Consider the following 121,896-nt stretch of genomic DNA (forward strand, 5'->3'; position numbering starts at 1 on the left):
TGAATTCTTTTGATGCCTTGAATAGTAACTCCTTACCAGATGTGTGATTTGCAAGTATTTTCTCCCATATTATAGGTTACCTTTTCATGTTGTGGATGGCTTCTTTTGCTACACAGAGGCTTTTTAGTTTGATAAAGTCCTGCTTGTTTATTTTTGCTTTGTTGCCTCTGCTTCTGAGGTCAGATCCCCACAAAATCATTGCCAATGTCAAGCAGCTTACAGTCTATGTTTTCTTATAGGAGTTTTATGGCTGCAGTTCTGACATTTGTTTAAGTCTTTAATCCATTTTGAGTTGATTCTTGTGTATGATATAAGTTGGGGATCTAGTTTCAAATCTTTTGCATGTGACTTTCTAGTTTTCCTAGCACCATTTATTGAAAATAAAACAGAAAAACCAACAACTCTTTTTTCATCATTGTATATGCTTGTCTATTTTGTTGTAATTTAATTGACCATCCATGTCTGGGTTTATTTCTGGGTTATTTTGTTCCACCGATCTGTTTTTGTGCCACTACCATACTGGGTTTGTTTTGGAGTACTACCGACACATATGTTACAATGGTTTCAGCTGTACAGCATAGTGATTCACAGAGTCTATACTACACTCTGCTCCCAAGTGTAGCTCCATTAGTCAGCACACAGCCCTACTGCAGTACCATTGACTACATTCCCCAGGCTCTATCTTTTATCCCTGTGACTTATTTATTCCATTAACTGGAAGCCAGTATCTTCCAGTCCTCTTTACCCTTTTCGCCCATCGTTCCCCCACCTCGCCCCTGACAACCATCAATTCTATTATGGGTCTGCTTTTTGTTTGTTTCTTTGTTTTCTATTTTAGCTTCCACATATAAGTGAAATCATAGGGTATTTGTCTTTCTAAGTTTGACGTGTTTTCACTCAGCATAATACACTTGAGGTCCACCCATTGCTACAAATGGCACAATCTCCTCATTTTCCAAGACCGTGTAACATTCCATGTATTTACACTACAGCTTCTTTCTCCATCTATCTATTGAAGGAAACTGGTTGCTGCCACATCTTGGCTTTTGTAAGTGCTACAATAAATGTAAGGGTGATTATATCTTTTTGAATGACTGTTTTCATTTTCTTTGGTAAATTTCCAATACTGGATTGACTGGATCATATGGTATTTTTAATTTTAAAGGAAACTCCGTATTGTTTTCCTCAGTGGCTGTACCATTTTATAGTTCCATCAACACTGTACAGGGTTTCTTTTTCTCCACATTCTCACCAACGCAGGTTATTTGTTTTTGTTTTTGGTTTTTTTTATTCTAGCCATTCTGACAGGTGGAATATCTTGTCGTGGTTTTGATTTGTATTTTGCTGATGATAAGTGATGTTGAGCATCTTTTCATGTGTCTGTTGGCCATCTGGGTGCCTTCTTTAGAAAAATGTCTTTTCGGATCATGTCCCCATATTTAATTGGATTATTTTGGTTTTTTGGTATTGAGTTATATACATTATTTATATATTTTAGATAGTTACCTCTCATTGGATATATCATTTGCAAATATCTTCTCTTATTCAGTAGGTTGCCTTTCCATTTTCTTGAATGTTTCCTTCACTGTGCAAAAGCTTTTAATTATGGTGTAGTCTCACTATTTTTGCTTTATTTCCCTTGCCTCAGGAGACAAATCTAAGGAAATGCTTCTACAGCCAATGTTGGAAAAATTATAGCCTGTGCTTTCTTCTAGGAGTTTTATATTTTCATATCTCACATTTACATCTCTAATCTCTAATTTTGAGTTTATTTTTGTGTATGTTAGAAGAAAGTGGTCCAGGTCCATTCTTTTGCATGTGACTCTAGTTTTCCCGGCACCACTTATTGAAGAGGCTTTTTCCCCAGTGTATATTCTTGCCTCCTTTGAAGACTAATTGACCACATAATTGTGGGTTTATTTCTTGGCTCTCTACTGTGTTCCATTGATTTGCATGTCTATTTCTGTGCCAGAACCATACTGAGGTTTTTTTCATAAGTTTTTTTTTTAATTACTTTTACATTTTCAATTTCACTTATTTCTGCTCTAATCTTTATTATTTCTTTCCTTCTGCTAACTTTGGGCTTTGTTCTTCTTTTTCTAGTTCCTTTGTGTGTAAATGTAGATTGTTTGATGTGTTTCTTATTTCTTGAGGTAGGCCTGTATTGCTATAACTTTTCTTCTTACAACTGCTTTAGCTGCATCTCAAGGCCTTTGGACAATTGTGTTCTTGTTTTCATTTGTCTTTATGTTTTTTTTTATTTACTTGTTGGTTTTTGTTGTTGACTTTTGTTTAGTGTCTACATGTTAAAAATTTTGTGTGTGTGTGTGTGTGTTTGAATTTTAGTTTCATACCATTGTGGTTGGAATAAATTCTTGATATAATTTCATTATTTCCATCATCTTAAATGTACTGAAGCCTGTTTTGTGGCCTAACACTTGATCTATCCTGGAGAATATTCCATGTGCACTTGAAAAGAATGTGTATTCTGTCATTTGGGGTGGAATATACTGTATATATCAGTTAAGCCCATCTAGACTAATGTGTTTTTCAAAGACACTTTTCCTTATGATTTTCTGCTTGGTGAACTATAGTCAATGTAAGTGGGGTGTTATTGCCCCTACTATTATTATTATATTACTATCAATTTCTCCCTTTAGGTCTGTTAATATTTGCTTTATGTATTTAGGTGCTCCGATATTTATTATAGCTTATCCCTTTATCATTACTGCTCTTTGTCTCTTGTTATGGGCTTTCTTTTAAAGTCTACTTTGTGTTATACAAATGGCCAACAGACACATGAAAACATGCTCCACATCACTCGGAATCAGGAAAATAGAGATCAAAAACACAATGAGATACCACCTCAGTCAGAACGGCTAAAATTAACAAGTCAGGAAAACAAGTGTTGGTGAAGATGTGGAGAAAGGGAACCCTCTTATGCTGTTGATGGGAATGGAAGCTGATACGGCCACTCTGGAAAACAGTATGGAAGTTCCTCAAAAAATTAAAAAATAGAGCTACCCTATGACCCAGCAATTGCACTACTGGGTATTTATCCAGAGGATACAAACGTAGTGAGCTGAAGGAGCATGTGCACCCCAATGTTTATAGCAACAATGTCCACAGTAGCCAAACTATGGAAAGAGCCCAGATGTCCATTGACAGATGAAGGGATAAAGAAGATGTGGTATAGATATACAATGGAATATTATTCGATGATCAAAAAAAAGTGAAATCTTACCATTTTCAATGATGTGGATGGAACTAGAGGGTATTACGCTAAGTGAAATAAGTCAGTCAAATAAAGACAAATACCACATGATTTCACTCATATGTGGAATTTAAGAAACAGAGGATCATAGGGGAAGGAAGGGAACAATAAAATAAGATGAAATCAGAGAGGGAGCCAAACCATAAGAAACTCTTAACTCTAGGAAACAAACTGAGGGCTGCTGGAGGGGAGAGGGTGGTGGATGGGGTAACTGGGTGATGGGCATGAAGGAGGGCATGTGATATAATGAGCACTGGGCGTTGTACACAACTGATGAATCACTGAACTCCACCTCTGAAGCTAATAATCTACTATATGTTAAATGAATTTAAATATAATTTTTAAAATTAACAAAAAACCAACATATAACCCCATCCCAGAAATAAAGAAAGTCTACTTTGTCTGATATAAGTATTGCTATCCTGGCTATTTTCCTTTTTCCTTCCTTTTTTTTTTTTTTTTGCTCCTATTTGCATAAAATATCTTTTTTCATCCTTTCATTCTCAATCTGCATTTGTCTGAGGTGAGTTTCTTATAGGCAACAGACAGCATATGGATAGATCTTGCTTCGTTGTTGTTGTTTTGTTTTTATTTTTTTTTTAATTTCATTTATTTATTTGTCAGAGGAGAGAGAGAGGGAGGCAGAGGCAGAGAGAGAAGCAGGCTCCCTGCTGAGCAAGGAGCCCATGCAGGACTCGATCCCAGGACCGTGGGATCATGACCTGAGCCGAAGGCAGCAGCTTAACCCACTGAGCCACCCACGCGTCCCTTGCTTTGTTGTTTTAATCCATTCTGCCTTCTGTGTCTTTTGACTGGAACATTTAGGTCATTTACATGTAAAATAATTATTGATAAGTATGTATTTACTGTCATTTTGTTATTTGTTTTCTGGCTGTTTTTGTCGTTCTTCTCTGTTCCTTTCTTCTTCTATGGCTCTCTTTCATTGTGATTGATTAGTTTCTACAGTGTTATGCTTGGCTTTTCTTGTCATATTTTGTGTATAGGTTTTGGATTTATGGTTATCACAAGGTCCACAGATAACATCCTAAGCATATAGCAGTCTCTATTAGGTTGATGTTCATTTAAGTTCATGCGCGAGCAGGGGAGGAGAGAAAGAGCGAGAATCCCAAGCAGGCTCCACGCCAAGTGTGGGGCTGGATGCCTGGCTCCATCTCACGACCCTGAGATCATGACCTGAGCCAAAATCAAGACTCAGATGCCCAACTGACTGCGCTACCCGGGTGCCCCAGCAATGATTTCTTCAAATAAGTCCTCTGCTCTTGCTCTCTCTTTTCCTTCCAGACCCCTAAAATGTAAATGTTCATTTGACATGGTCTAGGAGATCTTGTAACCTATCCTCATTTCTAAAATTCGTTTTTTCTCTTTGCTGCTCAGCTTGGGTGCTTTTCATTATCCTGTCTTCCAGATCATTGATCTGTCCTTCTGCATCTGCTAATCTACTGTTGATTCCCTCTGGTGTAGTTTTCAATTATTGTATTTTTTAATCGGATTGATTCTTTTTCATATTTTCTCTCTCTTTATTGAAGTTCCCACTGAATTCTTCCACTCTTCAGTCTGCCATGCATCATTACTATCATTGCATGTAGCTTATTTCTCTTTCTATTTAGTTCTTTTTCTGGGATTTTGTCTTGGTCTTTCATTTGGAGCACATTCTTCTGTCTCCCCACTTTGCTTGACTTTGTGTTTATTTCTGTGAATTAGGTGGAACAGCTACTTCTCCTAAACTTGAAGGAGTGGCCTTGTATATGGTTATTATTTAGGTAGACAGTGCATGATTGGTGACTTTGGCTAGCTGGAGCTGTGTCTGGCATGGGCTGGGGCTTCCCTGGTGGGATGGGTCAAGTGGGATGGGTCAGGACAGTCCTGGAGCTCTCAGCATAGAAGATACCCTGGCAGGACAGCTCAAACTAATGCAAGGGCAAGCTAATATCCTGGGGCTCTTCATTTAGAGGGCAATATAGCAAGATGGCTGGAACAAAAGTGAGGAGCAGTCCAAGGTTTGCTGGGGTGCTCTGTGCAGGGGGACCTTCAGTGGGATTGGTGAATGTGAGATGAGGCACAGCGATGGGTCCTTGTCCCTGTCCTTGTCCCTTGTCCTGTCCAGAATGGGACATTCTGCACAGAAAGCCCCCTGGTAGGAAAGCTGTAGCTAAAGTGAACATGAGTCACATTTGTCCTGGGGCTCTCTGCACTGAGTGCATGCTGGGAGGGGACAGCTGAAGTGAATGCAAATTGATATGTTCTGGGGTGCTTAGAATAGGGGGTGCCGGGATGGAGTGATTAGAGCCAAGGACAGTGTGAATCAAGGGATGCCCTGGTGGCGCAGCTGGAACCAAGGTAGGCAGAGGCTGAGGATTCCTGACATACTCCATGACGGGGGCACCTTGGCAGGGTAGCTGGATCTGAAGCAGGTATGAGCCAAGAGGTCTCAGAGTGCTTTGCACCTGGGATGTCTTAATAAGCGATCTGGAGACAAAGTGATGCAGGTCTGGAGAGTTCCAGGGTGCTTTGTGCCTGTGTCACTTTGGTGCAACAGCTGGAGCTGTAGTGAACAATGACCTGGTGTGTCCTGGTGTGTGCTGCTTCAGGGCTGCCTTAATGGTATGGCTAGCATTGGTGTGGGCTAAGGGCCCAGGAGTCACTGAGGGGGCTAGGCAGGCAGGCTATGGTGCCCGGACCTTGCTCCCATACATGTTATCAAGGTAGAGGGCAAATGTAAACCATGGTGCTTGCCAGCCCCTCATACCCAGACACAGTTCGAGCACTTCCCTCACCAGTGGAGTTCTAGGACAGTTTCCTTTATATTCTAGTTGCTCTTTTAAGCTGTAGCATTTCTCCTGTGTCTCAGGGCATGTGGGGCTCCTGTGAGCTGGTGCCCTGGGGCTCACGGTGGCAGCCAGCCAGCTAGGGAGCCTGGAACCCTCTCCTATCTGCATCCAGTATCTAGGTGGAGGGTGAATGTTACCTGTGGCAGTTGCCAACCCCTCCAATGTAGAAAGAGTTCCATCAGCTTCGATTTCCCATCTGGTACAGATCTAAGGCTTGATCTTTTATATTCTAGTTGCTCTTTTAAACCACAGCTTCCACCCCCTCACCCTGCCCTCTGTGTCCCAGGGAGGTGAATCTGCTCATAGTCTCTCAGTGCAAGCCCTTCCCACTGCAGTTCAGAGTCGGATGTGGGGTTCTCTTTATTACCTTGTTTCCATCTCTTGCTGTTCTCAGTCTGGTCTTTGTGGTACAGAGCCGTTCACACAGTCTTCAGTTCGTCAGGAATTACTCTGTAGATAGGTTGAGATTTGCTGTGTCTGTGGTTGAGATGAGTTCCAGGGTCTTTCTGTAATGCCGTGTTGGACTGGAACTCAGTACCATACTGCTTTGGTTGCTACAGTTTTGCAATATAGTTTGATGACTATATTCTTCTTTCTCAAGATTGCGTTGGCTATTTAGAGTCTTTTGTGTTTCCATACACCTTTTAGGGTTTTCTTTTTATTCTACTTCTGTGAACAATGCCATTGGGATTTTGATAGAGATTGCACTGAATTTGCAGATTGCTTTGCATAGTATGAACAGTTCAACAATATTATTTCTTCCAATCCATGAACATGGGATATCTTTCCATTTGTTTATGTCTTCAATTTTTTCATGAATGTTTTATAGTTTTCAGTGTACTGGTCTTTCACCTCCATGGTTAAATTTATTCCTATACATTTTATTCTTTTTGATGTAATTGTAAAGGGGATTTTCTTAATTTCTTTCTGATTGTTCATTATTAATGTATAGAAATGCATCACTTTTGTATATTGATTTTATACCCTGCTCAATTTTACCAAATTTTTTTTTATTCTAACAGTTTTTTGATAGGTTTACGGTTTTCTATGTATAATATTCTGTCTTCTGCAAAGGGAGACAGTTTTCTTTTCCAATTTTTTTTTTTATCAAGTGAGGAGAAGGAGAGGAAGAGAAAGGATTTTTTTAGCAGGCTCCACACTCAGCATGGAACCCAACATGGGGCTCAGTCTGACAACCCTGAGCCAAAATCAGGAGTGGGATGTTTCACTGACTGAGCCATCAAGCACCCCTCTTTTCCAATTGAATGCCTTTTATTCCCTTTTCTTGCCTAAGTGCTCTGGCTAGGACTTCCAGTACTGTGTTAAATAAAAGTGGCAAGAGTGGAAAGGAGCAGAATTTTTAATGTGAAATAAAGAAGATACTTATGTAAGATAGAAAATATTTAGTGAAAAACTTATGGTTCTGAATTGAACTGTAAGTATTAGTATGAACTCATACGTATTATGAGTACCTTTTCAAAGAAATATATGTATTTCCTAAATCCATTGAAAGAGCCCAGAGACAAGAGCTTCATCTATAAATATTGTTCTTCACTAAAATAAACAAGGATCTTTGGAGAAATGGCTGATTCCAGGTCTTGGGCAACAAATGCACAAAATAATTCTGAAATATCTTCTTATACTAGAAAACAAGGAAGCTTACAAAAAGCATGGTGTCAAAAATTTTAGGAACCAATTCGAAAAGATTCCCATTGGCCAGAGATGGTATAAGTGGGGTATCGATAAGAATAATAACTGTAGTGGATTGAAACAGATCAAATTTGTGTAAATCCATGAGTTCCAAATTAAAAAAAAAATCCCATTACTCTTGGGGGTGACTGGTAAACAGAGGGAAGAAATAAGTACTTCTCTTGCCTTTTCTACATGAATTGCACCTCATGGTAACCAAAGAATTGATGAGGAAAATTTCCTCTTTTAGAAAGCTTCTAGTTTAGGGGCGCCTGGGTGGCTCAGTGGGTTAAAGCCTTTGCCTTCGGCTCAGGTCATGATCCCAGGGTCCTGGGATCAAGCCCCACATCGGGCTCTCTGCTTGGCAGGGAGCCTGCTTCCTCCTCTCTCTCTGCCTGCTTCTCTGCCTACTTGTACTCTCTGTCAATAAATAAATAAAAATCTTTTAAAAAAAAAAAAGCTTCTAGTTTCTAAATTCTTTAGAAAGAATGATATCAGACTATTACCATTTCAAATGATATAATAAAACAGTAGATGTGGACAATAATTGTTAATGGCTGCTAACATCACACAAAGAGAAACATCTAGACAGCGTATGCTTCTTTATGGAAGTACACACTACTATCCATGAAATATTTTTGTTAAATAATCTCACCTCACCATATTCAAGTCCCTAATCTTCAGAGAGGTTACCACTTTATCTAAGATAGCACCTTTGCTCTCCACCTGGTTTTAATATTCATCATTGTACTTATTTTGTAAAAACCTATCTTATGATTAATGTTTTATTTGTTCATCTGTTGATGCTGCTGGATTATAAGCTTTTATATGGATAGGGAGCTTATCCTTGTCAACATTTTATTCTCAGCATCTGGAATACTGCTTGGTCCTTAATTGGGCACTAAGTAAATATTTGGGTCAATAACTTTATGACTCTCACAGGAGCAATAAATTATCTGCTAATACCTTATTGAGGATTAGCTGATAAGCAGTTGAGGGTAAAATTCTGCAAGCATGAAATAGGGAGAGGCAGCTAGAAATTTGGAGTAAAGAGGAGAAGTGTAGAATTTGAGTGAAGGGAAAAGAGAGGTTTTGGGGATGAGACAGGAAGGACAAGACTAACTTCAGAATCTGAAAGACAATTTCACAAAAATGAATCCTTTTAAAATTTGGATTTCTCTTTACAACACTGGTTTTGCTTTGATGGAAGCGTATTGCATACATGAAGTTTTGATGGCATTGTGGTTGAAACTGCTTTGAAGTCTGATAGAGCTGTTTGATCTTGGGCAATTAGGTAATTGTTTTGTAGCTTCCTTTCTTCATGAGAAAACTGAGGTGCTTATAGCTTTCTTACAGGTTTATGAGGAACCTGTAACTTGGGAACTTGCTTGGCACATAGCAGTCATTCATCCAGTGTTAGTTCCTCTGTCCATGCCTCTGGGGGTGAGAGTAATTAGTGTTCGTTGACAACAATGCCACATTCGATGAACGAAAGTGAATTTTGACTATCTTGGGTATTTGTATTCTTTTGTCTCAACATCTTTGAATATCTTTTCTATGTTTGGGAATTCTCTACCCAGTGAATCTGTGTTTCCTCCAAAGTAGAAGAAACTCACTTTCCCAGCCTCCTGTTGTGTCTGGGGACAGATGTGTGACTAGGCTCAGAGTTTCTACCAGAAACTCATTCAGCAGAGAAGGGAGAAGCAGCTGTCACAGTCTCCATTCTGCTGAGGAAGGCAGCAGTACCAGGGCTCCTAGTGCGAGCAACCTAGCCTCTCCACATCCAGGACAAGCTGTAGGGTCCCTGTCCAGGGGTACAGACAAGAGTGATCCTGCAGTGTGATTTGTGCCCTACTCCTGGCTATGTAGACTTCAAATTTGTTTTCTGGCCTTTTCACACTCTTCGACAAATTATTTTCAGCTTAAACCAGGAAGAGTAGTTTCTGCTCACCCATATACTGAACTTCTCTCTCCACCAAGACAGGTACACTACATCTCAGCAATTTAACACACTGGTCAAGCAGCTTTCCCCTAAGCAATGACTTGTGGACACTGGCCCCTTTCAGCTTGTGAAGCCACAGCTCTGTAGGGTCTCAATGTCTCCTCCTGGATTCTCTGTAGAGGCTAGACAGCTGCTGAACAAAGAATATGGAAGCTCTAATGGGAGTTAGTGGGTGGTAAGCCTGCAAGTGACTTGAATCACTTCTGCATGTCAAGAGGGTTGGAAAATGTAGGATTGCTGTGTGCTGGAGAAGAGGAAATGCCTAGCTTCACCATTGGCCTTAGACAAGTCTTTCTGAGTATCTCTTTCCTCATGTCTGGAATGCTTCCCTTACTGGTCACAGCAGTCCATAGAGGAATTAAAATGTGATAATACAGGAGAAAGTGTTTTGTAAACTTGTAAAGGGACTATTGGAATTAGAGCAGAGAGTCTATGGTAGAAGAGAAAATGGCCCAATCATTAGATTTGCAAGAATCTCAGAGGTCAGGCAAAAGAGGGTTTTTCTTTCATAGGGAGGAGCAAACATGCTAGAAAGGACAAGAGTAGACAATGGGATTAATGGGTATATGAGTGGAAAGTTGATCAGGCAATGATTTTCCTTGCAGTAGGCTGATTCTCGGGAGGGAATATGAGGAAGAATGGTTCCTTATTTTTTAACCTGAAGGATGGGTCAAGATCCAGGGGCTGGGGGAGGAGAGAAGTGTTCAAGTTAAATTAGTAGATATTTAGTGCAGATGGGTAGTAGGGAAAAACTGTCCAGCTAATCCCTTAGGAGACAAAGAATGGGAATTTGGAGAGTCTGTGTCTGGCCACATCATAGATAAACAACAGGTTTACCCAAGTCTTAGCCGAGTTTGTGGGGAAGGGTGGTTTTTTTTCAGTAAGCCGTTTCTAGAACACAACAGGGCAAGGCTCAGGTAAAACTCAACATTGTAAACCAATTACAGAGAATTATTTAAAATGACTATGGTTACCGAAACACAAGGAAGAATAACAACTGACACCAATAGTTAACTTTCACTTCTCTGGTCTATTTTAATACCTTATAATGCTAAGTATTAGATAGGGTGTGCATCTAAGACAACTGTATCATGTAAGGACAATAAAATCTGAGTCATGAAATAATAATGAGCTGCATTTCAATGTTATCCATAAAGTCCCTGGCATTTGGGATTTTTGTTCAAATAAAAATATAATTTCAGCCTACTTGTGGGTAAGATTAGGTTAAAATCTTTGATTCAACATAGATGTTTTTCGTTCATAGTTTTTAATGTTTAAAAACTGTTTCCAACTGAATAAGTATTAAACCAGCTTAAGCTAATTACAGCTTAAAGTAAGTACGTTATGTACTTAGATTTCAGAAGGCTCATTATTTAAACTTATGTTTTAATGTATTTTATGAACTCATTGTGAAAGTCATTAAAATCAGTTATTACTTATGCTCAGCAGGTTCATTTCAATTCTCCATATTTAAGCTGTTTTCACAGTTAAAATACCAAAAAGGCTTATTCAATGTTATGCATCAACAGCAGGAAAAAACATTTTTATAATTGAAGTAACTTTCAATTTATGTATACAAAACACATTCAAGATCAAGGAAATGCCTCCTACCCATCCTATGTATCATAAATAGAGGAATTTTCTCTTCCCACACAGAGAGATAAAGAGGAAAGAAATTTCCACACAGATGGTTTTTGGAGTGTATGGGTGGTGGAAACAGGAGAATGGTGTTAATGGCCAGCAATTATCAGCCACTTCAAGGATAGATTAGCTTACCTGTGCTTATAAAGTCTCCTTCCCTGCACATACCCCACCCAAATGGAGTCCTTTCATGTTTCTGTGAAAATTTGGTCTATTTCACATTTCACAGGGGAAAGGAAGCCAGCACCAAGGTCCTGGGACACACTAGGGGTTAACTAGTTACTAGTGTCCATGGAGTGCCAGTACACTCCATGACCCATGGGAACATGGTCTCTCTTGTCCACACATGAACCCCCATATGACAAGCCAGTGGGAAGTAAACTGGACTCTCCCAGTTAAGCAAACAAACACCCCAAAAAAACAAAAAAAAGAAGAAAAACCTGTCCAACATGATCTTCCTTTGGTTTAATTATGTGAAGTTTTGGATAGAAATTTTTTTAAGCTAATGGATTCTTGATTGAACAGTGACACCACTGGCAGTGCTATTTCCCAGCTTCGCCAAAGTCTGCTTGTTCAAGATAAGTGCTGGGAGTTTAATTTATGCTATACCCTGTGGAGTCTGATTGAAAAAAAAGCCAATATCTATTTAAGGATTGTAATATGAGATTCTTTCCAAAGAGACAGGCAAAGATCTTCAGGAGAGATGGTAATAATATCTCACATATAGCCACTAGAAATGTCATCAGCTTATTATGAAATTACCTACTAGCCCCTTTAACCTCAAAATGACTAAAAGAGCGTCTTGGTTGGATGGCTAACTTTAATGGGAAATCTGTCCATATTTGCCCTTTACGGAATTCATATTCTCTTTGAACAATCAAATTCAAGGATGAACCTATTTAACATCCTTATTAGCACAATACAAGATTAATTAAGCAATAATCTCTGTAACACTGCTCAACAGTGGTTAACCGGTTTGCTAGCTAACTTCCTAAAGCTAAATCCATGGTGGTGGATGTTCTGGGCCACTGGTTAACCACAGTAACAGTTTTAACAAAGCTTAGCACTGCCTTCAGTTGCCCTTGATGATTTGGAACAGTTGTAATGAATTCATAAATGTTACGCATGAGACAGCAGTGCAGATGGAAAGAACTGGCATTTATCCATGGTGGGGGGGGCCCAAGGGCAAGAATGGAGATGACAATAGAGAGGGGATTGCTGCTACGAGTGTAAAAACTGTATTATGGCTTCCTTTTTAAAATAATTTTTTTGTTATTTTTAATAATTTTGCCCATTTTCTCCCTGCATCCCTACGGATGACACTTAATTGACATGAAAAAAATAGCGCAGAGAACTGAAGTCTGGGAATTGAGAGTAAAAGTTAATGAGGTCTAAGAAAACTTTATTACCTATATTTATATGTTAATATGAAAAAAAACTACATTACATGGATGAAAGTTTTAAGTGAACTGAACTGGAACCTGACTAATTCTAATGATTCTATCACAAAACTCCTGTCCTCACTTAAAGGAATAAATGCAAAGGAAAAAATATCCATCAATTTGATGACCAAGTAGACAAATTTCACTTATTCCGCAACTGGATTCAGTTAACATTTGAGCATTCACTTTTGTTAAAAGATAAACTGAAACATGTTTAAAAATCTTAAGAGTTTATTCGAACAAAAAGATTAGAATTGGGCAATAATAGTTTAAAAAGCACTGGAAGTAGTTAAAAGGCATTCCACCAGGGCCAAGACCTTTATAGAGACGATGTGGAAGCAAAGCAAGGAAATAATTTTCAGCTATAGCTTGAGTGTTTGCCTTATTTGGGAAAGGCTAGTTTTCAGTTAGTGACTAGCTGTCCCTAGGTTGGGTTTTGATTTCTTAACCTTGAGGTATTTCATGCTTAGGTTTTGGTTTGCTTAGGAAAGCTCCTAAGGCATTGGAATCTCCTTGGTCTAATGGCTTCTTTGTTTAATTAATGTAGCACCACATTCAAGGGAAAAGTGACATAGTGCTGGAATGAGATGGGTCTAAAAAACTTATTTAAAACTGGTCTCTGAATTGAAGTTGTTTATAGTCTGGGAAACCACCTGGATGCATATATATCCAGAATGCAAAAAAAGTGACACAATTGAGACCATAATAGTACAATGTACATTAGAGGCATGCTATGAGAGACAAAAAATAGAAGTGCAGAGAGGAGAGAGCATTTAACTCAGAATGAGAAAAGTTTCACCAAAGAAGTTGCATTTGAACTGTATCTGAAGGATAAATATAGATGTAACATAATAAAAGGGGAATTGGAGGGAGGAGCAGGCAGGTGGTATTCCAGGAAGAAGAAACAACAACACCCCATGTTATCAGATAACTTATGCATTTGGCACTGTGCTGTAGGGGAGAAAAAAGTTTTCCTCAACCATCTTAGGATCCCTGAGTCTGGAGATTCAAATGTAGTAGGAGAAAAGCATTCACATTTATTTAATATAAATTCTATGTGACATAGGAACCTTCATAAGAACACAAAGACTTGAAGAAACCATTTAACTTGAGTGTTTTTTGCTAGGTTTGATGATGATGGGAAGTTGTGGGAAAATAAGATAGAACAAAAAGTATAAGAGCTAAATGTAATAAAGTGGGGGGCATCTTGGCAAGACCTGTTTCTTCAGATTCTTCTCTGGATTCCTCCATGTTGAATAGGGAGGTACACCTCTCACCCAAGATATATATGTATCTTATGTATTTCAAGGGAATGGGGTATATTTCAAGGGAATAGGGTGAGGGAAGGTCAGCATGATCTTCCGGTATCTGCTGTTTCTCAAATTCCTTCAGTTTAAAATGTTCAGTACATCAAGGTGTCCTGTTTTGGGGTAGCATGTTTAGAGCCCTATCAGTGTCCTACACTAGACACACAAAGGTAGATAAGACACAATATCCAAGATGCTGAATCTCACAGAAGATGAACAAGGCCACAGAGCTGCAGGGATCTATTGGGTTTAAGAAGAAAGACAAATTGTGATGGCAAGAAGATGTCTAAATGTAGGTTGGGTGAGATAGTGAAAGGTGTTCACAGACCAAGCTCTCTGTTTGGACTGTGTTCCATAGAAAACCAAAGCCTTCACAGAGTTGTTGTTGTTGTTTTTTTGTTAAGTGCAGGAGTGACAGAGAAAGTCCTGGAAAATTAAAACATTAAATTTTCACAGCCCAACTGTAAATTTTATCTACAGTCCAACTCCCTTACTTTATAGATTAAGAAAATGACACTCAGAGAGATTAAGTGATTTGCTTAAGTTTATTTACTTGACAGTGGCAGGACCCCAGCTAGAAACCAGGTCAATCATGTCTGTATTTTTGGATAATTTAGAAAGATTATTCTGGTGTCATTGTAGAGAATGGATTAGGAAGATAGGGCTGAGAGAAAGTGTCTGAATAACAAGCAGCAGCGAGGAGAATGTTGAATGGTCCAAATCAAGAAATGATGAGGTCTAGGATTTAGTATAAATGGGTGTTTTGGTGTCATTTTGATGTTTTTGTTAGTTTCTAAACTTAATATGCTTTAAAATCAGAATCATTCTTCTTAATCATTTTCATATAATTTTTCTGAAGCTTTTTATCACATTAGAGATCAGAAATTAGGTATGATTCTCCATTCCCTACTTGCAGGTGCTAAGAATGTGTCCTATATATGTCATAGAGTGTTTAGCTCTAAATTCTTGGTTATGTAAGAATAAACTACTGTTGGATTTGATTAATTGTAGATACATTGTGTGGTGCATTTAAAGGTTATTAAATGCATTGCTTAATAAAAAGCCCAATTCTTTAAGTATTTCTAAAGTACTGTGAACATGTACCTGAACTGTGGCTGTGAAAATACATAGATTGGAGAAATGACAGCACTAAAAGTCACTGGTATTCATTTACTAGTCATTTACTAGGGCTGCCATAGATATACACTGAGTAGCTGAAAAACAAATTGATTTTTTTCACAGTTCTGGAGGGTGAAAGTCAAAGATCAAGGTACCAGTAGGGTTGACTTTCTTTGAGGTCTCTCTCCTTGATGGGCAGGTAGTCATCCCTCTTACTGCTTCTATGTGATATCTGCTTGGTGCGAGTGCACCCCTGGTGTCTCTTCTTCTAATAAGGACACCAGTCATATTGGATTAGGGTCCCACTCTAATGGTATCGTTATTACTTAATCATCTCTTTAAAGATCTCATCTCCAAATACATTATATCCTGAGGCACTGGAGGTTGGGATTTCAACATGTGAATTTGGGGCAGGGGGGAGACAGAGTTCAGCCCATGATACTACTCTATAAAGAAACGGTTAGTTGAAAATGATAGCTGCAGTAACCTTTCATTTGTGTAGTACTTCATAGTCTACACAGCAATTTTACATGCTTATCTCCTTTAATTTGAACAGACTTTTGTTATCTGATTGAACGTTTGTTTTTTTTAATAGAATAGCACCTACAGAAGAATTCTGCCCACTAGAGTTTATGTGGAATGATTAGAAGAGGCAGGTTGAAAATGTCCAAATTATGTTCTAGTAATCTTTCAATCTCAACTCTCTTTAGATCCAGTTTATTTTGAAGATAATAAACAAATGTAAAAAGTGTGATTTTAAATGCTATATCCTTTATCTCCTCTGATGGAAGAAGAAATCCAATTAAAGAAAAAAACCCAACAACAACCCTAAGCTAAAGAATTAGAAGGCTTGAAGACTTGACTTGGGACTGAAGGATCCATTTCCAAGATGGTGTAGTCACATGGCTATTGACAGAAAGCCTTGGTTTCTCACCACATGGACTTTTCCAGAGTGTTTCAGAATGTTCTTGTGTGATAGTTGGCTTATCCATAGCAAGTGATCTAAGAGAATAAATAAGAGGCTACTATGCCTTTTATGACCTAGGCTTTATTTCTGTGAAAAGTATCATTGGAAGTTTGTTAAGGATTGCAACTGAATCTGTAGGTTGCTTTGTGTAGTATGGACATTTTAAGAATTATCCAGTTGATCCATATGGGGTGTCTTTCCATTTATTTTTTTCTTATTGAGTTTCTGTCATCAATGTCTATAGTTTTCAGTGTGCAGGTCTTTTACCTTCTTGGTTAAGTTTATTCCTAAGTATTCATTTATTTGTTTGCTTGTTTTTGCTTTATTTTTCAGTGTTCCAAGATACATTGTTTATGCACCACACCCAGTGCTCCATGCAATACGTGCCCTCCTTAGTACCTACCACCAGGTTCACCCAGCCCTCCACCCTCCTCCCTCCAAAACCCTCAGTTTGTTTCTCAGTGTCCACAGTCTCTCATGCTTCATCTCCTCCTCCGATTTCCCCCAATTCACTTTTCCTTTCCTTCTCCTAATGTCCTCCATGTTATTCCTTATGCTCCACAAGTAAGTGAAACCATGTGATAATTGACTTTCTCTGCTTGACTTATTTCACTCAGCATAATCTCCTCCAGTCCCATTCACGTTGATACAAAAGTTGTGTATTCATCCTTTCTGATGGAGGCATAATACTCCATTGTATATATGGACCATATCTTCTTTATCCATTCATTTGTTGAGGGCATATTGGCTCTTTCCACAATTGTGGCCATTGCTGCTATGAACATTGAGGTACATATGGTCCTTTTCACTGCATCTGTATCTTTGGGGTAAATACCCAGTAATACAATTGCACGGTCATAAGGAAGCTCTATTTTTAATTTCTTAAGGAATCGCCACACTGTTTTCTAAAGTGGCTGCACCAATTTGCATTCATACCAACAGTGTGAGAGGGTTCCCCTTTCTCCACATCCTCTCCACCACTTTTTGTTTACTGTATTGTTGATTTTGGCCTTTCTAACTGGTTTAATGTGGTGTCTCAGCGTGGTTTTGATTTGAATCTCCCTGACGACTAATGATGATGAACATTTTTTCACGTGTCTGTTAGCCATTTGTATGTCTTCTTTGGAGAAGTGTCTGTTCATGTCTTCTGCCCATTGTTTAACATGATGATCTGTGTTTTGGGTGTTGAGTTTGAGGTTGTTTTTTTTTTTTAAGATTTTATTTATTTGACAGAGAAATCACAAGTAGGCACAAGCAGGCAGACAGAGAGGGGGAAGCAGGCTCCCTGCTGAGCAGAGAGCCGGATGCGGGGCCCGATCCCAGGACCCTGAGATCATGACCCGAGCTGAAGGCAGAGGCCCAACCACTGAGCCACCCAGGCGTCCCATTGAGTTTGAGTTCTTTATAGATCTTGGATATCATCTTTATCCAATGACATTTTACTTTGTTTTAACTTTTAACCAATGACTTTTACCAATGAGATTTTACTTTGTTTTGTTGACTGTTTCCTTGCTGTGCAGAAGCTTTTTATCTTGATGAAGTCACAAAAATTCATTTTCGCTTTTGTTTCCTTTGCTTTTGGAGACATGTCTTGAAAGAAGTTGCTATGGCCGATGTCGAAGAGGTTACTGCCTATTATTCAGTTCTTTTTGATATAGTGTTAAATGGAGTTGTCTTCTTAATTTCTCTGATAGTTCATTTTTAGTGTATAGAAACTCAACAGACTTTTATATATTGATTTTGTACCCCACAGGTGTACTGAATTCATTGATAAGTTCTGACAGTTTTATGATGGGATTTAGGGTATCTATATATAATATTGTGTTCTCTGCAAGAAGTAAAAAGAGTTTTACTTTTTTCTTTTCAAGTTGGATGACTTTTCTTTTTCTTGCCTAATTGCTCTTGTTAAGACTCCCAATACTATATTAAATAAAAGTTCCAAGGGGTGCCTGGGTGGCTCAGTGGGTTAGGCCTCTGCCTTCAGCTCAGGTCATAGTCTCAGGGTCCTGGGATCGAGCCCCACATCGGGCTCTCTGCTCAGCAGGGAGCCTGACTCCCTCTTTCTCTCTGCCTGCTTGTGATCTCTCTCTCTCTCTATTTCAAATAAATAAACAAAATCTTAAAAAAAAAAAAATAAAAATGAAAGTGCCAAGAGTGGGCATCCTTGTCAAATTTTGGTCTTAGAGGAAAGGTATTTAGTTTTTTTTTTTTTTTTTAAAGATTTTATTTATTTGACAGAGAGAGATCACAAGTAGGCAGAGAGGCAGGCAGAGAGAGAGGAGGAAGCAGGCTCCCTGCTGAGCAGAGATCCCAGTGCAGGGCTCAATCCCAGGATCCCAGAATCATGACCTGAGCCAAAGGCTGAGACTGAACCCACTGAGCCACCCAGGTGCCCCAAGTATTTAGTTTTTTGCCAACTGGGTATAATGATAGCTGTGGGCTTGTCATATATGGCTTTTATGATGTTGAGGTAGATTCCTTCTGTAGCCACTTTGTTGAGAGTTATTATCATGAGTGGATGTTAAATTTGACAGATGTTTTTCTGCATCTATTGAGATTATCACAGGAGTGTTTCCCTTCGTTTTGTTGATGTAGTGCATGTTAATGTTTGTTGATTTGAAAATGTAGAATCATCCTTGTGTCTCTGGAATAAATCCCATTTGGTCATGGTATATGATCCTTTAAATGTATTGTTGAATTTGCTTGGCTGGTATTTGGTTAAGGATTTTTGCATTTATGTTCATCACAAGTATTAGACTCAAATTTTCTTTTCTTGTGCCGTCCTTTTCTGGTTTTGGTATTAAGGTAATGATGGTCTCATAAGATGATTTTGGAAGTGTTCCCTACTCATTTTTAGGAAGAGTTTGAGAAGGATTGGTATTAATTTTCCTTTAAATGTTGGTAGAATTCACTAATGAAATCATCTGGTCCTGGACTTTGGTTTGTTGGAAGTTTTTTTGATTACCTATTCAATATCCTTACTAGGTAATCAGTGTGGTGATATTTTCTGTTTCTTCATGATTCAGTTTTGGTAGGTTATATGTTATATGTTATATGATAAGTTCTAGGAACTTGTCAGTTGTGTCTAGGTTTTCCAATTTGCTGTAGAATAATTATTCAGGTAGTGTCATAATCCTTTGAATTTCTGTGGTATCAGTTGTGACATACCCCTTTTCATTTCTCATTTTATTTGAGTCTTCTTTTTTTCTTGCGAGTTGAGCTAAAATTTTGTTGATTTATTTTTCTTGAAAAAATCCAGCTCTTAGTTTTATTATCTTTTCTGCTGTCTTTTTAGTCTCTGTTTCATTGATTTCTGCTCTGATCATTGTTATTTCCTTTCTTTTCCTAGCTTTGGGGTTCTTTTTCTGGTTCCTTGATGTGTAAAGTTAGGTTTTTATCTGAGGTCTTTCTTGTTTGTTAGTGTAGGATTTTACCACTATGAACATCCTTCTTAGAACTGCTTTGCTGCACCCCATAGTTTGGGTATGTTATGTTTCCATTTTCATTCACCCCAAAGTATTTTTAAGTTTCTCTTTTGATTTCTTTTTTTGTCATTGGCTGTTCTTTAATCTTGTTGTTTAATCTCCACATACTTTGAATTTTCCAGTTTTCTCTTGTACTTTTTATTTTCATACCACAGTGGTCAGAAAACATGGTTGGTAAGATTTTAATTTTAAACATATTAACACTTAGTTTGTGGCCTAACATGATTTATCCTGGTGAATGTTCCATGTGTGTTTGAGAAAAGTGTGTATTCTGTTGCTTATGAATGGAATGCCCTGTATATATCTGTTGAGTCCATCTGGTCATTTAAACATGTCATATAAAGGCAGCATTTTGTTTTCTTTTTTTAAAAGATTTTGTTTATTTGACAGAGATCACAAGCCAGCAGAGAGGCGGCAGAGAGAGAGAGGGAAGCAGACTCCCCGCTGCACGGAGAGCCTGATGTGGGGCTTGATCCCAGGACCCCGAGATCATGACCTGAGCTGAAGGCAGAGGCTTTAACCCACTGAGCCACCCAGGTGCCCCCCAAAGGCAGCATTTTTTCATTGGTTTTCTGTCTGGATGATCCACCCATTGATGAAAGTGGGGTATTAAAGTCTTCTACTATTATTGTATTGCTGCCTATTTCTCCTCTTTAGGTCTGTTACTATTTGCTCTCTATATTTATGTGCTCCTCTGTCAGTTGCACAAATATTAATATATCTGGTTGGATTGAACTCTTCATTATTATATAATGAATTTTTTTGTGTCTTATTTCAGTCTTTGTCTTCAAGTCTATTTTGTCTGATAAGTATAGCTACCCCAGCTTTCTTTTGGTTTTCATTTGCATAGAATATCTTTTTTCATTCCTTTATTGTCAGTCCATGTGTTCATATATCTGAAGTAAGTTTCTTATAGAAGCATATAAATGGATCTTATTTATTTTTTTATCCACACAGCCACTCTGCCTTTTGACCAGAGAATTTAGTCCACTTACACTTAGTAATTTTAGGTATGGATTTATTGCCATTTTGTCAATTGACTTTTGGCTGTTTTGTAATTCCTTTGTTCCTTTCTTCTTGCTCTCTCTGTGAGATGTGATGATTTTTTTGTTAGTGTATACTTAGATTCCTTTCTCTTTACCTTTTGTGTTAAGTTTTGTTTTGTTGTTACTATGAGGCTTACATAAAATGACTTATAATAGCCTATTTAAATTGATAACAACTTACATTGGGCTCTTTCTAAAGCTCTATATTTTTATTCCCCCACCCCCCAACATTTTGTTTTGATGTCACAATTTACATCTTTTTATTTTGTATATCTGTTATAGTTATATATGCTATATAGTATATATTGTATTATATAGTTTTGTCTTTTAATTTTCATACTAGCTTTATAAGTAATTAACATGTCACCTTTACAACACTGGGTTGTTCTGAATTTTACTGTAGGTTGACTTTTACCAATAAGATTTTACTTTCAAAAACGTTTTTCTGTGACTAATCAGTACCCTTTCATGTCAACTTAAAGAAGTGCCTTTAATATTTCTTGTCAGGGCGGTCCAGGGGTGATGAACAACTTTAGCTGTTGTTTCTCTGGAAAATTCTACCCCTTCTCCAGTTCAAAAATGAAATTTTGCTCTTAAAAAGTTTTTTTTTTTTGTATAGTTGACACAAAATGTTACTTTAGTTTTAGGTGTACAACACAGTTATTAAACTTCTCTGTACATTGTACTATGCTAACAACAAGTGTAGCTACCATCTATCACCATACAATGGTATATTATTCACTATATTCCCTGTGTTGTGCCTTTTAGTCCTGTGATTTATTCATTCTTGCAGAAGCCTATATCTCCTACTCCCCTTCTTCCTTTTTGCCCATCCTTCTACCCTCTGACAACCATCAGTTTGTTCTCTATATTTACAGGTCTGATTTTGCTTCCTGTTCGCTTATTTTTTTTTTTAACTCTACTTATGAATGACATTATTTGGTATTTGTCTTTCTCAGTCTGACTTATTTCACTTAGCATAATACCTTCTAGGTCCATCCATGTTGTTGCAAATAGAATGATCTCTTTTTTTTTTTTTTTTTTTTTTTGGACTGAGAAATATTCCTTTGTAGGAATGGATGTACATACCACATCTTCCTTATCCACTCACCTGTCATTGGACACTTAGGTTGCATCCATATGTTGACTTCCACAAATAATGCTGTAGTAAACATAGGGGTGCATGTATCTTTTTGAGTTGGTGTTTTTGTTTTCTTTGGGTAAGTTACTGGATTATATGGTATTTCTACTTTTAATTTTCTGAGAAACCTCCATACTGTTTTCCACAGTGGCTGCCCCAATTTGCAACCCCACCAACAGTGCATGAGGATTCCTTTTTCTCCACATCCTCACCAACACTTGTTATTTTTTGTCTTATTTATTTTAGCCATTCTGACAGGTATGAAGTGCTATCTCGTGGTTTTGGTTTGCATTTCCTTGATGATTAATAATGTTGAAGATCATTTCAAATTTCTGTTGGCCATCTGTATGTCTACTTTGGAAAAATACCTATGCAGGTCCTCTGTCCATTTTTAAATAAGATTTTCCTTTTTTTTGGTGTTGTGTAAGTTCTTTATATATTTTGGATTCTAACCCCTCATTGGATATATTATTTGAACCTTCTGTTCAGTAGGTTGCTTTTTTGTTTTGTTGATGGTTTCCTTCACTGTGCAAAAGTTTTTTTTTTTTTTTTTTTTTTTTTTTTTTTTGGTAGTCCCAAAGTATTTTTTTGCTTTTGTTTCCTTTGCCTGAGGAGACATATTTAGAAAAATGTTGCTATGGCTGATGTCAGAGAAGTTACTGCCTGTGTTCTCTTCTAAGAGTTCTATGGTTTCAGGTCTCACATTTAGGTCTTTATTTCATTTTGAGTTTATTTTGGTGGATGGTATAAAAAAGTGGTCCAATCTCATTCTTTTGCATGTGGCTGTCCAGTTTTCCCAGCACCATTTCTTGAAGAGGCTGCCTTTTCTCCAGTGTATATTCTTGCCTCCATTGTCCTGGACTAATTGGCCGTATAATTGTGGGTTTATTTCTGGGCAGTTTATTCTGTTCTATTGATCATGTGTCTATTTTTGTTCCAGGACAATACTGTGGGTTTTTTTTTTTTAATTAAGTTTTTAATTTTAATTCTGGGACAGTTAACATACAGTGTTTTGTTAGTGTCAGGTGTAAGGACCATACCATTTTGATTACTACAGCTTTGTAATACGTATTGAAATCTGGGATTGTGGTATCTCCAGCTTTTTTTTTTATTTCTCAAGATTGCTTTAGCCATTCGGAGTCTTTTATGGTTCCATACACATTTTAGGATTATTCATTCCTGTTCAGTGAAAAATGTTGTTGGTATTTTGATAAGGATTGCATTGAATCTATAGATTGTTTTGCATAGTATGACATGTATGTATTTCCATTTATTTGTGTTTATAATTTTTTCATCAATGTTTTATAGTTATCAGGGTAAGGTCTTTTCACTTTTTTGGTCAAATATATTCCTAGGTATTTTATTATTTTGGTGCAATTGTAAATGGAATTGTTTCTTAATTTCTCTTTCTGCTACTTTGTTGTTAATGTAGAGAAGTACAACTGATTTCTCAGTATTAATTTTGTATCCTGCAACTTGACTGAACTCCTATATTACTTCCTATAGATTTTTGATGGAGACTTTAGGGTTTTTTATGTATAGTGTCATGTCATCTGCAAACAGTACAGTTTTACTTCTTTCTACCACTTTGGACAGGATTTATTTCTTTTTCTTGTCTGATTGCTGTGGCTGGGATTCCCAACACTATGCTGAATAAAAGTGGCAAGAGTGAATATCCTTGTCTTGTTTCTTAGGGGAAAAGCTGTGAGGTTTTTTTTTTGTTTTTTGTTTTTTTTTTTTTACCATTGAGTATGATGTTAATTGTGGGTTTGTCTTATATGGCCCTTTTAACGTTGAGGTATGTTCTCTCTAGAACTATGTTGAGATTTTTATCATGAAACAGATGTTAAATTTTGTAAAATTTCTGTATCTATTGCGATGATCATATAATTTCAATCCCTCTTTTTTAATGTGGTGTATCATGCTTATTGATTTGCAAATATTGAACCATAATTGCATCCTCAGAATAAATCTCACTTGACCATGGGGGATGATCCTTTTGACATATTGTAGAATGTGGTTTGCTAATGTTTGTTGTGGATTTGGCATCTGTATACAGCAGGGATATTGGTCTGTGGTTTTCTTGTTTTGTAGTGTCTTTGGTTTTGGTATTATGGTAAGCTGGCCTCATACAATATATTTGGAAGTGTTCCCTCTTCTTTTGTATTTTGGAATAGCTTGGGGAATATAGCAATTCTTTAAATGGTTGGTAGACTTTGGCTGTGAACCCATCTGGTTTTGGACTTTTATGTTTTGGTAGTTTTTTCATTACCAATACTATTTTGTTACTAGTAATTGATCTGTTCAGATTTTTTATTTCTTCCTTATTCCATTTTGAAAGATTGTATATTTCTAGGATTTTATTCATTTCTTCTAGTTTGTCTGATTTTTTGGCCTGTAATTTTTCACAGTATTCTTATAATGCTTTGTATTTCTGTGGTGTCAGTTGCTCCTTCTCCTCTCTCATTTCCAATTTTATTTATTTGGATCCTTTTACTTTTTTCTTAAGGAGTCTAAGGATTTGTCAATTTTATCTTTTCAAAGAACCAGTTCTTGGTTAAATTGATTTTTTCCTGTTTTTTTTTTTTTTTTAAATCTCTGTTATTTATATCTACTCTTATCTTTATTATCCTTCCTTCTTTCACCTTGGGCTTTGTTTTCTTCTTCTAGTTCATTTAGGTGTGGAGCTAGATTGTTTATTTGAACTTTTTGTTTCTTAAGGTAGGCTTGCTTTGCTATGTATTTTTCTTTTAGAGCTGCTTGCACTGCCTCCCAAAGATTGTGGACTATTGTGTTTTCATTTTCATAAGCATCTATATACTGATGTATGTGGGTTCCATATACATGTTTTTTCTTCTTTTAAGAATCTTTCCTTATCTTTAACTTTTGGCACTTTAATTATAATGTGTCTCAGTGTGCCTCTCTTTGGATTCCTTTTTGGAACTCTCTGGGATTTCCAAATCTGAATGTCTGTTTTCTTTCCCAGGTTAGGGAAATTTTCAGTCATCATTTTGTCAAAAAGTTTTTCTGCCCCTTTCTCTCTTCTCTGGGACCTCTATAATACGAATCTTGGTTTGGTTGATGTTGTTCTGTAAGTCCCTAAAGCTATCTTAACTCCTTTTCATTCTTTTTGCTGCTTTTACTGGATGAGTTTTACTGCTGATTTTGATCCTTTCTTCTCCCGGGTAGTGTGCTGTTGAACCCCTCTACTGTAGTTTTTAGTTGTTATTGTATTTCTTCTGCTCTGTGACTTCTCTGTTTGCTACTTTCTTACATTTTCTATCTCCTTGTTGAAATTTTTAATTTTTTGTCCATTCTTTTCCTGAGCTCAGTATCTCTGGCCATTATTTTGAACTCTATCAGGAGAAAATCCCTTATCACCATTTCCTGAGGGTTTAACTCTCTTCCTGAGGGTTTACTTGTTCTGTCATTGGGAATATATTCTTCTGTTCCTTCATTTTCCTTGACTCTCTAAACTTCACCCCTCCCAATCTTGAAGGATGGGTCTTGTGTAGATGAAACCTACTGTTCAGCCCTGCTCTAGCTCAATTGTCTCTCAAACCTTTTTGACTTTCCAAGCAATCCATTTTGTTTTTAATGGTTCCCAGTAGTTGCAGGGACTCTAAGACATGTCAATGTCCCAAGTGGGGGGATCTTAGCAGCACTTAGATTTAGGCTAATTGGGAACCAGACCCTCAGGCAGCAGCTCTTAAAATACGTAAATTTACCTCTTTCTGAAGAAGGCTGGGAGAGGAGGATTTCTATCTACTCCCTCTGTGCTGACCCTGGGGTGACAGCTGGGTAAGAACTTTTCTTTGCTACAGTCTTGTTGAACCTGTAAACACAAGCCTCGTGGCCACCAATGCCAGGCTATAAATGAATGTCCTTGCAGCAGCAGTCACAAAAGCCTGGCCACCGGATGTGTACACACGATTCTTTTTCAGATACCCACAATTTGGAGCAAGGGAAGGTAGAGTGCCTAAGTGGCAACCACAGGTCTCCATTCCCAGAAAGCACCTAAGTAGGCCCCTAGATGTGCACCAAATCAGAAGCCTGTCCCTCTTTCACAGAAAGGCTGTGGCATGTGTTTAGAATGCCGTCTCTGTGCTGGGGTTGGGTGGTAGCCAGCCAAGATCACTTTCTCCATTTGTTACAGCCCTGTAGGACCCAGGAATGCAAGTCCCACTGGCCATCTGAGCCAGGCAATCAAGGGGCTTCCCTGGGTCACACCACAAAAACCAGGGCAGCAGACCTATGCACAAAGCTCCTCTCTGGGAGACACCAGTAGCCTAGAGCGCAGCAGTAGAAAAGCCTTATTAACAGTGTTCCCCCAAACTCTGCAAAGGATTACAGTTGGCTCTTAAATGCGTTTAGTTAGATGAAGCCTGCCCCCTAGGCCACAGCTATGAAGATAAGTTAATAGGCTACTTTCTCGGAAAGACTAGGTAGGTACTGTCTATTGCCTCACTGCTATGTGGTAGCCAGTTAGTAACTTGGGTTAGACCTGTAACAATCCTGTAGGGCCCACGGTATGTCCCACTGGCCACCAGAGCCAAGCAATGAGGTGTCCTCTGAGCAGCAGCCACAAATGTTGGGGTGCCAGATGAGTGTACAAATGCCTTCCTAGGAGATACCAGTGAGCTGGGGAAAGGCACAAAGATGGTACCCACTGGCTCCATTTTGGGGGTATTTCAGTAGGCCCCTAGATGTGTTTAAATTAGGCCAATGCTTTGAGATAATCAAGGAAAGCTCTATTGTATAAGGTCTGGATGCTTTTTAGTTGCCTCTACAGTGGGCCCTGGGATGTAGTCCATCTGACCCCTATGGGGGTCTTGTGAATGAAAGCCCCATTGCCTTTCAAAGCTAGACATTTTGGGGGCTTGTCTCTCAGGTGCAGCTCTTAAAAGTCAGGTGCAGGATGTGGGGTTCTTCACTCCTCAGGGAAAGGCTCAGCGTTATGAGTTCCCTTCTGATTGTGGGTCTCCACCCTGAGGATGGGGTTTATTTCAGCCTCTCCTATTTGTTTCATTGTGGTTTTTTTTTTTTTTTTGTCCAATGTGTAGGAGTCACTCAGCTATTTTTGTTTTTAGGTCCCCTCCTTCACCCAAGAAAATTGTTCTGCACGTAGCTGTAGATCTGGTGCATCTATGGTAGGAGGTTGAATTCAGGATCCACCTTTTATTACCATCTTGAAGTGGAGACCACACACCTTTTAAAATAACAAGTTGAGGTTCAGTTGCTGGCTTTTCTTTCTGAGACACAAAAGCATCACTCATCGCACGGATAACATATACCCTAATCTTTACCCACCTGGACAGTAAGAAATAATGTGGGAAATTCGGCCAATGGCACAACATTGCAAATTCATAAACATAAGCCTAACATAGGCATGGGGTAGGATGAGGAGGATAACATGTGTTTACAGAACAGAATGAAGAGAAGTGACATGTTAGATTTTTCAGCATATGGTTACGAGTAGGGTATAGTTATCAATTTTTGTGAAAAATTTATCGTCCGTTAATACAACCCTCTATGAAATGGTGAGTACAAGCTGCCAAACAAATCCAACAAGTGACTCAGTGGTCTATGTTAACACTCATTTATTCTGGATTGCAGACATACTCTTGCCATCTCTCTATTCCAGCAGCTGGAGTCCAGTTGTGAGGTTATGGGAAATGTCCAAGCTTGACCCATCAGTTATGAGGCAACACACTTTCAACTGTATTAGCAAATAATTTACACAATAGCAGATGTTTTCAGGAGTATTGGTTTCATTGAGACTTTAATTATGGTTCCAGAGTTGTTGTTTTTTAAAAAATTTTATTTATTTATTTGACAGAGAGAGAGAGAGAGAGATCACAAGTAGGCAGAGAGGCAGGCAGAGAGAGGGGGAAAGCAGGCTCCCCGCTGAACAGGGAGCCCGATGCGGGGCTCGATCCCAGGACCCTGAGACCATGACCCGAGCTAAAGGCAGAGGCCTAACCCACTGAGCCACCCAGGTGCCCCGGTCCCAGAGTTTTTATGGAAACTCAGTAAGATTTGCTTTAAGTGCATATGATTAGCAATACGTAGAATGTTTGGATTAAAAAAAAAAAAAATGAGACCTAACAGTACGTTCCCACTGGGAACATCAAGCTCTGAATATTGTGATTCAATGTTCAGAGGAGTTCTGAAATTTTCTTCTATAATGTTAACAAAAAGACACTCAGACCTGAAAAGCAACAAATTTGATTATATGGCAAATTTAAGGACACAGTTTTCATTTTGTAAATGAGTAACTTGTAAAACATTCCTAAAGTTGGTGGACAAAACCGAAAACCATTTTTTTTTTGTTCCACAGTCCTGGGAAACAGGATTAGAAATTCTAAGACTTTAAATGTTTGTGCTACAGCAAATATTATCTACTATATTTAGGAGTCATTTTTTAAAGGATATTTATTCTCCCGGGTCATTAAAGAATTTTTCTACTTTATTTAAAATATCTACCAATTGGAAAAGGAAACAGACATTAGGAAAATTCTGGTTACATTCCTCCCTGCCGCTGCCCCTGCCTGCCATTTTCTCATACACACTTTCAAAGTCATTTGAAAATAAGATCATTTTCTTTGCTGGGTCTGTTATCTGATATAAATTAAGGAGACCATGGATGAACAGAAATTTTACATCGGTACCATTGTTACCTTTAGAGGATACAAAACTATTGACACAGGTAACAGAGGATTACAGTTTTAACAAAAAAACCTATGAGAGCCAATGGAAAAAATTTTTTTTGATTGGTTTCCTTTATTATGACCACTGTCTGCCCACAAATTCTGCAGCTTGGATTCCTTTTCAAATCCTTCTAACAGTCTGCTTCATGAGTTACACATATACACACAGAATAAAAACAAATATCATAATTTAAAAAAATGAAGTAATTTTAAATTTATAGGCTAGACAGTTCAATGTAGTCAAAGGGTATAGCTCTGAATAAGAGGATGGTAATGGATTTTAAAGCTCAGATGACAAGGTCTGTTAACTCCGGGTTTGTTTCAAGTATTACAGAGCTGTATTTGAAGTATATGCCTCAAATTCTGTTGCCTTATTGAGCAGTAAAATATTTCAAGTATGAAACGTAATTTTGATGACAAATGCTTCAGAACATCAGGAATAAGATCAATAAAGAGCAAAGTGAATCTAGAACAAGGAAAGGAAAGGTACATTTATTAAAAGTAAAAACAGCAGGCAGTCTCTGAAAACAAACAAAACCACAGAGAATCCAAACACGTCTAATATACATTGTAACAATGCACATATATTTAAAAAAAAAAACAATAAAGACCCATTAGTAATTTTTGTTTTTTTTTAAGAACTTTAGAAAGGAAAAAAGTACTTCAGCTCCCTCCTGCTGGAGGTCTGCCCACAAACCCAGCATGCGCGACCAGCATCCTCTTTCAAGAGTTCTGTACGGCACAAAATAGCAGAGTGTGCATTCATTATGTGAACACACTGATTCTGAATAAAATCGGTTTCTGTAAGGATGATCCAAAACACAAGTCAGCAGGTCCATTTCATAAAAAATATTCAGAGGCTGCAAGAACAGTGGCAACCGTTTTCCAAAATCTTCAGTTTTAACAAAAGGTAGAGAATAACTGCTAAATCTAGATGTTTTCACATTATTTTGCATGAGTATCAAGTACTGTGTAAAAATTTATGTAAAATCTTAAGTTAGCCAAAACTAGTGTCTTTAAACTTTAGATCAAAGCTGTTCTTCCCCCTTTTACCGTGGCTGATAAATCTTTTCTGCCTTTGTCCTGAATGATGTCTGTGAAACCAAAGAACTCTGAAAAAAGAGGCAATCCTGAAGGAACACAGTACCAAAAATGTCACTGGAATTCGGTCTTAAGACACACACAGTTCCTGCTGGACGTTGGACTGTGGGAGTTTATTATCCTCCGCCTTCTCCTGTCCTGGGGCAAGACAGGTGGTCTTCTTTTTAAACAGCCGAAGGCTCAATCGCAGCAAGTCACTGTCTACCACTGGAGCGCCCGTGTATGCTTGTTTTACAGTGCCCTAATTCGAAGAAAACAAAAACAGACTTTAAAAGATGGATATTATTAGTTAACAGTAGGAACGACAGGGTAACCTCTAACAAAAATGTCAGAGTGGCAAGAAAAATTAATTTGGGATGGATATTTAAAATTGAGATGTTTTCAGATTCAAGGAATCTTAGAAAAGAAAGCTATCTTTGAAAGGGCACCTCTTGCTGATAAAGTAGGATCTTTAGCAATCCCTGACAGGTAATCAACTAGCTTTTATTTCCAATGACAAAGCAAACAACAGTCACTGCACATTCCTGAGCATGTTGAAATAAAACCTCTTCTTTAGAGCTGCACACTAATTCAATCTTACTCTTCCAGGACAACCTTTCAGTCTGAAAGAGAAGCACTGAAGAGAAGCACTGAACACTCCACATTCCTTACTGGTCTGTTACTGTCCCATGAAACGCAGGCTCTGGAAGTGAACAAATTCCCTAGGAGACAGCTGATCACTGCAGTATACCGAGAAACTACCACCTCCCTTCTGCTAAAATGTGTATCTCTATTACTATAAGTTAAAGCTACGTTAGCATTTTTGGAAGTAGCGGTCCTACAATTTTATTAAATGTTCTCCAACTATGTTCATAAATGAAATAAGATGAGTTTTGACTATCTCTAGCATTCTGCCATTTCTCTTCTTTCTAGGATCCTTAAAGGAACAGTGCTTCCTTGATCACATGTTGTGATACAGTAAATTGACCTTTTACATGTAGTTCTGTGAGTTTAGACTTAGGTACTAAGTCACGTAACCAGGATTACAATCAGAGAAGTTTCATTGTTCAGAAAACTCCCTTTGCTGTCCCTTTGTTCTCATACCCTCTGGCCAACTCTAACCCTTGGCAACCAATCACAAGGTATCTCTGATCATTCTGCCTCTCCAGAATGTCAAATAAATGGGAATTATATACTGCATGATTTCTGAGACCTGCTCTTGACATTAATCCGTGTTGTTGACAGTACTGGCACTTTGGTTATTTTTTTATTACAAATTAGTAATCCATTATATGGATGTGCCCCAGTTTACCAATTAGCTATGTATAGAACACTGGGGTGGTTTTCAGTTGTTGGAGATTGTGAAAAGACCTGCTATAAGCTCTTGTGGACAGCTTTTTATATGAACCTAAGTTTTCATTTTTCTAAGGTAAATACCTAGCAGTGGGATTACTGGGTCATATAGTGAGTATATATTTAACTTTATAAGAAAAACCAAACCATTTTCCAAAATGTCTGGCACCACTTCGCATTTTCACCAGCAATACATGGCAGTTTCAACCGCTCGCAGCCTCACCACAGGGGTTTTTAGTGTTTGGTTTTTAGCTGTTATAATAGATTCACAATGGTATCTAATTTAAGTTTTAATCTGCATTCCCTAGTGGTTAATGCTCTTTAACATCTTTTCATGTGCTTAACCATATATATCCATTTATCCTCTTTGGTGAATTGTCCATTCAAGTCTTGCCCATTTAAAAAAAATTGGATTGCCTGTTTTCTGTTAATTTTTGAGAGTTCTTTGTATACTCTAGATACAAGTTCTTTTTAAAAAATTACTTTGTGTATTCTTGTTGCTTGACTTTCCATGCAGACTTTAGAATCAGTTTGTCTGCATCTACAGAACCAACCAACTGACCAACCCTGCTGGGATTTTGCTGCATTGTGTTAAATCTGTAGATCCATTTGGGGAGTCTCCTAATCTTAAGTATATTGAATCTTTCAATCCATGAACATGATCTATCTCTCCATTATTTAGGTCATCTTTTTTTGGATCAGTGTTTTATAGTTCTTGGCACACAGATCCTGTACATGTTTTGTTAGATTTATACCTAAGTACTTTTTTGGGGGGAGCCATTGTAAAAAAATATTTTTTCCCCTTCACTTCAATTCCCAGGTACTTCTATATACTATTAGTATAGGGAAATACAGTTGCTCTTTGCCTGCTTTGTAGCCTGTGACCTTGCTAAACTTATAAGTTCTAAGAGTATTTCTGGTAAATTCCTTGAAACTTACATGTAGACAATCATGTTGTCTGTGAATAAATAGTTTTACTTCTTCCCTTCCAATTTATAGGACTTTTATTTTCTTCTGTTACTGAACTGGCTAGAACTTCCAGTAAAATGTAGAGTGGGGTAGTAAGAATAGGCATCCTTGCCTTGTTCCTGATCTCTTCGGGAAAGCTCTCAAACTTTTACCATTAAGTATGATGTTAGCTGTAGGTTTTTGTAGATACCCTTTAAAAAGTAAAAGACTGAGAATTCTTATTATAAAGGAATGCTAAATTTTATTAAATGTTTTTTCTTCAGCAATTGATATGACGTATTTTTTTCTTTTTGGTCTGTTACTATGTAGATTACATTGAATGATTTTAAAATATTAAGCCAGCCTTTAATTCAGACGATATATGGTACTTGGTTGTGGTGTAGTCTTTTTTACATATTGCTGGCTTTGATTTCCAATTTTTGATGATTTTTTATGTCTATGTTCATGAGAGATACTGATCTGTAGTTTTCTTGATATCCAAGTACTGCTGGCCTCATACAATGAGGTGGGAAGTATTCCTGCCTCTTCAATTTTCTGGAAGAAATTATGTAGAAACGGTATTATTTCTAACTTAAAGGTTTGGTAGATTTTGCAAGTGAAACCATCGGAGAGTGAATTCTTTTCCAAAAATAAAAAACAAAACCAAGTAAAACAGACATATGACTATTCAGATTTTCTATTACTTCTTGAGGAAGTTTTGGTGCCTGTGGCTTTTACAGCAATTGATCCATTTCTTCTAAATTGTCAAACTTACGTGCATAGATACAATACTATCCTTTCAATAGGATAATATCTGAGAGACTTGTAGGGCATTACCAATATTTTTCATTTCTTCAGAACCAAATTTTGGGTTCACTACTTCTGTTTTCCTATTTATTTTTGGTATTCTTTCTTTCCTTTTGCCTCCTACAGGTTCTATACATTCTTTCAACAAATCTGAGTTAAACTCATTTAGAGCAGCTAAGTGTTCTCTTTGTATCCTTCACCTATCTCTTCTGATGTATAGTGTTATTTATATATTTTAAAAATCATTTTTTATTTAAAGATAATGCCAATATATGAGTTTGCTATCTTTACACATTTTTTCATTATCCAGTAAGTAGTACCACTTTCCTCAATGAATGGTCCTATTCTGTACTTTTCTTTTATAGTTATACATTTTAAAGGTTTTTGTTTATATTTCTTAGCATTTGTCATGAGATTCTCTAACGTCTGAAATTTTTCCTTCAGTTGTCTCTTCAGCTTTTGAGCAAGTATTTTTAACCCTGAGCAATCAGAAAGCGCCAATGCTTTTTTTGGATGGATCATTTAAACATTTATATTGTCGCACTGTAACTTTTTATAATGTGTCATGTGCTAGTTAATGGTCTGTGCCCTGCAGTAAAGGATTACAAGGTTCTGAGAACAGAATTCTCAAGGAGAATTTTACAAGGGTATTTTTAGTTGTCACAACTTTTGAAAAGCATTTGGCATATTAGAGGAGGAACCAGGGAATGCTACAAAATATTTTTTATAAAAAGGGGGCAGGACTCTGGTGAGACTTCAAGATGTGCAGCCTTTCTTCACTGAAGCCTCCTCCTTGAGCCAACAGAACGTGGTGTGATGGATTATTTTTCAAATTCGGTACTGAGGATGGAATACCACTCTGAATACGTAAAAGGGAAGGTGATTCATTACACACATGCTTATTAGGGCTCCCTGGGGTTTAATTCCCTGGGAAAAACTTCCAACTGAGAAAAGCTGCAAGGAGGACTAGGCACCTAAGCAACTGAAAGAAGGGAACTGAGTAAGTAGTGTAGAAGTCTATAAAACGGGAGTGCAAAGAATGACTGTAGCAACTCTATAAAAAGTAGTTCTCAGCCAGGACTTTAATCAGGAAAGACCTTAAAAACCTCCTATGCCTTGTATCTGTTTCTACTTTAATCTTTTGGATTCATCCTTGCTTTTTCATGAATTTTTTCTTTAATGAAGTACACTTTCTGCTAGCAGTGTTTTCTTAAATGTCCCCAGGTAAAAAGCTAGTAGTTCTCTAATCTTTTAATACCAACTCTCTTAGGCTTTTTAAAGTTAAGACTTTTTCAGTTTCTCAACTGAATTTTTCAATTAATCTCAATTAAATGGGATTTTTCTGGGGATGCAGGATGGTTCTCCCAAATCTAAATTTCTATTTCTCTTATGTTTCAATTCCCTTTACTCTTCTCAAGTAAAAGCTTAAGTATAATCACTTTTATTTATTTTCCTTTCTTCTGACTTGGTACATTCTCATAAACGCTACTTCTTCCTATAAATATCATCATTCTGTGTCTGGAAAATTTTTTCCCCAGATCTTGTTTAGATAATGAAACATACTAGAAATTTACCTTGAGGAACTTCACAAATGAAAATAATTCACAGAAAGAGTATTTTAAACTTTATGCATATAATTTTGAATAACAAATTGCTATGCACAAATGTTCATCAATACTATTAAAGTAAAATGAAAACTATTATAAATAGAATTCTTCCTTTTATATCTATAGAAGACTAGGAAACCGAACTCACAAAAGCAGATAATGAGACCTTAATCTCACCTTAAAGCAATCAAATAGGGAAAAAAAAAAAAAAAGCCATTCATTGATACAATGCATACACTCTGCATTTTTTTTTTCAAGGAAACAGTACCTTCTCATTTTTAACAAGCTGCTTCCTGATTGCTGAATCCCGTCTGAAGCATAACGCTTTACAACATGGTCCAAGATTACTAAGGAGACTTGCTCGCTCTTCTTTTCGTAGTAATGCAGCCATGTTGAGAGCCCCCAATTCATGTTCAAAAAGACTGTCTGCATCTTCCAATAAAAACAAACAGGCATTAAGTTTTCCAAAAATAGGAAAGTGTTACTGGCTGCTTCAATATTCCACACAGTCTGTACTTTATCAGTTGGTGAAAATTAAAGGCAATATACTTACACATAGTATGCCACAAAACAAGTCTCAATAAATTTAAGAGGACTGAAATCATATCCTGCATCTTTTCAGACCACAACAGTATAAAACTAGAAATTATAAAGATTAAGAAAAACATGTGGAGGCTCAACAACATCCTTAGTTATTGAACCTACTAAAAACAACCAAAGGATCAACGAAGAAAGAGGAAAACAAAAAATACATGGAGATAATGAAAATAAAAACACAACAGTTCAATATCTTGGGGATACAGCAAAAGCAGTTTTCAGAGGGAAACTAACAGCAATACAGGCCTACCTAAAAAAACAAGAAAAATCTCAATCTATCCTGAAGCCTAAAGGAACCAGAAAATATAAGAACAAAGCCCAAGGTGAGAAGGAAGGAATAATAAAGATCAGAAGAAATGATAGAGAATTAAAAAAAAAAAAATCAGTAGAAAAGATCAATGAAACCAAGAGCTGGTTCTCTAAAAAGGAAAATCAAGGAAAAAAGACACAAATTTAAGAGAAATGAGAAAGAAGTAACAACCAACACCAGAGAAAAAAGATTATAAGAGAGTACTATGAAAAATTATATGTCCACAAACTGGACAACCTTGAAGTGGATAAATTCCTAGAAACATAGTCTTCCAAAACAGAATAAAAAAGAAATAGAATCTGAACAGACTGATTGCTAGTAACAAAACTGAGCTGGTAATCAAAAGCTCCCAACAAAAGTTCAGAAGCAGATGGATTCACAGGTGTTCTATCAAACACTTAAAGAAAAGCTAATAAATTAATACCCATTCACCTCAAACTATTCCCCGCTAAAATAGGAAGGAAAGCTTCCAAACACATTCTATGAGGCCAGCATTACCCTGACGCCAAAACCCAAAGACCTCACAAAATAAGAAAACCACAGGCCAATATTTCTGAACATTGATGTAAAACCCTCAATAAAATATTAAGAAAACACATTCAACAGTACATTAAAAGGATCATTTACCATGATCAAATGGGATTTTTCTGGGGATGCAAGGATGGTTCAATAAGGATAAAAATCTTATTACCTCATTGGTGAAGAAAAAGCATTTGAGAAAAGTCAACATTTGGGAACATACCTCAACATTAAAAAGGGCATATATGACAAACCCACAGCTAACCTCATACTCCATGGTGAAAAACTGAAAGTGTTCCCTCTAAGATCAGGAATAGCACTCTTGACACTTTAATTCAGCACAGTACTAGAAGTCCTAGCCACAGAAATAAAAGGTGTCCAAATTGGTAGGAATAAGTAAAACTGCCACTGTTTACATATGACATAGCACACAGAAAACCCTAAAGACTCTACCAAAAAATTTCTAGAGGTAACAAATTATTTCAGTAAAATTGAAAGATACAAAATTAATATCCAGAAATCAGCTGCATTTCTATACACTATAACAAAGTTATAGACAAGGAATTAAGAAAAAAAATTCATCTATAATTGCACCAAAACCAAATAACTGGGAATAAACTTAAACCAGGAGGTTAAAGACCTGTACTCTGAAAACTATAAAACACTGAGGAAAGAAACTGAAGATACGAACAAATGCAAACACATGCCATGCTTGTGGTTTAGAAGAATAGTGTTAAAATAGTCTACACTACCAAAGCAACCTACAGATTCAATGCAATTTCTATCAAAATACCAATAATGTTCACAAAACTAGAACAAATAATCCCAAAATGTGTATGGAACCACCTAAGAGCCCGAACAGCCAGTTATCTTGGGGGGAAAAAGAACAATGCTGGAGGGATCACAATCCCAGATATCAAGATCTACTACAAAGCTATAGATAAATTAATACAGAGAACAAACTCATGGTTGCCGGGGGCGGGGAGGGGAGGTTGGTCAATGAGCAAAATGGGTGAGAGGCAGCTTCCAACTATGGAATAAAGAAACCACAGGGATGAAAGGTACAGCATAGGGGATATACTGAATAGTATTATACTAGCATATGATGACAGATGGGTGCTACACTTGTGAACAGAGCATAACACAGAATTATTGTATTGCTATATTGTACACCTGAAACACAGTGCCAACCATTCTTCAAAAATTTAAAAGGCACTATATTCTCTGAAAGATCTTGAACATGTAGTTATGTTGCTAGTCTTAAACAAAAGTAAATATTCAGATAGCCTCTTTAAGAGGTAAGATACGTAGCCTTAGGGAGAAAGAATTTAAGACTTTGATTGCTGTTCATGACTGGAAAAAAAAGTTCAAGTTAGAAAGTGGAGTTAAATTCAGTATACTGCTTACCCCTATTATGTAAAGTTCTAGATTACATTTTACGACTTTATTACAGCAATATTCAAATGCAGTAATACATTTTGTGACCTCTTGAAAAAAAAAATCAGGAAAGTGATAAGATGTTAGACAACCCTCAAATTTTATCCCAGATTTGGTCACTATAAAAACAACGTATTAAAATCAGTCATAACATGCCAAGATGGGGAGAAAACACTTAAATATCTCCTTAGCTTTAATGGAAAATAAAGAGGTTGGGTTAAAATAGACAAAAAATCAAAATAACAGAATAGGGCCAGTCAGGAATCCAAATATATATATATAACAGAGTAGTAATTTCAAAGCTAGCATTCTATAAGCTAGCCAGAAATACCAAAAGGTACTAGATACCACTTATATGACATGATCAAATACGTTACTGTTACAGTCCACAAAGGAAAACAGTAACACCCTAGTAAAAACAAAGTAGACATATTTAAGAATGAATGGAATTGCATATTTCACTTTCATTTCCTGAACCACAAAGTATAGTGAGAACAGATAATTAACAAGTTAGTCTCACCTAATATATCTAGTCAATAGGTTTGTATACCTGTCAGTAGGTACAGAATATAAGAAAAGGGTAAATAAATATAAAGAAAAAAACTCAAAACCAGTTTGCAAATGTTGGTGTCTACCAGAATTATCTGAGGAGCTTTCTATAATACAGTACCAGGGTTCTACCACTGTATCTACAGAACGTCCAGTTGGACCAGCATACCTAAGTGGAAAAAAGCCGTTACTCAGGTGAATCAGACATAAAACATACTGAGCCAATCAACAACAATCACAAAAAAACCCCCCAAACCCCAAAATATTAACTACCCTTCCATTATAATGTAGAAGAAATGTGAGCGGAGCCCATTTTCTTCCTTAGAAACTAGTCACTATGACAAATTTCTTTTTGTTGAAATCCTTATTTTCTGCTTTTAAAACAATACAAAACACACACTTGCACATGTCCTTAGAAAGTCCAACATGGTTAAACTTCCAGTTTCTTCATGGTTTTCATTGTACTTTTTTTTTTTTTTTTTTTTAAATTAAGTCTTCACCCAACATGGGGCTTGAACTCATGACCTTGAGGATCAAGAGTTGCAGGCTCTACCAACCAGGCCAACCAGGTGCCCGTACTTGTTTTTAATCTATCACATTATACACAGAAAACCTAGACAAAAGCAACTTAAATTTCAGTATTCATGTAAAGTTTTCGGTCTTCAACCTTAGAATTTTTTTCAAAATTACATATGATGTAGGGATATACTTTCTTCAGTATTGGGGTACTGAAACAGACTAAATGGGATAGAAAAAAATCAGTTATCAATTATTTTACAAATACCTATTAAACACCTACTGTGTGTCCGGTACTCTTCTAGGCAATAGCATAATTAGAATGTCTAAAATCATTAGACAAAGAATACAGCAGTAAACAAAGTCCCATCCCTTAGGATATTTCTATTCAGCATCATGTACCAATTCTCTCAGTCTCTAATAAAGCTATCACAGCAAAAAATAGGAGATCTGACTGATAAGCAACAACTAATCCCCTTTTACAATGTATGTCATCAAGTTAGGGCCAAACTGCATTTCTATAGTTGGCAAAGTCATAGGAGCAAATAGCTTCAGAGGTGGGTAAGACCTTAGGGGTTTTGTTCCATCATTTTATACCCACAGGAGTTACCTGCTTAAGGTCACAGAGCCAACAAAACAAGGCAGAAAGTAGGGGGCAAGAACCCAAGAGTTTGGTCATTTGTCAAGTTAATATATATTCACAATTATAATTTGTTTCATATACATACATTCTGTGTTCACTGGGACATGTCAAAATAAAGTGTTTCACAACTTATGCTAACAATCGGGGAAAAAAAACCCATAAAACAAAACATTTTCAATTTTATATTAAGAAAAAGCTTAATTTTTAAATTATTTTACTTTCACAAACATGATATAAAATTAAATGCTGCTTTGCTGTTTTTCTCCTTTCCTTCTTTTTACCACCCAGTCATCCCCCTCCTATTAATTATTGATAAGTTAGGAACCAGATAAAACAGAAAAAAATGGTAGAACAGTGAAAAGTTGTTGCCATAAGGTCTAAAATCAATAAAATATTTTCAAAAGAAATAGTAACAGTCAATATATATTGAGTGTCACTACATAACAGGAATTGTTCCAAGTATTTTCCTTATAAATACCTCTTTTTGTTCCTCCTAATGATCTTATGAAGCTGATAGTCTAATTATTCCCAGCATACAAATGGTGACACTAACACGTAGCGATTAAATAATAGCTAATCAGTGGTGAGCCTAGTGAGGAATCCAGACCATGTGGCCTAGACACCACATTCTAAGTTTTTAATTCCTTTGCTAAAGGCTCAACCTACACATTTGCATTTGGGTAGAACTCTGCATTTCCCAAAGGAAAAGGGTGCCAAGACACCCAACTTACTTAGATACGAAAAATATCTATTCCATCCTTCCAGGCTCTGCTTTGTTTAGTTTTGGGAACACCATTGAGGGCTCTGACATTTGAACTTACCTGTTAAAAAAGTAATTATGGTAAGAAAGATCAATTGGGCTATTTTCGTAACTTTTCTGTGGGTTTTAATTTTCATGGTCAAAATTGCTTTTTAAAATTTCAAAGAAGAGGGGCACGTGGGTGGCTCAGTGGGTTAAAGCCTCTGCCTTCAGCTCAGGTCATGATCCCAGGGTCCTGGGATCGAGCCCCGAGTAGGGATCTCTGCTCAGCGGGGAGCCTGCTTCCCTTCCTCTCTGCCTGCCTCTCTGCCTACTTGTGATCTCTCTCTGTCAAATAAATAAAATCTTTAAAAAAAAAAATTTCAAAGAAGATTTAAATAAAGAACATAAGTGAATCCTCAAACAGAAGAAAACACGAAACAAAAAAACCCAGTTCCTATATAGTAAGTGCTGCATGAGAACAGAACATCACCCTTTGCAAAGGCACTTAATTAACAGTTACAGCAGACACTGCACAAAATAAAATGGAATTACCTTTGGGTTTTTCTAAAAGTCTCTGACATGTTTCTTTGACTTTGATGAAGAGTTCAGAACCTGCCAACTTCTTAGAAATCCCAACTCTTAGCATAACAGCTGCAGGTGTGAATTTTAACAATGCAGCCCCAGGCTCTCGTGGTTCTTTTGGATGCTTTGGCATAAGACCAGACCAATCCACATCTATCACATCTAATGGATCTGTAAAAAGTTAAGAAAAGGTTTTTTTTTTTTCCACACCAACAAACATTCTTGTTATCTTTAGAGAAACAAAAATTGCAAAACACAGCATTAAATAAGTGCTTTAAACCAAAATGTCTTATTCTTAAAATGAAAGCTTTCCTATAAAGACAAATATTTAGAATCTAAGGACTTCACAATAAAAAACCTCACCAAAAGAAAATAGGCAAGCAAACAAAAACCCAAACACATTCCTATAAATAACTCAGGCAGCGGCTATTAATACTGAACACAAATAATTCACCCACTGACAGGAACAACTGTGAAAAATTAACAAAGTAATATTCTTTTTAGAAGTACCTAATGGCATATAATAAAAAAGGTAACAATCATACCTTCTGCATTAGTAGGAAAAATTATGAAATATAAAAAATTAAGTCAAAATAAAAGTTTAATATTTTACATACCCAGACACAGCAAAGACCCTCATGATGACTTAAAAAAAAAGTTAAAACAATCAGACTAATTGGGATATTCAACAGGAACATCAATGGGTGTTATTTCATGGTGTAGTCACTAGAATAAGCTCTGGCAATGCATAGAGTATATTATAAGGGAAAATAATTTGGTTCAGAAAACTGACAGAGGTATACAGATACTGTTCAAATATAATTTCAACGATTGTAAATTTTTGAATGATTGTTTCAAAAATTGGCTTGTGAAACCACAATTTTGAAGTTCTGTACCATAAGTCTACCACCTAGAACGTTGTTAGGCAATCAGTATTTGGTTAGATTCTAGGTCATGTAATATCAATCTTAACCTGTGGAATGCAATCTTAGAACTTTGCTATTTTAAATGGGACCCTTTCCAATTTATGGGCAATGTCTACTTAAAAATGAGCAGACTATATGGACTATAATTTTCATTTTATTGGCCTTTCAGTCTTAAACATAAAGGGAAAAATTCCAACTGCCTTTCATTAATTCACACAGCATGAAAGGGAACAAAAACTACCTTAAGAATTATCTGACTTATGATATTATGTTCAACCACACATGTAAATGATTACCTGGCATCTTCTCCTCATCCTGTTGGTCTTCCCTCTTTTCAGCATCACCTGCCAGAATTTCATCTAGCTCATCATCGCTGATTGGCTCATATCCTTCTCCAGCACCAGATCCTAATGAATGTGCATCATCTAACTTGGATTCGTCATCTCCTGCTTTGGAAAGATCAATTTCTTGTCAAAGAGCACATCTAAGGGACATCTAAGTGAAACCAAAGAGGAAACACTAAAAATACCTGAAAAGTTTTTTTTCCTTAGAAAACTACATTTCTTAATTATTTAAAATACTTGACAATTCAAAAAGAAAAAAACTGAAATTTAATGGCAAGAACATAGTATTAACAGCAATATCGAAACAAGTTATAAGATTACAATTAAAATATGACATAAGGTACCACTAACTTATTAATGTTGCTTGCATGTGTCAATTTCTTATAAACTTCAAGTAAATCCAAATTTACTAACTTCAAAAGGATGCAATAATTTCTTTACCTATATAAGCTCATTAACTAAAAAAAACTTGCAGACCTGTTCATAGCATTTAGCTGATGATACGAAGATCTTTACAGCAGTGAGGTAAAAATGTAAAAGTGCCATTAATCTTCTCCCTACCTCCCCATTCATCTTCCCTATTCCAACACAATTTTAAAAAGAATGCTGTAATATAATTTTAAAATATTTTGTTGGTACCACCAGCATTCATTTTATTTACCTTACTTATCTTTCTCAACCACATAAGCTAAGCTTTGTCACCTAGTGAGTTAGTTGTGAACTTAAAAACTTTCCTAAAACTACAGAGTATGCTTAATATTTCTAATCAGCAGTTACCCACATACTTTACTGAGTTTACAACACTAGTTTTCAAAATGCAACACTATGCTTCACAGGTATAAATCTGCAGCAAATAAAATACAGTAAACTATGAGATGTTTCTAGTCATCCCATAATTTTCTATTCTATTAAATTCTTTAATAATCTCCTTATGCCTCCACCAATTTGCTTTTAAGGTAACCAACTTTAATGAGTTCATTATAGAAATATATGTCTAAACATATATGCAAATAACACTTTTATTTTTTCAAGTTTATCCAACTCATTTTCCTACTATAGATGAATAAAATTTTTTATCTCACATTAGGTAATTCACCTATAAATTTTTACGCTATGTTATCTGTGATCATAACCAGTGAATGATATGATGTATCTTAGGGATGAGGGGCACTGACTCCAATCACAAGAGAGCTATTATAATGATTAGTTCAATTATATTCAATTATACCCCAAGGTTGTACCTCCATTAGTGCCATCACGATTTGAGGCTATTTATACTCAAAATTGAGATGGAACTGTAATGTGAAGAACACCGAGATAAAAATGTTTCTGTTAGGGAGAAAAAGTATCTAACAGATGGTGTACTGGAATATATCTAATCAGTTAACCAAGAAATGGTAAAGATGTTTACAGTTCCAAAAGAATATGAATTTTACTCTGGGCCCAATGTTACAATATGGCAAATGAACAGTAAAACATTGCCACTTACATACAAGTATCTCATAATTTCTTGAGGGATTGAAATGGAGAGGTTTTATCAGAATGGTATGCGCACTGGTACCAGAACGGGACAATCCAAGGAGACAGAAGTTCCAGGAGAATTCCCAGGGGAGTCATTACTATTGTTAAGCCAGCTTATAATTCACCAATGAATAAGATGTGTGGGTATGTATGCACAGGCAGTACATATTTTCATTCATCAACCATTTACTGTGTCCTTGCTACAGTCTTGATGATAAGGAAATGAAAAGCTCTGGGTCCCTAACAAAGGAATACAGTATAGTGGGGGAGAAAACCATAGAAAAATTACTGTAATACAGTGTGGGGATGCTATAAAAGCAATACAGACCAGGTGCTCTGAAAAACCCCCAGAGCAGAGGAGGCTTCACAGAGGAAATGACACACAGACTGGGAGTTGATGTCTGAGTAAAAGAAGATAAAAGGGCAAATGTCTACCAGACAATGGGAAGAGAGGGGACAAAGATGGCTGGAGTGTAGTGCCTTCAGAGAATTCAGAGGTGTGAGTCAGCCTGTAGTGCAGTCTGGGGCTGAAGGAGGAGTAGGGCAGTGGAGAATGATGTTCCCCACCGCTGAGGCTGGCTCTGAGTGGGTCAGAGGGAAATGCAGCTTTGGGGAATGCATACAGTTTCATGTATTTGTTCTCAACTGCCCTGGGAAACAGGATCACTAATAGTTATTTAGTCCATCTCTGAACCAAGAAATAACTTCTGTTTGTGATTTTTTTTAAGCATCTAAGAAAAGGAGGTGATAACTATTTTTTTAACACCTCCAGAAATCACATTTAAGTTTCTTTTATTTCATATAGGCTAATTTGAACCAAGTCTATCCTGACAGTACCAATCAGGGGAATGCATTTTTGAATATCACAGGGCTTTTCCTTATGCATATCAGCAGAACACTTTTTTTTTTTTTAAAGATTTTATTTATTTATTTGACAGAGAGAGAGATCACAAGTAGGCAGAGAGGCAGGCAGAGAGAGGGAAACAGGCTCTCCACCGAGCAGAGAGCCCGATGCGGGACTCGATCCCAGGACCCTGAGATCATGACCCGAGCTGAAGGCAGCGGCCTAACCCACTGAGCCACCTGGGAACCCAGCAGAACACCTTCTTAAGAAAATATTTTGTTTCCTATATAAATGGAAAAGGAACGGAGCAGGGTAACAGACAAAAACGTGTGGCACTCACCTTCCACACTCTCAGTTCTCTCAGCTTTGTTTATATCTTCAAATCCCTGCACAGATCCTAGATCTTTATCCATTTTTTCCTTATCCGAAGCAAGAGAATCTCGCGAAGTGCCTTCTAGGTCTCTTTCATGTTCACTTTCCAGTTTTACTTCACTGCGTTTAACAGACTCTATTTGGGAAGAACTCTCAAAAGTTCTGTCTCTGTCCCTGTCCCTGTCCCTTTCCACAGAATCAGGAATTAGTCTCTCTCTTTCCCTGTCCAAATCTCTCCTTTTGTCTCGTTCTCTCTCTCGTTCCCGCAATCTATCTCGATCCCTGTTCCGTGGCCAATCTTTATCAGCATCTCGGTCCCATTCTCTCTGTCTTGTATCTCTCCTCTCTCTTTCCCGCTCTCTATCATGCTCATACCGATCACGTTCTTGAAGCCTATCTCTGCTATCAAACGACCCGGATCTTGAATGGACCTGTCGATCTGATTCAGGAGAACTTCTTCTTGAACTATGGCTCCTTGAGTCCTGGCGATCTAAAATAAATATACAAAGAGTTAACATATGAGAAGATAAAACATGCTTCATTGTTGCTACACTTGTGGTGAGCAAAGCATAAGTCAAATCACTGTGTTATATACAACACCTCCAACTAATGCAACATTCTATGTCCACTGTACTTCAAGAGGAAGAAAATGCTTCATATCTTAGGGTCCTTTAAAGCTTACAATTTGATACTTCTCCATTTCCAATTATACACAGAACTCATTTTAAGGAAAAATTGATCTCTCTCCATTAAAGTGCTAATTAAATATGTAAAAGACAAGGAAACACGTTTATTTCCACTATAACCACAAAATATCTTCTAAGAAATATATGCGTAAAATGGGTCAGCATTAACAGAACTGATCACTTCATTATATGATCTCTTCCTATATCCTACCTTATTTTCTGGGGTCAAAAGAAAAAGCACTGGCTGTAGGAAGAAGAGCAGGAAGGTTAAAATTTTAGGCATCAATAAGGGACCTGAATACATAAGCCCTTCCACCAAGATATACTTACTAACATCTTGATGTTAAACTGATGGGCGTCACTCAAAGTATCTCTATTATAACGCTGGTATTAAATGGTAACATTTTGGTGGCATGCTTAAGCTTTTAAGCTCCTTAAACTTTAAGGCACTGTGTATCGTAACCAATTTCGCATTTACTTTATAATCTGCATAAAATATAAAATTGTATGTAATATACTAAGACAGTTAACACTTGGCTAGATTATAATTCAATTTTATTACCTGAAGAAGTACTTCGACTGGGTTCTCCACGCTTTAACTGATCAATCCTAGATTTTCTCTCTCCTGTGATTTCCAGACTTTTTGTTTTCTCTCTATCTCTTGAGCCACTATGCAGTACTCTCTTTCGACCACTCTGGTCATCTCCACTTCGATGGGCAGAATCATTGGATGGGGAACGGAGACGACTAGACGTATGACTACGATTACTCCGATTGCTCCCAAGGCTGCTACTCCTCTTCTGATCCACTGGCTTGCGATGTGGCGCATCTTCTATAGTGACGTGAGGTGCCTCTACTTTTTCCGCTCGTGTTCTATGGCATTTTCTATGTGAGTCTTCGTTGGCGGTACTGGGTGTGGCAGAGGCGGCAATGGTGGTGGCGGATGCGCTGAAGGTGGTGGCAGCAGATGCGGAGAGAGTAGCAGGAGCAGTGGTACTGGCAGCAGTGGCTACAGGAGGAGGAGGAGGAGGAAGAGAAGACGGAGAAGGCGTCCTTCCAGGAGTAGGAGCCCTGGCAGCATGCTCCGGTTCTGCCCCCTCAGCACGGTCAGGTACATCCTCATCAGACCAGTCACTGAATGCCGTATCTTCTTTTTTCTGAGAATCCTCTAGACTGCCATCCTTACCATTGGAAATTTCAACCAGTTCCTCTCTGGTTGTTATAGGGGGAGTCCGTGGGCCTCTCTTCTTCTTATTCTGCAGTACTGCTTCTTCATCAGAAATATCAGAATCGCCTTTGGATTTTTTACGTTTTTTTTCAATACTTTTCTTCTTCTGTCCTTTTTTTGGTGAAAATACCTGACCATCTTCAGATGCTGTCTCTGTGTTACCCCTCTCTATCCCAACATCATCCTCTTTCTTTTTCTTAATAGGTTTCTTTTGAATTTTTGCTTTTTTCTTATTCTCATCATGAGCTCGATCAGGTATGTCTCGATCATCAGACAGGTGGTGTCCCATCATGTCTTGTGCACGAGTTCTTGAACTTTCCATAATTTCTGTCTGTTCTCTTTGCTTATCTACAGAAGAAACTTTCTCTTTGAGCTCTTGCTCTTCATAGCGCCTTGAACTCTCTTTTCTTTCTAGTTTACGATCTTCCTCTTTCCATCTACCCTGCCTGTCTTCTGTAAGGTGTGATGGACTGAGAGAACGAGACTCTTGAGGTCGTACAACCTGGCTCAAGAGTCTATGTTTTTCATCTATACAAAAAGATGAAAGTAATCACACTTTCACCAGGTAAACAACATGGCATGTTACACAGAAATAATAATAACCCAACCTCTCACTTTTCATTTTAAAACTTTAAAAGCGGCAATAATTTCACTCACAACAGGGCTTTATTACAAATAGTAGGAGATGACGGTGCCAGTACGATATAGGAACTGTATTTCTAGCATATACTTTAGTCACATGAGATATTCAGAGGCAGCAGAGCAAGAAAAATTTTAAATCTTACTTCATCATTTTCTACTAATGCCAAAGAATGGTCTCATGGTTATAAAAGAAAGTGTATATAGAAACACAGAAAATAGATTCTGCTTACTTTTATCATCTCCGCTGTTGTACGCATCACTGTCAGGAGAATGCTCTCGCCGGCGCTTAGGTGACTGACGAGGGCTAGGACTTCCTTCATTTCTATAACGTTTCCTAAGTTGAACAAATATAATTTATAAATCTCCAGGGGATAAAAAAGTGATTTTTTTACTAGTATTATGTCTTTGCTATAACTAGAATATAAAATTGTGAGGGCAATATTGTCAGAGCTATATCATACAAAAGGTATTCAGCATCTTTAATAAAACTCTTCACTTCGTTTGTTAAGACACACAATTGTGGACTTAAAATGCACGGCAATAGGTCTTTCTTCATTAAATCACCAGATTTAATTGCTACAAGATGGTACAACATACAACAGAGGCATTAATAATATACTAATGCACCCTTGACTAAAACTTACTCATTAATTTTAGTTTTTATGATAAAGAAATATTTTATGTTGGGAAGCCAAATGAGAAAATTTAGTATTTGCTTTAGAGTCAAAAAAGACATGAATTTAAGTTAGTTATATCATACACCCAGTGTCAGTCATGTTGTGGGTATACTGGAAAAATTGGTTCCTTCCCTCTTCTTAGAACAAAAATCACTTGCTTGGTGGCAAGTTAATAAAATAATTCATATGTTCACTATATTTCTAGGTCTTTAGGTTAAACATTAAATGACTAGTCATTAATATCTCTGGTACTTAAATTATTCTAGTGTTTTCCTATTTATTCATTAAATTTTGGCCAGCTTTTTATTAACTTTGTTTATAAATACTATGGTTAAAAGTGGCAAAAACACTGCAGTACACCTATCTCCTTGACAGCTCATTTACACAGATGAGTAACCAGGTGGGAAAAGGGAGATTAGTATGACAACTTACAGGCACAAGCTCATACAATTCTCTATCTGAAACTCATCATCATTATCTCTCCATTCTTTGAATCTGGGCTGGCCCACTGACTTGCTATGACAAGAGCATTGTGGTGAAAGAACATTGTGTAAGTTTGGAAAGTCAGGACTCAAGAGGCAACCAGACTTCTGCTTTTGCCCTCTGAGTATATGTCCATCATTATATGCAGAGTTTAGACTACTGGAGGATGAAAGGTCATGTGGAGGAGAAAAAGAGATGCCCTAACCTAACAGCCAGTACCAAGACATAAGACTGGGGCCATTTTGGGTCATCCAGACCCAGCTGAACTACCAGACTGACTGGAAACATGAGTGATCCCAAGTTAAGATCAGCAGAAGTACTCTGCTGAGCCCAGACAAAAATGTTAATCTATATGATTATGAGCGGGTAAACTGTTGTTGCTTTAAACTACTAACTTTCTGTGTGGTTTGATACACAGCAAGAGATAACTGATATATGAGAATAAAGTGAATAATTAAAATATACAAAAAAACTTTAACTTCAAGGAAATAGCTACAGAAACAAAATTAAGAATAAAATAAATAGTATGGCAATTCAGCAAATAAAACCTATATAATAGTGGTTAAAGAAGTTCTGGATAAATTCAACTACTGAGATGACAACATAATTTTTTTTAAAGATTTTATTTATTTATTTGACAGACAGAGATCACAAGTAGGCAGAGAGGCAAGCAGAGAGAGAGGGAAACAGGCTCCCAGCTGAGCAGAGAGCTGGATGTGGGGCTCAATCCCAGGACGCTAGGATCATGACCTGAGCTGAAGGCAGAGGCCTTAACCCACTGAGCCACCCAGGCGCCCCTGAGATGACAATATAATTGATAAAAATATCAAGATACTAGTCTCAGATAGCTAGTTATTGTTATAGAACTGTTTGACTCCTAAGTTTCTGGGGTTCTTGTAATGTTTGGATTGTCCAGTGGCAAAGAACCAGAGCAAACTTTTTACTCTAAGTAGAGATCAGAATCACGAAAAAATGAAATCAAAGCACAGGCCTGGATAATAATAGTAAGTAACAAAGATTTCAGAATTTCGATCTTTGCTTAAGGACCTGGTCAGAGAAGAGAAATAATATGTATTGTGTGCCTACATGTTAAGGGTACTAGCTGAATTTAATGTTAATGTAAGATTTTGTTTTTAAAACATGGGGAAAGGGAAGCCAGGGGGTGAACTATAGAAAACCCTGGCTGCAGAATTAAGGGAAGCCAAGATCTAACAGAAGAAGCCTCCACTTCTGTGCTATGTTCTTTGTCTATAACCATAATCTCCAATAGCAATGATGAAAAAAACTTAAAGCAGGGAGCTGTATTCACCATGATTCAAATGAGCTAGAGGCAGAAGCAACGGATATACAAATTATTTGTTTGTTTTAGCAAACTTAAAGAAAAAAGGGCAGTTAACTCCAACAAAGTTGGCTTTATGTCCATAAAATCTCAAAATTGACGAAGGAGTTCAAAATTCTCATGGCTACGGTGACTGACTTAGCTCCCTTGTCTACTCCTCAATTAATGAGAGCCCCAACATACAGAGAAGGCTGTGAAGATGATAGGCATACACTCAAGCCATCTTAGCCATCATTTGGAGAAAACCTTTCTGAAACTGGAACTCACACAGAAGAAAACAGTGGAGAGATGGAGAGACAGCATTCCTAATACTTTGTTTGTAAGTCTGAATACAGTCACATCAGAACAAATGAACACCGACCATGGACTTCCCAGATACCTGAGCAAATAAATTCCTTTTGTCTAAAAAAAAAAAAAAAAAGACAAGTGGGAAAAAAGAAAGAAAAGAGAAACTGTCCTCAGATATTTGCAATAATAACACCACATCTTATGATCCCAATAACATACTATAACTCCATAGCTCAAGAGAGGACAACTCCTCTCTCTCATCTTCTAGCCTTGTAGTGGTTGTAGGACTTCCTTCAGTTTTAAGACACTGTGAATGCTTCCAGGGCTGGGGGTAATGACTCCAGACTTGTAAGTACACAAAACTCATGAAGGATTATTAGGGATAGCATAGGTAATACTTCTTGGTGACTGGTCAACTCCATGAACTAGTTATAAAGTGGATATGATAAGGTGTAGTTTATTGGTTATAGTTGTATTCCTTAACAAATCTATAGAAGCAAAATAAGCCAATACTCATCAAAAATGGCACAGTAAGTAAGAATGATTAATTATATCCATGGCTACAGAAATAGGATGAGAAAGTGTTTCTTTTCCTAGACAATTCAAAAGACTAAGCACGAAATATATATAATAAAATTAAAATACAGGAAAATGTAGAGAGGAAAAAGAATTATTATAAGGACATTAGGGGCACACTAAAAAGCATTAAATGAAACTTTTTAACTCTTTACTGAAATGTAACTTTAAAAAAACTGATTCATTCTCATTCTTACTTTGACTTTCTCTCTTCGTGTCCATCTCTGGGATTTCTGTCTTCTCTGGTATCTTCTCGCTTTTCTCGGCGGTCATCTCGTCCTTTATCTTTGTCTTCCCAATCCCTCTGACGCTCTCGTTCTTTATCCCTTTCTCTTGCTCTCTCTCGTTCCCGCTCTCGCTCTCGTTCCCTCTCCCGCTCTCGCTCTCTCTCTCTCTCCCGTTCTTCTCTCTCTCGCTCCCGCTCTTTTTCCCTATCTCGCTCCCTCTCTCTCTCCCTGTCTCGATCATGGTCACGATCTCGCTCTCTTTCACGGTCCCTCTCCTTTTCTCTTTCTCTTTCTCTCTCCCGCTCCCTAGCACGCTCTCTTTCCAGCTCTCTCTCCTTCTCTCTTTCCCGATCCCGCTCACGCTCCCTCTCCCTCTCCCGCTCTCTGTCTCGCTCTCGCTCCCTCTCTCTTTCTCTGGCCCTTTCATCTCTTCTATCCTCCACTCTGTCTACTCTTCGTTCCTCTCTTCTTTCATCACGCTCAAGCTCGTCATTCCTTCCCTGATGTCGAATTGGTGAGCTTGGTCTTTGATCTACAATGAAAATCAAGTTTTGTCAGTGATTAATTTGACAGATAACCTATTGGTAAGACAATATGGCAAATCTTAAATTTTATCTGTGTATAGGGTCACACTGGCAGCAAATATAAATCAGGTACTATATTTACGTTTAAGTTAATCATCCAAATAATCACCCCTAGATGTTTACAAATTTTTTTTCTTAAAGGTAAGTTTTATTTGCCCTCTAACTAACATGTTTTCTGTTCCCCATCAACCCTCCTCCCACCTCCCACTGATCCACCTTTGATCTTTCTCTGCATGCTCCCTACCCTACCTCCAGCCCACTGCTCCAACCCCACTTTCTGCCATCTCTACCCTTCACCTCTGATCTTCTCTGTCCCCCCAGCAGGACCTGAGAACACTGGTGGCAAAGGATAGGGGCAGCAGGAGGTGTAGAACATAGGAGCTGAAGGAAAAAAAAAATTTCCCTCGTAAGTCACACCTCTAATTTCAGGCCAAAATATATACATATCAAAGTGCAGCTATTATGTGAGGAAAATATAGTAGAACAAAACATGTCAATAATTGTTGCTGCAATATCAATTTATCATAAACTAGAATATTAAGGGTACTGATGCTTAGCAATCTTGAAGTAATCAAATGTAAAGTGTTTCATACTAGTGATATATATTTATAATAAATTAAAAGTTTTATTTAATCATATAACTCATCACTCAGATGAAGAGCTGTTTTCTTAAAAATGTTAACTGATCATCTCATCACATTTTATATAAATATATTTTTTTCAATACATGAATCATATAAACACAGTGAAAATGAATACATGCTGCCCAAATGCCCAGTTGAGGAGGAAATTAGTCTGGGACCAGAAAAATGTATAAAAAAGTGGGATTGACTTTTCCACAGAATTAACCATTTTTGAAAATAGTTCACTGTGGTAGGATCTACGCTACTTATATGAGGTTTCTATTTCCATATTATGTAATAATGTTTATGGGTTAGTCATAAACCCATATTGTATGGGTTACAATATGGTCAATAGCTTTTCAAGTGGAATATCTAATACCAGCTTACTAAAAGCAGAATAACTTAAGGATGTTTCCAGGGAAGGGATCAATCATTATAGTAATTTGAATTTCCTATCTTATCACAGATGAAAAAGGCAAGACTTAATGCATATTTACTCTTTAGAGGTTACTTATCAATATAAAAGTTCATAGAATTTTAAAGCTAAAACAAAACAAAACCTTATCTGGCTGTTTCTTAAAAACACAGAAATTATGGTCCAAAAGTTGACTGGCCAAAGCCACAGAGATGGCAGATTTATTAGGACATTGGGACTAGAAGTCAGTTTCTCCTAAACCCTTTTTTATTTTTGCTGAAACCAACTTAAATTTAAAATGGTTCTACTGTTCACTTTTGATTCCCCAAATGCTACATATTTATGGTCTTAGATTGTCTGAGTTCCTGGTTGAGGGGTCATACTAATGTCACGATGATTACAGAACCTGTAATTCAATACTACAACATGTAGTAATTCATACTTGAAATTTCTGATTACAGTCATGTCAGGGAATAAACTTTTTTACTCACACTTATGACAGATAAAAATTCTATTTTCCCCAACCAAAAAGACAATGTCTCTTACTTCAAAGAAAATGGAGAGGATATAAGAACATCATTTTAATGTGTCTAAACTTGTTTTTCTATCTTTTCCCCAAAATATGTTCTTCAAAGATGCTTTTCTCTTCATATTATTTCTTTATCTTAATGAATGACATACCCATTCATGAAAGCTGGAGAGCTCTGAGCTATCCATCAATTTCACTCTCAAAATATTTCTTAATCCATTTCCCCTCTCCATCCCTACAGTTAGTATTCTTAACAGACTCTGATCACCTCTTCCTAGATGTCTATGTCATCAACAGTCTAACTGGTTAGTATCATTGTCTTCAGTCCTTCCCCAGACTTACTTATACTTTTTCCATGAAAACTCTATTTTTTCCAACTACTTTTCCCTGCCTACAAGGCAACCAATCAAAAATTTTTAGCCTGGTTTATTAGACTATTTAGAACCTGGTCTATAGTCTCTCACCAGTCCTTTTTCCCAGTTTCTTTCTTTCCCTACCTGTTATGGCATACCTCTACTCCCAACACCATAACTCATTACTACTCTAAGCATATGTTTCTTTTCGTCCTGCGTGTCAGCACGTGCTATCCCTTTTCCCTGCAAAGTGTTCTTCCACTGTTCCTTCTAGCAAACTCTTTAGGGAAGCTTTCCTGATCTCAGAACCCTGTCTGCTCCCCTCTGTCATCTCACAGAACTTTATACAGTAATAACATTAATCACACTCCAATTGTCTCTGTGTATCCTAATCAGCCTGTTAAGAACTAAAGGGAAGACTGAAATTCCTGAGCACAGAACAAGGTGCTTGTGCACATCCCTACCTTCAACCTCTATCAATCTGCCTATTGCTCACCGTACTCTGGTCACATAGGCCTTCATCCAAACTCTAGGACATAGTATTTCTTATCTCAGAGAATTGGCACATACTCTTCCCTCTGCATGGAGTGTTTTTACCCCCAATCTTCACAATGCTAGTTTCTTCTCTTGCATTTATGCTTCTGCATAAATGTCATCTTTCAAAGTTTTATACACAGTCTATCTAAAGAAGGTTCCTCTCTTATCCTTTATTTCTATCTGGGCACATTCTTTGTGTCCTTGATTGCACTGAAAAGTCATTTCTCTTTTTGGGTGTTTAAGGGGAGGTATCTTCCCTCCCATTAAGTTCTATAAGCACAAGAACTAATGTACTTCAAGAACCTAGCAAAATGCATGAGTACTCAATAAACGTGGAATATACCAGTAACCTCAAATATATAGTTCTGTTTCAATCATACAACTGATATTTATTGAAGTAGTTATAGTAAAGTAAAACAGAAAGAGGACAGAACTTGCAGTCACAAGATCTGAGTTTGAATTCCAGCTCTGGAACTTACTTCTTTGTAACTGGAAAAATCACTATCCTTCTCCTAGCCCAAATCTCATAAGTTATGAAATGTGAATTCTCTTGTCGTCATACCAACACTCACAGGAATATTATAAAGATAAAAGGATTTTAAAGGATATTTTATATATATATTCCCAGACTTAGTATCTTTTACTATATTAAGTCTGCTAATACATAAAAAGCAACTATCAAAGTTCCCAGAAACTTAATACACATATGGTTGAGAACTAAATACAAGACTGAAACCAAATGTTGCTACTGAATTCAGGAATAAGATGAAAAAGCCTGAGCTAGGATATCCAACTAGGAATAAAAAGAGAGAGAGAGAGAGACAAGACATTAAAAAAGCACAACATTACAAGGATAAAATGTTAGATTAAGGAGAGGTGAATCAGCGTTAGGTAAGATATAATTTCAGGTATCAACACACAACATATAAATTCCAGCCTCATTTGTAACTAAGGAAATCATACACATCTTTTAACACAAATCCATTAGGCTTACCCTACCAAACTCAACTCAACCAAGTCTAATCTCATCCACACTACTGAAGTACCTGGTGTCTTAGTGACTTCCTTCTCTAATGAGACTGCCCATATCAACACACACAACATTACCTTCGTGATTCCGCCCACTATGAAACATCATTATTCAATTTCCTACTCAGTCAAATTTCGTACTATATTAATCTCAGCATTATAGCAAACTTTACTTCAGTAACCAGCCAAAGTTAGTAAGAGCTTCATAAGATCTTAAAGAGTTTAAAGGCCCTAATACAGATGGACAATAAAAGCTTGTTAAAGAAACTGCTTATAAACCCTTTTTAAATGACTTTGAGTAATCTTGCTTCAAAACTGATTTAAGAGAGTATATCTAACAGAGTAGAATCTAATACATTAACCAAAAATGTTTAAGATACACAAGAATATAAAATTAGCTAAACTATTGTAAATTCTCAAGAAGAAACATGCATATAAAATGTTTCCTCAGATCACCCCCAACCCTACCATCATCATTTTTTTTTCCCTTTGTTCTTCTGACAGCTCTTATAAGACTCAGTATATTATCAGAGTTAGTGAGTGAGTGGCCAGGATACTCAGGTGGGAAAGCATCTCCTCAATCAGAAATGCCTAGAATGGGCACCCAAGCATCTACATTTCTTAAAGGGTTGTAAGCTATTTAGTTAAGGTGAGAGACATAAAGTAGGGCACGTAGGTTCTTGCAGTATGCAAGTACTTACTACACCTCAGTACCCACCATGCTGCCAAACAGGTCCTTTGGTAGCTAGCTATTTACACACTCTCTCTTAAACTAAGTAAACAAGGAAGATTACATGAGTAAATATAATAGTTTCAAATGTATCAACAAGCAAAAGTCTTAATAGATGTATTAAAAAGTAAACTAATAAATGGTTTTTAAAAGACAATTCTCCCAAACACTGTTGGCCATTATTGAATAATAAGTGATTTGACAAACCTCTCTCTCTGTTGTCGCGACGGTCTCTCTCTCCATGTCTTCTCTCAAAGGAAGAATCCCTTGCTTGGTCTCTGTTGTCTCTTTCAGGATATCTGTCTCTTTCAGGATAGCTACTCCGAGTTTCCCAGCTGTCATGATAGTTGCTACTACTACTGTGACTATCAATTTGAGAACCTCTTGTGCCTCGACTTCCTAAACAAAGGATATTCACACAAATGTTTAAACACATATACTTTATTACACAAGTTTCATCAGTCACAAACTTTCTTCCCAAAAAACACACAAATAAAGAAGGTGTGTTAGTGTTTCAAAGTATGGTAATCATTGTGGAAAAGAATATTAAATGTTGGATCAGAACACCCAAGTTGTCTAATGATGGGCTTGGGTAAGCTAAGTCCCAGTTTTTTCCTATCAATAAAAAAAGTCTTAATGGAATCATAAAGCAAGAAGACTCATTTCAGTTAACCCAAACCCAACAAAACAAAAAATGAAAACTATCTGTTCATACCTAATTCACAGAAATATCATGAAAATAATGAAAAAGTGGATATATATTATGGCTTTGATTACAGTTTATAGCAAAAACATTCCAATACAGAACCAAGGTACTTTGTGGACATTAAGTGGTGCCTGAAAATTTTCATTAAAAAATGTGGGAAATGAATGTTCATAGTAAGCTTTATTTGTAAAAGCCAAAACCTCGAAAGTACCCAAATGTCTTTCAATGGTGAATGGTTAAACTGTGGTATCCCCTGACCGGGAAATACTACAAGGAACGAACTATTAATACATGTAACAACTTGGATGAACCTCAAGGAAATTATGCTGAGTGAAAAAGCCAATCTCAACAGGATATATATAGCATGGTTCCATTATGTAACATTTATGGAATAACAATTATAAGATGGAGGACATATTAGTGGTTGCCAGGGGTCAGGGACAAAAGAGGGGATTTGAGTGCAGCTACAAAGGGGTAACAAGGAGTCCTGTGATACAGAGCTGAACCCTGACTGTGGTAATGATAATCCAAAGCTACACAGCCACTATTGGAAAATAGTCCAGCAGTTTCTCAAAAAAATGAAAAATAGAACCACAAAAGATTCAGTAATCCCACTTCTGGGTATATATCCAAAGGAACTGAAATCAGGATCTGGAAGAGAAAGCCCATGTCACAGCAGTATTATTTAAAATAGCCAAGACACGGAGGCAACCCTCTGATAGATAAATGGATAAAGAAAATGTGGTATATACATATAACAGAATATTATTCATCCTTTAAAAAAAAAAAAGGAAATTCTGCCATTTGAGACAACATAGCAACATAGATGAACCTGGAGGACATTATGTTGAGTGAGATAAGTCACACACAGAAAGACAAATACTACATGGTGCAACTTACATGTGGAATCTAAAATAGTCAAACTCTTAGAAATAGAGAATAGAACGGTTAACTGCCAAGGGCTGGAAGTAGAAGGAGATGGAGAGGTATTAGTCAAAGGGTACAAAGTTTCAGTTGTAGAAGATGAATAAGACTTAGAGCTCTATAGTACAGTATAGTACCTACAGTACAGTATAGTGCCTACAGTTAATAATACTGTCCTGGAAAGTAAAAAATTTGATAAGAGGGTAGATGTTATATTAAGCATTCTCATCACACACATACAAAATAGTAAAGAGAGAGCAAGAGGAAACTTGTGCAGGCAATGGATATGTTAATGGCATAGATAGTAGTGATGGATTCATGAGCACATATCTCCAAGCTGTATGTGCTTTTTGTATGTCAATCATATCTCAGTGAAGTGGCTTAAAAAAATGCAGAGCTACACACACTCACAATACATAACAGGCTTTGAGCCTTCAAAGAATTAGAGAAGAATTCTAAATACTGTTAACAATGTATTTTAATAGTCAAAATATCTGTATAATTAAAGACCACAAGGAAGAAATTTAAAACATTTTTTTAAAAACTAGAAATGAGCTAAATAAAACATCTAGGAACGAGTAAATTAAGTAATAGCTTAGATGCTGCTAAGAGATACTTGGGGGGGGGAGAAAGAAAAGGAAAAAAAAAGATATGTCTGAGGAAATGACACAGGAAACAAAAGAGAAAGAGAGATGAAAAATCTGAAAGTTAAGAATCAGAGAAGATACAATAAGAAGATTCAACATATGTCTAACCTATGCTGTTTAGAGTCACATTTAAAACAAAAAGATATAGCAAGGCAAAAAGGATGAAAAAAGATACTTATCAAATACAAACCAAAAGAAATGTTAGTAAAATAACCTTCAAAACAAAAAGCACTATTAGCGATAAAAAGGGTCATTCTGCGGTGGTAAAAGGAATAATCTGCCTTTATACCTAACAGCAAAGTCTTAAAATATTCAAAGCAAAAATTGATCAAATTACATGAAATCAACAAATTCACAATAACAGTGGAAGATTTAACTCACTTCTCTGTAATGTCAGAAAAGGCAGACTAAAAATAATTATAGATTTGAAACCATGGTTAACAAGCTTGACATGAGACACCCTTTGCATCCAACTATTAAAAGCACACACAGAACATTTATGTAAATTTCTGAGCCACAGCTTAGAGTCTTGACAAATACAGATGTCAAAGAGTCGACTCTAAAGTCTTCTCTGACAACAATTAAAATTAAGGAAGGGGATTTATTTTAAAAAGTTATGACTGGAAATTTAAAGTCATATTTCTACCTAATTCATGAATCAAGGAAGAAATCATATTAAAACTTACAAAGTGTTTAGAATGGTTACTAATACAATTACCACACATTTCACAACAAAGTAAAACTTAAGAGCAGAAATTAATAGAACGGAAGACATACAAGAGAATATAAACCAAAGATTAGTTATTTGAAAAGACTCAAAACAGACACATCTCTGGCAAGATTGAGCAAGAAAAATAAGGGGATATAGTTATAGATATAAAAGAGATTAAAAAAAGCAAAATTTGGACCTTCTTTGTATCAAAAATTTGAAAACAAATTTCCTAGAAAAATATAACTGCTTTAAGAAAAAAAAAATCTATAACTATTACAATAATCCAAATCTATTAACTCTTAATGAGAAAACTCAACTGATAGTAGAAGCTATAACCATGAGAAAAATAGGAAACGCTTAACAGACAAATGTTAAATTGTCAAAGAATAGATAACTAATCATACATAAATTGTTCCAGAGGAAAAAAGAAGCAACACTACCTAACATATTTTGTATGTCTAGTATAACTTTGATGCCCAAGGCAAACAAGAACATAAAAAATGAACTACGTAGTGGCATGCAGAATTGGTTCACAGTGGCCTGAAAGAGCCAATTGTGTGCATCTCTTCTCATGTCAGTAGCTGAAAATCTGATATGGATAGAGTATTTATTTATACCATGGAAACTGGCAAAAGCTAAAAGTTAGAGGACTTTTTCTGAAGAGTTCGTTGTTAAATATTTACCATTATGCCACTAATCTTATGTAATCTCAATTGAAAACACAGAGGTTTCATTCAATATCACAGTTTAACCTAATCTAGAACTTTAAAAAAATGAAAAAAATTCCATTCATCTTAGAAATGCCAGGATAGTTCTAAATTTTAAAGAAATATATAACATAAGTAGAAAGGTTAAAGAGACCAACTATGACCTTCTCAAGATACAGAAAAAATGGTCATGATACAAGTTGTTAGCTAAGCTGGGGAAATTAGGGGACTTCTGTAACACAATAAAAAAATCTGCTAAAAATCTACAAACATGCTGCTTAATGGTAAAAGGCCAAAAATCACACTTTAAAATCTGAAACAGAGCAAAGAAGTCTATTTTTAAAATGCACTTACAGTCAATACTATATTGAAAGATCAGCAGGTTATTGACAGTAAGTAAATAACCAGAAAAGAAGAGCCAAATCTGTTCCCAGACATAAATGTTTAAGAGAATCCAATTAGATCTCCTACAAAAATACAGTGACATAATAATGTAAGATTAATATACAAGTATCAATTATCATTTCATATACCAACAGTAAGCGGTAGAAAATAAAATACTTTAAAAAGATATTATTTAGTGACACACAGTTATTCACTAAGCACTTCAAAAACAAAGACTGGAATAATAGGGGAGGTGCTATAAATTATATATTGATAGATGTGTATCTATCACATTGTATCACATCTTACTATGCTTAATTTATAAATTAAACTTTATCATAGGTGTGTATGCACAGGAAAAGACCTAGTATATAGAGAGTTCAATATTATTTGAGGTTTTTTTAGGCATCCACCCAGCATCCTGGAACACAGCCCCTGTGGATAAGGAAGAACTACTGTATTAACTTCAGATTATTCTAGCTATGTGCAAAAAGGTGTTCGTATTTTGATAGGGACTGCAAAACGAATAATCCAATTATAAAATGGGCAGAAGACATGAACAGACATTTCTCCCAAGAGGACATACAGATGGCCAAAAGACATGAAAGATGCTCAACATCACTCATCATCAGGGTAATACAAAATCAAAACTATAATGAGTTATCACCTGACACCTATCCAAATGGCTAAAATTAACAACACAAGAAACAATTGGTGTTGGAAAAGATGTGGAGAAAGGGGAACCCTCCTACACTGTTGTGGTGGGAATGCAAACAGGTGTTTGCATTGTATACTTGGAGAATGGTATAGAGGTTCCTCAAAAAATTAAAAATAGAACTACCCTACAATATAATAATTGCACTACTAGGTATTTACCCAAAGAATACAAAAACACTAATTTGAAGGGATACATGCACCCCTATATTTACAATGTAGCACTATCTACATTAGCCAAATTATGGTAATAGCCCAGGTGTCCAATGACTGATGAATGGGCAAAGAAAGTATGGTATACGTACACAATGGAATATTACTCAGCCATAAAAAGAATGAAATCTTGCCATTTGCAGTGACATGGATGGAACTAGGGAGTATTTTGCTAAGCAAAATAAGTCAGAGAAAGACAACATATTTTCACTCATATATGGAATTTAAGAAATGAAACAAATGAGTAAAGTTAAAAAAAAAAAAGAGAGAGGCAAAGCAAGAAAGAGACTCTTATCTATACAAAACAAACTGAAGGGTACCAGAGGGGAGGTGGTAGGGGGATGGGTTAAATAGGTGTTGGGGATTAAGGGAACTTGTGATGGGCAATGGGTGTTGTATGCACATGCCGAATCACTACACTGTACATCTGAAACTAAGATTACACTGTATGATAACTGGAATTTAAATAAAAGATCTTTTCAGTAATTCCTACAATGGACAATGTGCACCACAAAGAAGGGGATGGAGCTGCTTATCAAGTTCACTGATATGGAATGATCTCCAAGGTATTTTTTTAAATGAAAACAGCAAGGTATAGAGTAATATACAGTTTAAAAAAATTATATTTGTAAAACCAGATGGGGATTATGAGTAGACCTACAAACCTGCCTATGCAGAATATTTCTGGGAAGGATACAGACAAAATTGGCAAAGAAATGAATAAGGTCAGGAATAGAGGCAAGGCTTTTCACAATATATTCTTTCATACATTTGAAATTTTAAACCATGTAAATGCATTAATGAAAAGAAAGAAAAAAAAATTTTAAGTACCACTGACAAGAGCACAAAAAATGTTGGGCACCCAGTAATAAAATACATAAGACCTCAATAGAAAAAGTTATAAATTTATAAATTTAATGCATTTGAAATAAAAATCTAAGTTTTTCATAAAATTAAAAAAAAAAAAACACCTCATTTTAAAAATGTATATGAAAAAGCAAAGGGCTAAGAAAAGCCAAGACAACTATGAAGGAGAAGGTAAGGAAAGCCTTCAGCTTCATATGGAGTTATAATATTGACCAAGATATACCAAAAGACCAATGGAAATAATGAAATGTTCAGAAATCTGCAGCATTATTTCAGGGAAGGGCAGAAGAAAGGGGTGAGGAACACATGTCAAAACTAATTCAGTCCAAGCAGCTGGGAGGCAAATACAACATTTAGGTAGTAGGTAGTTACTGGGTATTGGTAAAGGCTTTTTAGGGGAAGAATAAGTTAATGGTTCAAAATTCTGATGTGCAATTATCTGAAGTGGTTTGAAGAAAGCACAAGTATACTGAGGAAAACAGTCATTTCTGATACCACCAATTTTGAAAGCCCACCATTTTAATTCCACTTTAATAATCATTTTATCATATTTGTACCTGTTTAGTAGAAATTATTTCCTTTTGACTCTACTTTTTTGCCTGACAGGAATTTTCTTAGTGTTCCACACTAATCAAGAGGGTAGGCATAATTGGATATAATTTACCAGGGGATTTTAATCAGGACCCATTTATCTTCTGCTACTTTAGCAAATTCCTAAATCCTAGGAATTTAACAATTCTTATTTGGAATTTACAGGGAAGGCCAAAATTCAACTAATTGAAAATTACTTTGACAAAATGATGATAATGAATGTAAAAAAGAATATATTTAGAAAAGAAACCTTAAAAGATTTAATAATTTCTATATAAGCATACAAGATACAGTTCACTGACAAGTCAAAAACCTTACCCTTTTCAGGTAATTCTGGACCTCTCCCCCTACTTCTGCCCATCCGGTCATTCCTAATTTCACTTCGAGACTCATTTCTTGCATCATTCCTTATTTCAGTACGAGAACTTTCTTCTCTCAAATGGTTTCTGCCATAACTTCGGGATTCTTCTTGATAGGCATCCTCCTTTCGATGAGTATCTCGACTTTCACGGTCCCTGTAGTCATGGGTATCACGAGCAGACCGAGAATCTCTGGGGTCACGGCTCTCTTTGTTATCTCTGCTATAATCTCTCATCTCCCTGGAGTCCCGAATGTCTCTGGAGTCCCTTAGTTCCCGTCGGTCTCTAGTATCTCTGGCATCTCTTCGATCCCGACCATCTCGAGGTTCTCTGTCATCTCTGTGGTCTCTAGAAGAGCTCTGATCTTGTTCATACTCTCGTTCTTCTCTTGTGTCCTTTTCTCTATCCCTTTTGCTTCTTGTCTCTGTAATGCAAGTTTGGAAATCAACTAGAATTCCTTTAACAAAATTTTGAGAAACCAGACAATACATGTACATATAGAGCTAAAAATTTTTAAAAAATGGTAATTCACGTTCTTTGCAGAAAATAAAAAAAAAAACGTGGGCAAATAAGAAAATCAAAACCACACATAAACTACAATTCCAAAGGTAATTTTATTAATACTTGAATAACTATGTTCTTGATTAGATAAACTTTGATTAGGATCTTCCCATACCCCAACTTATCCATACTTACCTTAAACAAATGAAACAAATAAATTGATCTCGTATCACTGATGGTTTATTTTTTAGAAATTACTTGTAGATCTAGAGGTACACAGTGACTTTAGCCATCTCTACCAAGGAAGGGGCCAAACTAGACTATCTGTGACTACCTCAAGTGTACTTAAAGTACTTAAGAGCGGCCTATAGTTAGTAAGCTGGCTGGCAAAGAGATGTTGCTACTTATCCTCTCTTTTGCTACTCACCCTCTCTTTTTCTTGAACTGTTTACTCAATCACTCCTGTCTCTAGTTTTCTCTCATTAAAGCATTTTCTAACACTTCACAGAAAAATAAGAAAGGAACTTCAGTTTTAAAAAAGCTGAAACAAAACTCACTGATTATTTAATTCAACCTTGTCACCATCTAAATGAAGAAATTAAGAGGCCCAGAGCCTAAATGGCTTAGGCAACCCCATACCTAATGGAATTTGCAAAGAACATAAACTATTCTTTAGATGTGCCTAGAACAGGCAGAAATTGATCACAACAAAAATCTGATATGAAGTCAAAGGACTAACAAGAGAACATTAGAAAACAAACATTGCCTTGTTTTTAAGTCAGATTCCCTTATGCGCTGCTCTCACATTCTGGAACTACTTCAAGATCTGAGGCTATTTTAGCAGTTATAGCAGCTGTATGCCTAAGAGCCATATGCGTATTGTCAACTTACTTTCTTTTCTCTTTGTCCCAAGTGGCTAGGTCTACAGACTTTCTTAAGCACCCAAACAGTATCCACAAGACCCCCTAGATTTTCACATTAATAACTCATCTCTCCTGCCAATTACATCGTCCATATGCTTACATTCACAAATGCCCTTTAAGAACAGAAGCAGTAGGCAAGGACTGGATAGGTTTCCATCCGTTTTGGTGCAATTTATGACTTCTAGTCCTCCTCCAATGCCAACTGGGCCTAAAAATATGTTCACTCAGTACCAGATCCTTTTCATGATTCCATCTGTCTTTTCAAATCTAGTTACTAAATTTTGTTCTTTACCTACCTTCCCATTCTTCCACTAAAATTATTCTTATTTCAGAAGATGACATCTAAATAGAGGAACAAACTGCTACATATCTTGTATGGAAGGTTAAAGAAACATCTTTACAAAGAAACTAAACACATATGGTTTATTATTAAATGGATTCTTCCTGTAACATTGGCCACTCTTAGCACATACACAAAAAATTCTTTTAAGACTCAACCACATACTATTTCCCCTCATTATTATTTCAAAACAGATATCAAACACACTAAAGAGTTTTCATTCAGTAAGTACTCATTAAATGTACACTGTATTCCCAGTCAACTCCAGTTAAAGATCTTATTAAAATTAATTCACAGGTGCTAAGAGAGTTTTCCTATCTTACCAATGTTCCATAAATATTGCTGTGCTGTTCTGGTTCCAAAATGATATACATAAGAAATAATTCTATACAACAGAAACTCTCTCTGATCCCTACCTGGATGTACATCATTTTCTTGAATAAAAGAACTTGATTAATTACTGCACTGCTGATAGGAAGAGAACAACTAAATTCAACATGTTTTACAGAAGACTGTGATATACTGTAATATACTCTCAGAGGTTTATTTTAAAATGCACATTAAAGGGAAATGTTGCAAGTAAGCAATATTTCCCGAGTACTCATTATGTTTAAACACCAACTCAGAAGTTAGGGGAAAAACCTTAAATATATAAAGTCAAGAAGCTTAGATAAGGAGTACAGAAAGAGATCAGAACTATTAGACTGTATTGCCAGATAACAGCACCTCAGCTTTAACAAGGAGCAGAAAATCCAAAGTTAACTTAATTCTCAGGGATCTAGAAAGGGAAACTGCTTTGCTAACTTCTTTTTGAGTTTCACCTAGAAAACTGATCATTTGGCTTACACCGACCTTCTCAATATTCCTCCAGCCCTTACCTCTTTATCAAAACATAGGCGATGCTTTCAAACTATGCCCCTTGGTTTGCTGCTTTTCTTCCCTTCACTTTTTTGTTTTTTTAAAGAACCAATTAAGCAATTAGAGGGATATTTTAAGAATCAGACAGCCAAAAATTTCTAGAACTTGAGAGTACCCAAGTAAAACATCTTAGAAAGCACTACCTCAGTATACATAAAAATGCCCACTTATGTACATTTAATAGTTTATATGTTCCTGTGTCATTAAAAGCGCCTCTTACTGCCTTCAAGAACTCTTCTCTGTTAAAGACTTAATACAACACGGTTTTCTTCTTCTCCTTACTGTAACAATAAATCTGAATGTCCAGTTGTTTAACAAAGAAAGTATTTAACGCTAAAAAAAAAAAAAACAAGATAAAATACAGTGCATACCTTCTCTTCTTTCATGACGCCGATCATGAGACTGTGAAGTTCGTTCATGGTCATGCCTCCCTTTCTCTCGCATCGGAGAGCGATGTCTTGGGGGACTCTGCTTTCTCTGAGGAGAAGACAGAGAATGTGAAGGATAAGGAGACGCAGAGCGTCGTAAAGGTGGAGTTATTGTCCTCTGATAAGATGGTGAAGGAGATCTTTTTCGACGAGGAGAAGGAGAATGTCTTTGAATAGATGATCCTGATTGTGAGGAAGATGAGTGATGTCTAGAAGATATAGGAGAGTGATGCTGTCCTACTGGGGAAGTAGATCTGTAAAGAAAAGCAACAATAAAAGAAGCTGAATGCTAAAGTTAAAGCTAAAAGTGTGAATCATAATTCCAGGATAAATTTCAATTCACAATGCTGTATAGTAAGAAGCTAATTTTTAAAGATCTGGTTGATTTTAGGTCAGCCTGAGACCATAGTCCTAGATGAGATATGTACTGCCTTGCTCCCAAGCTTGGGCTCCAAGCAGCACTCTTCCTGAACACAAATAGAATATTATCCTCACTTAAAGTATGGAATTCACTCTTAATCAGAGATAATCTCTGACCTTGTGAATAGGTACTTGGAGGAAGGAAACCGCAAGAGGCTAAAGAGGAAACATACTAGTAAGATCTAGATAGAAAGCAGCTGTGGGAGTGCCTATAACTCAAGGCTGTGGGGAAAGGGAAGTCATCATCAATTAAGAAGCCAAACATGAAGTCTGCCCTGCTTGGGGTGAGATTCAGGATGGGGAAAGAATGATACGGTTAAGGACATACTGTCTACACTGTCTTTATCTTAAATAACCAGATAAATATCTTAAAATATCTTAAATATCTTAAATAACTGGCCAGGCCAGTGCAGTCCTGGTTTAACCAAGGCTTCCTCTACTCCCTTCCAATCACCTTCTTTCACTGCTGCCGAAGAAACAACTTATAACCACACAAAGCACAACGGAGTCACTCCTACAATATGTTAAATCCTGGGCCCTGGTTTACCCTGATTATGCAAAATGTGTGTGTGATAGGAAGCTGGAATACACACATTTGTGCAATAACTAAAAAGAAATGGGACCAGAAAGAATGTTAAAAAATAACATTCCAGACACCACATACCCAGATTAGTATCCTAGTCCTCATTCTGAAGATTAGATATTTGTTCAAAAACATTCTGGAGTCCTAGTCAAAATATTTTAGAATACCTTCAGTGCCTATGGTATTTTTAATATCCACAATGGTAGCAAAGTCATTATTAATCCTACAGCAGGGTTTCTCAGTCTTGGCGGTCCTGACACTTTGTGTTCAGTGATTATAGTGGGGGGCTGTACTGTACATCACAGGGAGATCAGCAGCATCCCTGGCTTCTACCCACCAGAAGCCAGTCTCATGCTCCCTCTCACCCCCATTCGTAACAATAAAAAATAACTCCAGACACTGACAAATTTCCCCAGGAAAGCAAAAATCACCCCTTGTTAAGCACTGCTGGCCTGAACTATGTTCTTTATAAATGATGCCTCAGTAGACCTTTTATCAATACAAGTACCAAATACATAAAATATATGTTGCTCATTCAGGGAAGTGATTCCAATATATTGAAAAGAATTTGCAGAACAGGGATTTTAGCAAATAAACAAAAACATCTTTTGGATAACAGTTGACTAAAAGAAGTCACCTAATCAGAACATCATATTCACCTAAACATTGTAGTTATTAGTAATTTCACTAAACCTTCACACTTCTCATAAAAATTTCCTTTTCATTAAAAAAAATAAGCCATAAGCCACTATAATTTAACTCACTCTTAAGAGAAATGTATTTACTTAGAGGTAGGAATAGAAATGCTCATAGGGTGTTACCCAAATTTGGAAAACCAGCTATGATCAATGGTCATTCAAATGCATCTTACCAAAAAGAAAAATACTGCAAGATTGAGAATTAGAATTATTACTGTTTGGTATGTTCCAACTGCAATGTCATCAGGTTCTAGACAATTTGGAAATCTGTAAATTGATTTAAAAATGTGGCTTTCCACTGAACTAGCATTTTGGTTAGTTTTATTTATTGTGCATACTAAAAACTGCTTCAAGAAAGTCTGCAATACCATTTGGTGATTAGTTCATGGAACCTAAAAAATAAAATAGCTCATATTACTATCTTTAAAAAACACAATACAGTCCAATCAAATTTCTATTCAAATTCAGTGTCGACAGCATGGAGTAAAAAATTCAATTCAAGCTTAGGATAATCAACCTATCAAATTAAGGTCAGAGGACCACTCCATTGTTAAGTTATGGTTTCAGCATTTTTTCTTCTTACCCATCCTTCAAGAAAAAAAAAATTAAGAAAACTTGGTTTAAATTAAAAGCATCTGTTATGGACTGAATGTGTCCCCCCAAATTTATACAACCTCCCAATGTGATAGTATTTGAAGGTGGAGGCATTTGGGAGTAATTGGTTTAGATGAGGTCATGTGGGTGGAGCTCCCATGAGATCATATCCTTACAAGAACGAAGAGACCAGAGCTCATTCTCTCCTGTCCATGCCAGGACACAGTGAGAAGACAACTGTTTGTAAACCAGAAACCAAATCTGCTGGAACTCTGACCTTGGACTTTCCAGCCTCTATAGCTGTGAGAACTCAATGTCTGTTGTTTAAACCATTCCAGTATATGGTATTTTATAACAGCAGCCCAAGTTGGCTAAGACAGCATCTTTATTTTCCTGTTATTATTCTTTTAAAAGTCTGATGACTAAAGAATAGTGAAAAGAGAGGATCTGTTACCAAAACAAGATGGGTCAGATTATGGATGTCAGCGTAAAACGGACCTGGGCCTGTGTTCATTCTATATATAAGAAGGTAGAAAATAAAACTGCCTTGAAATCTGACCAAAATTATTAGTACTTTGGCTTTTACACTATTGCAGGGGTATATTAAAATACATTTCCAGTTAGAATAGCAGTAATTTTAGATTCTTCTTAGGCTTTAGAATTGGCTGGTTTCTTGTCTGAGGAGAAAAAAGAGATGACATTTGACATTCAAATTAAGAAAAGAGTTTATCATTGCATGAAGAGAGCTCAATACCTTAAAGAAGAAATCTGTATACTGTCAGCAAGAGCACTGTGATTTATAGCACAGGGAAAGCCAATCTTTAGCCTGACTTGATTATAAATAGAAGTTTTTTAATGCTACTATAATTAGGACAAAATGTGCAATGAGAATATTCAGGGTATATTTCATTTGGGGAACATGTGAAAGGTTAAAAAATTTAAAAAGAAAAACCTGCCTCACTCAGGATACATAAATTTCATCTACAAACAAGCATGCTTACCCTAGACTTTTAAAAAATTACTAATACCATTTTTTCTTTTAGTAAATGGTTTCTTTTTCTCAAATGAAAATATGCCATCATAATGTAACTAACATTTATAAGTCACCCTTTAAAATCATCATAAAAAGTATACTTTAAAAAAAAAAAGGACTATGGGCAATATCAAAATCAACTATTTCCAGTGGTAAAATGCAACACCATATGATACAGATTTCACACACAGAAATATTTTGGTTTTATTATTTTACATAAGAAACATATCCTAAATAAAAAAGTGAGTCATTTTAATTTATTGAGCTAATATTAAGTGAGCATCTTATATACTGCAAGCATTATTTTTGGCACTGAGAATACAGAAGTAAAAAAGACAGGCAACCTGGGGCTAATAAAACATTATATGTTAAAAAAAAAAAAGACAGGCAAAACCACTAACATCATCATCATCATCATCATCTTCATACCAATAACAGTAGCAGGTAACACATATATTGTTATTATATCCATACCATTGTTTTAAGGACTGAAAACCAGTCTGTCATGGACTACGAGTAGACCGCCACCAGGAAAGCAAAGCAATTTCATTTAGTTAATGCAACAAAGTCTGTAAAAACAGGGTAATAAAATAGAAACTATTAGGTTCCCCCCCTCAAAAAAAGTCAGGGGACAACTTTAGGATGGTTCAAAGGAAAGGGCCTTATTGAGAAGATGGAATTTGAGCCAAGAGCTGACAATCCAGGGAAAGAACATGCTTTGCGAGGGTTCAGCAACCACAAGAGGCAGGAGGAATCACAATATATGAGAAGAACATTAAGAAGACAAGGGTAATTACAATTTGTAAGTGAAGAGTTACATGAGAGAAGGCCAGATGATATGAAGTCATCTATGTGATGGTGAAAGCCGGACTGTACTTTTTTTTTCCCCTGGATTTTATTATAAGCATGAAGAAAATCACTATGAAGAAAATCACTAGAGATTTTTAGGCATGGAAGTGTCATTCAAAATCTAGCAAGATCTCAAAGAATAAAAATTATTATGATCATCTCAACAGATACAGAAAAAGCACTGACAAAATTCAACATCCATTTATGATAAAAATTCTCAACAAAGTGGCATTAGAAGTAACATACCTCAACATAATAAAAGTCACACACGACAAACCCACAATTAACATATCCAGTGGTGAAAAACAGAGCTTTTACTCTAAGATTAGGAACAAGACAAGGATGTCTACTCTCATCACTATTATTCAACACAGTACTGGATGTCCTAGCTGCAGCAGTCAGATAAGAAAAAGAAATTAAAGGCCTTTAGAAACCTCCAAACTCATTTTATGAGGCCAGCATCACCTTGATCCCAAAACCAGACAAAGCCCCATCAGAAAGTAGAATTACAGGGACGCCTGGGTGGCTCAGTTGGTTAAGCAGCTGCCTTCGGCTCAGGTCATGATCCCAGCGTCCTGGGATCGAGTCCCACATCGGGATCCTTGCTCAGCAGGGAACCTGCTTCTCCCTCTGCCTCTGCCTGCCTCTCTGTCTGCCTGTGCTCACTCACTCTCTCTCCCTCTGTCCCTGACAAATAAATAAATAAAATCTTTAAAAAAAAAAAAAGTAGAATTACAAACCAATACCCTGATGAATATGGATGCAAAAATTCTCACCAAAATACTAGTCAATAGGATTCAATAGTACGTTAAAAGGATTATTCACCACGACCAAGTGGGATTTATTCCTGGGCTGCAAGCAAGGTTCAACATCTGCAAATCAATCAATGTGATCCAACACATTAATAAAAGAAAGGACAAGAACCATATGATTCTCTCAACAGATGCAGAAAAGTCATTTGACAAAGTACAGCATCCTTTCGTGATTAAAACTTCACAGTGTAGGGATAGAAGAAACATACCGCAATATCATAAAAGCCATCTATGAAAACTCTGACCTTGTTTTCTGACCTTGACCCATGGTGAGTATCATTCTCAATGGGAAAAAACTAAGAGCTTTTCCCCTAAAAGTCAGGAACACAACAGGGATGTCCACTATCATCACCGCTGTTCAACACAGTACTAGAAGTCCTAGCCTCAGCAATCAGACAACAAAAAGAAATACAAGGCATCCAAATGGACAAAGAAGTCAAACTCCTGCTCTTTGCAGATGACACGATACTCTTTGTGGAAAACCCAAAATACTCATTCCAAAATTGCCAGAACTCATACAGGAATTCAGTAAAGTGTCAGGATATAAAAGCAATGCACAGAAATCAGTTGCATTTCTATACACCAACAGCAAGACAGAAGAAAGAGAAATTAAGGAGTTGATCCCATTTACAATTGCACCCCAAACCATAAGATACCTAGGAATAAACCTAACCAAAGAGGCAAAGAATCTGTACTCAGAAAACTATGTAACACTCATGAAAGAAATTGAGGAAGATGCAAAGAAATGGAAAAATGTTCCATGCTCATGGACTGAAAGAACAAATATGGTTAAAATTTAAAATGTCTATGCTACCTAGTGCAATCTACACATCCAATGCAATCCCTATCAAAATACCATCAACTTTTTTCACAGAGCTGGAACAAATAATCCTAAAATTTGAATGGAACCAGGAAAGACCCCAAATAGCCAAAGGAATGTTGAAAACGAAAAGCAAAGCTGGTGGCATCACAATCCCGGACTTCAAGCTCTATTACAAAGCTGTCATCATCAAGACAGTATGGTACTGGCACAAAAACAGACACATAGATCAATGGAACAGAGAACCCAGAAATGGACCCTCAACTCTACGGTCAACTAATCTTTGACAAAGCAGAAAAGAATGTCCAATGGAAAAAAGATAGTCTCTTCAACAAGTGGTGTTGGGAAAATTGGACAGCCACTGGCAGACGAATGAAATTGGACCATTTCCTTACACCATACACACAAAAAGAGACTCAAAATGGATGCAAGATCTCAATGTGAGACAGCAATCCATCAAAATCCTACAGGAGAACACAGGCAGCAACCTCTTTGACCTCGGCTGCAGCAACTTCGGGCTAGATAGGTCTCCAAAGGCAAGGGAAACAAAGGCAAAAATCACATCACTCGGCATCAGGGAAATACAAATCAAAACCACAATGAGATACCACCAGTCAGAATGGCTTAAATTAACAAGTCAGGAAACGACAGATGTTGGCAAGGATGTGGAGAAAGGGGAACCCTCCAGGATTGTTGGTGGGAATGCAAGCTACTGCAGCCACTTTGGAATACAGCATGGAGATTCCTCAGAAAGTTGAAAACAGAGCTATCCTATGGCCCAGCAATTGCGCTACTAGGTATTCACCCCGAAGATACAAGCGTAGTGATCTGAAGGGGCACATGCACCCCAATGTTTATAGCAGCAATGTCCACAATAGCCAAACTATGTAAAGAGCCCAGATGTCCACTGACAGATGAATGGATAAAGATGTGGTCTATATATACAGTGGAATATTACCAGCCATCAAAAATTGAAATCTTACCATTTGCAACGACATGGATGGAACTAGAGAGTATTATGCTAAGTGAAATAAGTCAATCAGAGAAAAATATAGTGAGCACTGGGTATTATATAACTGATGAATCAAAGACCTATACCTCTGAAACCAATAACACATTATATGTTAATTGAATTAAAATTAAAAAATACAAAAAAAGAAATTAAAGGCATTTAATTGGTAAGGAAGAAATTAAAAAGTCACTATTTGTAGATGACATGATACTATACATAGAAAACTATAGGGTGCCTGGGTGGCTCAGTGGGTTAAGCTGCTGCCTTTGGCTTGGATCATGATCTTGGGGTCCTGGGATCAAGTCCTGTATCGGGCTCTCTGCTTGGCAGGGAGCCTGCTTCCCTCTCTCTCTCTCTGCCTGCCTCTCTGTCTACTTGTGATCTCGGTCAAATAAATAAATAAAATCTTTAAAGAAAAAGAAAACTGTAAAGACTCCGTGAAAAATATATCAGAAATAATACATGGCTTCAGTAAAGTTGCAGGGTATAAAATTACTACAGAGAAATGGACTGCATTTCTATACCCTAATAACAAAATAGCAGAAAGAATAATTAAGAAAATAATGCTACTTAAAACTGCAACAAAACCAATAAAATAACTAGAAATAAATTTAACCAAGGAGTTGAAAGACCTGTACTCTGAAAAGTATAAAACACTGAAGAAAGAAACTAAAGATAACATAAACAAATGGAAAGACATACTATGCTCATGGAAGAATTAACATTGTTCAAATGGTAATCTACAGATTCAAAATAATCCCTATCAAAATGTCAATAGCATTTTTCACTAAACTAGAACACATAACCCTAAAGTTGTATGGATCCCCAAAAGACCCTGAATTGCCAAAGCAATAAAACAAACAAACAAACAAACAAAACAAAGCTGGAGGTATCCCAATTCCAGATTTCAAGATACACTACAAGACCAGTGCTCTAACCCCTGAGGTATGGAGCCTTCCCCTCAAGATACACTACAAAGTTATAATGATCAAAACAGTATGGTCTTGGAACAAAAATAGACATGCGATCAATGAACAGAAGAAACAGCCCAGAAATAAACCCACAATTATATGGTCAACTAATCTATGACAAAGGAGGCAAGAATATATACTGGGAAAAAGACAGCCTCTTCAATAAGTGATGCTGGGAAAACTGTACAGCCACATGCAAAAAGAATGAAACTGGACCACTTCCTTCTACCATACACAAAAATAAACTCAAAATGGATTAAAGAACTAAAACCATAAAACTCCTAGAAAAAAACACAGGCCATAATTTTTCTAACATTGGCCTTACCAACATTTGCTTAAGTCTATCTTCTCAGGCAAAGGAAACAAAAGCAAAATAAATTATTGGGACTATACCAATACAAAAAGCTTTATGCACAGCTAAGGAAACCATCAACAAAACAAAAGGGCAAAATACTGGATAGGAGAAGATACTTGCAAATGATATATCTAATAAGGGGTTATTACCTAAACATATATAAAGAGCTTATACAACTCAGCAGCAAAAACAAACAAACAAACAAACAAACTCCAAAACAAGTAATCCAGCTGAAAATGGACAGAGGACTTGAAGAGACATTCCAAAGATGGTCACAGATGGCCAAATGACACATGAAAAGACGCTTACCATCACTAATCATCAGATAAATACAAATCAAAACCAGTCACCTTATACCTGTCAGAATGGTCAGAATTAAAAAAAAAAAAAAAGAAATAAAACAAGTGTTGGTGAGGATGCGGACAAAAAGGAACCCTCGTGCTGCTGATGGGAATGTAAACTGGTATAGTCACTGTGGAAAGCACTATGGAGGTTCCCCCCAAAAAATTAAAAATAGAAATACCATATGATGCACTAATTCCACTCCTGGGTATCTACCTAAAGTAAAAAAACCCACTAATCTGAAAAGACATAGGCACCCCTATGGCTATGACAGCATTATTTACAATAGCCAAGATATGGAAGTAGCTGAAGTTCCCATCAATAAATACATAAAGAAGATGTGGCATATATATGCAATGAAATAGCGTTCAGCTATAAAAAGAATGAGATGTTGCCACTGGCAACAACATGGATGGACCCAGAAGGTATTATGCTAAGTAAAATGAGTCAGACTGAAAAAATATGAATACCACATATCACTTATATGTGGAATCTTAAAAAAAAAAAAAGAATAAACAAACAAAAAGCAGAAACAAACCCATAAATATAGAGAACATCTGATGGTTCTCAGAGGCGTGGAGTGGGGGGAGATGGGCAAAATGGGTTAAGGGGAATGGGAGATACAGAATTCCAGTTATGGATGACTAAGTCATAGGGATAAAAGGTACAGCATAGGGAATACAGTCAGTGATAGTGTAATAGTGCGGTGTGGTGACAGATGGGAGCTACACTGCATAATGTATAGAGAAGTTGAATCACTAGGTTGTGCATCTCACGCTAAATTAATGTTGTGTCAAGTATACAATAAAAAAAAAATCTAGCAATATCTTACCTATTTAAATAAGTATGTAAGATGGAGAAAGAAAATGCTTCTGTGTGATGATCCCTTGTTTTTAAACCTAGAATTTGCTGTCCCTCTGAAGCAAGTAATAAATTCCCCTGAAAGGGGAATGAGCTAAGTGAACAATCTACCAAAACAGGAGAATACTTTTGTCTGTAGGAATCTTTTGAAAAATGTCTTCTCATAAATATATAATGGTACTTATAAAAAAAATTTGATATAAGCAAACTAATCATTTCCACATAATACAAGTAAATCTAATCCAAGTACTAACAATTTGACTCAATTTTTGCATACATATAGAAATGAATTTCAAAAACCTCAATTTAAGAATGAAGACTATTAAGATAAGGCTTAAATCAACATATCCTTAAATATTATCCTAATCTAGATTTACAATAAATAAGAGAAGTTTTCAGAATCTGGTTCAAGAGCCTTACACAGATTTGCTCAATCACTTGGCTTACTGAGGTAAAAACTGTACCCTACCACTGTAATTGAAAATCAGAGGAGACAAGTACATGGTATCCCTAGATACCCTAGAAACATGAGAAGATTGTTTTTAAGCTTTAGGAGTAAGGGAGTCAGTATTCCAAATGACATAAAATCCAGAAACAACACATACCAGCCTAACATGAATGAAGACAACTGGCTCCTATCCTCTACCTGGTGGACCAAGTTAAAGTTACTACTTTCTCCTGGGAGGGGATGGGGGTGCGGGCAAGTGACCATACCAGGAAACAGCAGAAATCCAGTCTGGGGAAGGAGTGAGGTGACGAACAGTTCTCAAGGCTCTGGACTGATTTCCTAGACATAACATCTCCTCAGTTCAGGCCAACAAAATGGGTAAACAAATAAGGAATTCTCGTGAAGTCCTTGCCATGTCCTGAAAATCCTATCCAGCTGCAGATCATTTACCTGTTAGTGAAAAAATTACCAGCAGATGGCACCAAACCACAGCCAGATTGGGATGGATTTTGCTAGTGCAAATTTGGGTATCTTTCATTAATCTCACCACATACAAGGCAGCCCCACACTTTTACTGGGTTGAATTTCTGGTCTCCATTTACTATGGTGTACACTTCTGATTGCAGCAATTATGGGAACAGACCAAACTTCCCAACCACCTCCTGCTGCTGAAAACCCTCTCTGAAACTACTTGAGAACAACTTTCAAGTCTCCTAACTTCATCAAGCATGTTGGACAAAAGATAAAAGTACACTTTTTAGGGACATAAAACCATTTTAGATTTGGCTGCAAAACAGGAGTTTCTCTAGTGAGCTCAACAAATTTTCCCAATATCACACCCATGAAAAAGAGCACAAGACTTGATCCCTTAGACTAATTGTGAAATTGCTTATTTTCCCCCAATGTGACTGAATTATTTTGATATTTATAAAACTCTTTCATTTTGGGGGCACCTGGATGGCTCAGTTAGTACAGCATGTGACTCCTGATCTCAGGGTCAAGAGTTCCAGCACCCACAATGACGACAGAGCTTAAATAAATAAATAAATAAATAAAACACATTTTTAATACAAGTCTACCATAAATTTAGTGTATTATAGAATATATTCAGGTACGTTACAGATTTCTTTAAGTGCCTTAATTTTATATCCCTAGCCTAAATCACCACTCACATGAAAACACTTCTTAGGTCTATACACAGGGCTTCATTAAATTAATGGCAGAAAAAAAGATTAATGCCTCAGATAAGCAATTTCCAACCTGAACATAAAGGTCCCATTTTACTACTAAAAAGTTTGCATATCCTTCATTATATTATTTGCGTTAATACCCATTAATTAGGAAAATGTTATAAAAGGTATTAAAATCATCAGTACTTTTAAAATTCATTGTTTTAAAGTTACACTACTCTCTTTTTTTCCTTTTAGGTGTGAGACTGGTGTAGTGATTATGTGTTTTTAAGTGTATTTCTCTCCTGGAGATATATGCTAAAATATGTATGGGTAAAACAGTGAGATATCTGGGATTTGCTTCAAAATAATACTGGAGGAGGGAGGTGTATAGGGGTATAAAGGAAACAAGATGAATATAAAAGGATCATTATACTATTGTAGTTTTATGTGTGTGAAATGTTCCATAATAATAATGTTAATGTAACATTTTTCTATCTTCTATATACAGTCCAGAAACATTAGTACACATTACTCAAGAAACCATCCTTCAGTCTATAGAAAAATGCTCGGTGCACAAATGGTTTCTTCCTTGTCCTGTGGCTCATGGCCACAGGGTGAGGTTTGCCAACCCAGACCATGGTACCTGTACATGAATGGTAAACACTGAATAAATCCAATAAATAATATTTCTTGTGAAAGGTCTGAAACATTCTGATTTAATTATTTTGATAAATGTGTGCAATCACTGAAAGGAAGTAAGACTGTCACTTTGATGGTGATTTGCTTATTCTGCTAAACTGAAGTCAAAGCCAACAAATTTTGAATGATCACATCTGTCTTTCAAAGCTTAGTAAGACTCATCATGTAGGCATTTGTACTATTAAGAAGTAGATTTCTATACTCTGGTAATTATAATGAAGTGTTTATTAAAAAGTGATTACCTGTGCACTCAATATTATCTTCACATTTAACCACAAAATTCTGCATCCTAGCATTTTGATTAAAACATATTAGCTTCCATCAGTAAAAACCATATTTAACCAAATCTCCAGCAGAATGAACACTACAGAATTGGTAGCTAACTCCTCTGGTTAACTACTAACCAAAAAGTTTGTGTTTGCTTAAATCTTTGTTCTTAAAGTACACCAGTAATTTGGTTTACTTTCCTAATTCAACAAAGCATTACAGAATATAGATTTTCACTAATGAAAAAGATATTACAGGTCCACTGAAATACCACTGCAAATATCTGCTTCAGGATTATCTAAACATAACAGGTTAGGAATACTGACACAAAATATTCCTTTCACAGGTGATTTTCTGACTAAATACCTAATTTGAATTTAATTTTCCTGTGAATCACACCTCTTCTAAACAAATTACAGAATAAAAATTACTTAGTTGAGTTCCAGGTAATCAAGATTTTACCATTTTCTGTACAGAACAAGTCATGAAAAGTTTACTTTACAAAAATGTAATGGGAAATTGCTACATTTTCTAAAAGTAGAGTAATAAAATCCATAAGGCTTTTTTTCTTGGATAAACAAGTGGTATTCAGATTTTGATCAATGTTGCACAAATAAGTAATAGCTCAGTAAAGTTTACTAGCCAAATGGGAAGACACTGATTCACTTCAAAACATGACAGAACTTAGTGCGATTAAATCAACAAATATTCTGGGAACAGAGTATATTCTTAACAAAACTGATGTGGCCAACGAAGACTTGGGGGAGGTACTCAAATTCTCAATGCCAGATCATGGCAGACAGAGGGAGGAATATCATGATTTTTTTCTGAGAGGGAATGGGTACTTTCCCTTTCACCAAAACACACACAGGCAAAATTTCACCCACAAATCAAGAAATTTGCAGATCCCCTGAAATCTACCAATGGATCTCCAGTCAGGAGCCCCTGATCTAGAAAGTTATGAAATTGAGATACAGAAGACAGGGAAAGGGACTTAAGCCATAGGATCATATGGTTTTGTTGCATCATCTGTCCTACCCATATGCATACTCTTATATAACCACATAGAAAACCATCCTTAAGAAATGTAAGCAACCTCCTACACATTCAATAGGCCTTATAAGTTTTACTTGGAAAAAAAAAAAAGAAAATCCATGTTCAGAGAAATATTATTTTCCATACATGTGATTACTATATTACTTCTACCTACAGTAACAAAGCTTCTGAGAACATTTTTGTTCATGGATACCCTGTACCAAATAAATAAATGAATTAGGATATTTTTACCTTAGCACAACACATCCTAATAACCAAAATATTCTAAATAAGCCCATTAGAACACCTAAATTAATTTTAAAGGGCAATTTTCTCCAAAAAGAATTTGGACACTAACCTTTAATTACATACCCCACCAATCTGAAAGCATGACGATGAGTCTCACTACGGTATTTGGTTTTAGAATTAATAAGTTCTCCTTCAAAGTAATGGGGATATATTAAAATAAGAGATCCAAGAAAAACCCTTGGAAATTAAATTAACTTCTCCTAAATCAAAATGCCCCTTTTCAACTGTGTAAAACATGGCTTCAGAACTCTAGTGCAAGTCAGGTGCCCATGCAGTTCTTCAGTACTCCTACTTCTGGTGCTTCATTTTCTTAGACAAACAAAATAAATCAAGTTCAGATTTTTCTATGTACCAAATAATAGGTAAGTCCTAGGATACCTTGTTGCTTGGACACAGCTAGGAAGAAACACTGGATAACACTGGAAAATGAAGAATCAACCTACATAATACTCAATTCCTCATAATACAAAACATGTAACTATTTCAATGGTGAAGTATCCAGGGACATATGTTAAGAATCAACTCTCAGAGATTTCTGGGTCAAAACAACAAAATGAAAATACCAGGAACTGTTAAAGAAAAGACTCCTTAAAATGTAAATCAGCAAGATCATTTAACATAATTTATATCTGATTTACATGTCATTTTCCAAAAACACAGCCACTAGAATGAATAAAATATAAACTATATTTTAGGGAAATATGTTCAAGAATTGTGGGTGCTCCACTTAACCATTCTGTTATTGCCCCAACAAGGCACAATGCTCCTAGGTCCTAGTAATGGTTCACAGAATCATTCTGGTTCTTCCAAGTCAAGTCACCAGAGAGGGAGAGAAAAAAACGGATTCATCTAAATAAGACAAGATGATCTCTTACCAAGACAAAGAAAGGACTAAGCTTATCATCAGAATCTATTTTTTGGACAAAGACTGAGTTTTGTTGAACTTCTAATTATAAAGCTATGTTAAGGGGCGCCTGAGTGGCTCAGTGGGTTAAAGCCTCTGCCTTTGGCTCAGGTCATGATCCAGGGTCCTGGGATTGAGGTCCTGGGATCGAGCCCCGCATCAGGCTCTCTGCTCGGTGGGGAACCTGCTTCCTCCTCTCTCTCTGCCTACTTGTGATCTCTGTCAGATAAATAAATAAAATCTTAAGAAAAAAAAAAAAAAAGCTATGTTAAGTGCTTATTGGGTAGGTAATTTATCCTAAATAATATTATAAATACCAGTTCACAGGGCTTTCCAGATAAAGTGGCAGATAACACTGCTTCCATTCTAATAACATGTTGTTACTTAGTAACATGAACAGAAACGGCATCATGAGAATGTAGTAGAGACTGCAATGAGCTACCTCACACTCATTCTCTCCTTGCTCTTTAGTAAACCCAATTTTATTCGGGTCAGTTACATGCTCAACTAAAGGATTCTATTTCTTTCTTTCTTTTTTTTAAAGGATTACATTTCTAAGACACCCTCATAGCTAGATGTAGCCATGTGACTAAATTCTGGCCCATAGATATAACAGGAAATAGTGTTTGGGACTTCCAGGAAAATTAAGACTTTCCTCCCTTCATAATTTTTCTGCTGCCTAGAACATGGATGGGATGTCTTAAGTCATCAGTAGTCATATTAAACCATGGGATAACTCTGAGAAAGGAAGCATGGGGGTGCCTGGGTGGCTCAGTCGGTTAAACATCTGACTGGCTCCAGTCAAGATCCCAGAATCCTGGGATCCATGTCTGGTTCTCTGCTCAGTGGGGAGTCTGCTTCTCCCTCTTCCTGTGCATGTGCATGCTCTCTCTCTCCATACCGCCCCCCACTTCCTCTCTCAAATAAAAAAAATCTTTAAAAAAAAAAAAAAAAAGGAAGCATGCACAAGGCAGACAGCACCTGGATCACCAATGACTGTGGAACGAACAGTGTACAGGTCCTGGACTGCCTCCCTCTGAGCTTCTTTATATATGAGAGAATAAATCTCAATGTATGGTTCCTAAACTTTGATGAACATTAGTATCACAAAATGAGCTTTAAAAATCTGGATACCAAGGCTGCTCCTCATACTAATTAAATCAGAGTATCTGGGGATTGAAATCAGGTATTAGTACTTTTTGAAGACTCTCAGGCAGATTCCAACATGTAGGAAACTTTAAGAACTATTGCTTTATATACTTAAGCCCTCCACAATGAGTCCTTATTACTAACAGCTGATTCTAAATCTGATACTGCAAAAGTATCAGGAAAAAAAATATCTTTATGGATACATTCTATTACCTATGTAGTTTAACTGAAAACCCACAAATGGAAGGACATTTTAAAATATCACTACACTATAATTTATCATTAAAGTACTCTGCTTATTTTTTAAAGCATTATCTCATTTGATCCTCACCTCAACCCTAAGTCAGTATCATGCATATTTTACAGTTAAAGAAATAGAAGTTCAGGGAAAACAAAGAACTTATTCAGGGTATCACATCATGCAACCGGCAAAGTCAAGATAAAAGTTTCTATTTGTGTAACTTCAAGTCTTGTGCCTTTTCCAATACACTGTAACTCCAAAGAAAAGAGGCCAAGAGCCTTCTAAAAGATTTACATTTTTTCTTGACTAAAGATTAATTTCATGAAAAGATAAATTTGAAAACTAATTTTTAAAAATGGAGAAAAGCATCCCTATTAAATCTATAAGCATTTCATAAATCTTGTGAACCACAAAAATATTACCTTCAAGTTAATTTTTTTTAATTTGCTCTTAAGTAGCACAAAATAAATGAATTTTAAAAATCAAGAATTTATAATTTGTCAGTTTTGAAAATAGATCTTTAAGAAGTACTATTGTTAGAACAGAGGGAAAACTGGCCATGAGAAAGAATTTAATAAAATACATAGAATTTAAATTAGTTAATGCAGTGACTTTAGATTTTGAAACAATTTTAAAATGAACAGATTTTCAGAAGGTCTCAGCTCTTTCACTGGCTGGCTTTTATATAATTTCATTTATACCAAAAAGTTAATGTTGATTAACTGATGAAAAATAATAAAGAAACAGAGGATTTGAACAAGACTAAGATCAACTGGACCTAAAAGACATATAAAGAACACTCCACCCAACCGTAGTAGAATACGCAGCCTTCTCAACTGCACATGGAATATTCTCCAGGACAGACTACATTTCAGGTCATGAAACAAGTCAACCTACATAGACTACATGAAACAACCTACATAGACTGACTCATTTAAGAGACAGTAAATGTGAACTGACCAATAATGAGCAAAATCAAACACAAAAATCAGTTGTTTCTATATGCTAACAATGAACAATCTGAAAAATTATGAAAACAATTCTGGTTACAGTGGCATAAAAAAAGAATGTAACACTTAGGAATAAACCTAACCAAGGAGTTCAAAAACTTGTACACTGAAAACTATAAAACATCACTGGAAGAAACTAAAGAAAGCACAAATAAGTGGAAATACATTCCACACTCATGGATTAGAATACTTAATACTGTTAAGACGTACATACTACTGAAAGCAACCTACAGATTTGACACAATTGCGATTGAAATCCCACGGCATTTTTGGTAAAAATATAAAAATTCATCCAAAAATTGATCAGAATTCAAAGGGACATGTTAAGAAGCCAAAATAATTTTCATATAGAAGAACAAAATGAGAGAATTCACACTTCCTCAGTTTAAAAGGTATTAGAAAGCTAAGTAATCAAAACAGCGTGGCACCGGCATAAAGACAAACAGACCAGTGGAGTACCATAGAGGGTCTAGAAATAAATCCTTGCACATATGGCCAAATGATATTCAATAAGGGTACCAAGACCACTCAATGAGGAAAAGACAGTGTTTTTTAAAAACAGCGCTGGGAAAACTGGTTATCTACATGCAAAAAAATGAAGTTGGAACCTTATCTTACACCATGTACAAAAATTAACTTCAAAGGGACTAAAAACCTAAGTGTAAGATCTAAAACTATAAAACTTCTTAGGAGAAAACCTTTATAACACTGGAGATGGCAATGATATTTTGGAAATGACACCAAAAGTACAGGCAACAATCACAAAGATAGACAAATGGTATCACAACAAACTTAAAACCTTTTGTGCATCAAGGACATTATCAACAGAGTGAATGAAAAGGCAACCTAGGAAAAGGGAGAAAATACAAATCACGTATCTGATTTGGGGTTAATATCCAGAATATATAATAGATTCCTAAAACTCAAGAACAAAAAAATCAAATAACTCAATTAATAGACATTATTCCAAAGATGATACACAAATGACCAAAAAACATATGAAAAGATGGTCAACATCACCAATCATCAGTGAAATGCCAAATTAAAACCATAGTAAGATAACACCTCACACCTATTAGGATGGCTACTGTCCAAAAAAAAAAACCCAGAAAATAACTAGTATTGGTGAGGATATGGAGAAACTGAAACCCTTGTACACTGCTGGTGGGATTGTAAACCAAAGCAACTGGTACGGAAAACAGTATGACATTTCCTCAAAAAGTAAAAACAGAACTATCATAACTATCATATTATCCGGGAATTCCACTTCTGAATATGTATCAAAAAATATCAAAAGAAGGGTCTTGAAGAGTACTTAAACACCTATGCTTGTCACAGCACTATTCCCAATAGCCAAGAGGTGGAAGTAACCCATATGTCCACCAGGGGAATGGATATACAGACAGCAGAATACCATTCAGCTGTAAAAAGCAAGGCAATCCTGTCACATGCTAAACATAGGTGAATTTTGACATTATGCCAAATGAAATAAACCAGTCACAAAAAAACAAAATAGTTCCACTTATATGAGGTATCTCAAGAAGTCAAATTCATAGATACAGGAAGTAGAATGGTGGTTACTAAAGGCTGGGGAGCTGGGGGAGGAGGGGAAGGGAGTTGTTTAATGCATATTCAGATGAATTTCAGATGCACAAGATGAAAAAGTTCTGGAGATCTATTTCATGACAATGTGAGCATACTTAATATTATTAAGCTGTACACTTTAAAATGATTAAGATAAAAAATTTCATTATTTTATGATGTTTAAGGTAATGCTTATTGAATTATCCCTAACTCAATATGGGAATTATTAAATAACACATACACAGAGTTTTAAAACACTAAAAAATCTACTACAGTAATGCCTGAAAAAAAGCTTCTGAAAAATAAGTATTTTAAATTCTACAAAAGTAAGATTGTTAAAAACATACAATCCTACTTACCTTGGCTTGTCTCTTTTTTCTCTTTGTCTTTCAAAATCTCGTCCTCTGTCTTTTCCATCTCTTGGTTTTTCTTCTATTCTGTCTTTTACTTTATACTTTTCTTTATATTTTTTCCCCAGAACAATATCTTCCTGTATAGGAGGAGGTGGACTAGGAGTTCGGGGTCCTTTCTTTTTACTCTGGTTGCCTTTTGAATTCCTGACGGTAATACAAAGCTATCATTAGAGGTCCAAATACTTTTGGAAGGTCAAACGGGTATTTTTTCATTTTAATAAAGCACATTTTAGGGTTTTTTTTAAGATTTTATTTATTTATTTGACAGAGAGAGAGATCACAAGTAGGCAGAGAGGCAGGAGGGGGGGCGGGAGGCAGGCTCCCCGCTGAGCAGAGAGCCCCATGCAGGGCTTGATCCCAGGACCCTGAGATCATGACCTCAGCTGAAGGCAGAGGCTTAACCCACTGAGCCACCCAGGTGCCCCAATAAAGCACATTTTAAAAAATGGTAGCATTCCTCACCTTTTACTATCTTATTAATTAGTAATCACTATCCAGGAAAAAACACACAGAAATGAGCAAATAATTAATTTAACTTGCTACTTATTAATAATCTTAAAGGGTAGGTCTCTGAGAAAGAGGTGAAGTATGAAGAGTTTCTTTCAGAAATAGAAATAATAACAAGACAACTGCATGAACTGAATTTTCCTAAGCTTATATAGAAAAGTAGATGAAAAAAATAAAAATCACGTGTAATTCCACTACTCAAGACTAACCCTTGTTAACATCTTGGATATATGCCCACACATTTTCTATGTCTCTTCTCCCTCCCCCAATTATATTATGTTTTGTAAAAGTTTTTGTACTAAACATAGCAGGGGTATCTTTTCTATGACAAAAAACAGATGCAGATAATTATTTTTATAGACTATCAAATTTCATTGAATAGATATGCTCCGTAACTTCTTTAAATGATTTCAGATTGGTAAATTTTTTAGGTGGCCTCCATGTTTTATGATAAAGAACACAAAATTACATCATCTATAAATCAATTCCTAAACACTGTTCGTAAACATTCATTTAAATCTTCTAAGTCTTATTTGAGAAATCTTCTCAACTCTAAGATTACAAAAACAATCCCCCCTAAAATTTGGGAATTTGACCTTTCACATTTAACCTACCTGGAAGTGATTATTGGGTATAGAATCTCCTCTTTAATTTGGCACTTTAAATAATTTTATTCAAATGGTGTAACTCTGACCTCTTATATATCTAAAATTGTCTGTCCTTACCTCAGATCTGTCATCATTTGACTGAATATAATAGCACTTTGGTGTTAATATCCTTTCTCCTCAGAGCTCTCAAATATTGCTACAATATTTTATAACATTTGGTGTTGCAGATGAAAAATACAAAGAGAGCCCATTTCTTTTTCCCCATGCATGTTACACCCAGTTTTTCAGCTGGGATGATTACAAGACGTTCTTCCTCGGAAATTAAAAAATTGCACCAAGATATAACTAGGTTTTCTTTTTTTTAGCCTTCTCCAGAACTCAGTGAACCATTTCAATCCCAAATCCTTAAGTCTTTCAGTTCAATTTTTCAAAAAATTTTTATTTTATCAATTCGCCAAATAGCCCAAGCCTCTCTGGTTAGCTTTATTATAGTTACCACATCTGGATCTCTCATCCATGTCTTATTTTTTTTTATTATTTCTATCTCTCCTTTTGTTTCCCAATCTTAAATATGTCTTCAAATTCAGTAATTCTTTTAAGCAGCACTCATTCTACTTGTTCCAAATAATTCAGCAATCTCATTATTCTACTATTTTCAGTTGTTGTTTTTTTTTAAGATTTTATTTTTTTATTTGAGAGAGAGCGAGCACAAGTTGGCAGAGTGGCAAGCAGAGGGGTAGGGAGAAGCAGGCTCTCCACTGAGCAAGGAGCCCAATGTGGGGCTCGATCCCAGGGCCTTGGGATCATGACCTGAGCCGAAGGCAGCCCCTTAACTGACTGAGCCACCCAGGGGCCCCATTTTCAGTTTTCTGAGGTTTTTTTTAAAGATTTTATTTTTTTATTTGACACACAGAGATCACAAGTAGGTAAAGACGCAGGCAGAGAGAGAGGGGGGAGCAGGCTCCCTGCTGAGCAGAGAGCCCAGTGCAGGGCTCGATCCCAGGACCCTGGGATCATGACCTGAGCCAAAGGCAGAGGCTTAACCCACTGAGCCACCCAGGTGCCCCTATTTTCAGTTTTTTAAAAAATTGTTTTTCTTCCAAAATATCTTGTTCACAGATTGCTTTAATTTTCATGTCAACTGGTCTCATCTTCTCAATGCAATCATTCTCTCAAACTATACTAAAATTACGAATTTTTATTTAAATTCGTTTTTGTGTTCTCCAACATTGTTCAGTCTGGTGCTGAGTTTTGAAGCAGCCCTCATATATCTGTAAGTTTTCACCAGCTACTCATTTCACTATTAGTCTTTATAAATGATGACCTAAGTCTATATCCTAGAACTTACTTCCTGTAACCTTGAGGTCTCTAATCTGATTCCTTAGCTATGAAAAGGTAATAGCATCTTCTTCAAAACTGCTGGTAAAATAAAAAAAAAATAAAAGTATAAAATCAAAGGACTCTGTGGACATTCAGAAAATTTAGCTCTTAATCCTTATCCCTATTTCTTATTATCATAGATAAGGTTAGCTACATAGCAAGTTAGAAATTACTAAGGTATGATCAAATCTATTTTTTACCTTTGTCTCCTACTATGAACCATAGCCATGTATCTCCTTACATATTTATGAGATAACTCAAACTTTTAATGTATCTAACAGTAACTGATAAATGCCTGAATTTCTAAATATTTTCCACTTAAAAGACAAAAGCAGTAGTCACTATCAAAATATTATTTTAAAGATAAAATAATAGAGGAATTCTTGATACAAACTATTTTCACATTACTTCCTGTGATAGAGACTAACTAGCTGTTTACTAAATTTTGTCCCTGGCACACTGTTGAACCATACTGTCTAGACTTTTTTGAAATTGGGTATAGCTAAGTGACCAAGTTCTGGCCAAAAAATGTGAGTAAAAGTGATATATACCACTTCCAGCCCTAACTATTAAAAGACTCTCATACTCCAGGCAATTAATTATAAACTGTTCAGCCAAGTAAGAGTAATACTCTAATTTTTTTCTTTGTACATTCCATTTGTTTGGTGTCCACAAAACCCCAAGTGAAGCATGTCACAAAGAGCCTAGGTTACTGAATCTCTATGTATAGGACAGCAACATATTGATCTGAAACACCCATTTTGATTTTACTTCAGTGAGAAATAAACTTCTGTAGCGTTAAACTCACATTTTGGGATTAGGCTATTAAAACAACCAGGATTACACAAACATATTCACTGAAATACAGAATTTCTTCACATTATCTTCAAAAATATATGTAGTTGGAAATCATATTATGTTATAATATAGGGTTTAAGTGCCTTCCAACCACAGAGATCCAAACTGGTTTTGGACATTCTGAAGTCAACAAGATCTTTCAACATTTTTTTAAGTCAACTGATTATTCTTTAATGACGCAGAGCCTACTTCCCATTTGTGACATAGAGCTCAATTAGCAACTTCGACCATTTTTAGATCCTTTCTTTCTCTCTCCTCAAAACTACTTCTTTTGAACAGCTTTTAACCTACTTTGTACATCTTCGTACAAAGAGTTATAAAGAAAAATTTACTTAATAAAAACTGAGAAACAGTGTAGATGGACAGAACACATAATACATTTGCTGATTCTAAGCATCTCCCATAATATTTTCCATCTCCCATAATAGCCTAAAGCTTGCTATCAGGACACATTTCACAATAAATACCAAAGAAAACTGCCAGCTTTCAGGAAGACGTATGAATTTCAATTTGTCTGTAATTGTGCTGCCTACTCAATATGATAACTGCAAGACCAAGGAGTCTATTTACCTGATTGTCACCTCAGCGGACTTACTGGCATTGCTCCAACACCCTACTGAATTTTAACTGAAATTCCAATCCTTACTTTTTGCTTAATATGCCTTCAAACAGCTTACAGTATGATTCAACAAATGAAACCAGAAGCTGATGATCTGACACACTCCACACAACATAAACTGCTTGGCTAAGGAAATGCTATACTCAATTCAGTGTTTTCCTTGTGCCTCTACCGTACTGTTTTCCAGGCCCTTCTACTTCAATTACTAAATTAATGGTGCATCTTAAAGTCAACAACATCTTAGACTACAAGAAATACAGCAGTTAAATCAAGGTGAGTAATTATTTCTGCTAAATACTAAGAGGATAAATGAATTACTAATAAAGAACACTGTATGAAAAATAACAAGATGAAACTAACCCTTCATCTAAACAGTTAACAAAACTTTCTAAAAAGAGATTAAATTTCAAAGCTTTTATGAATAGAAAGGATAAGAAAACAAAAAAAGGGTATTTCTGATATGCTGGTTTTTTGTTATTTTTTATTTTTTTTTCCAGAAATGGATAGAACTGAGGGATAGTTATTTAACTGGGTTAGCCAAGAGGATAAAGAACAAGAACAAACGGAGTGGATCACACCACTCTATAGTTCACTCCTTCCTATTTCTTTGCCACATTTACTCAATCCCAGAAGCAAAGGAGAGGATCAAGTCAACTTTACAGAGTGCCTTATTATAATGCAAAGCACAACACGAAGTGGGTGCAGTGGGGAGAAAAAACAATGAACCATCAAGATCCCAAACTTCAAGGAGCTTACATTTAACAGAGGTTCTAATACATGTATGCCACAGATAAAATATAATACAAACAGTAATATTAGGAGAGGTATAAATAAAACCTAATATGCAAAGGAACAGAAGTTATGTTCAATAAAAAGAAATGGAAAAACTTAATGGAAAGACAGAATTTGAGCTAGACATTGAAGAACTGAAGATGGAAGAGAGGAGGAAGAAAACTGGACAAAAATATTCGCAAGACTGAGAAGATCAAAGTATAAATGTCATCTTAAAGAATCTAAATTTTAGGGCACTCGGGTGGCTCTGTCAGTTAAGCCTCTGACTTCAGCACCGGTCATGATTTCGGGGTCCTGGGACATTGCCGTGCATTGGGCTTCCTGCTCAGCAGAGAGTCTGCTTTCCTTCCCATGTCCTCCCCCCACCGCCCAGCTCATGCATGCACATGCACAGGCTCTCTCATAAATAAATAAAATGTTTAAAAATAGAATTTGAATTTTATTCAACAGAATGGAAATTCGGAGATTTTCAATGACATAGTATATTAATCAGAATTGCTCTTTCAGGATTTATCTCACAAGATTTCTCTGTAAAATGAATCAGTTGGGGTTGAAAATAAAATGTTTATGTGTGTAAGGGAGTGGACATTGGATAAAATAAATACAGTTAGTAGGATATAATAATCTAGGCAGAAAGTACCTGGAGTCTTAAAGAGGGTTAAAACCTCTAGAAACTAAAAGGAAGAAGACAGAAATTTCCTTGTGGGTTCAGATAGACAGTTTGCCAACTGGTCATATGTTGGGAAGAGGTTAGCTTGGGTTTTTCTCTTGAAGAAATTTAGTGTATGTGCTTTAATTAAAACAATATTTAAATAGTACAGATCGACATTAAGTGGAAAAGTGTCTTCTGTCCTATTCTTAGTGCCTCAGTGTAATCATATTTTCCCATTTCTATTTTTATTTCCTCAACTGGCTACTGGAATAACTCTAATATCTTCATACTGCTATATACAGGATATAAGGAACCTAATCTCATAACCACATGCATAAGGAGACAAGAAGAACGTTCACTGTGTATAACTTGTAACAGTGAAAAACTGAAAACAACCTAAATGTTCAATAACAGAAAAATAAATATAGAATGTAAGTACACAAATGAAAAAAGGCTACATACATCAAAACAAATATAAAAAATGTTAACTGAAAAAGCAAGTTGCAGAAGCAAAGCTTTAATATGTAAGTAGTAAGATTAATAGATAAAAATAATATATATCAAAGTATAAACATACATGCACCAGTATCAAAACAAATTCAAGAGGGGAGGACAGAATATCTATGTATTATGTTTTAATCTTAAAAAAAAAAAAGCTCTGAAGCATATATAGGTGGGACACAGACATCTGTTTTATTGTTCTGTATAATCTTCTTTTAAATTGAAACTCTTTTGACCTTTTTCTTAGAAGAAAAAAATTTGCATTAAATATTTAACATATTTTAAGTACCCTTCTGTAACCCACTAATTTTTTTGAGTATCATTTCAAAAAAAGCTACTTCATTTTGGCATTATTTACCACCCTACTGACCTCTGCTGGTCCAATAAGGGTGAGGATACTGCAGCTGTCTTCCTGTCTTTCTTGCTTGCTGAAGATGATGACTTAGGGCTTGATTTTCGCTTTGGAGATTTGCTTGATTTTCTTAGAGAAGGTGATGGAGATAATTTTGATCTAATTACTTCTGGTGAAACCTTTTAAAAGAATTCAGTAAGTCAATTCAGAAACTCCTTCAATCATGGCTGTTATAATCAGGTAACAAAGTAGGTGTTTTTAAAGCATACCAAACTTTAGATGAAATATTAAGTGCTACTAGAGATACCATGTATTAATCTGGCTCCTAAACACATGCTTTTAACCAGTATGATAATTAACTGTCCTAACATAACACTAATATCAATAAAGCCAACTAAAATGATAAAACTTCTAAATCTCCTCAGAAAAACCAAAATTATATTCCAATGAGTTGTATCTCTACTCTAGAAAATAAACAAGTGTTCTAGAAATAGCTTAGGCCTAAAAAACAGACATACATAGATTTAAATCCTATTTAACATTAGCTGGTGACTCTAGGCAACAAAATCTCAGTTTTTCACCTGTTCGAAAGCAAAAATATTTCAATTTATCTAACAGTAATTCAATTTATCTAACAGTAATGAGAAGATTAAATGATTGACGTATGTAGATATATAATAATTTAATCAGTGTATCAATATCCTAGTACAATTTAAGACAGAGCAAGCAGCTAATGAGTTCTCTGATCAATAGCCATGTTGATGCTAATTACGAACATTTATTTCAATAATAGCATACCTCTTTTTTAATAATAATTTCTTCTCTCTTGTCCATGTTTTCTTGTTCCAGCTTCATTAATTCCCTCTGTATCTTCTGACGCTTCATTTCCAATGACAACTCATGAACATAATCATAATTAATATCTCCATTGTCAGAATCTTTAAAATAAAAATTCCATTACTTGTCAAAAACTATGAATGATCTATACCAAAAATTAGAGAACTTTTTCTGCATTTTTTATACAAATTAAAATGGTAGATTCATTCATTAGAATAACACACTTCTCAAAGATAAAAGAAATATATACTGTTTCTATAAAGGATTAAAATCAATATGGTTGATTTATTTTGATTTCTTCATGAAAAGCCAAACATTTTTAAGATTCTTGGGTTTTCTGAAAGTGGTTTTGGGTTGCCTGGGGGTTGGGATTTTGGTAAGGAGACAGGATTTTTAAAAGATACAATTAAAAACACACATGTAAATTTTAACTATTAGAGATACCAAAGCCTTCAATATTTCATCCTGAATATGATGTGATTTATCTCCTTGACTTTCTTAAGGATTCATTAGTATTAAATGAAGGTTACATTAGGTGTCCTACATTGCTTCCACATTGCTTTTTTATTAGTAACACAACAGATTTGTATCTAAAACTAAAGTCTGGTAATTTTAATACTAATGTGTACATGAGCTAATGTCCGAAGGATCTGTACCATTTCCATCACAGGTGATTTGTACTAGGTTCCTTAGATTAGAACTGCTCATCTTAACAGATCTGATACCATTTCCTTATTTCCATTCACCTTTTTCATTAAAAAATATGATGGCCGGTTAAAGGGGGGAAAAAAGGAGTGGTACGCAGAGCTATTTCATCACAATACCCAGAAGCTTTCAGTGGCTACTGGCACTGCCACCCAACCTCTCATCCTCACTTGCTATAATGCAAGACGTCTAGAGGAAGGAATTTCAGTGACTCATATCCTAACACATGACAATGCTGGGCTTGACTGCTTCCGAACTGAAGTGCCTTCTATCAAACTATACTTTTGGCACTAAAGGTCACCATTCCTTAACCTGGGGCAAAAAAAAGAACTAAAAAACAACAAAGATAGGTAGTTCTCCTTGACTGCTTAAAGGCACAAGAAAATGAGTATTACTGTCAGGCACAGACCAAATACATTATAATGCCAACCATCCATTTATATACTTGGGAACTAAGAGGGGAGCTATATAGCCTTTAACTGTGTAACTAAATTGATTACTCAGCTAATATCAGAAAATGAGGACAATTTTTCAGTAAATATATAAAACAGACTAAATCACATTTTTCAGTCAGAAAGCAATCACTAAATATTTAAGGATATAAAGCTTTTACTTGATAAAATGATTAGAGATACTGAATTTTTTTTTTTAAGAGTTTATTTATTTGAGAGAGCACACAAGCAGGAGGGAGGAGCAGAAGGAGAGGGAGAAGACGACTCCCTGCTAAGCAGAGAGGCTGATGCTGGGCTCTATCCCAGGACCCAAGATCATGACCTGAGCAGAAGGTAGACACTGAATTGACTGAGCCACCCAGGTGCCCCCAGGAGATGCTAAATTTAATTAAATAAATAATGGCTATATTCAGTATTATTGTGCATTCTGACACTTTGTATCAGAGATAGTGTCAAAGATTCCGTTTGATGGTATTCTCAAATTATTAACAGATAAAAATTCCATAACTAAATATTAAGTATGTATAAAACAAAGGGAAGATTATGGACATTGGGGAGGGTATGTGCTAGGTGAGTGCCATGAAGTGTGTAAACCTGGCAATTCACAGACCTGTACCCCTGGGGCTAATAACTCATTATATGTTTATAAAAAAAATAATAAAAATTATTCTAAAAAAAACAAAGATGAAAAAAAAGGGAAGAGTAATTATCTGCAAAGAATGATTTATAGCATTTTTAAAGGCATTATCAATAATGTCCTGTGCCCCTCTAAAGACTGCTATCTGGAAATACCAATATAGAACACATGTAAAAAAATGAGAAGCTGACTGTCAGTCTTCACTCCCCAACTACCCTAATAAGGGCGTTAAGTCTGAACAGTTAAAATCAATGTACTATAACTAATATATTTTGCTTAGAGGGAAAGCTCTCAAGTCTTCACTGATATACCACTTATTCCTATTTTATGGCTATCTATTATAAACAAAAGGAAGATGTTTTCCTAGCCTTTAAGAGTTGAACTACAAAATAGGCATGATGCAACTGATAGTCTCCTGACAAAAAAAGAAAAATGAGAAGGCACAAAACATAAAATGGAACCCAAAACAAAAATGAGTCTGAAACCATTTAGGAAATTTAGAAAATGTCTCTCATACCTTATAGCTTGAGGTTATCATTATAATTGCCTAATAAAAATTGATTCATGTAGATGATTAGTACAAGTCATTAGAAAAATATTAAATGTAACTAGAATGGCAGATTTTATAAGGCAGAGATTTTTAAGACTGTATATAATAGAAAAATATATACAATACATAACATTGACATTACTTTTTTTTTTTAAATTTCATTTATTTATTTGACAGAGAGAGAGCATAAACAGGCGGAGGAGCAGGGAGAGGGAGAGGGAGCAGCAGACACCCCACAGGGCAGGGATCATGACCTTAGCTGAAGACAGATGCTTAACAAACTAAGCCACCCAGGTGCCCCAACATTCTTTATAAATAGAGTTCATACTGATTCAAAGGAGAATGAGCAACAAAGGATACAAACAGGTAATTCACAAAAAGAAGAAAATTCAAATGATAGATAAATATGGCTTTTTCACGTGTTAAAGAGTCATTTTTTTCTAATTATAATATTAGATATCAGCAAAGGTACAGATAAAAGGTATGTTCATTCTCTGAAGGTAACAATGTAAACTAGTACATCTATCTTAGAAAGTAATTTAGTAAAGCCTTAAGAATATTCACTCCTTTTAATATAACAATTTTATTTCCAGTAATCCATTTTATGCAAATAATATAGATATATAAAGAGTATATGTATATGAATTAAAGGCTATATATATTTAAGTATTTCCTTTTGTCTTTAACATATATATTCTCACTATTAAAAGTCGTAATTCTTAGGGCTCCTGGGTGGCTCAGATGGTTAAGTGTCTGCCTTCAGCTCTGGCCATGATCTCAGGTCCTCAGATGGAGTCCTTGCTGGGCGCCCAGCTCAGCAGGGAGCCTGCTTCTCCCTCTCCCTCTGCTGCAGCCCCCTGCTTGTGCTTTGTCTAATAAATAAAATCTCTATAAATAAATAAATGTGTGTATGTATGTTATGTCTTAATTCTTAAGTATCAGGATAAAATACAAAATTCCCTTACAACTCCTCCCACTGTCAGCCTTACTCCAGTGGTTAATACTGTTACTAGTTCAGTGCTGTATGCATAAAAATAAACCTTTTTATATTTAATGCTCTTTAAAATAATGGTACTAAAACTACACACATTGCCCTACAGAAATATCTTTCCTGGAGTGCCTGGGTAGCTCAGCTGGTTAAGCAACCAACTCTTGATTTCAGCTCAGGTCACGATCTCAGGGGCCAGGGATGGAGCCCTCAACGGGCTCCACAATCAGTGCAGAGTTGCTTGAGATCCTCTTTCCCTCTGCCCCTTCCACCACTTGCACTCATTCTCTCTCTAATATAAATACAATCTTAAAAAAAAAATCTATGTCATGCACAGAGATCAACCATTTTCATTTTAACATCTGTAACCCATTTCATGATATGAACATATTATAATTTATTTAACTGGTTCCCTTCTGACACACATTGTTTGTTTTCAATATTTTGCTCTATAAATAAGACTTCTGTGGACATTCTGACAGCCTCCCTGATTCACAAGTGCAGTTTATTTTTTTATTTTTTTTTTAAGATTTTATTTATTTATTTGACAGACAGAGATCACAAGCAGGCAGAGAGGCAGGCAGAGAGAGAGAGAGGAGGAAGCAGGCTCCCTGCCGAGCAGAGAGCCCGACGCGGGACTCGATCCCAGGACCCTGAGACCATGACCCGAGCCGAAGGCAGAGGCTTAACCCACTGAGCCACCCAGGCGCCCCTGCAGTTTATTTTTTTAGGACAGATTTCTTAAATTAGATTTGCTGGATAAGCATTATTTTAATATTGCCAAAGTGCACTCAAAAGTAATTTTACCAATTGAAATTCCCAATTCATAATATTAGTACTTTTCATTTTTACCAGTCTGATGAGTGAAAAAGGCTACCTTTTTATTTTCATTGACTTTCTTCTGTAGTGAACCTCAGCATTTACTGACCACTTCTATTTCCTCTATGAATTATCTAATGTTTGGTTTTTGCCCATTTTTTAACTGGACTATCTTTTTCTTGTATTTGTGGAAGTTCGTTTTATGTTTACGTAGTTTTTTTTTTTGCCATATTCTTACACGTTAAACATGTCAAATATTTTCTTATGGTGATACTTTTAATTATTAAATTACAGTTTAGTTATATAGAATATTTAAATCTTTATGTACCCAAATAAGGCTTCTGGGTTTTATCCTTAACTTCAGAAGAATGTATCCACCTCTAAGATTACCAAAATATGTTCATATATTTTCTCTTCTCCTGCAGTGATACTTTTGCTTTTTATGTAACTGCACTAGTCCCTATGATAAATAAATAAGAGGAAGTTTAAGTATAAATAAAAATAAATAAAATAAAAAATAACATAAATAAATAAAACATAAATAAATAAAAATAAATAAAATAAAAATAAAAAACACAGACTTGGGAGTCTGGTGCTGGAAATATAGGAAGCAACCAGATAATGAAAAGTTCCATAAAATAAGAATTTGTACTTGATCCTGAAGGAAATGGGAAATCCAAATATTTAAAAAAGATTTTATTTATTTATTTGAGAGACAGAGAGAGAATATGCAGGCACATGCTCAGCAAGGAGAGGGATAGAGGAGGAGCGAGAGGGAGAGAGAATCTCAAGCAGACTCCCACCAAATGCAGAGCCCAAGGTGGGGTTCCACCCCGTGACCCGTGATCACAACCTGTGCCAAAACCAAGAGTCAGACACTCAACTGATTGAGCCACCAAGGTGCCCCGGGAAATCCAGATTTTAAACAGAGGAATGAAGTGAAGCAATTTATTCTTTCATAAGAGCATTCTGCAACTTACAGAGTAGAAGAAATCTGGAATACATATAACTAATAAAGATCTTATATCCAAAATATAAAAGGAATTCTCAACAATTAAAAACATGTAATACAACAGAATAGGCAAGTCTGGAACACACAGTTTATTAAACAAATTATACATTCATCATTAAATGTGAAAAAGTTCGAAACTTTATTAGTCATTAGGGAAATGCACACTGAAACCACAATAAGATACCAGCACACACCTCCAGAATGGCTAAGATGAAAAAAACAAAAAAACACCATATAAAAAACAACAACCATTTTTAAATTATCTACTAAAGAGGAACATATGCAAATTCTGTGGCCCAGCAATTCCCAGGCATCAACTGAAGAGAAATGGGTAGGTACATGCTTATCAAAAAATAGGATTAAGAATAGTAATAGCACTTAAGCCACAATAGCTCAAAATTGGAAATCACTCAAATGTTTATCAACAGTAGAATGGATAAATTATGGTATATTCATACAATGAAATACTATATAGCAATAACAATGAACTATATGTGCAGTAAATAATATGGTTTAATCTCAAAAATATACTGTAAGTAAAAGAAGCTAAACATAAAAAGAGTACTGCTATAGATTCCATTTATACATAGCTCAAAAACAGACAAAAACTAACCGATGGTAGTAGAAATCAGGGCAGGAATGACCTTTGAGAGGTGGAGATTGGGAGGTAGTGAGTAGAAAGGGAACAAAGGAGGCTGACGGGATACTATCAATTTTCTATTTATTGATTTGGGTGCTGATTATACAAGTTCATGAACACTGAATCATATGCTCTTCTGAATGTATACTACACTTTAGCAAAAAAATTTTTTTAAAGATTATTCTGACTTTCAAGTGGAGAATGAATTAGGAGATAAGATTAACCTCAAGGCATGAGGTCAGGTTATTTTGGTAAAATGTATTTGAAGGCAATAAACAAATATCTTAGTAACCAAAATATTAGTAGTCATGTAGAAAAATAGATGGTTCTGAAAGCTGTTCAGTAGGTAGAAATGTCAGAACTCTATAAATGTCTAGGTTGAGGGGATGGAGTATCAAATAATGATTCCCAGGCTTTGGGGGACCTAGTAGGAAAGTGGTACTATTAAGATAAGGAACTCAGATGGAGATATCCAACTGATAGATCCTTAACTGAGAGCTATAGATATTAGAGTCATTAATACATAAAATGCTAATAATGCCCTAAAAGCATGTTTCATCTGGAGGGAAAAATTAAAATTGAGAAAAGGTGGCCAGGCAAAGGGAAAACATCTGACAGCAGAAGCTGCTTCTAGAAACAAGTGGTTCTCAAAGAGAAGTCTGAGAACTTCTGGGAACCCCAAGATAATTCTGGGAGTTTCAGAAGATAAAAAATATTTCTATAGCACTATATTATTTGACTGTTTTTTTTTCTTTCCTGAGTATACAGTGGAGTTTCCCAAAAGTCACATAATATGTAATATCCTTAACAGACTGAATGCAGAAGCAGATAGGAAAATCCATGTCTTCTATTAAGCCAGATGTTAAAAAGACTTACAAAAACATGTAAAACACTGCTCCTCCGTGTAACTTTTATTTTTAATTTGCAAAACATATCTATTTTTTGTAAAGGTATATCCTAGGTTTATTACTATCATTGTTAGCCAAGTTCATAAATAAATATTTTTTAAAAATCTCAGATTCAATTTCTAATATGTTAAGAATTGAAACAGATAATCTACCAGGTCAAAAGTTGTTTGTGGGGGGCGGTGCCTGGATGGTACAGTTAGTTACACATCCAACTCTTGGTTTTGGCTCAGGTCCTGACCTCAGGGTGGCTGAGCCCTTCGTCGGGTTCCACACTCAGCACAGAATGTGCTTAAGACTCCCTCTTCCTCTCCCCCTGCCCTCTATTTGTGCCCACTTTCTCTTCCCCCTTTCTCAAATAAATAAATCTTAAAACAAAAAACAAACAGAAAGAAAGAAAGAAAGAAAGAAAGAAAGAAAGAAAGAAAGAAAGAAAGAAAGAAAGGGAGAAAGAAAAAGAAGCTGTCTGGATCCTTTAAACTAAAAAGTGTCCTAAGACCAGAAAGTTTGAGAAATATTGGTACAGAGCAATTTCTTCTGAGTCTAGCTAAAATTGCTATTCACTTTAGACTGAAAATGTAGAAGGAAAGCCTGTGCAACTAGTTCACAGTCTCATTATCTGGGGATTGAGATGGCTAAATCCATTCATCAATATGCCTTCAAGCCTATTTTTAATATAGAGAGATAAATGTCCAAAACCTTTGAGTTCTAATCAAGAGAAACGATAATAAATAGCCATGTGTATATTTTACATGTAAAACTAAATAAAGGCATCTACTCACCTTTTAAAGGAATTTTGTATATAAAAGGCTCTTGTAGCAAAATCATTTTGGTTTTCTTTTTTTTTTTTTTTTTTTTTTTTAAAGATTTTATTTATTTATTTGACAGACAGAGATCACAAGTAGGCTGAGAGGCAGGCAGAGAGAAAGGCGGAAGCAGGCTTCCCGCAGAGCAGAGAGCCCGACGTAGGGCTCGATCCCAGGACACTGGGATCATGACCTGAGCCGAAGGCAGAGGCTTTAACCCACTGAGCCACCCAGGCGCCCCTGGTTTTCTTTTTTAAAGATAACAGTCTAGACAAAGCCTTGGGAATCAACATTTAAAAGATAGTTAAAATATAAGGAATCTCTGTAGGAAGACTGAAGGGCTTCAAAGGAAGACAGAAAACCTGAAGAGCGATAGAGAGGTAGGAGAAATCCCAGGGGAAAGTGCTTTTGGAAGACAAAGGCTCTCAAATGCTGCAGAGAGATTATAGAAGAGAGACAAGGAAGTCTCCATTTACTTAGCAAAGGGGAGGTTATTAGTAACTGTGAAGAACAGTTCTAGTGTAGACATGGGTCAGAAAACTGAGTTAAGTACTGAGGTGAAAAAGAAAGACAGTAAGGTACAGAACTACTTCAACAATTTAGTTGGAGGGGCGCCTGGGTGGCTCAATTGGTTAAGCGACTGCCTTTGGCTCAGGTCACGATCCCAGGATCCTAGGATCAAGCCCTGTGTCGGGGTCTCTCTGCTCAGCGGGAAGCCTGCTTCTCCCTCTCTGCCCATCGCTCTGCCTACTTGTGCTCTCTCTGTCAAATAAATAAAATCTTAAAAAAAAAAAAAAAAAAAAAAAAAAGAATTTAGTTGTAAAGTGGGGATAAGCAGGGTGATGGCTGAAAAGTCACATGGAAAGAAGAGGAAAAGATATGTTAAAGATACAAAAGAGAATGTATGCTAAATGAACAAGACTGCAGAGGGAGGAGGAACTTGGATCCAGAATATAGGAAAACACAACCTTATACAGAAGGGAGGCTACTTACACAGAAACAAAGAGGAAACAGTAAAGTTCGTGGGGGAAAGAAGACTAATTTGGAAGTATGGTAGCAGGAAGTTGAGGGTGTTAGTGGGTCGTGAGTTGCATCGTTTCTGCCTAGTAAAGAGCAGACAGGAACTATGAGAGGGCTTGAAACAGCTATTACGAAAACGAAGGGAGTACTGTCTTGGGCTTTTCCAAATCTTTTAAATGGAAATAGAGAATTTTTTTTTTTTAAAGATAAGAAGTATCCAGTACATTTCAGTGTTTTTTATACACAAATAACTAAAATGAAAAGAATGCTGAATGTGCTGAGTTAATCCTTTCACACTCAGGAAAAGTTCACTGTCCAACCTTTAGCAGTCAAGTTTTGTAATATTTTATTTCACTATATTAACTACTTAATTAACTATGATGGGAATTTTAGCTGCTTCTACTGCTATTTTATAGGAGTTATTAAATTGGCTTATGAAAGTCCAATAAACTAATAATAGGGAAGTTTCTTATCTATTTTTAGGAGTAAGTTTTAGGTAGACAATACTGTCCCAAGATGGAATGGATTTCCTTAAAAAATACTGATGTTCAAATTACTGGAGAGGCAGTTAGCACACTTTTCACATATGAGAATATAAATCCTCAGACATTGTTCTCAAATGTAAGAGTAAAAGTTGTAGGCTTACAGGCTCTTGGCTCTCACAGATGTCCATTCATTCACTGTAGCTGAAAAGCAGCTACAGAAAATAAGTAACCAAATGGGCATGGGTGTGTTCCAACAAAACTTTATTTGCAAAAACAGGTGGCTAGCCCACAAGCTATTATTTTTTAACTCCTGGTCTAAGTTTTCATTTTACTGCTAAGGAAGGCGCTTAAATTCGTATACTCTTTAGTTTTGTCATCTGTAAGAAGAGTAACAAAGCTACTGAATTAATAATAACATAAATTATATTAAAATACCCAGAACACCCAAAGCATTCAACAAATATGAGTTCTCTTTCTCTATATTTGATAGTGTGAGGCTATAGTGCTCACCTTCAGAAGGTCACAGAAGTGAAGAAGAGGAGAGAACATTCATGGTGTGGAAAACAAATGCTAATTTGTTAAGACAATGATGCAAAGATGATTTTGCTATTTTTCATCAACAAATCCCTGGTCTCAATTATCCAAATTGGATTTCTTCTGAAAGATGAAAGTCTACAAAATTTCTTGGAAACAATTTTCCCAGATCCTTAAGATTTAAAAATTTCATTTTAATATTTAATGTGAAACAAACAAAATTTAGATTTAATTTTAACCTTGGTATTGAGGAACTAAAAAGATTCAGAAAAGTAATACAATTTCATAGGACTGTGATGCTGCCCAATATAGCTCTAGGGGGAAAAAAGGATGGGGAAGTTGAAAAATGCAGTGAACAGCTTTCTCTGCCTTTGTTCCACTACCATATGCCATTTTCTGTATTCTAACTCAGTAAGGTAGAAATAAGGCAGTAAGATGATTCTGAAACAACAAGGAGATCACAGTTGAAAGGTGTTTTGAAGCCCCCAAAAATCTACAAAGTAAATAATCAATAAATTGACGATATAAACAAAGATTTTTTGAAACTCACCATCTCTGTTAGTTTCCCATTCTACATTTTCTTCTTCACTTTCTGGGGTTCTCTCCTTAGTGATTTTTATGTCTTCCTTTTCCCTATGTCTCCCTCTTGAAGATTCTTTCTAAAAAGTATACGCATACATACAGATTACTATATTTTAAAAAATTATGAGATAGTTACTATAATACAGAATATTTCTAGCCTCATCTTTTTTCATCTGTTTTGCAGATAATCACTCACCCACTAAGTAGAAAAACTGACAAGTTCTAGTGTAGCACAGCAATGAGCACTATTTTATTAAAGAACAGCAAGGTGGTAAAAAGAAGGAGTCACTGAGATTTCAAAAGATACAATGTAAATATCTAATAAGAGCTGGATAGTCCACAACATACTAAGTTTCTATTTCTAAGTCTCTATGGGAAAATATTCAAAATGCATAAAATAAACAAAAGGATTGACTATATTAAGTAAGGAATAAAAAATGGCTGCATTATTCATAGTAGACCCTCAAAAAAGAATTACTGATCTAAAACTTGTCATACACTAATGTAACATCATTTCCCTATATGCCTAGATAACTCCAAACTCATTTGATAATTTTATAAATGCTTTTTAAAAAAGATTTTTCCCTATTTTGAGGAAACCAAAATGGCAGCTAAAACAGTTGGCAAATTAGTCCTTATACTGAAGCTAAAAAACAGAAAATCTACATTTTATTCCAAGTTTAACAGTACCCTATACAAAACAGGACAGTAGTAATTCAGCTGATAACATTTAACTAAATATCCTATTACACAAAACCTCCAAACAACATTTTAAGTGGTAAGAAAATAAAGTAACCATTGTTATGGAATTGTTACCTTCCTACCACAGTGTCTCACTTTTATTAACACTTTAAATCCTGCCTATAAAACAAACTAACACAAAAAGGTTAATTGTTAAAAGTTCTTTCTGGGCATTATCAAAAACAAAACAGGGCTGCTTAAAACACAAATTAATTTCTCTATGAAGTCTTCTTTTTAAAGAACTCCAGTACAAATTATAATTGCCCCTAATTTTACATATTTAAGTATAAAGTCATGCTGTTATCACTTGCTTAATGACATATATGGCTGCTGTAAAACAATAAAGGTGGACAAAAGTCATTATAAAAGAGTCTACAAGAGTACAACCAGCCATGGAAAAATGGTAAGAGGTCAAGAGAGAGAGAGAGAGAGAAAGAGAAAGAGAGAGAAAGGAAGGAAGGGTTAATCCACTTTATACATAAATCAAAAGGAAAAAAAGGAACATGATCTACTTCTATTCTTAAGTTATATTCTAAAAAGTATCAGTGATGAACTATTCTATATCCCATTCAACCTTTTTTTTTTTTTTTTTTTTTGCTCCACACCCAGTGTGGAGCCCAATGTGGGGCTTGAACTCAGGACCCTGAGATCAAGATCAGAGCTGAAATCAAGAGTTGGACACTTAACTGACTACACTACCCAGATGCACCCCCATGCAACTTTTGAACATTCTGGGGATTAAACTCACTATAAATATAAATCAGTACAAGTTATATCAAAAATTTATAGAAAGTTATCTCCAAATTACTGAAAAATATATTGTTTCCCAAAGTATCATGTAATATCTGAATACTAACTTAGCTAAAAAAAAAAAGGGTTTCAGAGCCATAGTGCTGATACTGCAAAATAAATAACCTGCAAGTGTGTAAGAGAATATTTTAAAGATTTAGAACAAAAAATATAATCATCTTAATAAATTTCATTAATAACTTACATCAATTTAAAAATATTCACCCTATATAATAAAATTATGTAATTTTAAGATGCCCCCCCCTTTTTTTTAAGATTTTGTCAGAGAAAGGAGAGAGCGCACAAGCAGGGGGAGCTGCAGGCAGATGGAGAAGCAGGCTCCCTAGTGAGCAAGAAGCCCACGCAAGACTCCATTCCAGGACCCTGGGATCATGACCTGAGCTGAAGGCAGACGCTTAACTGACTGAGCCACCCAGGTGTCCTTCTTTTTTTTTTTTTTTTAAAAGGCTCTTGTCTTTCAATATGACTTTAATACTGTCCTCAGAAATCATACATGACTTGTTATTAAGTACTAGAGACTGAATATAGGCTTTAATAAAAATGGAATCTCATTCAAGTTAGAAGATACTTTTTTTTAAATATTTTGTCACTATCAAAATATGGGAATTATTTTGATAACAATTATTAAGGTAGCTCAGATCATTTTAAAAAATGTCACATTTCCCCATTTTTTCCAATTCAACAATGTTTAGGCATAATTTGGTTAGGCATGTTATTCCTTTGTCAGTTATTTCTCCCTTTATCATATTCAAGTAAACAGGGTCTGGTATTCCCTATTCCATGTAGCACAGCATGGCCTGCTCTCACCTCTTGAAGAGAACAGCTTGTCATCTTATTTCTTTTAAATGCAAACATATTAATCAGGCTGTTTGATTACTTTATTATGCATTCTAAATTAGCCATCCCAGAAGATGTACATGTTGAAATATCTGTTAATGAACTAAAATATTTCAGCCAGTACTGCTGGGATGAGATATTTTAAGAATTCTGAACTTTTTTGGACTTCAAAGTATATTAAGTAACACCACCAGTAGGGTCTGGAGAAACATCCTGTGATCAAACATATGAATATTTTTGCAGCACAACATGAATTTGCCAATTGTATAAAGACTATAATTAGCCTCATGTCAATTAAAATCAGGTTTTGCTATCAAATAAATCTATACCTAACTTAGGAAACATGTTTGGTTTTAAAAATTTCTTAGATTTCAGAAATGTAATAAATGATTGTGGACTTTTATTTTCATTTTATATTACATTCACACTTATTCCTTAAACATTATATGTATGGACAGATGATATTCATTATGAATTTTGTTTTTAGATAGTAAGCAGGCATTACCAAAAAGAAGTACTTTAAAAAAGAAGTACTGAGGTTAAGTGTTGAAAACCAGTATTATAACAACTGGATTAGCAACCAGAATAATTAAATGCTAGGGGTCTTTGTAAATAATATAATTCAACCTCCTCTTGCCCTATGTAGAAAATTTTTTAATACTATATAGTTATGAAAGTCCTATTAGAAGAATTTCAGGAAAAAAATTTACTCTCTACATCTCCGCTGATAGCTCTTCACTGCTGCATCCTTTGTCCCCATTTTCAGATAGCTCTGAGTATTAAAACATTCTTTCTTATACTGATTGCAACTCTTACACCTTTCCAGAATTCTTCCAGATTAGAATCAGTTCTGACATCTAGATCATGTAAAAATAAATCTAATGCTTCTTTCACACGACAGTCCTTTAAATATGTGAACACCACCATTATTAAATCTCTTCAGCATCTTCTCATACCAGGCCAAAGAAAGCTACAGTTCATATCGATCAGATGTTAACATTTCAGGATTTTCACGTTCTTCCTCACTCTGTCATCTTCCCTGGACATACTAATTTACCAATGTACTTCAATAAAATGTGGTAACTAAAATTAATCTAGTCTTGTCAGAGCAGTATACAGCATATGGCTTTTATTTCTCCTGGTGTAGAACTGAAATTATACTTGTATTAATGAAGTCTAAGTTGCTTTGCCGGGTAAGTTTCAGGTGGAGCTTAAGTAAGATACTGCAAGCTTATAAACTGTAAATTTAAATTATAATCTCATAAAACAGAGAAAACTTGGAGCTTAAGTAAGATACTGTAAGCTTATAAACTGTAAATTTAAATTATAATCTCATAAAACAGAGAAAACTTCAGGGCTCGGTGATTTAATAATATACTGAAATCATTAGAGATCAAACTTTCTAGTGTTCTTCCAATCTTACAGCTTTGCTATTCCTAATGTTGACTTCTCATTATTTCTTTTACCATGATAAGGCATATTTCTTTTACCATAATAAGAAGCCATCTAGGTTCTCCCACCATGCCTCTCCCTCAATCACAAAATAAGAATTCTTTCCTTCAGTTTGAGTAGGCCAACTTCAGCCATATGACCAACCAAGGTAATGGTCACAGGAGAAATGATTTAGGTCTGGTTCCTGAATCAACTGAATTAGCAAGAAGAATGGGATTACTTTGACTGAATCAAACTAATCAGGCCCCAGCAGTGAACCAGGGTCAATTCCCCCAAAACACAATGCAGATACAAAAGGAAAAAGTGAGGGAATGGATTATAGAGAGTTCAAAGCAATTTACACTACACTTTTGGTAGTATACCTCACCTCTTCAAAGTATAAGGCCACACTTTGGACAACTTCAAAGGCCATACAAAACAGACTGTCCAACCCAGTAAACATTTTCTCTGTTCACCTTTATTATTCACATTTCAGACCCTCCTTCTAAGGTCATTTGCTATCTTCCTGATACATATCTTTTTAGCTATTCTCTACTTAGTGAAGGTCTCCTAGTACTCAACGCTCTCAATTTTATTTGAAAATATCTGTATTATATCTACATTTTTGAAAAATAATTTCACTGGGTATACAGCTATGGGTTGACAGATTTATCTTAGCACTTTGGAAATATTATCCCACTGTCTTTTGGCTTCCGTTTCTATTGATATCAATCTGTTGCTCCTTTGTAGGAGCTTTTTTTCTTGGTGTATTTCTAATATTTTCTGTAACTCTGGTATTTTGCAATTGCATAATAATATTCTATTTGATATATATTGTGTTTTCTGTATCTGCTGTAGCTTTGTCTCATCAATTACAGAAAATTCACAGCACTATTTCTTTCAATATTGACTCTCCTACATTCTATTTTTTCCTGGAGTTCCAACTGAGAGGTACATCAAATTTTCTAAGTATTTCCCTCACATTTTAAAATCTCTTCAACGTTTTCTATAACCCTGTCTTTATGTATTGTATTCTGGATAAATTCTTCAGCTCCATCTTTCAATTCAACAGCTCTCTCCCCACAGATGGACCAAAGGCTTACTCTCTGACCAGTTCTAATACTAATAAAAGTTTCTAGGTCACCACTAGCTTTCAAGTTTGCTACTTAATCCCTGGTTTCAATTCCCTGTTAGTGTTTCTTTGTTTTTGCTGCTGTTTTGCATTTTTGAGAAAGCAGCAATGCATTTAAAATGTGTTTGTTGTCACTTATCCAGGATACTGTAGTGGGAGGGCCCTCAAAGTATATAAACCATATATACTATTAATAGTATATAAATTTATATAAAGTATATAAACCATAATAGTGCTGAAATATTATTATAATTATAATTATTATTATAATATGTTATTATAATAATAATTAAAATTATTATTATTTTTTAAGATTTTTTTTTATTTATTTGACAGAGAGAGAGATCACAAGTAGGCAGAGAGGCAGATAGAGAGAGGGGGAAGCAGGCTCCCTGCTGAGCAGAGAGCCCGATGCGGGGCTCGATCCCAGGACCCTGGGACCATGACCTGAGCCGAAGGCAGAGGCTTTCACCCACTGAGCGACCCAGGCGCCCCTCTTTTTTTTTTTTTTTTTGAAGATTTTATTTGAGAGAGAGAGAGCAGGCACACGGGCACACCCACACAAGCAGGGAATGTGGCAGAGAGAGAGGGAGAATCAGGCTCCCTGCCAAGCAGGGACCCTGAGATCATGACTTGAGCCGAAGGCAGATGCTTAACTGATACCCAGGCACCCCAAGATTAATAACAATTCTTAACAAGACTAACAATTCTTTAACAATGTCTGTTGTTTGAAATACAGCCAACTCTTTCTCCCTTGGACTTACCCACAACCATTGGTGAAATCAAGCTACCCTAGACCATACTAGTACAACTGACATTTTGTTCCTAAAATGAAGTCTATTTATCCATAACACAAGTTTGTTCTTTGTTAATGACAGGGAACAGTATTATTATGTATTAGATGAGATAAAGAAGATGCGAAGAGGAAAAAAAATCTACTTCAACTACCTTTTCCATTTGTCCTATATAATCTCATTACATTTCCTCACATCATTCCAAAATTACTTGGAGAAACTTCCTTTGAGACTAATAGATAAAAATTATCACAGAACATTTATTTAGTCAAAGAATAACTCAATTATTTATAGACCAACGAAATTCTCCCCTTGTACTAATATCCACTTTAAAGATTTATTTATTTATTTATTTGCCAGACAGAGATCACAAGGAGGCAGAAAGGCAGGCAGAGAGAGAGAGGGAAGCAGGCTCCCTGCTGAGCAGAGAGCCTGATGCGGGACTCGATCCCAGAATCCTGAGATCATGACCTGAGCTGAAGGCAGCGGCTTAACCCACTGAGCCACCCAGGCACCCACTAATATCCACTTTAAAACAACTGTAAATTTGTCCATTACTAGCCTAAACCTCTTATCATAGTAATAATTCTATTATACTAGTAATAATTAATAATTATTATATGTAATATACAATTATTATAATTAGTAATAATTCTGTTATATTAAAGAATATCAAGTTTTTAAACACAAGAATTTTTCTTTTTTTTAATGTCTTTTATTTTTAAGGAATAATGATTCCAGGAGCACCTGGGTGGCTCAGTTGGTTAATCATCCAACTTTTGATTTCCACTCAGGTCGTGATCTTGGGGTCACGGCATCAAGCCGCCTGTCAGGCTCTGTGCTCAAAAGTCTGCTTGTCCCTCTCCCATGTTCCTCCCCCCTACTACCACTCTCTTTTTCTCTAAAATAAATAAAATCTAAAATCTTAAAAATCTTTTAAAAATCTTAAAAAAAGAGAATAATGATTCCAAACCCTAATATTCTAAAAATACACTTAGTTTCACAAAACACTAATGTCATTAGTGAATTCTTCATTTTCTGTCAGAAGCTCTAGAATTAATGTTAATCCAAATTTTCCTTCTTTGTAATTAACTAACTAACTCTTTAAAACTACTCATTGTTACTGTGTTGGTTTTCTCCTCTTTCTAAACTTTGACCACCCCCTCTCTCATCCCACCTACCCTTCCTACGCTCAGGGCGAATGTCATGTCCCTCTGCGAAATGGTTCTCAGGCTCCCCACCCCAGTTATTTATTCCTTCCACTGCAGGTTTTGCTCCTCTCTCTCGGTCATGCTACCATACTCTATAGACTTACAATTTATCTCTTTATGAATTTATCTCCCCACAAGATCACGGGTTATCAACCTCGTAACTCAAACACAGTGGAGCTGAATTCAGGGGCAGAGAAGGGGTAGAATTACAGTGAGTTTGTACCTTAACCTCTCTTAGCTACTCTATGTTATCTAACCTGCGGCTGCCCCTAAACTAGATCTGACTTTCCCAGAGAAGTCCATTACATAAAGATCAACAGACGTCTGTGTTGCACTAGGAATGTATCACAGAAATGCTCAGCATTTGTTATCCTGTCAGATCACTCAAAATAATTAATACCTTGGTATCCTAGCTTACTAACACTTTTCCCTAAGTTTGGATAGGGAATTTCCTAAAACCTGATGACTCTTGTGCATGATGTGCATGATACTCACCACCTTAGAGGGCTTTCTCATCTAGGGAAAGTGAGAATCAGGCTTTAAGTTCCTTGATGAAATGGCCAACTCTGCTGTCTACTAAACTGATATGCTGAACATATAAACCTTTATGATCAGAAACACACTTAGATTTAGACACCTGTTAACAACCTAAATCTCCAATGCTGATGTCCATCTCCTATTAAGAGCATAACACCAGGGGCGCCTGGGTGGCTCAGTGGGTTAAGCCGCTGCCTTCGGCTCAGGTCATGATCTCAGGGTCCTGGGATCGAATCCCACATCGGGCTCTCTGATCAGCAGGGAGCCTGCTTCCCTCTCTCTCTGCCTGCCTCTCCGTCTACTTGTGATCTCTCTCTGTCAAATAAATAAATAAATAAATCTAAAGAAATTAAAAAAAAAAAAAAGAGCATAACACCAATCTGTATTAGAGAGGAAAAGCCAAGAGTTATTCTAATATGGTACAGGCCATTTATTAAATAGTCCTCATGCCTCAGCCACTCATGTTACTTGCTTTACATATATTTTCTTCACAGCAACACACGATAGGGCTATGGCCTCCATTTACAGATAAGGAAACTGACAGCAGAGTTAAAAAAAAAAATTCCTAAAATAATGTCTTCAGAATATGAATTCTAGATGTTTGCCTTTTGAACTATAGTCCATTTAGTGCTGTGTTAGGACCAGTTCACAATGACTCACAAGAGCCAACTATTAAATTTTTAGGAACTGTACGAGCCATTTTTAAACACAGCTATGATTGAAAATTAAATCCTGTAAGCTAACAATTACACAAATAATAAAAACCAAGTTAAGTATCATTCAAAACTCACTTCCTAAATATTTCAGTACATTTTACTCTTGAGGTTGATTATATTTATTATATGTGTGTACGTGCGAAAAATAAACGGTGTGAAAACGAGTATTTTTCTCAACTTCGTATTCAGTGATACCACTTTGCTAGCTTGAAACTGACCAGGATGGGAACATTTATGCCAAAGAAATTGGTCAATCCTACGAAGCATGGCTTTTTTCCCCCGAGTGGCTGTTAAACATCACCAGCGAATCACTGAGTTCATTCCTTATTCTGAGTTAATCGGTTATTCCAAAATACAATACACATGCTCAGCCCCTATCAAGAAATTCTAATTCAGCAGATCAAGGATAGAGTATCAGCAATGTATTTCACAAAAAGCTATCTCTCCTCCAAAAGAATTCTTATATATACACTCTTCTAGCTGAGAACTACTATCTGAGAATTCTAAACAGTATTATGTATCATCAGGCATTAGAAAACTATATACTTAAAAGTATATTACTTTAGGTTCCCAAATTTAAGTCTCTACAAACTATAATGTGAAACTGTAATGCAGCTTTTTAAATCAAGGATCAAAAACTGTTATAAGCAAGCCTCTATGTAGCTTAAATTATCAGAAAGGTTTCTCTTTAAACAATTCAATAATTTTAATAAAAAGATTATGAGACAACTAAGATATCCACATAAAAAAGAATAAGGCTGAACCATAAACAAAAACTAACTCAAAATGGATCAAAGCTAAAGCTAAAGCTCAAAGATTCTTTGAAGAAAACAAGGCACGAATCTTTGTGATCCTGAATTAGGCAATGGTTTCTTAGATAAGACACCTAAAGCACAAACAACAACAGAAACAGATGAATTGGATTTCATCAAACTAAAAACATTTGTGCTTGAGGACATCATCAAGAACATAAAATGATAACCCACAGAATGAAAGAAAATTTTTGCAAATCATAAATAAGGAATTTGTATCTAAAATATAGAGAGTTGTTACAAATCAACAATAAAAAGATAACCCAAAATAAAAAAAGGCAAAGATCTGAAAAGACATGTTTCTAGAGAAGATATGCAGATGGCCAATAAACACATCTTATTGTTCAATATCACTGACGTCCAATATCATCAGCCACCAGAGAAATGCAAAAACTATAGTAAGACTACCACTTCATAACCATTAAGATGGCTCTAATCAAGAGTTCAGTAACAGCAAATGCTGACAAAGATGTGAGAACTGAAATCCTCATACGCTGCTGGAAAGAATGCAAAATGGTATAACTGCTTTGGAAAACAACCTACCAGATTCTCAAAAAATTAAACAAAGAGTTAGGATATGACTCAGCAATTCTACTTCTAGATATAAACCCAAGAGAAATGAAAATATAGGTCACTCAAAAAACTATTTATGGCTGTTCACAGCAATGTTATACATAAAAGCCAAAAAATGGAAACCACCCAAATGTTCATCAATTAATGACTGGATAAACAAAAGGTAATATATTAATACAGTGGAATATTTGGCAAAAACAAGGACTAAAATATTGATATATCCTAATAATCTTTCATGAACCTTGAAAACACTATAGTAGGTAAAAGACACAAGTCAAAAACAAAGCCACCTACTGCTTGACTGCACTTATTTGAAACATCCAGAACAGGCAAATCTAGAGTGACAGTAAGTGGCACAGTGGTTGCGTAAGGCTGGTGGTCAGTCAGATGATACAGGTATAACCATTAAAGGTTTTCCTTTGGATAATGAAAATGCTCTAAAATTGATTGTGGTGATGGTTGCATAACTCTGAGAATATACAAAAAAACCACCAAATTGTACGCTTTAAATGGACGAATTGTATGTTATATGGATTATATCCTAGTGAAACTGTTACAAATACATATAAATAAATTTCTTTAAAAAAACTAGCTGAGGATGAGATTTCCATATCTGAAACACTGATGTTTTCTTTTATTCAATGAGCTGTATCATAAAATAGATTTCTCTTTTGGTTTCATTGCCAGGAAATTCACTATTAAATTTTGTGGGTACATGAGCTTCCCTTTCCTTAAGTTCTCTAGGTCAGTTTCTGTCACCACCATGCCTTACTTTCACTGTTTTAAATTCTAAATGTTTACAATAACCCACCTCAATCTTTCTTGGAAACAAGCAGGATATGATGGCTGGCTGAATTCTGAAAATTTAAGAATACTTTTAGATACTCATGATGCCCTCCAAGATACAGAAATCCTATTTCTGTATCAGGTTAGCCTGAGCTCTGCTAACCAATTCCCTTCATCTTAACCACCAAGGATTGATTCAGAGAATTATGAGTTTTCCCAGAGGACTTTTTTTCTCTACATTACATTATCCATATAAAACATTATACTGTGGTATTATACATCTACCATATATTTAGCACACAAGATAATAAATGGAACATAAGTAATAATTCACTACTGAAATTTAACTTTGTTTTGGGAAATTCATTCCTACCCTAACAGGTGAGGATGAGTCCTCTGTATTTCGTTTCTGGGACTCAGTGTCCACATCTTGGCGCTTGTTCTTCATTCTTTCTCTAAGATCCCCTGTAGGCCTCTCTGGTGACCTTTGAACCAGAAAACAAAAACAAAACAAAAAACAAAACAAAACAACAAAAATCTATATTTTTATAATGTTTGTAAGAATATATCTACAGAAATAACTCATGAATCTCAATGTTTCTTTCCGTGGCTCCTAATGTTCAGAAAAACAATTAATTTGCTTTGGCTTAAATATTAATATATAGGAAATATGAGCATCACTTACAAATTTTCTCCCCATGACAATCAGAAATGTATACACTAAAATTCCATGGGGTGGCAGGTACTGGTGACATGAATAAGAAATTGTATGTGAGCTAAGAAAAAGGAATTTGTTATTAACAGTTTAATTTGTTTTTCTAAAAATCACATAAAGGTATTAGTTATATTTGAAAGTAAAAAGCAGGAAGATAAAGTTTTAAATCACAATGTTGTAAAATTAATCAAGAAGCAACAGTATTATCACGTATACATGCATGTGGCTGGATGCAACACCGACAACTGAGAATTACCCATCTTAAGAACCACAGGATACAGAGGAGTTCTGTGTTATTCTTATAACTTTTCTTAAAATTTGAAATTATTTCAGAACAGAAAATAATTAAAGGATTCAAAGCAAGATTTAGGCGGTAGATTTCTTTTTTTTAATTAAGGAAAATCGTACACATTTATATTCAACACACCTAAGCATTCATAATTCATACTGAAAATGTGAAAAATGGCTTGCCAATTATTTTTATACCATTATTAAGTGAGAAAACAAAGCAGACATGGAAAACACATTGCCTTTAATGAGTATTCCTTGAATATTCTTTTAAAAAGGGCAATAGAAGTTAAGAAGTGGTATGTCCCTCATTGGCCACCAAAAAATACTGTATATTATTTTTTTTAAGGATAAGTATATAAGGATAAGTATATAAATTTTTAAGGATATAAACAAGTCACATAAACATTTGCATCTATTTCAAGTCATAGTTATCAATCAAATCAATTCTTTTATCAATCAATACAAGTTACATGATTAATGAAGAAATAATTTCAGTTAATTCACTTTAAAGGATCTCATTAATATCTATATGCACATTTTACAGGACTATATTAAATGTTTTAATAGTAAATCTGAGTTTAAAAGTGGAAATTATTAAAAACCAGTACTTAAATGTTTTAAATTATAATTATGATGAGTATGTACATCTTATGTGTCCTGGCCTCCTTTATATAATAAGACAATTTATTAAATATATATATTTATATATATATATTTATACATATAATATATATAATAAGAAAATTTTTATTAATTAAAACCCTAAGAGTGCCTAACAGAGTACTCTACATACAATGAATGCTCAGTAAATGATTTAAATATTTTGTGACAAAGCATTTCTGAAATACACTGCTTTTCTTTCCATCTTTGAATCACGTTATGAACTGTATTTTCATCCCTATAAAAAAAGGAAAAAAGAAATCCAAAGGGGGTTATCAAATGGAAAAACATGCACAAAATAACAACAAAAAATCCTTTATTCTAAGTCCAATAATGACACTATTTTTTTCCCATTTTAGATAAATTTCTCTGCCATTTTCCTTAAAATTACCTCTTGTATAAAAATTTTGTCAGTTAATAAGTTTCACAGATGAATTAAAGTATGTATTAAAAGTGTTGTAATAATAGGAACAAAACATTAAAATTACTGGAACAATTTCCCTAAGTGTATATTTATACAGATAATTAAACATATGTTAAGAACTGGTTTTCCCACATTAATAGAAGGCACAGATAACAATCTAAATAAAAATAAAACAGAGTATTCAGCATCACGAGTAAAGTAAAATGTACATTTAAGTGAACAGAAAGTCAGTTAAGGGTCTGAATTTTAAATTCTCTTAAGCTTCAAAATCTATACACAAACACACACACACATTTAAAAAGAATTTTTAAAAAATCTGCAAATGCTAATGTTCAGTTTTTATACTATCGCTGTAACCAAAGCAATAAGCACACCCAGTTTTAGGACTTTGTTAACTATTTGTTTACCAATCAAGTTTAAACTGTTTTTGTGTCTACATATGTTACATATTTAACACCATAATATAACCATCATAAACTGAACTGAAAGAAAAATGAAAGGTCTTTATTAGGAAAAGTTTCATTTAGCTTTGCCTTTATCAAAGGCAAAAAGATGTCCCAAACAGGTAATAGGACCTTTATCTACATATAAGTACATGTTTTCATTTACATTAATACATTGTGATAAGGGATTTGGCAAATGCATTTTAATGTATAGAAGTTGCAGTAGACAGTCTCACGTCATTAAGATCTGAATTCAGAACATTTTAAAAAGCTAAAATTATATCCTTGTAAAATTTTATTCTTTTAAGAGTTAAAAACAGTCTTTCCAAAGTAAAAGTAAATCCATGAAATTCTGCTCTTAAATCATTTTAACTATATAACTAGGTGTGGGGGAAGTTAAGTCATACGTATATTATAAAAAAAAAATCTACTGGCAAAAACAGTAAATACTGAGCAAATAATATTAAAGCATACATTTTATTAATCTCAAAATGAACCAGAAAGATCTTGTTGATCTTTGACTATTGATAAGACCACCACCAAAAGAGAAAAATCTGATCAAATATATGCTTGTATTTCAGATTTTTATACTAGATAAATTACAAAAGCCATCTTCTAATATTATACGAGCAATTCAAAGTTCTTAATTTACCTTCTATAATTGCTGCTATAACCTTTACCACGGGGTGAAGGGCCATGTACGAATCTACATGTGTTTCCATAGAGGCAGTTGCCAGTCTTCAGCCAGTTACGGCACTGTGTCTAAGAGACAGATATTACTATGTAAATTTCATATTTATTTCTGGGAAAAAAGATGCTAGTGGGACAAAATTAAAACAAATGCTACCAAAATTCCAGCTACCTGAGACACATTATTCATTCCCCAAACAATAAAAACATCAGGACAAAAAAAACATAAAAATTATTACTCTTCACTCCTTTATGAAACTCAGTTTTAAAAATTTACCAAACATTCCTAAAATACAACAACCTGTTCACCTTATGATGCAAGTCAGTATTCAAGAACAGGATTAAAAGATAACCCCTGTGACTGAGCTAGTGACAACTCACCTCTGCTGTACTGCCAGTGCTGGGTCCAAGCCTCTCAAACACACTGGGTCTTCGGGATGTGCTATCAGATATGGTCTTGGTATTTTCCACTGTGACCTTCCTTCTAATTTTTGACATTTTGTACTACTTTAACCAAAAAAGAGAGAGGCAAAACTGTAAAATTCTTCAGCTTCAAATTAACTGAGCTCGTAACTTATACGTAGATAAAGCTGTAGATAACACTGTAAAACTGTGGGTAATTTTTCTCAGGAGAAAAAAGGCATAGGAGAGGTCACAGGTAAACAGAAGGTATCTTCTAAGGCATGCCACACTAGTGAACTTTTAACAATGCCGAAATCTGTTGGCTAGAATTTTTACTCTTCTGCAGAGTGAAAGAATAAGATTCTACTTGCACAATTTTCATAGTACATTCACATCAGAAAACAACTATAAAATGTTTAGTTTCTAAGTTCTTTATAAAAGTTTCAAAATTTAGTTAACTATCTTATAAGGAAAAGTTGTGCTATCATTCTCCATAAGGTAGTTAACTGGAAAAGAAAGCCATGTCAAAGAGAATGGGAAAATAAAATTAGGTGAGAATTTTACTGATAGTTGAAATTATGCTTTATACAGCTTGCAACATTAGGTATATTCCAAAAATCAGCTTGGGAGAAAAATGCAAACTATTTAATATTTTCTCTATCTTAACAGAGCTTGAAAAAGAACAGTCTAATCAAGAACATTTATTTTCAATAATATAAAGAAAATTCAATGCTGACAAAATGACTTTCAAATAGGCTACAGAACTAGAAGAAGTCAAGATGTTTCTATAACTTATATTGACATAAAAGTCAAAGATGCTAAAAGTGATAAACAGGCTATCTTACTATTATTAAAAACAAGACAAATTGTAAAAATATTTTACTAGGGTAAATAAAACATTTAAAACTAAAACCATAACAAGACAAATCTAAGTATATAATAATCAGGTGACTCAACTGGAAATGAAAACATCAGATAACAGTATTATGATATATGTTAAAGAAAAACATTAAATTCTAGATCTAGAAAAAATTAGTACATCACTGTGGGAACTGGGTAAGAACTGCCTAAAGGGGGTGGGGGGACTAAACCATATCACATTTCATATAATACAATTAGTTGAAATCTTCTCAATAGTCAAAAGTTACTAGAATGAATGGAGCTAAAGAAGTAAAAGTTCCATTTGGTATAGAACTGGTCTCCATAAAATTCACAAATTAAAGTTCTTTAATGTGGTTTCAAAGTAAAGACGTATCACTTGAAAGGAAATTAAGTCTTGATAGTACCAAATCAAAAGTTCAAAAAAATTATAAACAATATTTGGTTTAGTTAAGATACTTTTCAGTCCACATTTTTAAAAGAATCTTAAGAGTAAGGACAACATTTGACAAATGAACAAAGATAATAAACCAAAAGGAAAACAGGAAATGATACAATATGGTAGTTTTAAATTGGAAAAAAAAGTATCTTATTCTTTAATATAAATACAATCATTTTAGTAATTATTTTTAATGACTCAAAGAAGTTGGAAAATGACTTTACAAATCTTTAAGAATTAGCACAGATGTCACATTAATGAGTAAGAGTTTGTTGCAACATAAAACCACATATGTATCAACTGTTCTCCAAATAAGGAACAATACAACCAACCCTACATACAACAGTTAGTACTATAAGATGATCTTTGGTTTCATTCTCAGCCCAAATGTGAATTTACAGAGTAAAATTTGGTAGAATTTCATATGTTCACTTGATTTACTGAACTGAAAAGTTCTTTATATAATGGAAAAGTTCTTTATATAATGGAAGGCCAAGATCAATGGAACTGAAAAAACATCTAGAAAATGTAAAGCTTTGATTAAGTGGTTTGATTAAAAACCACTTTTTATAATTTATACCTGAGCAGGAATCAATAAAAAGTGAGTATGTCACTCAAAACAGGGAAAGTTTAGAACAAAAACAAATGTTCAAAGTCTTATTATGTTACTATAAATATTAATAGAGGTGTATATTATAATCTTCATCCACTAATTCCATTTTTAAAACATTTATTAGGGTGCCTGGGTGGCTCAGTGGGTTAAGCGTCTGCCTTTGGCTCAGGTCATGATCTCAGGGTCCTCGGATGGAGCCCTGCATTGGGCTCTCTGCTCAGCAGGGAGCTTGCTTCCCCCTCCCTCTCTGCCTACTTGTGATCGCTCTCTGTCAAATAAATAAATGGAATCTTGAAAAAAAAAAAAATTAATAACCTTAAAATTGAATGAGTTCTAAAAGTTCCTTATTAGCTCTTATTAGTTATTTGGAACTTGGAAAACAGGCATACCATCCCCCCCCCCACTGTTTTACCCTAATCTTACATATTTCCCTCCACTACCAATGGAAATAGTTCTGCTCCCCAAACTCCTATACAGCCACAGCATGCTGCCACTCCCAACACACCCTCCTCCAAAAAAATTAATGATAGTGCTTTCCATTATTAGGGCAACAGCTATTTATTATTGTTCCTGAAACACTGGTCATCTACCATCTCCTTTCTTGTTTTTCTGAGGGCTCCACGTATTAACTCTACTGTTTCTCTTCCTGCTCTATTAGCTGTTGCTTGGATCAGCACTCTGCTACTCCCTTGACCTACCCCTGAAAACCATGGCTTCTCTCTAATCCTAGATCACGAACATAAACTTTGAAGATTTCAAAAGGTTTGGACTACTATGTCAAATACAAGTGAGGACTGATGGGATCTTAACACCCCTCCTTGTATGTATCCCTGCCACTAAAAAAGTACCCTCCTACAGAGACAAAGTTGCTTGTACATGTGACATCAAGAACTATTCAAGATTCACCTACATAGTTACTGTCACTGGAACTTCACTTTTAGCTACTGTTGAGTCTTCCAACTTAGGGAAAAACAGCAAAGTAAAAGTCATATTCTCAGCATCCAACATTGTCAGACTTCCTCCTAAAATTACACTGACTTTGAGTACCAGGTCTATGTTATAGGGAGGTCATAGACAGGAAAAAAAATCTGAGGCAAAAGGGAAAAAGTAGGACTTGAAGTTTTCTAATTGAAACGAAGAGGAATTCTTCTGGTCATCTATCTAGGAACTTCTATCAGTAGTCAGCAATAATAACTTTTTGAAATATTATTACTGAAATATTCATGACTGACAAAGATAAAATGTTTTATGCTTATAAAGAATACAAAATACAATATTTTAAATACTATTTGTCTAAATATATACACATAATCTGTAATACACCAGAAAAACACTTACTCATATGTTAATTTATTAATTTAAATGTATGTTACCAAATAAAATGACTTAATTAGAATTTTCAATCTAAAAATTTGGGCCCTCAAAGGGACCCAAATAAATACCACAATCTAATAAAATATAGATTTAACTAAGGAAGGGATAAAAACCTTTTTTAATTAATATCTGAACAGGCTTCAATGAGCAAATGCTTCAAAGTATGTAAGAAAAGTTAGAAACAATAAAATAAAAATGTAAATATTAAAGTCTAAAACCTGAGTGGCTCAGTGAGTTAAGCCTCTGCCTTCAGCTCAGGTCATGATCCCAGGGTCTTGGGATCGAGCCCCACCTCAGGCTCTCTACTCAGCAGGGAGCCTGCTTCCCTTTCTCTCTCTGCCTGCCTCTCTGCCTACTTGTGATCTCTGTCAAATAAATAAATAAAATCTTAAAAAAAAAAAAATTACGTCTTCCCTATCTCAGAGACTTTAAATCTTTTCCCTTCAGTTTTGTTTTCAAATTAAACTTTGATTTCAAGGTGTCATTATACTTTTACCCACATCATCATGTCTTTATATCTTTCCCAAACACCATCATTATCAAAGCCCAGGTGACACTGGTGAAAGTCTATGGAGTTATTTTCCCATTTCTCCCCTCCATTTGAAGAGTAAATAAATATCAAGGTTTTTATGATATATTTTCAATTGAAAAAAAGGGGACAGAGTTTGAACCTATTAAAATACAACAAGAGGGTCTTAAAAAATGGGAACAGTTCTCTTTCTCCCTCCAAAACTTAAAATATCACAATGTACTCAAAGCTACACCCTATAAATATGGCTAAGAAAGGGGAAGCATACAAATGATCATTGATTCCTGAGGCCTAAATACTAAAATCTTGTCAATAAAACATGTATCAATTCTAGTATCCTCATTTTAATCCATAATTACATCTTTTTGAGGCTGCATCTTTCCCCAGCACAAATAAACGCATGTATCATTTTAACCTGAATAAGCCACAGCATAATATTAGGAAACTGTCAAGTAATTAAACAATTAAAACTACATAAATGTACTAACTAGTAGAATAAATTCTTATCCACTGAAGTTCTAAAATTAAAAGGTTTATATTAAAAATAAGGTCTCTTCCTATTTATAGTTCATATTTTTTAAAGAAAAAAGTTAAGTTTATTTGATGCATAGTCTGGGAGAATATTTCTAAAAAATAACTTTCTAAAACAATCTTACAGGTTGCTTAAAGACAGACTAAAACAAAACCAAAAACAAAATAACAACCAAAAAAAGAGACTAAAACAATTCCAACTTTAATTCCAAACAGAATTAACAGAACTACACTGACTATACCACTATGAGCAAGGCAATCCTGTAGCACTGTGCAGAAAAAAAAAAAAATTGTTAAAAAGACTATGAACAGAAAATAGGCAATGCTAGTAACTACTATAAAGTGAAATAAACAGAACTGCAACATGCATTCTATCAAAAAAGAATAAAGACACTTTAAATAGCAACACCAGTTAACTTTCAACTGTTATTAAATATCTACTTAAATAGCTCCAACTCTACATGAAATGGAGAACTGGGTTGGGGGAGGTGGAGAAGACTGACATCCACTGAAAACCAACTCCTCAAATAAATGTCAATTAAACAACTGTGCTGCCTATATTTAACCGCCAATGCATACTGTAATACAAACTAACACAATTTACTAAAATTCTAATAACTTGTACAGAAGTGAAAATAGCATCCACCTGATTAATTTTAGTATTAATTTACCAATATGAAAATGGATTGATTTGCATATCTTAAATATGGAATCAATATTCATTTTGAATCAGCGAGAATTAGGAAGCCAGAAAGAGGCATGCATTTGACAGAATTGGATCCTAGAGATCCACACAGTAAAAGTCTAAGTTTCGTGGTGCAACTATTTTTACTGATACAAATTGCTACATACCTGCATCAACATTCTTAGCAGTCTCTTGTTTAAAATGTCATCCTATAATCTAAATATTTCATTAAGAAATTGGAAATTATTTGAAAATCTACAGATTATGTCCACAAAACTCTTAAAAATATTGTCGCTTAGGTACTAACGCCAGTAATTTCAATATTACAAAACTAGACTCCACTAACTGGCACCATATACGCATGCATGGATTGTACTGCATAAACATTTAGATTAACTGCAACAGTACCATGGACTTTGAAAAATTGAGGTGTGAAGATATTTTCCAAACTTTTAAAATTATTAAAAAAAAAAAAACCTGAAGGGCCAGTCTATGCCTGTAATTTTCGGAGTAGTTCAAAGTATGTGAAAACCTCACAATATAACCAAATAGCTAAAGATATGCTCCACAAACAGGATCCTACCAACATCATTCATGTAATATCAACTCTGAATGATTTTCCAGCCACATATATTATTTTAACCTATTCCGAAAGAGGTAATGCCAAACAGCATATCCTCCATACTTTCACTCCACCTTCCCTAGTTTCTGACGGATAGTTGCCCAAAGTAACTACCTAGGGAAGGTAAAGATAGAGTAGCACTCCTCAAACTTAGGACCCAAGTCAAACTATCACTGCCGGGAAATAAGCAAAACCAAATACAACCAACAGCAAGATAATTTTTCCTAAAGGTCTGGAATGCGTAAAGAGGGAGCCTCTAAATCTAAGACCATATTCCTCCCCCGGTCCAGTGCATATAAATGCGAATACTGCGCAAGGGTTCCCAAGCTTTTTTGGTAGGGACCCAGAACAGTCTTTTGTCTGAATTCCCGTCCTCTTAAACAAACTAGCCGGAATCAGAATACAAGCGAGAAACGAAGCCTGAGCCCAGGGAGCTATTGCACAGTTAAGGGTGGGATGCTCAAAAAGAGCTCAAAATCCTGGCGTGACCCAAGGGGGATGGAGTACAACCCAGGGCCTCCCCATTCGGGTCCGTCAAACGCCTTTTCCCGGATACCCACACCAATTCACAGAATTCAAGCTTACCTCCTTCCCAAGCTCCTGTCGCAAGCACAGTCCGGAGGCGCTACCGCCGCCACCGCTCCGAGGAGCGGGGGAGGCGACTCTCTGTCCCCGCGCCTAGCCCCGGGAAGACGACGACGAGAAGTAGGTGCGCGCGCGGCTCCCGGGAACCGGCTCTTCGCTAGCGAGGGGCCCCTGGGGCAGCTGAGAAGCAGAGCCCACCCACCGCTTCGGTAGGGTCAAGTGAAACTGAGATGTAGAACGAAAAAGAACGAAGAGAGACTGGAGAGCAAGAAAAAGCAACGAAAACACTACCAGGCCGCTAGGAGGCCCGACTCAAAATGCCGCCGGAAATCGAGTGTTTGCCCTGATCCCCAGTGGTCCGAGGCAGCTTCCGGCCGCCGGATTAGTCGTCAGCGCGCAGGCACCGCCCCTTCGGAGACACGCCCCTGGGCGTAACGTCGGCTCGTCGGAGTGTCGTGGAAATCTTCTAATCGGTGCTTTGTGAAGGGACCCTTGGAGTGGAATCCCTGAGCCAGGGAGAGCCAAAGTTTCCCATAAAAAGTGGATTTAAGAGGGAGAGTTTA

General features: G+C 35.8%; 1 protein-coding gene across 5 annotated transcripts; it reads right to left on the minus strand.

The window, feature by feature from the left end:
• Positions 1 to 29,299: 29,299 nt before the first annotated feature.
• Positions 29,300 to 121,671, minus strand: ZC3H13 (zinc finger CCCH-type containing 13). Of its 5 annotated transcripts, none has more exons than XM_032874003.1 (19): positions 121,334 to 121,671; positions 115,056 to 115,178; positions 114,637 to 114,746; positions 111,825 to 111,936; positions 101,040 to 101,148; positions 90,898 to 91,037; positions 90,118 to 90,278; positions 83,777 to 83,974; positions 65,193 to 65,503; positions 62,099 to 62,563; positions 55,523 to 55,714; positions 50,486 to 51,047; positions 47,156 to 47,259; positions 45,618 to 46,811; positions 44,338 to 44,859; positions 41,585 to 41,737; positions 40,333 to 40,533; positions 34,736 to 34,899; positions 29,300 to 30,014 (listed from the first exon to the last, which is right to left on the minus strand). In XM_032874003.1, the coding sequence occupies exons 2-19, from the start codon at positions 115,170 to 115,172 to the stop codon at positions 29,844 to 29,846; spliced, it is 4,986 nt and encodes a 1,661-aa protein (XP_032729894.1). In that variant the 5' UTR covers positions 115,173 to 115,178; positions 121,334 to 121,671; the 3' UTR covers positions 29,300 to 29,843. The 5 variants fall into 5 exon arrangements, with proteins under 5 accessions (XP_032729894.1, XP_032729895.1, XP_032729893.1 ...); XM_032874004.1 differs by having other exon boundaries at positions 41,585 to 41,734; positions 115,056 to 115,181; XM_032874002.1 differs by having other exon boundaries at positions 115,056 to 115,181.
• Positions 121,672 to 121,896: the final 225 nt, after the last annotated feature.

This window comes from Lontra canadensis, unplaced genomic scaffold, assembly GCF_010015895.1.
Source record: "Lontra canadensis isolate GAN:19392208 unplaced genomic scaffold, GSC_riverotter_1.0 scaffold51, whole genome shotgun sequence".
In the NCBI taxonomy this organism is placed as follows: Eukaryota; Metazoa; Chordata; class Mammalia; order Carnivora; family Mustelidae; genus Lontra; species Lontra canadensis.

Bases quoted from the DNA above. Each gene is read 5' to 3' on its own strand.
- ZC3H13 (XM_032874003.1), bottom strand. From the start codon at position 115,172: ATGTCAAAAATTAGAAGGAAGGTCACAGTGGAAAATACCAAGACCATA. The intron at 114,747-115,055 runs GTGAGTTGTCAC...TCTGTCTCTTAG, and splicing joins GCACTGGCAGTACAGCAGAG to ACACAGTGCCGTAACTGGCT. The intron at 44,860-45,617 runs GTAATAAAATTG...TATTTATTTTAG, and splicing joins CAGTCGAAGTACTTCTTCAG to ATCGCCAGGACTCAAGGAGC.